Source organism: Sphaerodactylus townsendi, linkage group LG01 (genome assembly GCF_021028975.2).
Source record: "Sphaerodactylus townsendi isolate TG3544 linkage group LG01, MPM_Stown_v2.3, whole genome shotgun sequence".
Taxonomy (NCBI): Eukaryota; Metazoa; Chordata; class Lepidosauria; order Squamata; family Sphaerodactylidae; genus Sphaerodactylus; species Sphaerodactylus townsendi.
Genome location: NC_059425.1, coordinates 138,664,182 through 138,808,360, shown reverse-complemented (window position 1 = coordinate 138,808,360; position 144,179 = coordinate 138,664,182). Strand labels below are relative to the sequence as shown.

Genomic DNA, 144,179 nt, shown 5'->3' with positions numbered 1-144,179 from the left:
CCCAGGTGTGCGCCCGGTGCAACTCTCACACACACACCCCGCCGCCACCTGGTAACTCCGCCTCTGCTCACACTGTGCCTGCCATTGCTGGCCTAGGAATGGCGGGAGGCTGGTCTGCCTGGCCATGCCAGCCCACTGGCCCCTTCACAGGCCAGGCTGGTTAAAGACACCTGCCTGACTTTAACTAGCCTTTAACCAGTTCAGCCTCTAAGCAGTTCAGTTGGGCTGGCATGCAAAGGAGTCAGGAGACATGAGGCTACTTAAGACCACATAAAGTGGCTGCTGACCCTCTTTGGCTTCCGCCCCTGCCATCTTTGGCCAGACTTCGTTGTTTGGCTTCTTTCCACCTTGTTTGTGTGTGCCAGCCTACAGTTGGAGTTTGGGCTGCTTTGCACTGTGGCTCCTGCCTGCATTGCTATGTAATTGGTAGCAGTGACCAGAGTGTCAGCGAGGCGAGGAAGCAGCTCCAGCACTTCAGCATGACGCCAGCAGTGCTCACCTTCCCCCAGATGTGGTGGCCGGCTCTGGCAGTGGCTACATTACCAGCACTGTGGGAGAAGCAGTTCCCAGTTTCAGCAGCAGTGGCCTTCCAAGTTTGGGGGCTTGGCATCAGTAGCCCCTATGGTATTCAAGCTTGGGGATCTGCAGGGCAGCACCACATCTGGTATTGGGTGGCATGGCCCCTTAAAAACAACGTTCTGGGCAGGAGAAGGCAGCCTGTCCTGACCTGGTGGCCAGTGATATAGACTCACACAAATTGCTAAGATACTTCTTAAACAATTGTGCCTCTCTATGACTCAACAGAGTGTTCTGCCACATTCACAAGCAATGCATTTCAAACTAAAATATGTTCTTAGTGTCACCTGCAGTTTAAAAGTGGTGAATCTCTGTGGCCCCATTACACATGAAATGCTAGAGAAGGAGAGCTTACCTTGGGACTCTTCTCTGCGCAGTGGGCTGGCAGAGGGCTCTTCACGTGTTTCTCTGTTTACATGTTAGGAGGCACTCCCTCCTTTCCCTGGAGTTTTTTTGCACAGAGCTCTCCAGGCCTGGTTCTCTTAACAGACTATTAAGTGATTTTTAAAGGCACAGATCTCATTACATCTGGTAGTCAAGACTACAGGCTTAGCCCTTTAAGCAGCACTTATGTCTATATTAGTGTTCCAAAAGAAACTCTTCCACCCAATGAAAGAGGCAAAGCAATTCTCTGGATCACAGGCTGCTAAAGAAGGGAAGAGTCCTAGAAGAGATATTCTCTCCCCCTTCCCCTCCACACAGCACTTCCTGCTGCTGGTGCTGTCACTGTCAGAGGACAGAGGCTTGTCATTTCCAAGCTCTCTTTACATCTATATCTAGAAATATCAAGAAAATTAGGTTGATATTGTATGAATGAGCTTCTTGTCTGTTATTGGAAGCAGCTGGCAACATAGAAAGGGGGCAAAGGGGAAGACATGCAGAGTGGCATGAGGTAGAGGGAAGGCTGGCCGTGGACGGAGGGAAGATTTTCCAGCACAAAGCTGTGCTCACTGGCAAATCTGCCTCGCTCTGGTGGTGAAGTAAATTAAAATGGTGCTAAAAGTGGTCTCACTTGCTGTGGAGAGAATGGAAAGTGAAAGCGGGGCTTGAGGAAATAGGTCCGTAAAAGAAATCTTGCTGGACATTTGCCCCCATTATGCAGCAAGCACATTGTGCCTAACTGGCAAGTAACAAAACACCTTGATTAGTTTGTTCCTATATAACCTCACAGTGTTTACTTGCAACATTATGAATTTTCTGTGTATTAATTTTGTTTATTCATTTATTAATGTATTTTGCAGTCATTCACCTCAGTGCAGTATTTGCCTGAATTTGCTTTGCCAGTTGCAATTTTGCTATGAGTTGTTGTGATCATTTGTATATTTCTGCAATAGGGACAGATCTGCAGATATTTAAATCCACGGATTAGGCCCACACTGAGAGAAAGGAGATTTTTTTTCAAACTTGAGATACTTTCTCAGTTTGCAGAAAAATCTGAGAACTACTAAAAAAATACATTGTGAGTTTTAAATTCTCCCCAAAGAATCTGTTAGAGTCTTGGCAGTGACGGCAGCGGGGAACCATGGTGGGTGAGGCCAGGAGCCGCACTGGATTCACTGGTATCAGCTATGAGGGCAGAAGCATTTGGGGAGACACAGCAGGCTCAGCAGTAGACACCTGGATCTGTCATGGGCTTGCTGGCCACAGTGTTGGTGGGAGAGGCTGTGGGGATGGGAGCTGCACCAGGCTTCCTGGCAGAAGCTTTGAGGGTGGAGCGGCTGCTTTGGGTGCTCCTAAATCACAGAAGCAATGTCTGCTTCTTTACGAAAAGTGTGTCACTGAGATTTCATGTGAGATCTCGATGGCCATTTTGGAGGGATGCAAACTACACTGCTGAAGATGCCAAGCATCAGAGTCACTGTTGGGGAGAGAGGAGAAAGGCAGACCCCAAAAAAGTAAAAGTGGAAATGTGAAGCTGGAGGGGATGAAAACAAAAATGAGGGAAAGTGTTAACTGAAGACCTAACAGAAAAAGCTGAGTAGGTGGATGAGGGAAGGGTACGGCCAGAAGTTGCTAGGGTGAAAAACAGTAAAAGATAGATACATGGGTGAATAGAAGAGAAGAGAAAAATGGCTACAGGAATTGCCAGTGGGATGGAGAGGAAAAGAGGGAGGGAGGGAGAGAATGGAGAAATTAGTTCAACCTCCGCCCCCCCCCCGTGAGTCTTTGTAAGTCCTCTGCTTGTAGAATTCAAATCTTGTATGTGTGTTGTTTTTAGTATACAAATGAGATTGTTAATCATTTTTAAAACAATAAGCAACATTGAAATGCTTAAAATAAATATTTAATAAATAACTGAACTTGATCTTCAGACCAGTCTCCACTGTGACAGGATGGGCTGCTATTAATGATCTCATTTTACGTATCGGAAACTGAAAGAAAGCAACTTCCTCAAGGTCAACAAAGATGGGCCATTTACTCGCTCGTTTCCTCTCTGGTTTATTTTAAATAGTTACTTGCATTTGGTTTTTAACCTTCCTCTCCAAAAATCTTAGGTCATTATTTTAAAGTTTATGTTCCTATGGACATACAATCCATTATATATGAGGAGGGTTTACTTCGATATATCAATTTTATTTTTTTTCTAGAGCTGGAACCAAGAGACCTATGAGCATACTTTAGGTATCTGTTTGTAATGGAATCATAAATCACTCAGCTTACATATTAACCTAAATCTCAAAGGATTTCAGTTCAACAGAATAGGTAAGCCTGATGCTGAATAATAAATAATAACAGTGCAAAATGTAAACTTGGTGGCCATACCAAAACTAAATGGTTGAAGAAAAATGTGACATTATAGAAAAAGCATAAGTCAACCTAAGAAATGTTCATTTCTGAGGCATAAACTCCATAATGTATTTCCCACAGCCTCAATACACCAAAAACACTCCTATGTGCAAGCCCTATCAAAATAAGTGTTTTTCACAAAAGACCTTCTCTATCTAGGGGGAATGATCTCTGTAGCCTGCATATCAGTTATAATTCTGGGAGAACTCTAGGCCCCACATGGAGATTGACAACTCTAGTGCAAAATCAGCAACTAACCACATTATGGACCTTACTTTGCACAGCTGGTTGAATAGATGAGTAGGCAACTCTAATTCCTTCATGCATTTCCTCTTACGTTCCCAGGGATCTTGCACAAAGCAGAAGTTCATCCACTCTTCTAATTTTCCTGCACATACCAAAGTACATTAGGGAGTATTGTTGGTTTCTTATTTAAACTGAGAACATTTCTATATTTCTTATTTCTATATTTCTTATTTAAACTGAGAACATTTCTATCCTCATGTTACCTGTTTCTTTCTTAGCTTCCATTCCTGTATTCTTCTAATTAACTTTAAAGTTCACCCCTGACTTTCTTTCTCAGTGCCTATGCTTAACCCTGTAAAATGAGTGAGAGGTAATTTTTAGGGAAACATGTACAGATCAAACTCTTGTACATTCAAGCTTCCAGCAAAAAAATTTTCTTTCCAGAAAAGAATCACTGTGGATTGGGCCTGCAACACAGACCTCTCTACTTGTTCTTCAAACAGGAATTCTGGTCTTAGTGGGATTTGTAGGTACATGGACACAAACCTACAGCTATGGATATTATTTACACCTGCACTTCATATGGAGACCAAGCATATTCAATTGTGATTTTCACATTTTGAGAAGAACCTCTCCTTAAAAACTGGCACTTATCCAGAGACTGAAAGAAATCATTAGGAGGCCACTTACTGCAATCTCTCTCTGACACATTTCATACAGAGAGCATCTTGTGTGGTGGCTGATTTAGCCTTGTTAAAAAGCTGCATGAGAAAAACTCTTTGAAATCAATTAGACTGCTATTTTCCATGAAATAAAGTATACTTTTCCTGTTTGATTTCTAGGTCTGCCCTATCCAATCAGATCAGCCTGAAGTGCTTTCCAGCATCTTAAATACACAAAAAGGCCATTATAAAAGTCTTGTAAATAAATAAGTCATTTGGCACCTTGCTGGTTTTGTATTGAGGTAGGAGAGTACCTATCTAACCCAAGCAAGTTATGCTGTTTCCATAATGCTGAATTATATTTGTAAACAGTTAATTATATCCAAACAGAAAGCTTTTATGAATAAACTTTTACTGATTAACTAACCCTTTCATGCAATTATCATTCCTACACACATTAATAATATGATTGAGATTCTTCAAGCATTCCTAAAAGAGTTACTGTCCAATGGCATGTGATCACTGGGGAGAAGGGGTACAGCCATCTATAAGGCCTTGGTTCTCTTGCTGTGACTAAGGTATTCATGTGCTTTTTTGACAGTGTGGTCACAGCAGGGCTGTTTTTTCACAGTCAAAATGTCCCACGGTAGATCCCAGAACTTACGTGCCATGGCGTTTTTTCCCATTTCTGGTTCTGCACAGCTCCCCGGTTCTTCCTGGGAGTTGAGGCAGGGCCGGTGCATTATGCCCCAGCTGTTTTCATGTGAGCCTAGGGCTTTCCCATTTTCACTGTGAGCTCTTCCACAATCTCTTCCATGCATGTGCGGACAACCTCCATTTCCTGCGTTCTGATTGGCTGGTTCTCCCCCCGCCCCCATTCCCCCACTCACTTTCACTAGTTGAGTTTTAAATTACTCTGAACCCAAAACTTCTTCCCTATTGATAAGAGATGTGGCTTTCATTGCAGTGGGGGGAAAAACACAGAGGGATAAACTGTGGGTCTCAGATGGAAAAGTGGGGTGTGGTGGTGCTGTGAATGGCAGCACGCCGATTCTCTCACACAGTCAAAAGTTTCAGTCAAAAAAGCAGGGTGTGTGGGCATCGCAAACGGCAGGGCACCAATTCTCTCTCACACACAAGTTCAGCCAGAAAAGCAGGGTGTGCCTGTTGATTGGTGGGGTGGGCCAGAGTGACAAGGTGGGAGAAATGGCCCTGGTTCTGATGCCGTGGTGTTTTGTACAGCAGCGGAAGCACATGAAGCAAGGGGAGTCACACTGGGGCATTTCAAATGAACCTCCAATTTGGTGGTTTTTGAAAGCTGCGGAAAAAAGGGAAAATGGCGGTGCAACAGAGGGGCAGACCCAGTGCAGCTTCGAGAATCGTGAAGAATTCCAGGCTGCACTGGAATATTCCCCGTGCTAACAATGGTACAATTTGGCCATGAAAAAATGGCCCGGCTTGGTGTTGGCATTTTTAATAGGAAGAAAAGGGTAAAAGCAGCTTTCTTCCTCTATACTTCTCTTCCCTTCAAAAAAAGCAGCCTCCAGAAACTGCACTTGTAAATGGGGAACATTAAATTGATTGTCGAAGGCTTTCACAGACGAAATTATTAGGGTGTTGTTGTGGGTTTTCCGGGTTGTAAGGCCGTGTTCTAGTAGCATTTTCTCCTGACATTTCGCCTGCATCTGTGGCTGGCATCTTCAGAGGATCTGATGGTAGTAAAGCAAGTGGAATATATGTACCAGTACCTGTGGAATGTCAAGAGTGAAAGAAATAATAAAGTGACTGTAGAAATGAATGCAGAATACTGTTCTGCACTTTTTCATCTTTTTTTTTTTTTTTTGGAACTCAAAGATCCATGACCAGCCTTCACTACTGGGTTAAGGTGTTCTAGTCCTTAATCATTTTGATTGCTATCTTCCGCCTTTTTTCCAGCTCTACCATATTTTTTCACCAAACACCAACATTCTTCTAGGTAGAAACTGGAGTGATTCAACATCCCAAAAGTCCTTTCACCACTAGCTGGATTGAAATTGTGTACCCCATCAAATGTGGCAAACATCAGTAGATATTGTAGGTGGTCAGTAAAAACTGACAGGAAAATCTGACATTCATCAATAAATCCAAAACCAAGTGACACATGCATTAAATGACCAGATTTTAACTTAACTTCCATAAATTTCAGGTGAAGATAAACATATCCCTTTTGCAACTTGTTAAAAATCCAAAACATGAACATTTCATTTTAAGCAGAAGGCTGGCATACCTAGCCATGAACACATCAACTACTTGCCCCTCTCCTTGCTGATTTGTCCTTCAGTGTCTTTCTTACCCCTTAATTGTTTCTGCATTTTATTTTGAAATGTCCCACTTAAAAATCATCACAGGAACAAAAAAATCAAACACAACGTAGAAGGTGACAAGGCACAACAGTGTAAAATAGCTTATGGGCAATTTTGTAATTGAATATTTGAAGTAATGCTATTTAAAAGCCATGGGCTGATATGAGGGCTCAATTATAAACACAAAAAGCAAGGAAATGACAGATTATCTTGCCAGTTTTTCTGCATGAGACAGAAGAAGGGTGATCTTACCTGATTCGCCTCCACTCGGCAGCCCTGACCTGTGCACCTGTTTGTCCTGATAGGCCCCACCATTCCTATCATAACCTTTTCAAACATTTGCTTGTACAAGTAAAAAGCTGGTAAGATCAAATCCAAGTTTTAATTTCATGTATTTGTTCTTTTTGAGGAGAACCCAAAATAAAATTAATTCCAAAACATAAGTTATGTTAGCCCATGACAGCAAGAAAGGTCCAGTGGCCCATGAAAGACTTAATAGCATTTATTCCTGCTTTTGTGACAAAGTAAACTGTGAGTCACAAAGCTTATACTGGAATAAAGTTTGCTAGTCTTCAAACCACCACTTCTGTCCATATTAAAATCAGAATGATATATTTACTATTAGTTATTTATTTAGAATATTTTGATGCCATCTTTCCACCAGGTCCTCTAGCCATGCTAAGAAAACTTAATCTTTCTAGACAAAGGAGAGTTGTTGTCTTCCTGGGGAAGACAAAGAAGAACATTACACTTTAGTACTGGGGTAGTTATTCTAATGATTTGAGCACTTGGCTTGATGGGTTAAGCTCAGACATGCTCAAAGGCAGGAAGGAAGCTGACTTAATCACAGCTATAAGACAATGGCAATGCAAATAAGGTAATCTTGGAGATAAGTTAATCAGAGATTAGAAATAAGATTAATATTGCTGAAGGATGGCTGGCAGGAAACTTATTGATGGGATCACATTAGCATGTTCTTTGTCTCAGGAAGACAGACAGATCAGGGCTGGAGGTGGGAACTGGCTTGTATGCTGAAAGTCATTGTCTCTTCCTAATCTCTTTAGGAAGGGGTAAGGCAAGATTTTTTTGCAAGGCTGACATGAGTGAGGGCAAGTCCAGGCAGGTTTTACTGTCCTTTTGGGAGATAAACTAATGCAGAGAATGGGCACCGCATCTTGGCAGTGCACTGCTAGGTACCCTAAGGGTTGACAGGATGGGAAGGAGCACAAATTTTGAAAATAGAGCCCCACCTAGAGAACCCAGCCAGGTTTTAAGCACAAACTCAAGTCATGGAAATAAGTTCATACCACCTGTCATTCCATAGCAGAACACTTCTGCTATTTCCAGAAGCAATAATTCCACTCTCTAACTACTCATGCTTGTCCCAGTATGCTGGCTTACAAGCTCCTTTCTCTTCCTCTCCCCACAACAGACACTTTCTAGTCCCAGAACACTGATCATTCCAGTCCCAGAATTCTTCTGCTGCTTCCAGGGGTTGTTCCTGCTGTAACCTGTCATTCCATTCCCAGAGTCATATATCTGGACTCAGAGACCTTAACTGAAAATTCATTCTGAATTTTCATGGCAATTTTTTGTTCTATAATATATTTCAGTAGAGCCCATCCAACCTAATTGGCATTCCCAACTCCCATTATCTCCAGTGGGCCTTCAAGCCTCTCCATTGTTTCCAATGGGAAACACCACCCTGCTAAGAAAGGGCCATGGGACAGATCCTGGCCCAGTGGAGTGCTTCTGGGATGAGGCCCCCCACCCAATCTCAGATAGCCAACTTGATGGAAGAGCCTACTTGATGGAAGAACCTTACAGGACCCCAGACAAATGCACACTGACTGTGCAGACAAATGCAGGCTGGCTGTGTAACCCCTACTACCCCTGCCAGTCCAAGTTCTGACTCTGGCCCTTCAGCAAGTGCATGGCAAGGCAGGCACCACAACATCCACCTAAATGGGGTGGGGAGGCAGTCCCCAAAAGGAAATTTTATTTTTTCTTCCCATGTGCTATGGCAGCTCACTCAGGACTTTCTCCCCCTCCCCCCAATGGATTCCATTTTTCTCCCAGATTCCTTTACACCAAAGCCAGTGCAGCCAGGGAAGGCTTCAGCATTACACCTGCTGCACCTGGAGCAGGGGGGAGTTGCCCTCCTTCTGGGAAGGGGTAGCTCTGATGAATGGGGGGCTCCAGGGCTCCTCTTCATCAGGTACCAGTTCAGGCAATTTTTCTCCAAAACCACCCATCAGTGGTTCTCATAGGCCAGTGGTGGCAAACCTATGGCACGGGTGCCAGAGTTGGCACTCAGAGCCCTCCCTGTGGGCACGCGCAAACAGAGTAACACTCCCCACACACACACATCTAGGCTGGCCTGGGCCGCTGGGCTCGATTATTAGCATTAAACCTAAGACCTAGTTTTGGGGAAGCAGTATAGGTAACCCTGTTAAATGCTGTTAAACCCCACTGATTTTCATGCGAAGAACTAAAGTGCGATCCTTTACCTGGGAGTAAGCTCGGTGGCTGGCAATGGGGCTTGCTTCTGAGTAAACCCTCCTAGGGTCGTGATTCACCCGTTGAATGCAGGCATGTGCTTTTGAGTGTTCAGAGTACTTTGCATACTTTTAATCCCTACAAATAATCCTAGACTATAGTGTTACTACTTCCATAATACCGATCTCAGAAAAGCGCGACCACGCCTAAGACGTGGCCACCGTTGCGGGAGGGATGAGGGGCCTGGCGAAGGCTTCATGGCCCACTCTGCACATGTGCGGCCGCTCCACGCATGCGCAGAGGGCCCGGTAGATTTGGCCCGATCTGCGCATACACAGGGGGCTGAATCCTAGTGGAGGCGTGCTCTCGCGAGAGCGGGAGCACATCATCAGAGTGGGCCAGGGGCAGAGCATTTAAAAGGCCCTGCCTCGTGGTCCTGGGCCCACTCTGCGTCTGGACGGCGAGGGACTTTCCCACCCACCCGATCCCTGTTTTGGAATGTTTAAATGTTATTCTTATTGTCATAGCCGTTTGCAGGTTGCGCATGGGGATGATCTGCTGGCAGGGGGAGCTGGGGAGCTCCCCAGTTATTACACCTCCTTAAGAGGCGTGGAGCAAGCCCACGGTTGGAACGCCCCGCGGGGGGCTAAGGAGCTTGCGCCCCTAGCGGGGGATGGAGATGTTGGCCTAGTGCACAGCAAAAGGACTAGGTGCCAACTCACCCTTGCTAGAAAGTTCAGGAGGTAACTGCTTGCAGTATAAGAAAATAAAAACACTCAGACAGTAGATTTTGTTCCAACAGGAATACTTTATCTTTTCTTTCTCAAAGGAACAAAATAACAATGTTTTACTCATCTAATAACTATCCACTCTCTACTCTAACAACAATCTGAGCCCGAACCTGAAGATTGAAAGAGACTGAATTGGGTATGCAGTCTTCTTATATAGTTTTGTCCAGCAAATCATTAGCTAAGGATTGATCTCATCCTCCTGGCTCTGTGACCTTTTCTACTTCTGCACTGACTGTTACATGTCAATCATTCCCAGACCCAGACACAGAGGCTCCGACCAGCTTTACAATTCTAAGCTGACTGGTACATTTCCAGGCATTCCAGACCAGCTTATATGACCACCGTTACAATTTTCAATATCCTGACACCCCTTCTCATATCTGGATTGGAGCGTTGCCTCATTGTATAATATGTTACAAACAAAATAATTACCACAAACAAAAAATCATTCACATTATTTTACACTCATTACATGCGTTAGTACATAGTCAGTTACACCAGAGTTGCTTATTTCACTCACTTTGTACCAGAGTCCTTCGCCAAATTGTACATCTGCTAAACCCAAACCAAACGCCTCAAGTCATTATGTTTTTTGTATTGGTAATGGCTTTGTTAAGATGTGGAAGCTATGTTTGCAGATGATCTCACAGTACTACAACTTAATCATATTTGGACTGTATCAGTTGTTTCACATTTTGGAATTTCACAGCTACATGTTGAATGCTTTACCTTTTAGGTTTTCATTCTCTGCCATGGCTATACATGCATCTGTGAGTCTTCAAAAAAAAACTGTTTATAGGTTGTTCCACATTTCTCACCCAGGTCTTTTAGCAACTGCATGACCCATTGTAGCTCATTGCATGCCTCATTAAAGAGCTGCATACTCTGCCTATCAGCAGTTGAAGTGGCAACCGTTGTTTGTTTTCGAGATCTCCAAACAAATCAGGATGGCTGCCATATTGCATATAATAACCGCTCACTGACTTTACAATACGAGTCTTCTGCAAATGAGAGCTTCGTCTGCGCATGCAATTCACTCAAGTCACTTGTTGTTTTGGTTAGAAAATGTAAAGCCATAGCTTAGCAGTTCCCTTCAAGTAGCGAATGACTCTTTTTAGCCCCTGCCAGTCTTTTCTCAGTAGGTTTACGCAACTGTTCTGCTTAATAAACCTACAGTAAAAGCTATGTCTGGTCTTGTTGTCCAGTTAGTAATGTGCAGCCAGGCTACCAATTAAGGAGCGATATAGAGTCTTGACTTTCAAATGCTTTATGTTATCCTGCTTACAAAATCAGCTGCCATTAGGGTTTGCCACTTTGGCATCTTTGCAGACCAGCTTTTTGTATGACCACCACTCTATCTTTTTTGTTTTTGTGTCAGAAACACATCCCCTTCTTCAGATTTACTGACAGCGAATGCCCAGGTATTGCTTTAGATACCCCAAGTCTTTCGAAGTTTAAAGTGTTTACTCCAACTCAGTGTAAAGTTGTTTCTTGATTTGGTTGTCTTCGTTTTGCAACCACACAGAGAGATCATCAACATAAATCATCAAAATGATACATTCATCACCAGGTACCTCTTGGTATATATATACAGGCATCGGCCACACTTTTGGTCAAATTTCATTTCACATAATGCTTTGTGTATGCACCTGTTCCAACATCTGGCTGACTGTTTCCAGCCCGCATACAAAACTTTGTTTAGCTTATAAACTTTTATCAACTTGTTCATGCTCATAACCTGAATTGCTTTGCTTCATGTATATGGTCTCCTTGCAAATCTGCATTTCTTAAATAAGCTGTTTCAAAATCAAAAGTGCCTCATTTTAAAAGTCTCTTTTGCTCAGCCAGAGCAATCACTAATCTCATGGATTCTGCCTTTTGCAGTGGGTTGCATAAAGATCTGATCATAACTATCAAACTTTGTTTCGGCGAAAAAGCCTTTAATGCGATGAATTAATCTTGCTTTATATATTTGCAAAGTCCCATCGGCACTTTCATGGGTTTCGCCTGTATACCCATCTTGCACCTATGGATCGGCCTATCAATTGGGTTTTATCAACAATGTTAAACACTTCTTTAAAGATTCACCAAGGATTCAAACTCATTGTCCATAACCTGATTCCATTTTTTCCTGTTCCTCAGGTGGACATTTCAACATATCATGGAAACCTTGTGGTTCTGTCCCCTAGTATGTGACACTACTCTCACTTCTTGTACCATAGAAGCCTTTTTTTTTTGGTGGTATGCCTTATGTGCTCTCTCTGATGATCTGGCGTGGTATTAGCTATTTTCTCCAGGTTTGCTCCAGCCCCCCTCCTCTCCCTGGCTTCCTTCCTGATCAATGCCATCACTGTTCGTATATTGTTTTTTTGCTTTGAGGCCTCGGAGCAGATGTGTGACCTTTGAACAGGGGAAGGTAGGGAGTTGTGTGCTATCACTAGGTACTGTGTCATGAGCTTACTGGTGGTAAGAACACTTCATGAGTTTTGATGCACATGTTCCCCAACCTGTGTATGTTTTTTCAGAAGTTTGCACTTTCGTTGAGATAGCAAATTCTTCCATGCACCCAATGAAAATCCTATAGCCTTTGGTATTCTCGGCGATATCCTACAAACGCACTTGGTCTCTGCCATTTCTCACTTTGTCCTTTTTTTAGATTTGCTGTCTGGGAATGAGGGACTATTGGCCAAAAGCCTCCCAAATATTCTAAAGGTGTTTCAAAGGAAGCCCTTTTGCCAAAACAATTCTGAAAAATGGTGTTTCATTGATACTTGAACTCCACAACCTGTTTATTACGTAATGGCTGTGGCAGCTAAGACAACCTCTCCCCAGGAAAATGGAATGGAACCTTGGCATCATTTATCATGCAATCCATTTCGCATTGTTTGAAGAATGCTCTAATGAAAAGTCTCCTCTAATACGCGCCTCTATTTTCAGCCGGGCTGGAATGGATTTGTTCTCCTGTGGCTAATACCTTTCTGTGTCAGCCATGTTTGGGAATTTGTTCCCCCCATGAACTCACACGCCTTCTGTCAGATTGCAGGGCAGAAGCCACCTTGGGAGGGAACCTCCGTGCAATCAGTGAGACCCATGCCTTAAACCTTGTAAACGCTGCATCCTTAGATTTCAACAGCGAGCAGTAAGAATATCATCTGCTATAATCATCAACCAGCAGAAATATATATAGTGCAACTCCCTTGGCAGTTGATTGGAAAAAGGGACCAGCTAAGTCTGCATGGACCCCAAGCTCAAGTAGTCTTTCCATTTGTCTGCCTTAGTAGCTCTTTTTTGGGGATTGGATGGGATTTCACCTTAACCCCACTACAGACTGAGACAGTCTAGGAATGTGTTTGCAAGGCTTTACACTCAAATCACATACTTTTGCACAACTACTTGAGTGGTGGCAAAACTTGCATGTCGTGAGGAGCTCTGTGGAGATAGTGCACACAATCATCATGCATAGGCTTATTGGCTAGAGCTTGAAACATTCATTACATTTTTTCATTTTGCCCTTTATCAGTCATAACATACATTTTGAGTAAGCAGAGTGTACATTTTGCACACTCTATGTCATTTTGCCATACTGTACAAACAACCTGTCTATCAAATATAGTTTTGTACCCTTTGTTCAGCTAAACTTGGGACGCTCAGCAAACAAAAAATCCAGTCCAGGAACACACAACACATTTTGCAACTTTTACCTAGGCGTAGTATGTAGGCAGTTCCTTTGCAAGCGTAACAGCAGCTGGTGATCCATCGGCCAAGCTGACATGCTTCACACTTGCCTTGGACTCCTCAGTCAATAGGTGATGAGCATTTCACGGCGTGCTCCTGAGCAGGCAGAGTCCAAGAGCCAGATGGGTTGGTTTCTCTGGACATTGGTTCTCAGCAATGCCATCAAGTAGTGCTCCTTCTTTCCTCTTCCCCGTTGTCCTTTAGCTGGCCCTTCTTCTCCCCTTCTGTGGGCATTCTCGGAGAAGATGATTGAGTAGAGCCACAACGGGAAACAATGCTGAACTGCATATGACCTTGGACAGTTCAGGGGAAAGCTGGGTTTCACTTTTGCCTCTGGAAACAGCAGGCTTTTCTCTGGCTGTGGCTTCAAGGCAAAACTCTCTTTGTTTCTGGAGCTCAAGAGCCGTGCAGTCACATAGTCTAGGGTCAAATCATCTTCCTTTATGCTCTGCATACTATAGACAAAATTGTCCCAGCTGTCATCTAGGGAAGATAGTACAATATAGGCCCTATGCTGTTCAGTGATGAAAGTCATGCCCTCTGTCTTCCAGCTCGGCGAATAGTGTATGCGCAGCTGTTGGACATGGTTGGCACATTTTCACCTCCCCTTTCAGCTTCAAATTATATAAACATCTGGTCAAGATTACCTTGGAACCAACGGTCGTCTGGTACAGGTCAGCCAACACCTTCCAGCAGTCAGAAGCCTTCTCAGCAGCCCGTAGATAGATTAGCTGGGAGTTTTCCTGACCAACATTATGGGCGCCTTTGGCTTTGGTGCATCTGCCCTCTGCTCTGCTGCTGTGCCTGGGTTCGATTGGGGTCTCGACTACAGCCCATAAATCCTCCGCATTATGAAAATGCTGCAATTTCACACTCCATGCTGAGTAGTTCCCTGCAGTCAGCCCGTTCAAAGGCAAACTGCACATGGTGGATAATCATCGTCACACTGCCTCAACACTCTCTAGCTTCAGTGGTTAGGATACTGGGCCCATAACCAAATTGTTGGCCTAGTGCACAGCGAAAGGACTAGGTGCCAACTCACCCTTGCTAGAAAGTTCAGGAGGTAACTGCTTGCAGTATAAGAAAATAAAAACACTCAGACAGTAGATTTTGTTCCAACAGGAATACTTTATCTTTTCTTTCTCAAAGGAACAAAATAACAATGTTTTACTCATCTAATAACTATCCACTCTCTACTCTAACAACAATCTGAGCCCGAACCTGAAGGTGAAGAGACTGAATTGGGTATGCAGTCTTCTTATATAGTTTTGTCCAGCAAATCATTAGCTAGATGATCTCATCCTCCTGGCCTGTGACCTTTTCATTTCTGCTGACTGTTACATGTCAATCATTCCAGACCCAGACAGAGAGGCTCCGACCTTTACAATTCTGCTGACTGGTACATTCCAGGCATTCCAGACCAGCATATGACCACCTTGCAATTTTCAATATCCTGACAGGAGAAGGGGATCCAGTCATGGGCACTTTGCCGGTCTGGAATGTCGCACTCCAACCTCCCGCTCGGTTACATTCCTCCAGCAGGCGGGCTGGAGGAATTGGTTATCTTCTGGGGAACAGCACTCGGGCTGCCCAGATGCTTGGATCACCTCCCATGCTGCACCAAGTTGCTTTCCTGTGCCTTATGTTAATAAATTCTTTGGCTATGGCCAGTTTTTTAATTACTTACACTATATATCTTGTCTGGCATTTTTATTCTGTTAATTGGTTACCGAGCAAGAAGGGCCACACCTCTGCCCGCAAATGGTATTGAGTTCACAGCAAATATGACATTTGAACCAAAGACTTATTTGGTTCATGACTGAGACTCCTGATAATGACACCTCATTATTTGTAAATATTAAATATTCCATTTTAGATTAGTATGTTTACAACACATGACCACAATTTAGCTTTTGATTGCATAATCCTGATTCTTACACACAGGAACAAAAATAATGCTTTTGATCCTTCTTTGTGCAGAACCTTTTATTCCTCTGAAAAACAAAATACAAACAAAGTACAGATGCAGCTGAACAATTCCTCTTTGTCAGAAATTATGTAATCTTGATTTCACCCACTGGATGATTCACCGCAATGTGTCGGTCTAACAGACTAGATATATTGCAATATCTTACTGCCACCTTATGTGATTTTTCTGCCACTGCACATCAGCCTACATGCTTTCTGAACAGTTTTCAGCAGTGCTTAAGATTACTAGATACAACAAGAAAAGCATGCAGTTCTGTATTTTTAATAAACAGTTAAAACCCAGCATTTCAGTAGCTTCACCTTTTCTCAACTCTGTAGCACTAAAACATAATAGGCTGAACCTATCAAAATGTTATATTCTTCACAGCTACTAAGACCCTGCTCTATTGAAGGCAATCACCTATTAGCTTTCTCAACACAAAACTTTTTTTCTTTCAGATAATCACAAGTCTTAAAATAATACAATGAAAAATGTTCATCACCTCATTGTTACCTGTTCTGAGCTCTTGTAGGCTGAAAAGCCAAATACCTCAAAAAAACCCCAAAAGATCATTCTCAACTCTGATACAATGCCTGTAATTAGAACCACAGGTTCTCAAGGGTACATCTCCCCTGTATTAACATTTTAATTTCTAGCAAGGGTGTTTAGAACTTAAATTTCATTAAGAATTTATTTTGATAAATGTGGTTACAATCAAACTTTCCAGTCTTATAATAAACTATGATGGGTTACTCAAGTAAAAGTAAAGAAACAACAAAATTATATCCTCAATATAATAAAATCAACAAGCCTTCTCATTCAGTGCATACTCCACAATTTTTATTTTGTTATTTCCAAGCAATCAATGGCTAGCTCAATTTTTCTCTAATATGCTGCCTTTAAGCATTTGCAGACATCTTTAAACCAAAGCTCAATGCAGACAAGATGACTGTTGCTATTGATTGTCTGAAATGTACTACAGTAACTTATCCTTATATACACTTCAGAGATCACTCTAAATGACAACCCTATCAAACAAGCATTACATACTGAATAATCATTTTGACTGCAAAATGCAAGTAATTGTTGGTTATGTTACTGGCTAGAAGAACTTGAGAGTTTAAATTTGCCCTCAGAAAAATCTTTTAGTGGCCACTTGGAGATTTAAATACATACCTAAACCAAAAAATAAAAGGAATGTCAGAGAAAGGAAAAGATACTTTTCTACTTGTATGTGAATTCCACTGCACTTACTGAATAGTTTAAATTGAGGACTAAAGGGATTAATATCAGAAGGTACTGTAAGGCTTCTTGACATTATATTCACTGAGCCTTTTAAAGGCTGTAAACTGCAGGCACTGGGGGGAGAGGAAGTTACTTGAGGCTTTACTTTTAAAAAATGGAACTGCAAATTTATTTGTGCAGAAATAAAAAGTGAACTATAAATATTCTGATAAATAAGTAAATGAATATTGTTCTTTGTTTTCTGCTAAACTTACCCAACTTGCTCACACAGGAACACTGTAATAAAGACACAAGACAGGTAAGGCTGTGTATATGATAATACACAGTGAGCAAACTTGTTTTGGGAATGTCCTGCTAAGAAAGGAGTTTGTGTGTTCTCATTTCTCATCATGTTGGAATTTATTGTCATAGCCGTTTGCTTGACAACTAGTTAAAAATGGGTTCACACACACCCCTACCCAAGGCCTGAAGTCATTCCTAAAATTTCTCAACTGCTGGAGCTGAAGCCAAGAAAAAAAAACAAAAAAAAGCTAATTCAAAGTATTATGTTTTAATAACTGCACAAACGTCTAGAAAAATATTTTTTTCTGGATACTAGCTGCATAGGGAAATGGTACAGTTGCCAACTATTGAAAGCCAAATATCTGGCCAGTTAATGGCCTCAACTAGTGGAGGAGTCCAGTCATGAGTCCACCAATCCAGGAGTAGAGCCAGTAGTAAGTACTAAAGTGCACAACATTTGTCTGTCAAATGATGGTCCCAAGATAAAAAGGGAAATAGTAGAGGCACCCCAAGAGAGCTAAACTGTTTAGAGAACTACCTTGGAGTCCCAGAAAAGTTTTGCACAGAGGCGTTACTCCAAGGGGACAGGGGGTGCGCGACGCACTGGGAACGCACCCCTGTGGTGTTCCGGGGGTGTGGCAGGGGCATGGCGTGGCGGGGGCATTCCAGGATGGGGCGGAGGATGCACCAGTGTACCGGGCGCTTTTCCCCCTTGCTATGCTTCTGACTTTGTATAATAGTGAAAGTTAAAAGTTAAAAAACAGCAAGCTTTGTTCTACAAAAGACTTAAGTGTGCCACACAAATTATTTTGCCTTAAGAGATGCTAAACAAAAACTGGTCTCTCTCCTATTTTCTCCATTACCTGAATAACGTCAGCCAGCAACCAGAAGAAAAGACTAGTCATGTCAGTGAAAAACTGGTGAACCAGAACCTTATGAAAGGCTAGTTCAGACCTTCTGTGAATGACTGGTGGCAAACTGGTAGGGAGAATCAGCATGTCCTATAAGGGATGAAGAATGGTGTTGCACTTATCTGTAACTGTTTATTGAGTTCCTTCTGTGCAAGCACACAATGGAACTGTTAATGTGCAGACCAGCCACCAGGGAAGAACTTTCTAGCTTCATGTTGCTGAAGAGGCACCTCTCCCTTGCGGAGCACAAGATGATGTTTTTCCACTGAAACTATTGAACTCCAAGCAGGGTTAGAAGCAGGGTCTGCACAGAGGACACTCGATGAATAACAGATACAACAGGTAAATGCAACACTGTTTTTTATCACTGATCTTTTATGCAGTCCCACACTGGGAGTTTAGTGAGCTACTCACCAGGGGAAGGGGTGAGTCTTAATCAAAAAGAGAATACAGACAGCTTTCCCAAATGTTGAATCCCTTCTTGCATCAATTTCTATCATATAATGTTGAATAAATATCTCTGAAGACCAGGTAGTGGCCCTACAGGCGTCCATCGATGGTACACCATGAAGAAAGTCAGCAGAAGCTTGTGCTCTCATTAAGTGAGCTCAGACAGATAAAAGACAAGAGGCTCCAGCAACATTATAGCAGAGTTGCCTTACCAGAGTTTGGGGATGCTGTAAGCAGGAGCATCAGCACCAAATATGGCTGAGGAAGGCACTGCTGCTGGAAGTATAATGAATATTAACACCACCGTTCAGGAAGTGCTGAAGACTACACCAATCAATGATGATTTAGCCCATGGAATCTGGGAAGCTAACAAAAGCTAAGACAAATCCCAAGCCCACCTTTGTGTTCTTGCATCCAACTGTGATAAGCCCATGCATGTCAAGCTTGTTGAAATACTTTGTTCTGAACACCAAATCAATCTTACAAAGGTTGATGACAACAGGAAACTAGATGAATAGGTAGGTCTCTGCAAGATAAACAGATAAGGAAAACCCCACCAAGTTGTGGGTTGCAGTTGTGTGATTATAAAAGACTATGGCAAAGAATCTCGGCCAAGATGTCATGCAATGAACAAACAAAATATTTTCAGCCTAAAAAAAAACATTAGCAGAGTCTAATTAGCAGATAGTTAATGCTGTTAACTATCCAATGGATAGTATCTGTGAAGAGGCCATACGACTCTTACAAGGACGACCATGGCAAATGAACAAAGTCTTATCTGTACAAAAATAATAAGACCTTTTCAAATAAAACATCTAATTAATAATTTTTTGCTTGTAGCTGGATGGGAGAAAAATACTGGGGAGGTTAATGGTCTGAGCTAGGTGAACTGGAGAGGACACCCGTGAGGTAAAATCTGATAGATCATAAAATACTTTTTTTGGGGGGGCGGGGGGATAGGGAAGGGTGGATCTGCCATGAGCGCTGCTCGCGTTCCCTCCTAACAGAGATAACAGCCACCAAAATACATACCTTCATGTACAATAAGAATGTGGAACAGGTGGCTGAAGTTTCGAACAGTAGTCACATATTCTGTGCCAAGACTAAGGAAAAGCTCCATTGTGGAATTACATGAAGAGGAGCTCAGTATAAGTTATTAACACCCTCCAGAAATTGTCTAGAGATCTGAAGAGAAAATGCCAAGTGGCCTTTAATTAACTCATGAAAAGCTGAAACTGATGCCTGATGCACCTTAACTGAAGAAAGTGCTAAACCAGCTTTGGTTAAGGAAATCAAGTAATCAAAAATGATTGGTAAGGGAGCTATTAAAAGGGCAAAGCTCCTAGTTGATACCCATCAGATAAATCTAACTCTTTTATAATCATAGGAATCATAGACAATTTACTTGCATTCAACAGAACTAGCAAAGTGTCTGCAGAGAATCCTAAGTGACAGGGTTGAGTAGTCATGCTCTCAATTTCAACCTGCAGATATCATGATAAAGGACCTCCCTCCTATGTAATAGATCTCGTTCCAGAGGGGAAAATATGTAGTTGTTTCATGACATATACATTACAAGTTGCAACTTGGTATGGCCAAAGAAATGTGACTAGAATACAATGGGTTCTGAACTGCAAGATCCAGGCCAGATCCTTAGGTAGCACTGGAGTGGGCAGGAATCCACAAAAGAACCTCTGTGTCAGTGGAATCTTAAATGCATCGCCCAGAGAGAGTGGACCTGGATTTAATTTAAACAGGGGATCAACTCTCCAATTTTTCACCCAGAGGTTACAGCTCACTAAGACATCTGCCACCTAGGCTTGTGCACTAAACTACATTGCACCCTACAACGCGTCTGCCACCAACTACGCAGCCTGTTGAATCTTGAGCAGAGAGTGCCTCGGAATGGCCAGATCTAGTTCTGGACCCTGAGGTATGTCACCAGTCCAAATAATTATGGCCCTTGAAAAGCTGAAGCTTTGATGAACAGGCTTTGTAGGACTTTTTGAGGACAGATTCACTCTTTCTATCCACTGCATCCTTTAATATAGTTTCCTTTGTCAATATGGTACCCAAATGAAGGGATCTCACTGGGGCATCCCCGAGGAACACCTGTATTAAGTCCTCCATGGTAGCATTAGGCAAGTTGTAAAAAAACTTTTTCCTATAGCACCCAGGATGTGCTAGCCACTGGGGTAGCCCATTCAGCTTTGAGAGCTATCTCAAAGATCTCTGAGAAGGGGCCGTTTGATATGGCTTTTGCTGGCTGTTAGTCCAACTTAACTACTGGAGGTGGAGTTCTGACTCCTCAGATTGCATATTTCATGTGGAGATAACTTTTTTAGCAGCCTGCTAAAATGCTCAGGCTGGAAAAGGGAGGTAGAATCCTCTTGATGATCTTAGTCATCCTGGACGATTCACCTTCTTGTCTGATCCTATAACAACCGATAAGTTTAAGGACATGAAGTCCTCTGCATCTGGTTTCAGACTCCCTCGGAGGTGCCTCGCTCTTTCATGTGCCAATGCAGGTCACTTGGGGGACTCTGAAGCCAAAGAAAGTGATTCTTCCTCCTCGCTGTGTTTTCCCAGGCTCACAAGAGAGTATTGCCACCTCTTTAAAGCTCTGTGCCCAATGTGCCATATTTCAGAGCCACTTCCATGCTTTGTTGGGGGGAGGGGGGAAATGGAGGTTGTAGTGTCACAATGCAACTCAGATCTATTCTGCTCCTCTGCACTTGATCTGGCCCATTCCTGCCCAATGGTTGCTTGAGCTGGCCAGCAGGGGGTTGCAGTGTTGTAAATTCCCCTGGTAAAGGGAGCTGATTGCCATGGCCTCCACCATTGAGCTGTGTCCAAGTCCCAACCTGGAGCCTGAAAAACCAGCAGGAAAACATGGCAAGTTTGCCATGCTAAAAAAAAAAAAGCCTGCACCCTGCTGTGGAAGGGCCTGCCTAAAAGGGAGACTGGCTAGATCCAGAGAGACCTTGTGTGCTGATTCCGGATCATCTTCAAGTTGTTGACCTTTAAGGCCATTCGCGGCCTGGGACCATCGTGTCTTTGAGACCGCATTACCCCATATGTCCCCGCGCGGCCTCTCCGATCGGCGGAGGCCAATCTACTGGTGGTCCCTGGCCCCCTCGAGGTGGAAATGCGACTGCGCCTCCACACGGAGCCCAGGACCTTCCACGGCCTTGGCCCCGGCCTGGTGGAATCCTCTTCCTCCAGCTGTCCCGAGGGCCCTCGCCAGCGGGACCTTGAGGGAGTTCCGCAGAGGGCCTGTAAGATCGGAGCTTTGTTCCGGCCGGGACCTTTGGAGAGGAACTCCAGTCGCTAATGGGTTGCCCCTATCGCCTTGGCCCCTAACATCTGGGCCGCTAATCACCTAATGAGACTCGCCATGCCTCCCTTTTCTGTGGGGAGGGAGGGACTTTATATTATTGGAATGCTGGACGCCACCTTAAATTTAAATTTGAGCTTTTATACTTGGAAAAGAACTGAAAATTTTTATTGCTGCTTTTAAATGTTTATCTATTTTACATTGTATTTTATATGCTGTGCACGGCCCAGAGCCCTTCGAGGATGGGGCGGTATAAAAGTCTAATAAAATAATAATAATAACCTTGTAATCCCTCCCAGAGCCTAGGCTGAAGGCTTTCTGTGCTAGCAGCATGATGTGGTTCTGATGAAGTCGCCTCCAGACAGGTGGCCCTTTTGTGTGTCAACAGTGCAGCTACTTGTAGTATCAAGGAGGCTGGGATATGCTTCCTGCAGTTCCTGAGTTTCCATCAAAGTAACTGGGAGATTCAAAAAATCTGGATGCCTGATCTTCACCAGCTACTGCTGGTCTTGTGATGTTTAGGATCAGAGTCCTCTGGGTGAGAGACTCTCTTTTTTGTTGTTCTTTTGTCCTTCTCAAGACCTTTTCTGGAAAAGCCTTTTGGAGATTTCTCCTCTTACGTGGTAAGCAGAATGGAAGAACTGTTCCTGAAGGCCCAAAACTGGATGTAGCTCCTGGTTGAATAAGAAAGGCTATCCTAACTGGAGAAGGCAGTCCCCTGTCATATAATACAGTCTACACAAAAATTTGCTTAGCCCTGCCTGAACAACTGGGGCATAATCTAACCAGCTTGGATAACTGAAGTCCCACTGTAGGAGAACAGAAGCCTCATCAGTCTATGTGTCATCTTTGTGCCATATTGGGCAAACTTTTTAAATAAAGCCATCAAAAACAAAGTAAAAGAACAAAGAGTTGAAGAAACTCATTGAAAAAACAAGAAAAAAACCTAAAATAAAACTTCACCGGAATTCTGAGGCAAAAGTTGCTCGAAAGCCAGAACACATCCTCTCTGAACAGCAGCCAGAAGGCAAGTGAAATGGTGCCCTCCCCTCTCAGGGTGCGATAGTTTTGATGGAGAAACATTGCCTCACACTGCAAAAGGGAGGGGTATCTTTCAACACTATGAAGCTAGAAAATTCTTCCCTGGCAGCTAGAATGATGGACCAATGTATCTTGCACCAGTTGTCCCCTCCTACCAGACCTGTGTCAGTCATCTAGCCTCCCTCCGCCCACCCACCCCCACACACATGCAACAGAGATACTACAGCCTGCCTTAGAACCAATGAGAGTGACACAGGAGGAAGCATACATCCCCCTCATGTGACTGTCACACTCCATCAGAGGAGATACATGGCATACTTTGGTTCTATTACCACCAAGCTTCACAACCAGCAATAAACTACTTCTAGACCTTTCTTGTAGCTTATAAGGGCTGCCTTGCCAAAATCTGAAAGTGGCCTGGCTCATTAATCACACACTTTTTTTTACTAGACTATTTGCACCATGTGAAATGTTCATACCAGCAAAAAACTGGCTGCAATACAATCTTCCTATTTACACACATACTTTATGAATTTGTGTTACTTGGATAAGAATTTTGGGAACAAACCTAAGCAGATCTACTGAAAAGTAGGCTCCATTTCATACAGTTTGTGCGGATTATTTTCAGGAAACTGTCAGAATCCAAGCCTTCCAAGCTCAATTGACAGAAATATGTTCAATGACTTTCGACGCTGGTTTCTGTACCGTTTTTACTGCATTTGACGTTTATTTTTTAGTAGTCTCATAAATTTGCCAATTAGCTATGAAATAAAAATATGCCGGATAAACTATATGAACTTAACTATATTAACGTGACAAGCAGCTCCAGAACTTTTTACCGATATCCCCTGCGCGCGCCTTCTTGGGAGCAACCTCTGCAAAAATGCACATACATGCACTTCCGAGCAAACAAGCAGAGACTCTGATTGTAAGTCCTACAAAAAGTCCTAAAAACCACCGCACATTCACAGGAGACCACAAACTAATGTAAAAGTCCACGGGGGGCGGAGACAGAGAAGCGCTTCGATAGCTTTCATCGACGCCAACGCCGACAGCGCGCGAGAAGGCTCGTGCTCCAGTCATCTCACGCGATTTCCCCCGCGTGATTTCCCTCCGATCATTGGGGGGGGGGCAAGAGGGAGGATGGCGCCGCGTTCGTTGCCATGACGCCCTTAACGGCGTGTCTTCCGTCCCTATGACCAAGATGCCGGTTTCACTCGCTCGAGTGTTCGCAGAGTTGGTCCCGCCAACCGTCGAGACGAAGGGCGCGGAAAATTATTCGCCCGGCGCTGCCAACGAGACTCCGGGATTTTTACAGTCTCCTGGCAGGGAGGTGCACGTGAGTGGGACCGCGGAACTAAGCGCAGGCCCGGATCGGGCAAAGGTCACGGTCCACCTCGGGAGCAAGAAAGCGGAGGCCCCGGCGGCGCGGACCAGCGTCGCTCGGCGCCTGGACTACATCGTCCAGACCGCCCGACAGCGCGGCGGCATGTCGGTGAGCGCGCGAGAAAGAATCCGGCCTTCGCGCCGCCTCAATGGCTTTCCCATTTGAAAAGTGCACGGGCTGGAAGAGCCGCCGTGCTTGTTGGGGTTTTGCAAGTGTCTGTCACAACTGGGTTATACAAGGGTTAACTGTATGTAAACAAGTTGTTGAAGTCGCTGTTTATGACCTGATGAGGATCATCTATTGATAAGCTATGGGTCAGTCAGATACCCCTTGTTTGCATGTTAGTGGGCAAGTACAGCTGAAGTTATAAAGTTAACTCTGTTCCTTTGTTTGAGAAGGCAAGACATCACCATTGGTCCACGACCATGAGCTCCACACAGCAGATAGGTACCAAGATGTACCAAACGTACAGTAATGTAGATGTGTAACAAGAAAGGATTTCTTATTTTATCTCCATGGTACCTTGCCTTTATATTTATTTATTTATTTATTTGATTTATACCCCATCCTATACAGTAGTTAGTAAACTCAAAAAAGCAACTGAGAATCTGTCTCTTCTGTTCTACTCTGCTAATATATATTTTCCCCGTGTGATTTCCCTTCTATCATGCTGCACAGGCAAAGGAACAAGTTCAGTTATACAGTCTTGTCTTAAGTTTAAGCCTTTTATATGTATTTTCAGTTGATTGATGAACTTCTGCAGGCAGGGTGTGCTGTCTGGAACAACTTAACTGTTCTTTTCCCTCTCCTGATATGTATTTCATACAGTTTTATTTCACTCCTCTTCCAAAGATTTCAGAGCTTCAGAACAGGTCTAGCAAAACCTTATTCTGGCATAGAGTTTTCCTGAACTTGTAGAGCCCACTTAATCAGAAATATGCATCATAGATTAAATTTTTCCCTTTATACTGTCATAGGTATGCCTGCCCAGTAAGAACTGTCCACATGTAGTGGACAAAACTTTATGCTACAATTAGTGTAAATCCTTAGTGCGCTATAATTGGTGTAAGATTATCAGATTCTGGGCAGATGTTATCAATAAAAATATGGTAAGCTATATTGTATATGCTTACCAACTGACCTCATGCATTTTACAAAGTGGGATCTAGTTCATTAAATCTTATACTGGAATAAGTTCAGTCGGCTTACAGTGCTGTAAGACTCCTGTTCATTTTTACAGCAACAGAAAAATAGGGTTGCTTTTCTGGAACCATTAATACTGACCATGTCCTTGGGAGGATTGCCTTGGGAGGTTTTTAATGTATAATTAACTGATTGGTACTTACTTGCAACATGTGATGATATTAAGATTGAGGCGCCATCAGAATGACTTCATGTGTTGGGTTCTCTGTCTGGCAGCATGGGTTCCCAAAAGACTGGAAGAAAATGCCCTGCCTTTTAATAGAGGCTTAATGTGTGTAAACAGGCAGCTGAAGCTTTTCATGACATAGGGGTAAATAACATCTGTTAAATAGCTGTTCATTAAGCCTCTTTTAAAAAGGACTGGAAGCTTTTTATTCCCTCCGGGCATCTGGCACTCCTAAGAGGAATTTATAGTCTCAGTTAAAAAAAACAACTAGAGAGGTAAGAGAAATTGAAGTGGGCAAATGCTAATAAGTAATATTTTCTGCAGTCAAGTCACAGCTGGCTTTCGTTTTCAAGGCAAGAGGTGTTCAGAGGTAGTTTGCAACTGTCTGCCTCCATGTCAGGACCCTGCTATTCCTTGGAGTCTCCCATCCAAATACTAGCTAGGGCTGACCCTGCTTAGCTTCCTACATCTGAGGAAAATCAGGCTAGACTGGGGATATCCAGGTCAGGGCTAGATTATTAAATACAAACATACAAGACCAGTTCCAAGGGTGAGCTTAAGAACTTGAGAGGACTGAGTCCTAATTCAAATTAAACCTTAAATGTGTTGTGTAATGATCAAATATTAGCTTTTCCAAAACGTTTGTCTTTGCATAACTTTTTCATTAACCATTTGCCATATTCTGCTGCTGTTTCTACAACAGTTTTTGTTCTTAAGACCTTCATGCACTCCTGTTTTCCAAGACCAGCCCCTATTTTGGGAATCTGCTCACTTAATTGGTCCTTATTTTTTCCTTTTGGGAATGCCAATGTGGTGTAGTGGTTAAGAGCAGGTGGATTCTAATCTGAAGAACTAGGTTTGATTCCCCATTCTTCCACCTGAGTGGCAGAGGCTTATCTGGTGAACCAGATGTGTTTCCGCACTCCTACACTCCTGCTGGGTGACCTTGGGCTAGTCTCAGTTCTTTGGAACTCTCTCAGCCCCACCTACCTCACAATGTGTCTGTTGTGGGGAGAGGAAGAGAAAGGAGCTTGTAAGCCATCTTGAGTCTCCTTACAGGAGAGAAAGGTGGGGTATAAATCCGAACTCTTCTTCTAGATTGTGTGTGTGCAGTGGTATAGCGCCGTGGGGATGGGGGCGATAAACTGGGTGCGTGGCGGGGGTGCAGGGTGCACACATGTTCCTGGCGCAGTTCCCCCTCACTCCAGGCTCCCCCTCGGAAGACCCTTTGGCTGCTTCATGTCTTCGGCCACTTTCAGACTGCAACAACACTGTTTTCCTTAGAGCCAAAATGGTCCCCAGCATAACATTTTGGGAACTCACTTTTTTCTCCATGCTTGTTTCTGTTAGCAACATGCAGCCTTCACTGGGACTTGCTTTCCTGGTGAGTGAGAGAGTGAGAAATTCTGACTCAGAAAGCCCAGCCCAGAATTCAGAAAGGCAGCCATTTGAGGTGGTTTTTCCATGTTCTTTTCTCAAAATTTCTCAAGCCATTGAATCAAAGTGTTTCTCTAATGCACACCTGTACTGCATTTTTACTTTTCTGGAAGATCTGGCCCATTTCTAATGACTCTACCTGACCCTGCTGACTGATAAGCTCAAGGAAGCTGAGCAGGTATTGAAACACACCTGCTTAAGGCCATCTGCCCACTCATCCCATTGGCCATGCCTGCCAGAGAAATGCAGGAAGTCCATCCTCAAATGGCTGCCTTTTTGAACTCTGGGCTGGGTTTCAGTCAGAGTTTCTCACGCTCACCAGGAAAGCAAGTCCCAGTGAAGGCTGCTTCTCTCCACCACAAAAGTCTGTCCATACCAAGGTAGAAAAGTGTGTACAGGAAAGTAATGTCAAAAACCACAAGAGGGCAGCATTTTGTCCATTATAAAAAACCAATTTGGAGTTAAAAATTCAACCTTTCTGCTTGATAATACTCTAACAATTCATGATACTGATTCTATTACATTTCCCAACTATTCTAATAAAATAACTTTTCAGTGTGACCCAAATTATGTTTATACAAATCTTTATTGCTTATTAAGATGTTTCAGATTGCTACAGATAGTCTAGTATTTCAAGTCATTCTATGATAGTTAATCAAGATGTTTTAAAATAATGTATAATAGAAGGATGAATATAGCCAGTGAAACAATCTGATTAATAATCCCATGCCAAAAAGCAACAATTATTAACACAAACAGGAATAGCATTTTATCCTGAAAGAAAAACAATTAACTCCCTTTTGCTACAAGTAGTTAATTTAACCTTGAAACTTTGATCAGCTCAATATAGTGTACATGTTCATATTGTCACCACAGAGTTTTTTCATTAGTATATTTTAAATTGTTATCTTTTATTCTAGGAGGAAAATGTGACTGTAACAAAGAACTTCAATAGAATAGATAATGCTTATAAGATGGAAGCAGAGGTAAATATTGAAGCACAAACTATGACAGTATATCTCTTAATATTGAGCTGGGCTACTGAAATACTGAAACTACTGAAACTGTAATGGAGAAGTGGAGGAGGGAGGACAACAATTGGAACTGTCGCCATTGCACACCCCACCCCCAGCTGTGTGCGCTGAAGCCGTTGCATGCCTCATCAGTGCAGAGTGATTGGCTAGAAGTTTTTTGATGCCACTTAGCCAATTAAATATAGATATATGATGGTGAGCATTTCAGTTACCTGCTGAATATTTTGGGGCACTTTTCTGTATGCCTTTGTTTGCACCTTAGTAAAACAGCACAGGAGACCTATGGTACAACTGCAAGATAGCTTAGTTGGTACTTATGTATGCTTGATATCAAAACTATAGAATCTACTGACACCCTCAGATTGTAATGTGATATACTGATATCACTGTCCACCCTTGTTCAGAGGCAGAGCTATCAGGGGTGGGGTGTGGAAAATCGCTCCCCCCCTGTAGCACCCCCACACACACACACCTTGGATAAACAATGCTGGCCGGAGAAGCAGCCTGTTCCCTTCAGGCTGAAAACAGCCTGGTGGGAACTACATTTCCCATGAGACCTTGGGGCTCGAAGGTAAGAGTGTGGGGGGATGCCGTGGAGGGGGGCGTGTGGAAGACATAGATTGTGCACCAGGCGCACTCTGGCCCAGCTACGCCTCTGCCCTTGTTAGCTGTGTTTAGAAGAAGTTAATCCGTGCATGGTAATAGAATCACATCTCCATCACGATACTATTCAACACCGCACAGACAGGATGTTATCTGGAACATAAATATAGCACAGGAAGGTTTCTTTTCTGTCTACAAACAATTCTTCATCAGCTGATGCTCTTAGAAATGGCAAGCAGATTATTAAAGGATAGTATCAAAATCCTGAGGATTTTAGATTTAATTGTGTGTAAAACTTAATTTTAATTTCCTAACACTTCCAGTTCCTAATCATGATTACTAGAAAATTATGTTCAATAAACCATCAAATGCACATGATTAGGATTGGTGTCTAAACTGTCCTAAAATAAGAAAGTTCCAGGAGATAGTTCAGTGGCACAGTGTAGTCAGCTGCAGTACTATAGTCCAAGCTCAGCGCATGACTTGAGTTGTATCCCATGGAAAGTTGGTTTCAGTTAGGCAGCTCAAGGTTCATTTCGCCTTCCATCCTTCCAAGTAAAATGAGTACCATGCGTGCTGGGGGGTAAAGTGTAGACAACTGGGGAGGAAAATGGAAACCATCCTGTAAACATAGGCCCCTTCCGCACATGCAAAATAATGAACTTTCAATGCACTTTCATTGCACTTTTCAGTTGTGTGGAATATCCTAATCCACTTGCAAACAGTTGTGAAAGTGGGTTGACAGTGCATTATTCTGTATGTGCAGAAGGGGTCATAGTCTGCCTAGTAAACGTCATGATGTGACATCACCCTATGAGACAGTAATGACCTGGTGCTTGCATAGGGGAATATCTTTACTTTTAGAAGAAATTAATTGGTGAGACTGAACCAGGAGCATGTCAGTGTTTCAGGCAATGAACAGTGCAAGTCTTTCCAAATGTCATTTTGTGAACTATTTACTTAACAAGTCTCACTGAGTATTTTTGTAACGTTTTAGTACTTTTCATTGTTAGTAAGGTTTGTCACTTGTTTTACTGCTCTGTGACATTAATATTTTCATTAGTTCAGCACTTTCCACAAGATTAATTTATTATTCAATACATTCAATTTTGGTCAAGTTATATCTAAGGAGCTGCTTTCAAATGTTTATGTTCACATACAGATCTGCATTACGTTCAGTGATTTTGGGAAAATGCAAGATGTTTGTAACTTCCTTGTTGAGAAGCTAGATAGTTCTGTCATCATCAGCCCACCTCACTTTTACCACACAGTGGAGACCATAGATAAACTTCGGTAAGTTACATTCTAGCCTCACCGAGTGTAGTGCTTATCTGCCGCTCTTGGTGAATACCAAAACAGTAATTCTGATGTTCACCAAGGGAACTTGAGGGACAGCAGACAGAACACCATGGAAGAAAATTTGCAACAAAGTCTGATCAGGTGCAAGTCTAGAACTTATTTGCAGGTCTAATGCGTGACAGTGGTGACAGCGAAAAAGGGTTGTTTGTCATCTATTGTTGCAGCAGCATAGTATCATCCAGCAGATGTTTTGCAAGTAGTAAGAGACTGTCTGCATTTTGGGCACCCAAGATAACCAAATACAAACTTCAGCATCCTACTGTGATGGAAAGACTGGTATCTGTTATCATGTAGACTCCACTGTGAATGCAGACTGTCCCTAGAGCTCTGTCTGGTTTTATTTACATGAATACCGTATATACTCGTGTATAAGTCGACCCGCATATAAGTCGAGGCACCTAATTTTACCACAAAAAGCTGGGAAAACTTATTGACTCGCATATAAGTCGAGGGTGGGAAATGCAGCAGCTGCTGGTAAATTTCAAAAATAAAAATAGATACCAATAAAATTACATCAATTGAGGCATCAGTAAGTTAAATGTTTTTGAATATTTATTTCAAAGAAAAACAGTAAACTGGCTCTCTAAGTGGGAAAGAGGGTCAACAAGAACAATATGGTATCAACAATAACTTTAAAAGCACAAAAACCTTAGCTCAATCAGCAACCAAGCTAAAACACAAGAGTTAAAATGCTTCAAAACTGGATTCCTCATCATCATCTGTATGTCCAAATGTAACCCAACTTATATTTTAAGAGGGATATTATCAGAAATGGAAAATCTACTATTAGCTTCCATTGTAAACAATGGGGGATGGGGCACCCCCTTTGGGGATCAATAACTTTGGATCCCCTGACCCAACCTTCACCAAACCTGGCTGGTATCATACAGAGAGTCTCCTGATGAGACAAGCCAGGTTTGGTGAAGTTTGGTTCAGAGGGTCCAAAGTTATGGACCCTCAAAAAGGTAGTCCCATCTACTAATAGCTCCCATTGAAAACAATGGGGAATGGGGGCACCTCCTTTGGGGGTCCATAAATTTGGACTCCCTGGACCAAACTTTACCAAACTTGGCTGGTATAATTAGGAGTGTCTTCTGAGGGTACCCTGAAATTTTGGTGGTCCTAGCATAAAAACTGCGCCCCCTGCTGGCCGGCAAAGTAAAAACACACAAAAAATTTTAATGACCCGCGTATAAGTCAAGGGGAGCTTTTTCAGCATTAAAAATGTGCTGAAAAATTCGACATATACATGAGTATATACGGTAAATATTAATTGTAGTGTGAAGGCAGGGACTGGGTGCTTAGAGACTTTTGCTATTGCCTGTCTCAGCAAATAATTAAATTTGAAAAGGCAGTTATGTTACACACTATTTTACCTCATTCTTCTTAAAGTTCTACATTGAAATGTGCTCCTTTAGGTTACAGTACATATAGTGTAATTAAGCAAAGTTATTGCTAGGAGATGAGATTGCTTCAACAGTCCTCCTTTATTAAAGAGGAAGAGACAAGAAGGCCTTGCTAAAGGATTTAATTTGTTTCCTTTAACCAGTCATAGTAGTGGTCATAGTAGACATGCCTGCTTTTAACTTCATAACATTGAACAGTGTTTTACAGGTCTTCAGCTGTTGCAAAGACTTTGATTGATAGAAACACCTTCGGGTAATTTAATTAACGGAATCTTCCTACTTGTTTCCTTCCAGGCGTGAGGTATGCCTTGCTGCAGTTGGAAGTGCACAGCAAAAAGCCCAGCAGGTCTGCCGATTGTTTGGCCAGTCACTGGGGAAACCTTTGCTAATAAGGGAAGAAGAAATGAAGGAATGGGAAGGCCACCTAGAAAAACATGTCACCGATCTCTCAGACTCAATGAGTTTGCAGCAGAGACTCCAAAGTGCTACCATTTATGTTTCCTCAAAGATGTTTGCTGTCTTTGAGATAAAGGGAGAAAAAAAGAGAAAACAAGCAGCTCTTTTAAACACGAACTGATTTTATTACTAAAGATCTGACTTAATATTCTTTCCTTTGGGGAATAAAAGTTTTTGGTAGGTAACTCTGCTTGTTTTTCATTGTCAGAAATTTAAAGGGACAACTGTAGTAAGAAATCAAGTTGTTTACTGTACTGCAATTGCATATTGTGGGGTCAAAGTCCTAGCTGAGCATTGATTCCATGTCTTCCTTTTTGAGGAGGCTGATGTATTGTGATGAATAAGATCAGCCTTCCCTGTGTTATTCTAGAGGCATGGTGCTGTTTCTTTCAGAAGTTTCATGCCCCATTTTAGCGCAATTAGGGCTATTTTTGCACATGCCGATAGTTCTCGGAAGTGGAAATGAAGAAGGCAGGTGTCTTTCACACATCCATCTGTCCTCCAGAAAATTGTACCATATCCATTGTAATTGCATGTGAAACATTTCAAAAAGCTGTTAAACATACTTGATTAAAATTTCAAAGGACAATTTTAATCTGGTCTTGCGCCCCAGTTCTGGAAACTATACACTTTATCCTGGCTCATGTGTCCACATTAGCATATGGGTTTTCCTGGCAGCCAAGGATAGAACTCACATTTCTAAAACATCTTAGTGGACAACAGTGTTGCACTTAACTGAGGCTGTTGTTCATGAGTGATAATCTTGAAGCTCAGCTCCCCTACATATGCTCCATCTCCCTCCCCAACATTGTTTCCTGCCTTTTACTGCATGAAGGAAACGGAGTGCCTTTTCCTCAGTTTCTCTCTGCTGCTTCTGGAGTGAGGTAAGTTTATTAGGTTATGGAAAAAGTTTACAGCAGGGCAGTGTGACTGCAGACGTGACCCCTCAAACAGATTACAAGTAAGTGCAACCCTGTTTTCATCATTGTGGTACTTTTGCACTGACTTCAAGCAGCTGTGAGTTCTCAATTGAACAGAGATTTTAGAACTGCTCTTCCCAAGAGCTGTGATACAAACCCCTCCCAAATAATTTTTGCAGTTTTGCAGTTTTTGGCTCCTCTTAGGGCCTACTGGAGCAATTAATAAGTTGTCCTCTTTTCGAAAGGATTCTGTTCTATCTAAATAGGAGAGGAATACTTTTGGAACATCTAACGGATAGAGAGTTCGTTTACTAGTCTGTAGTTGAGCGTGAAATAGGTTTAGGTGGAACCTTGGGTGAGAACTAGCAAAGTGCAGAGGACTACCTTAGTGTCAAATATTTTCACAAAGGAAGGGTTATGTCTCAATGTCTGCAGCTTGCGAATGTAAACTACCTAGAAGATATTCCTGAAACATATAGATCAGTGATGGCAAACCTTTTCGAGACTGAGTGCCCAAATTGCAACCCAAAACCTACTTATTTATTGCAAAGTGCCAACATGGCAATTTAACCTGAATACTGAGGTTTTAGTTTAGAAAAAGGGTTGGCTCCAAGACGTGTGTTACTCGGGAGTAAGCTTGGTGGTAGTCAGTGGCTTTGCTTTGAAGCAACTGTGCAACTCTTCCAACGGGTGAATCATGACCCTAGGAGGGTTTACTCAGAAGCAAGCCCTGTTGCCAGCAACCGAGCTTACTCCCAGGTAAAGGATCACGCTTTAGTTCTTTGCATGGAAATCAGTAGGGTTTAACAGTTCTTAACAGGGTTACCTTCACTGCTTCCCCAAAACTAGGTCTTAGGTTCAATGCTAATAATCGAGCCCAGCGGCCCAGGCCAGCCTAGATGTGCATGGTGGGTGGGGGCGACTGTTTGCGTGTGCCCACAGAGAGGGCTCTGAGTGCCACCTCTGGCACCCGTGCCATAGGTTCGCCACCACTGATATAGATACATACGCACACACTACACAAGAGCTTGGCACAGAGATTTCGTGTTTTTTATTTCTTCAGCGCAGCACTTAAGATTACTCAGTGATAGTTCAGCTTAGATGTTGGTTTCTAGTTGTTACCCAGTTTGCACAGTACCTTTACCTTAGATGGTACTGGCTTATGGTTTCTACACACAGGATAGGTGTGTAGATAAACCCTCATAAACTGCTAGATAAACCCTCAAAAATATAAACTCCACTGAGGTAAACTTAAAGCAAATCCCTATATTCCAGACTCACTGGTATACTGGAAGTTTTATCTGCATAGAAGAGTTCCTATCCTGGTTTATATGACCTTCACGTGGTCCTCCGATAAACCTAGCACATCAGTATACTTGATCAGTGTATAATTGCTTTCTTCCAGTATTCAGGCTGTTGACAATAGTTCCTGTCACAGACTGACAGAACTTTCCCTTCAGAGGTCTTCAGTTTTCACTCAATTAAGGCAATCAGCTCTTAACAGAAGGAATGATTCAGATTTCAGGTTGTACTTACAAGGGATATAATCTCCTCCCTCTGCTGCATCACACTGTAATTTGCCCAATCAGAGTGCAGGAAGCCACAGCTAATCAGATGGCTCCTTCTGTTCTTAGGTTTCCTGTGTCACACTCTGAAGGTAAACAATTCTTTTCCTGGAACTGCAGTTTAAAATTACACTTTTCCTTGCAGTCCATCACTGCTGACATATGTGGCTGATGTTGCTGCCTGTAGAAAAATGGCTTTCATGGTAAGCAGGGTCCACTGAGGGCTAAAAGGCTGAACTGGGGAAAAATGATTAATGAGGCCCTTGAAAAATTTGGATCCCTCTATGCAAACATAATTTCCATCAACCTGAATGTGAAAGCATGCTATATTGGCTAGATTGATTCAAAAGGGAAGAGTGATGATACCCATCCTATACTTGAGAGGCCTAAACAAAGTGTTGTCAGTTAAAAAGTTCCAGATGTCCTCTTCCTGTTATACCCCAGTGTATGGATTATAACACTGATTTGCTAAACATTGAGAAAAGACCAGGTAATCACAAATTACTCCACTTCCAGTGCAGTTTCCACCACTTCCAATACATGGTTTTTCCATTCAGTCTTGCCATGGTGCCAAAGGGGCAGTGATGATCAGGGTAATTGTAGCAAAATCCAAGCCAAAAACTCAGGCTGCGCTTATACTTTTACCCTACAGGTAATCCAAGAATTGAACCTGCAGGTGAATCCAAAGAAATCCTGACTAACACCAATGCAAAGAGTATACTTCATAGTACACTTCCTAGATTCCATCTAGCCAGAGCCTTCCCCTTGCTCTTCTTGACTGATGGTTCCAATTAGCTCCTACAGCGACTGCAATGGCTTTCTATCTGTCTTGGGACAGACTTGGCTGAGGTCAGAAGATGGTGACTTTGTCAGAGGCAGTTATTTCAGGGTCAGAGCATCTTCCAGTTGCAGCACGTTCTCCCACAGAGCAGACTTTAACTTTGATGCCATCTCAGAGTGTGCCTTGGGGGTGAACTTTCGGCAAACCTTGCAGGCCACTATAGTACGCTCTTTTTTATCTCAAACACAGCAGGCAACTCGGGTTTGTCTGTGCATTTTTAAAATAAACTTTTCTGCTTCTTTCATTTACTCAGCAGAGAAAGCAGAAACTGAGCCCAAACTATTCACAAAAATGCACAACTTTCCACAAAAATAACAACGAACAGCTAGAGAACACCTACTCAATCAGCAGTGAACAAAAAACTGAGGAGGGGGGAATTAGATGGCCGGACATGTGACCATTAGAGTGGGAAACAGCTGCAACAGAGGTCTAACACTCCTAGCATATAAAAGCTAGAACATCATCTGAGGCAGGCTGGCTAATCCACAGTTGGACTGCACAGAATGCTAAAGGATGAATAATATGCTATAATGTGTTTTAATAAAATGTATCTCCTTATGCAATATAGGATTAAATAGAATTGGGGGTGGTGATAAGAATCAAGATGATCAGTACCCCTATTTTTAATAAACCTATTCAAAGCCTTTTTTAAATATTCAGAACAGTTCAGCTCCTCAGAAACTTGTCTGAACTGGGAGGTTTGTGAAAGAATTTAAGGTTGATCGATATGATTTATGATGCGTATCTTTGAGCACTAATTCCAACCCCCTCTGAAATACTCTACACTTCAGTTTGCTCAAGCATCACAAAATAGTGCCATTTTTATATACTGTGTCATACATTTAATATTGTTATTAAACTAACAATACTGCACAGACTAACAAAGGTGAGGTAATGTAATGTAAACACTGGCAGAGCAAACCTAGTACCGCAGAATCAGCTTGTTAGTAGCAGCATGACTCAGGATATTTTTGCCTTCATTCTCTATCATCAACATGAAAGCCATTTCATATGAAGTTAGAAATTCATGAAGAAACTTTCCTATGTTCAAGTTGTATAGTTGATTGTTATGTCTCTGTTCTGGCTTTCTCCCTCAGTTCCCCTTGAGGAATGGTGGTGGATGAAGGTCATCCAGTAATTTTCAGGTGGAGCAAGGATTTGAAACAAGGTATCCTCACATTTCACCACTGGACTCATAATACCAAATTGGCTCAAATATGTGGATGATCCTCAGTTCTATGTCAAGCTTCCAACAGATCCCAGGGGGGCTGTGGAAACTGTTTCAAGTTTTAGGGGGAAACTTTTGGCTATTCGTGGGTGGAAGATCTGACCTAGGAATTGGCATATCTTCTGTACAGTATGAGTTGAATCCAGTTGGATGAGTTATCCAGGTGGCAGCACTTTCTTTCACCAGATTTGACTAGTGAGCCAGCTGTGACCTTCTCTTCCTGGACAGAAAATATATATTATCCCTGCTAACATATAGATTTCTGCAGTTCATGCTACATAGGGCTGTCTGTTAAGACTTCCCAGAAGCTACAGTTGGTACAGCACGCTGTGCCCAGAGTGGTATAGTAGGTCATAGGGAACATGTCACTCACATCTTGGTTCCATCTACACTGACTCCTAGTTTGCTTCCAGGCTTAATTCAAGGTGCTTGTAGTGCTATATGGCTTTGGACCAACATATCTGAAGGATCAACTTGTCTCATACAAACCTATCCATCCATTCCAATAAACTCCAGTGACCCTGCTTTTTTGGCCCTGCCATTTAGAGCTAGATGGGTTGCAGCCCAAGAAATGGCCTTCTCAGTTGTAGAGCTGAAATTTTGGAACTCCCTCTCCAGTATAGCCATCTGTCTTCCTCTACCATCTTCCTGAAACAGATGAGATTTTTAGTATCCCCAGTAACTTTTACTAGCCCTCCTCCCTGGCTGTGTAATGTGCCATTTTAAATGTTTTAATGTTTGCAACTACAAGGGGAAAGCGCGTAGAAATGTTTTAAATAACTAGGTAGGTTCTACTGCAGTTCTTGAACTTTTGCTTGAACTAGCAAATCAGCAGAAAATATCTGTGAGCCAATCAATAGTGTTAAACTTTCAGCTGTTCTGGTGATTCTAAGGCGCAGAATTAGCAGCACAGAACTTTATTTAGAACATTTTAATGCTGAAATTCTGCCCAAATTGTGCCATAAAAGCATTAAAAAACAATTTTAAAAACACATATATATTGTGGACATCTTCCAAGGCCCAGCTTCAAGTGCTCCACCTTCTGAAACTAAATGATTGTGGCACCAAAATTTTGGAACTCTCTCTCCATTGAGACTCACCAGTTACCCCTTAAGTTGCCATCTTCTGCCAGTGAATGAAGATTTTTCTGTTTCATTTGACAATCTCTCAGCGATGCTTCATTTCTGCTCAGTATTCTGATCCTTTTGATATTTCTGTATGTTTGTCTTCGCTTGGGTTCGAATTATTTTCATGATGTTTTCTGTCGAATTTAATGGTTTTTAAGATGGAGTTTTATTATGTTTCTAATTTGTTGGCCACAGGGGCCTTTCTGAGGGCAAAGACACTGTCTCGACTTTGTAAAATAAATATATATAAGTATATATAAAACAACTCTTTTGGGGGAAGAAATTCTACAGTTTTGTTACCACTCAAAGGCAGTAGATGAAGGTTCCCAAAGGGGACTGTAATGGTAAAGTAGATTCTTATGGAAACAGGTGGTCCTTTCGAGAAACACATCTTACCCTGACATGCCTCTAACATTGCCAGCCATAGATGTGGGTAAAATCATAGAAGCTAAAACTACCAGACCATGGCCACATAGCCCAGAAAACCAGCAGCAGCCTGTATAAACAAATCCTTTCTAGAAACAGACAACTGCAACATCAGATCTTATCTATTAAAGTTTAATGAATCATTTTTTTGTATTTTATTAAGCATTCATCAGGCAAGAAAAGAGAGAATGTAGAGCAGCGTAGAAAAACGAGTTTTCTATTTATTAAAAAATAAGTTTGTAGTTACTACATTGCAGTGACAGTAATTCTTACACGTACATTCTAGTTTGTATAAAAGGATTCCAAGTATTATTCATCAAAACCAACATAGGTGTTTCACATGACAATAAAGTTTCAACCAATATGTACAAAAGGGAAGGGCACTCTTCATCCATGTGTGAGAACTACACTTCGTAACATGATAAAAACATTTTTCTAAGAGAAACAAACCTTGATAAATCTAAAGTGTTACACAGACAGATTTGGGAATTTACATCGTACTGTACAAAATAAGGAGTTTAAAAATGTGTCAGTTTCAAAATGCAATCTTCCAGACAGTCCTTAAATTGAGCTGTATTATACATCAACATTTTAAGTAACAAGATTAAACAGTTCACTCAAGAACTTTTCAAGTTTTTGCAGTGTTATGGTCCAAAAATGTAACTTTGAAGGTTCTCACAGCCTATCCTTTAAAATAAATGTATTTCAGATGCTTACATTACATTGAATACCCTTATATTGAGCACCCATTACATTGAATGCCTGTGCACAAATTTGATGTCAGTATTTTGTTCAAGAGGTAATAATTTTTAGCCAACTAGATAATTTGACATAAAATGAATGTTTAGGCCATATCTAAGTTTCCTGATATAATTACCTGCATTAATCTTTTAGAAATCCCAGCTATTAAGTATTTTGCATGTTTTGTAACCAAAATGGATTAAATTACATTTAAGTCGGCATGGATAGTGACTGAATTATTTACTTTTCTAAAAACAGATTTAGGGTTCTGTCTTTGCAAACCAAAGTGATATTAAGGTCTTTAAAATGTTTGCTTCCCTCTGTGGAACTTTAAAATAAATTTGTAACAAATGTAACCTTTTTAAAATCAAAGATACTCTCTATTCCACAACTTTATGAACAATACTGCAAAACAAACCATGAGTTATAGAAATATGTTTTTTGCTTCACAATTTTTCCAATTGCCATTAAAAGCAACCTTGATTAAAATACAAATCATATAACATTAACATAAAAATGACCCATTTGTTATATTAGAAATAATTTTCAGACTTGGACACTATATATGAAATGTACACCATTTCTTTGAAGTATAAACATCTATGTACATTATTTACAAAAAATTCAACAGCCCTTTAATTAGATGAATACTTAGATCCAATTACAAGAAGTGCAAGATTAAGAGATACATCATAAAATATACAGACAGATCCAGTTAGTCTTTTGTGTGCACAGTGAAGTGCATGCAGCTGTCCCTTGAATACAGCTCTCCATTAAGAGAAGGGACAAACTTCTGCAAATTCTACTTGCACAGAGAATGTTAGTGCCAACTGGATCGTGCCCTAAACCATCATTAGGTAGAACACAGAGAGAAAATGATTTTTTTTGTCTCAAAGCTGAGGTTTATAATATTCTTTCAATGAAGATTGTCATGATTATTACAAAGCAATATTTACAAACATCGACCACAGGCTGCATGCACACACTCGCCAATTCTTCAAATTTGGGTTGTCTTGAGAGTAAACATACTGAAAAGAAACCATGAATCAGGAAAAATATATATATACTATTGCTTATATGCCTTCTATCATCATTTGATGTAACTGATCAGCAATGGCAATTCTGCACCAGTAATTGACATGTATATTTTCACGTATTTCCCATCAAAATGAGTGGCAGTTACCTAAACCTAGCAGATTTCAGCTATTGTGTTGGAACCTATACAATTTTAGCACAATATACCTTTTTTGACTCCACCTTCCCTTTAACAGGCCATTGTGCTCCTCACAATATGGTTCTTGAGGGCTGGTGAATACTTGGGCACAGGAAAGTGGAGTCTGCAAAGAAATGTACAATGGAAAGGAAAAATCACTCACCAGTGGGTATGAGTGAAAAGAGGTCTAGGATCCAGTCCCTGATAAATATAGCACAATTTAATCCATTCATGTTGAACAATGAACTTATGATCAGTACAGACTTATACAAAGAATAACTGTGTGACTAATGCTCAGGGTTCCCTTCAAACACACAATGTCACAAAACCTGATCCACAATCATGAAAATTTTTGAGGCTCAATTTGCCTCAACCAAAGTTTTTGAGGCTCAATTTGCTCTATTTCCCCCAAAGCATTTATAGCTGATATTTTACTAAAATACAAGCCGTGGGACTCAATCCTTAACCAGTTAGTTTAATTTAATTTTTCCAGCTTTATACAGTTGCAGATCATACTGCTAGCTAATTATTTCAAGAAACTAGAAAGAAGAGAAATTGTATTATACCCCTCTCATTCAGTTCAATGCAGGATCAGAATATAATGATAGTTCTATTCCATTCAAAGAAATAGGTACACCTCAGTATGCAAGAACTTGTGAGAACCCATGGTTATGAATTGGGGTCTTATTGTATTAAAAAAGTCAGATGTATTACTTCTGAAACAAAAGTCCAATTAGTACCTTGAAACATTTGTATAGAGATACAGCACATGATCTAAGTACTTTAAATACACATATGCCCACTGATTTTAAGAAGCTAGTCTATTCTACATGCTGAATAAACTGTTCAACCTGTATTTTACAAAATATTAATCCAAAGTTATATTAAATGCTAACAAAAGAATGATCATACGCATACAAACCAACAGTATGGTACAAATCATTGTAGGCAAGAATACATCAAAGCAGTCTAGTTTCTATTGGAAGATGGTTCTTATGAAGTTGCATTGTCACACAAAACGATTTAAATATCAAAAATATTTGATAGATGTAATTCATGCTAAACTGATGGGACACAATTAACATTATCCAGTGGTTAACCACACAGGAATTGAAGGGGAGGGGCTTCAATTAGTGAAGTAAAAAAAGAAAAATATAAGAGAAACAATGCTCCAAAACAGGAAGAATGTTTTAGTTTCAGACATTATCATGATAGCCAGGGGATAGTATCAAAGGAATTTCATAAACAGCATTAAGGAACTAATGGACCACCCCATATGAGAAACCATGTCAGCCGACTGCGTTTTTATGTGTCTGTTCATTACTGCCCAGTCCGTAAAATATTAACTTGGGTGAGCAGCAGTAATTACCAGTGGAAAAGGCAATCTACATAGTATTTTACATGTAAAATGTGCCATAAAAATAAATATTGCATTTATCTTTAAACAGTATTATCTGTGACACATAACAGTTAAATTACTGAACCAGTATTTATTGCTTAGATTAAAATGTGCTAAATCAAACATTCTCCCTCTCATACACAGTACAATGAGCATCTTGTAAATCAGTTAAATCTAATCAAGGATAGTAATTTAAGTAAAAGAAATGCAATCTAAAGCACTTATTTAGAAAATGTAGCACATTTGTATTTTATAAATTGTTATTTCTAGACAAATGAACAACCACCATAATGTTAGAAAAATAAGATGAACATGAATTCTTAATTGTACAGATTATTTGTGAAAGGTGAATACATTAGTGTACCACAAATCTTCAGACACTGATTATTCCATTCTCCAACGTAAGATACAAATATTTGCTGCATGTAAGTATATACATAAACATGCCAAATGGGACATAATTGTAAATGGGGTAAATATAACCATTGGAGTTTCCGGTTTGCTTTGCATTTTCTTTTATACTACAATGCAGAGTACATCAGAACATTTTATTTGAAATTGATTGCCTTCATCAACTGTTGATTAAAATGATCAATTTAAATGTATAACACTACCATTGTGAAACAAGCTTATTCTGATGCCTGTATTAATGCACACTGTGTTTAATGCCCACAACATTACAAGTAGGAATGCATGGTTCCTGTTTTTAAACATAGGCCATTTCATTCACTTTTCTTGAAAATGCTAATTAAAAAATTGGCTCTACTGGGCCAGGGAAGGGTGATGTCAGTAGAATCTAGATGACTGCCCTTTACACCATTTGGGATAGTCTGATAGATGAAAGTATATGAAATAGTTTAACTTTTTTAAAAATGCCAAACCATAATGATTTTTTAAATCTAAAATTAATGAGAACAGTTCAACTGCTAGCAAAAAAAAATCTTCCATACCCCCAGAATACCCTCAAAGGGCCTAAAGAGTTGAACCCTAAGGCAACAGAAATAGGGACAGAAATAGATGGTCTCTGTACTTGTGAGTATTCTGTACTAAAATCAACTATGCATTTTAGGAACTAATTAATATGAATGAATGTTGTTTTTTAAGCTAGCTGAGGTTGAATATTAAAGCACTGCTGCACATGCACTGTGCTAAACTGAGGCACATATACACAAAGGGACAGACTGGCTTTGGAGGTGGATTTACCTGCAGATTTTTAAACTGAAAAATAAATTCTACAAACGGCCCCAAAAAGATTGTGAGAGCTGCCATGTTCAGTTGAGTCTATTTTATTACAGGAGTTGAAAACTGAATTCAGCACACCCTGCCCCCACCATTCCCACCAACATGGAGCTATAGGACACTATATTAAATTTCTCATCAACAAAAAGCATCCTCTCAGCCTGAAAACACCAATAGTTTTAGGGGACAGGAAACCTGGCAGAAAGAAAACCAACTGCTACCACACGCATCTCCATATCCAGTTCAGAGTGCTTGTAAAAGAATGACCACTGTTCTTTCACACACCACCTTGTTTTCCCAAAACAGTGTATTAATTAAAATGAGTGGTTACATTTTTGTACCATGCTACTGTTTTGTAATGCATTTTTCCTTTTAAAGTGGACTATACTTTTAAACAATAAAACTGTATTATTAAAGTTTGTTTTTAACGTATAAAACAAGTGAATGTACCATAAACAAATAAATAACTGTTTCTTTACCATAGCAGTACATACAGCAATACATTCCCCCAAGTCATATAGTCATTTACAATAGACAACTTAAGTTTACTGAAGATGTATGAAATAACAGAATACAAGGCACAATCATTAAGTGGGATTTTCCTTTACGGGTATATATTGACTTGTTAGCTTGATAAGCATACTGTAAAAAGTGCAGAAAAAAACTGTGCAATGAGAACACTGTATAAAACATGATTGCATAAACAGTGATTTGGCCTTTTTATCTTTAGTAATTGAAAATAACCAATTTTCTCCCTTAAAATTAAAGTATGATTTTTTTTACAAATTTAAAATTTAGTACTACCTAAAAAGTCCTGAAAAAATTATACCTGGGAAATATTGTATATGCTTATGTGCGTGAGTACATATTCCATATATACATACACATACACTTCTTCCAAAAGTAATTTTAGCCAGTTTAACACAATATGTAAAAACAATCAATTATGAATTGTAACATAAACATCAGAATCCCACACTTTTCCTGCAGCTTCTTTGAATCCTTTAACCCAATTATACGTCTCATCTAAACAACTGTTAAAGGATCCTACCAGTGCATTAATTATTTTCTACTACAAAGTACTAGTAGAGAGAGCTTCTCAGAACAATGGATATTTAGAACATGGAGTCTTAAAACATAATTGAAAGCTGACACTCAAAACTTTCCACTGCACCTGTTCTTCAGTCTTTGGCACAATAAACAGAGATTTGATTGATAGAAGAGTGAAGGTCTGAAAAATTAGACATATTAGTCACAGTTTTTCCAATGTGGATATATATCTCTCTCTATATATATAGTGATTTCTCTCTCTGTTTGGCAGAACCTAGATATACTAATAAACTGCACTAGGTTTGTTTGTACAAAGCTGTGTGCCCAATCTCTGCTGAAATTAGTCCTCATCATAACAGCGAAGTCTGGCAATTTTGCATTTTTCCTCCGTGGCGTTTACTGCCACTCTTTGCTAATATCCTGTAAAACACAAATACTACACTCTATACAAATGTATTGTACCTTGCTCATTCAAAAATAGGAGTTCTGTTCTCAGTATGTAACATTAAAAATTCTATTACCTTTTTTAATCAAATAGACATAATGTACTGTTGAAAATTACAGTAACATTTCTGTAAATCAAGAATTTTATTTATACAATTGTCAATATCAACTGAACAAAGTGAATTGAAATGCATAACCTACTTGGAGGGCAATAAATAGCAAAAGTTTAAAATACATACTTCTTTCAAAGAACTGTTCAGTTTGTTTTTGCTATACTTCTTTCAACTCAAGACATATTCTTGTCTGTAAAGAGCAGCAGAGAGCAAGCAGATATCCTTAGTTCCACTAATCCCTCAATTGTACCTGTTTATCAGCATTCTTAAATGCTGAAGTTACCAACCAATAAGATTAGCCTTTGCTTTTTCAGTCAATTTTCGGACTCTGCCCCTGCTAGATGTCCCAAAAGTCAAAGAAGTGTCTTCAAATAGCAGCTGTCTCTGTTCCTCCTCTGAGTCATCTTCATTGTAAAAGGCTGTCCTCCTGCCCTGGTTTCTAGTTCTCATATGGGGTTCAGAATCTTTAAGCTCTTCAGACTCTTCTTCAATAGGCTCATCTGGTTTTTTCCTCCTACTTCTTGTCTGAATTTTAGGATCTGCAGGTAATGCAAGTTCTAATTCTGCTGGTAGTGCCTCTAGCTTCCGTTTAGGTTTTCTGCCTCCACGGCCTTTTCTTTGTATTAAGTCCTCTTTCACATTATTTTCAGAGACAGAATTGCAGGCAGTAGAAACAGATGCTTCCTCTACTGGCAAGTCTTTAGTAGCTGGGACTGTATTCTGGTCCACTAATTTTTGTTGCACAAGTAAAAGATTTTTTGGTTTCCGTCCTCTTTTCTTATGTACCACTTCACAGGTACTGTTGTTTGTTTCAATCTTGGGTTTCCGACCAGGACCTCTCTTAAATACAGGTTTTGAAGACTGTCCCCCATGTCCATTTACTTGGATGCTTCCTGATGCCAACACCACAGCATTATTCTTACAATCTAATATGAAGAGACAGCAACATATAAGTGAGTTATATCCACCTTTTTCTTTGTACGAACAGTATGATACAAATAGAAGATTATATTTAAAAATTTTAAGTACATGGAGTGAGCAACTGCTTTCTACAGTTACCTTTTGAGCACAAGCATCATATGCAGAAAGCTTAAGTATGACAGAGGCTCCCCATTCGTGTGTTTAGCCACCATCATCACTAGAAGCTCCATCGAATGCAATATTTAAGAATATTCCATCTGTTTAAGTGGGAAGGTCTCACTTATTGGAACCAGCTTCCAGGTAATCAACTAATGCTCTGACAGAGACATCTCTCTGTGAACCCAGGTGTACAGATTTAGTGACTGTACCCATTACCATTAAAAATTAATAAACAGGCCCTTACCCTGTGGGCTGAGAGCAGATAACTTTGGTTTCCGTTTGACTGGTTTGTCTCTCTCCACATTTTCCTTTGTAGTATTATTCCTGGTGTTGTGAGTGTAATTGGTTTGATCAGGGACTAATGAAGGATTCTGGTTCTTAGAATGTTTGCTGGAATTCTCCAGTACTGAGAAGACAAAATTGTAAGATCAAAAAATGGTTTTCATCACAATATTGTAGCAGAACATTTAGCAAAATACCTTTTCAGTTAAGGACTAAAATAATTTTTGAATTAAAAAACAACCTGATGAAGTCCCATTTTAGATTATTTGAACCATCCATTTTTATTTCTCCAGGTTTTCCTAAAGCTGCACAATTTGCATCATTAGGTTTTTCTACTCAAATGCTAGTGATATAGGCTACGTACAACCAGAAGTCCAGGTCATGATCAGGCCAGTCCCCTTTCACGTGGCTTTTGTCCATGCAGATCCCATGATTGGGAGAGGGGGAGAGGAGAAGGGAAACCCTTCCTCCCCTTTTTCATCAGTAGAAAATGTAATCCATTATGAGTGCAATAGGAATCATGATATTATAGATACAGAAACTAATGATAATCACAGTGTTGACCAACCTGATTTCCCTGATGCAACAGCAGCAGTAGTTTTCACAGGTAAAGATTTCCCTCCTGATGATGTAGATGGCTGTTCATTCACAGCCATTTCTGTTACTGCCCTAGTGCTCCTAGTTCGGACCAAAGTGGCAGATTCAGTTGCTTTTCCATTCATCTGAGCCGTAACATTTCTCAAGGATGTTAAACGCATAGGTGTAGAGGTTGTAGGCACCGCTGGGGATTCAGCTTTCAGCTGCGGTTTTAGTAGCCGTCGCTTTCTATCAGGACTAAAAGCAGAGTGATATGACTGGTGAATGGTGTTAGTTTACAGGATAAAAAAAAATAAAGCAACACAACCTGCATGAGCACATGAATTGCCTCTCTTTCCCCTCCATCCTGGAGTTATTTCAGAAAGTGTGAAAAGGAAGAACGAATGCCAAAAAGTGAGTTGTCAGGATTTAGACAAGGGGACACCAAGTTGTTGACCAACTGGAATTTTTATATTGGTGAGGCACCACATTTAGAGGGTCTGAAAAAATACAGATGAAAAGTTAATTGATACTAAATTAGGAGTTACGGGGAAAATGTTCTGCCTATAGCAACTGGGTGTGTGACATACTTGGGAGCAAGTTCCCCAATGAAGTTAGAAGAAGTTCCTTCCTTATGGGAAAATGCCAGACATTTGTTTAGTTCAAACAGTCATGAAAGTTCAGGAGGTCTGAGTGTTTGCTCAGCATCAGGCTTCTCTGTACCGACTAAGGTAGAGAGGGATGAAATACATCGTTGTTTCTTTTCTCTTTCCTTGCCTCTGCTTCTCCATATCCTTAGCTTTATGTCTTACTTAGTCAATCATAGGATTCAGTCCCTACAATTTATGTACAGATGAACATATTTTGAGTAGCAAATCCACAGCCTCTTCTTAACAGATGTATAAGCTTATAAACTTACAAACTGTTCTTGGTTCAGAAGGAAACAATTCTTTCAATTTTCAGCACCGGCCAGCTGGGCAGATGGTTTACTAAATGACCCTCGTGAAAGCCACAAAGATACCACTTTCCCAAGTAAAATCTGTCTTCAATTTTTAAAGAGATAATCCGAAATAAATACTTAAATAGATAACCACACAATTCCTGAAAAAACAAAAACTGCATGAACTGTGGAAGGAAGGGATTAAAAATCCACAGTAGGGGCAAAGTGTCAATAAAAGAGCAAGGCACGGAAAAAACAGAGATTGTCTTACAACAGAAAACCCTATACTATTGAGAAAACTCAGCAATCAAGGAATAAGAGGGGAAGTCCTCCTATGGATTAAAAACTGGTTGAGAAACAGGAAGCAAAGAGTGGGTGTAAATGGGAAATTCTCACAATGGAGAGATGTAAGGAGTGGTGTCCCCCAAGGATCCGTTTTGGGACCAGTGCTCTTTAACTTATTCATAAATGACCTGGAAGTAGGGGTGGGTAGCGTGGTGGCCAAGTTTGCAGATGATACCAAATTATGTAGTGTGGTGAGAACCGCAAAGGATTGCGAAGAGCTCCAAGCGGACCTTGATAAATTAGGTGAGTGGGCTAAGAAATGGCAAATGCAGTTCAATGTAGCAAAATGTAAAGTGATGCACATAGGGGCAAAAAATCCAAACTTCACATACACGCTACAGGGGTCAGTGCTATCAGTCACAGACCAGGAAAGGGATTTAGGCGTCTTAGTTGATAGTTCCATGGGAATGTCAACTCCATGCATGGCAGCTGTGAAAAAGGCAAACTCTATGCTGGGGATAATTAGGAAAGGAGTTGAGAATAAAACTGCAAAGATTGGTCATGCCCTTATATAAAGGCAGGTGGTTAGCAGCCACAAGCACTTTGGAGTACTGTGTTCAGTCTCGGTCACCACATCTCAAAAAAGCATATTGAGGGAGGATTAGAAAAAGTGGCAGAGAAGGGCAGACGAGAGGATGATTGAGGGACTGGAGCACCTTCCTTATGAGGAGAGGTTGCAGCATTTGGGACTCTTTAGTTTGGAGAGGAGACGTCTGAGGGGGGGATATGATCGAAGTCTATAAAATTATGCATGGGGTAGAAAATGTTGACAGAGAGAAATTTTTCTCTCTTTCTCACAATACTAGAACCAGGGGGCATTCATTGAAAATGCTGGGGGGAAGAATTAGGACTAATAAAAGGAAACACTTCTTCACGCAACATGTGATTGATGTTTGGAATATGCTGCCACAGGAGGTGGTGATGGCCATTAACCTGGATAGCTTTAAAAGGGGCTTGGACAGATTTATGGAGGAGAAGTCGATTTATGGCTACCAATCTTGATCCTCTTTGATCTGAGAAAGCAAATGCCTTAACAGTCCAGGTACTCAGGAGCAACAGCCGCAGAAGGCCATTGCTTTCACATCCTGCATGTGAGTTCCCAAAGGCACCTGGTGGGCCACTGTGAATAGCAGAGAGCTGGACTAGATGGACTCTGGTCTGATCCAGCTGGCTTGTTCTTATGTTCTTACTTGCTTCTATTAAAAAGTATTGATGCAACCCCAAATACAGTCTCCATAGAAGGTGATTTGGGCTCAGCAATGAATAAGGAACTCCTCAAAGCAGAGGAGAACTATAAACAGCAACCTTTTTATGGTTGTGACACCTGGGATAACTGGAAAGAAGGAATAAGGACTAACCCTGGATACGATCAGAGACTCAGATGATAAAACCTTTCTATGCATTATAGGAATCAGTTTAAAAAGGTATTGAGAAACCTTCACCAATGTAAACAATTCTACTACATTCAAATACACTATATAAATCATCATACCTTGATGCAGTGCTACTAGAAAGAGAACTGCTTCTACTTCTTTTCTTCCTCCTCTTTTTGATTGTGTTTCTTTTATGAAAACGCAAAGCAGTCTTGTAATCTGATAAAATGGAACTTATATGTTCCTCAAAGAAGGCAGACAGACGCAGGCTCATGCTGTAAATCTATTAAAAATATTAGAACTCTGTTATTATATGCAAGTAAATCCTGAACAAAGTTTGCTTCAAAATGTAATTTTCTGCTGACATAATTTATTGTATTAAGTGGTATAAATCACTGCATATAGCCAGAGCCTCTGGAATCACAGGAACACTGCCTGCGTACTGAAGATATGAGCAGGGCTTAATCGGGCGAGTTTTCAGGCAATACAACCAGATGTTGGCAAAATGGGAGTTCTCTCTGCATCAGCCTTGCCTATATCCTGCTCCACTTCACTCCATGCTTTATAACAGTGGTGGCGAACCTATGGGCACTCCAGATGGCCATGCTGGCAGGGGCTGATGGGAATTGTAGTCCATGAACATCTGGAGTGTCATAGGTTCGCCACCACTGCTTTATAAGCTGGGATGGATCTAATGCTTATCCAAATTTAATAAGTTGTCCATTTTTTCCTGGCTGAGAAGGTGGCAGTGATCCCTTCAGCAAGCTTGCTGTATTTGTGGAAAGTCCGGATCCAGCCCTTGAAAGCCAAAGCTGCAGTTTCCATAGTCTTTCTTTGTGCCAGATAAGGTATCCTTCCCAGTAAAAGTACTTACTAGGTCTTGAAAAGGGGTCTAGAAATTAAACATTACAGCTGCCTTTAGTATTCATATTACAATCTATACTTCCATAACTTTTCCAAGAATGAGCAAAGCACAGATAGCATATCATTTACATTTTTAGGAATAAATTGTAAAGCCATACTCTTGATCTTTTGCATGGTGTATAAACTTTGGAGTTGCTGAAGATCAGTCTCACATCTTTACACAACTCCATTGGTGACTCATAATTCCCCACTTCCAGTGTTTCGCGAACAGTAGCAAAATCCATTGGAGTATCAATGATGTCTCTGTAATCCTTAAAAAAAAGTGTAAATAATTCTGTTTAATAATCTGAGAGTATATTACTGATATCTGAAAATAATGACATAAATTATAGACAGGATAGATAAGGCTATGTTGGAGTTAATATAGTGTCTTTATACAGGTTCTGAATACCGATTAAATTCCTAGCTTTTAAATATACACTGATGAGTCTGAATTTGTACTGACTATGAAACGTGCCTTGAGATCATGGTGAATACCTCAATGAGGATGTCAACTCAGTGTGTGCAGCAGTGGTGGGGAAAAGCAAATTCAATTTCTAGTGATTATTAGGAAAAGTACATAAAACAAATGGCCAGTGTCATAAGACATCTACATACGTAAATTATTTGGCCACATTTGGAATACTGTGTACCATTCTCGTTGGCAGAGTGGGCATCCAAAATGGTTATATCCCACAAGCAAAGGCTAGTTGTTGCCACCTGTAATTTATCAAAAAGATGATTGGGCTGGGCCGGGGGTGATGGAAAAGTTACTACAGTGACAACTTACCAAAAAAGCAACAAGAACTATTTTTGTAACAGCAGTAAGAACTACCATTGCCACCACGTGGAAAATGGAAAATGTCCCCTCTCGAGGATTGGGAGGATAAAATAAAAGAGGGGACATTTTCCATTTTCCACGTGGTGGCAATGGTAGTTCTTACTGTCTTACTGATTTCTGTCAGCAACAAGTGACTTTCTCACCGCACCTCTTGCTGCAGCCCAAAATGTCCACCCAAAATGCTATTTCTTCAGTAGAATTTCAGAGCACATTCCAAATGCAGTGGAAGACAACAGCAGATTAAATATATGAACTACTCATAAATCCTTCAATCTGTGGAAATGTTCTGTGGCCTTGGCTACTATTCACAATGAATAGACAGAATCTCCATTATCAAAGGCAGCAACTCTGGGTGGAAACTTCGAAGAAAGTTACAATCCTCAAAGCCTGCTTTTGGGTCCTTGCCCTTACCACACCTCACACCATTCCCTGGAGTCTGTCAAGCATCGGGAGGAGATGCAAGAAGATACAGTGGATGCCAAGAAAGATTTAGTCATGCAAAAACACAGCAGTTCGTTAAAAGTTAAGAATATGTAAATGCAACGTCATATTCACTCTACCCTTCAATTCACTATGATTGGCAGCAATTATAATTTTTCAAACGCTTACTGGATACTCCAAAAGATCTACTGGTTGGCGAAAAGGTTCAGAATCTTCACACTGAAAAATAAGATTCAACAACTCCTGGCACTGTCTTTTCCATGCTTGGATATCATACGACTGAGCCCTGTTACGCAACCTCCGCTTTGGCTGATGATCCTGAAATGTCAAGATTGAACTTCATTTATTTAATAAATAGATATTTCAGCAAATTAAAAAATGAAGAAATTGATCATTCCTTTAATTTGGGAAGTATTTCTTCAGCTAATGAACTAGTAACATGGATTAATAACCATTTTACAAAGGGGACCAAATTGAGAAAAGTAATCATCAGATCTACTTGTCAGAATCAGCTTTTCAAACAAGAAACAAAACACACCCTTTGTGCTTCTGCACTGGATTTTATTCAATAACCACAACTAATATACTGCAGTGCTCGACCCACCATTTGGGTCACAATAACCTGTATAAAATCTGTATTTAAATATACGTCATCAAACAAATCAACCTTGACAAATTATTGCATCATTATACATTTCCAGAGCAGATCACTAATATAAAACAAATTACCTTCCTCTTCCTAGTAGAAGTTCCGGGCATGTTAGTATCTTTCTCTTCTTCCTTTAAGCAATAAAATATTCATCACAATGGAAAAATACTGCAATTTGAAAAATATTTAATTGCAACAGAATTTAGTTGAAATGTTCAAATATTTTTGCACACATACTGTTGAATACTGAATCCATCTCCACCCTAAGATATAATTGCCTAAGCTTTGAAATGCGTGGCAACGAAACACTCCTACCCAATCACAGTATAAGACTCACTTCCAATCAAGCTGTCATGTGTGATGCTTGTCTGGAAGTGAGTCCTGTGGGGTGACTGGCCACTGTCCTGCGGCAGTCCCCTGCCAAACCACCCACCCACAGAGTCAGCCAGCCTGGTGAACCAGCACCCCAAAATAACCTTGCCACAGCCTCAGGAGGAGCTGGGCCAAGAAGTAGCAGGAAAGGTGGGTTGCCGACATGTAGGAAGAACAGTGGTACAGGAGCAGCTTGTGGCAAACCTGCCTCAATGACAGGAAGTGAAGCTCTGCGAGGCAACTGGCCCGCTGCCCATCATCGCAGCAAGGTGGGTTTTGGGGTGCAGGTTCTCTGGGTGAGACTGGCTGTGGGCGGCAGGGGTCAGGGGGTCTTGGTTGGAAGTGAATCCTGCGCAGTGATACATGGTTTGGCTGAAAGTGAATCCTGTGCAGTGATCGGGTAGGAGTGCATAGGAGCCGGGGGGAGGGGCATTGCAGCTGGCACTGGGGGGCTGGGAAGGAAGAAAGGCAGGAGGGATTGCCCCCCTCAGTGAGTGCAAACCCATCAAGTTTTCAAGCTCCTATTGTATTTATAATTTAATAGGCTTTACTGATAGTTACTTCATAATAGAACAATGGAGTAGGGACTGGATATCATCCCTTGTCTTTAAAAACATGGAGAACTCAATGTGCCAAGTCTATGCAATTCCCTCACCTTACAGCTAGTAATAATCTGTGTTAACGCACCAAACTGAGAAAAGGTTAATTCCACTATATTTGGATGTAATTCTAGCCTAAAGTCAATTCTCCCCTGGCAGGTTACACTGCATTGTAACTTCTATTTGTACTGGACTTCAAATAATATTAGCTGGACTAGGAGCCAAGTGGATTATTATATAGGGTTTGATTCACCCAATTCCCCTTGCCCCTGTACTGCCAACCCATATGGCTTTTACTCATGTGGCACAGCCTTTGCTTGCGGTCAAAGGAGATCTCTCCATCCTTTGTAACTTACTGTGACTGTATTATTATACAAACAATAATACATAGATAAAACCATATTGTTCCAAAGTTTTATATGACATATTGAATGTGCTTACCTCCTCTGAGTCAGATAAGACTTTTTTCTTCATGGTATTATACAGCGGAATTATATCATAGCAAGTCTGATCTCTGTTCAATACAAAAACCCTGCTTGTTAATGAATTTATTTGGATCCACATTTGCATGAAGTATTTACATACATAATAATTAAAAGTTAATATTTCCTAATTTAATAAACAGCTTTGTTAGAATAAAGGTTTCCAAGTAAATTGTAGCTCCTAAATTTGAGTTTAATTTAAGGGAAGCTATCTGACTCAATTGCATCGTCCTGCATATAGGCTATAGACCTACACCAGGGGGAGGGAACCTGCGGCTCGAGAGCCGCATGCGGCTCTTCTGCCCTTGCACTGTGGCTCCACGAGCCGAGCCACTGGCCCCATCCTTGCCCACCCTGCACGCAGCAGGGCAGGCACATCCATGCGCTTCTCAGAATGGGCGGAGTAAAAGGTTTTAAAAAACCCTATATATATAGTGTTATCTTTATTTTAAATGTCAACAATTATTTGCGGCTCCAAGTTGTAGTCGACCCACGCGGTCAGCGTAAGAACGAGACGAGACGCGGAGATAACATCTGGTGGAGATCGCCAGCAGCGGGAGACCGGAGGTCCGTGTTCCTAGCGAATCTCCCGTCTGCCGGTTCCTGGCACCTTTTATTGTTACTCTATCGGGGGCGTGAAGGAGGGAGGACTGGGGGGAGTTCCGGGAGAGCGGGAGGTCGGGAGATCATCAGGTGATGCATGATCTCATCTGGCTACGTGCGGAGAAGAGCGTACGCGTCTGAGCCTAATCCTCACCTGGGGGCAAGATCATTGTCCCTGCGCCCGGTGATTGAGCCAGACAGTTCACGACCTGTGACTCATGGGGGGATGAGGAGTGGGGGTGCGATGCAACCGGCAAGGCCGCAGGTCCGTTGGCGTGCCAACGTTCTACTACGGCACTGCCGGGTCGGCAGTGCACTACTACACCAAGTGTTTTCTTTTCCCGTGGAAAATGGGTCCAAATGGCTCTTTGAAAGTTAAAGGTTCCCTACCCCTGATTTACACATTACTCATAAACAAAACCATGTAAAATAATTCTGTTAGCTTACTTTATGAAGTGCAATAGGAGATCTGTAACAAACTTGGCAGATTTGACAATTGGACTTCCAGGTTCATTGAATGTGCGTGTATTATATTCTATATATCGAACTTCCCACATAAGTGATGAAAGTCGCCTTTGAAATGGAAAAGAGAATAAAAATAGTGAAATATTAAAATTTAGTCCAAATATCTGATCCATACTGCAACAACTGGCACAAATTGGTAATAACAACTTAACATTTAGTAAACTTGACTCAAGCATATTTAGAAGCCCTTGTCTTCCTTTGTTCAACTCAACAGGGCATACTATCAGTATCATCCTTCTCAGTGGCTACTTCATAACAAGGCAAGTATATAATTTTAAAAAAATAAATAACATTTAAAACAGTATGTAAAATGTACTCTGCCATGCTTTAAGGATCTTGCCTTGTCATGCCTCAGTACAGAAATCAAGTACTGGGGCTATGCTCTGGTTAATTCTGGCTCAAATTACGGCACTCGAAATCAATACAATAGGATTCACTTGCATAACCAGAAATGTGAGACAAGGTCACAAGATAATGGAAGATAGGAAACCTACACAATACCTACATCTAGATATTTATGTACTGAAGAATGTATGTTGTTGGTAATATTTCTTGGGACAGACAGCTACAGGGCTCAGAGGGATAAGGGCCCATGCAAACAGAGTTTGAGCAAAAAAAGAAACCAGGTAACTAAGCAGTCCGCAAGGCAACAAGAAGACTTTTTAGAAGATTATTCAAAAGCTATGGCCTCCTAAGTCAAGTTATACATAGCAAGATTAACACTAACCAGAGGAAGTTCTGACCTGGATAGCCAAGGCTAGGCCAATTTTATCAGATTTCATAAGCTAAGAAGGGGCAGCCTTGGTTAGTATTTGGATGGGAAACCAACAAAATAGGGCTACTGCAGAGAGGCAGGCAATGGCAAAACCCCTCTGAACATCTCTTGCCTTAAAAACCTACTGGGTCACCATAAATTGGCTGCCACCTGATGGCAAAAAAACAAACTAAGACTATCCCACCATAGCATGCTCATTTAGCAGAGATGTACATAGCTCAGCCAAAAACATTACTACTTCAGTACTGCTTAAAATAGTCTTGGAAATTGCCTTTATGTGAAAAATGTCTGAAGAATCATTATACAATGTCAAAAAGATAACTCAGAACAAACCTGTAAAACCTATTTTCCAGCCTCTGCTTAATAGTACTGAGATCAGTAGGGTATGCAACAACAGTGCAGTACATTGGATAAGCCTGAAAATCCACAGGTGCCACAAAAGGAGATGCAATATCTAAAAATTAAAAAAAACACCCTTGTAATTACAATACTGGAGACACGACATACATTATTACTTTTAGAAGCGGTGCATGCTAAAAAAAAAAAAAATAAAAAAAAAAAAAAAAATTAAAAAATAAAAAAAAAAAAAAAAAAAAAAAAAAAAAAAAAAAAAAAAAAAAAAAAACTAAAAAAAAAAACTTGAAAGATAATTAGATATGTGCTAATTTTGCAAGCTTTTCAATAAGCAGGGTCAAGCAAAAGTGGCAGATCAGACCAACTACTGATTAGATCTTTGGCCACTGTATTCAATTACTAACACAAATTTTGCTTTCATTTGCATGGAAATGTCTTTTTGTGTAGAAGTTCCATGTGGGAATCAGTCCCCCAAACCCAAAAACCTTAATTTCAAGAATCACTTTAAGAAAATAATTAAACTTATATAGCAAAATTTAAGAGCCCACAAGAACTTGAAATGTTACACAGACACTCATGGAGAATTAACATATTTTCTCACAAGAAATATTACCCAGAGTCATCAACTGGTTTATCCCTGATATTATTCTTTCACATTCATCATCTCGGGTCCTGGAGCCCCATTCTCCATCCAGAGGTTTATAGATCAATGCTCTACTTTCTGCATTTGTTAAAGGAACACTAGTTCCTAGCTCTTCCGGAAACACAGCTGAAATAAAACAAATGATCAATATTAATAGTTGATAAAATTATTGTTACAAATGTAGAGATTACATACCTATGAAGAAAACAGAATAATAATGTACAGGGTAACTAATCCTTTGTAAATCAGTGCTAAATATATTCAGAAGAAAAATGAAATATATTTTGCACTAAAACTGCATTTCCTATCATCTTCCATGAAATTGCAAGTTGACCATTTCCATCCAGAAAGTTTTGGGGTTATAACTTTGGAGTACATAAGCGAGTTACCATTCAAAAAGTTCAATCTCTGATATTTCCACATCAAAGGTTTTCATGTTTTAATGCTGGGGAAGCAACTGCTAGTATCCTTGAAAAGTACTACTAGAGTAAGTAGTACTGAAGTAGATGGATCATATTCTGGTTTAGACAAGTTTCATATTTCTTTAGATAGTCTCATATTTCTTTCCCTTACATTTATTCAAGTTACAATTAACTATACGTTTTTGTTGTTTAATTAAATCTGACATCATACTACATAAACACAATATTGTCACTAACCAGTTATAGCCTGGGATGTGTTAGATTTTGAGCATTTCTAAAGCTTAGATGCTGTTAGCCAGTCTAAATGAGCCTTTAAAAAACCAATATTTGAAGCCTAATATTCAGAGCAAGATAAAATTTTAGGACTGGGAAAGAAAATTTTAGTAGTATCTGGGCAGATTCAACTTCTGTAAGCTACTCTTAGGAAGCTTAATCTACTTTTTAATTTTTTATTTTTAATATCCCACGCCTCCCTTTTCGAGCTAGGGGGTGGAGTACAACATTCATATAAGCAATAATGATAAAACATTTAAGCATCCAATAAAACAACATATCCCAAGTGCAGATTAAGTTCAATCAACACAGCAATAATACTGCTGCATTGAGCAGATCTTGACTACTTGTAAAACATTTAGTCAAGGATGACAATAAAGATGTTAAATAATTGGTTGGATAGTAGGTTAGTGTGAGGAGGCCCAGATCATAAATGGTAGCTGCTTTAGACATATGCTTGGTGGAACAGCTCTGTCTTACAGGCCCTGCAGAATTGCCTTAAGTCACGCAGGACCTGTGACTGTTCCACCAGGCAGGGGGCAGGGCCAAAAACAGCTGGCCCTGGCTGAGGCAAGCTGGACATCCTTGGGGCCGGGAACAGCTCTTTCATCCATTCTAGACCAGCTCCCAAACAATTGGCCACAATTGGCATCTTGAAAATGGCATCTGGATGTCCACTCATCAGATACAACTTGGTGTCAACAGAATATTGGTGACACCCTACTCCAAACCTCTGGATTAACCTGGTGAGAGGTTGCATATAGATATGAAACACTACTGGTGACAGAATGGCTCCTTGTGGGATGCCTCATTCCAACACATGGAGTGCAGAGGATCTCTCGCCAATGGCAACCCTCTGTCCCCAGTCCTGGAAAGCAGAATGCAGCCGCTGCACTCCTATGCCAGCAAGGTGGTTGGTCAAGATGTCATAACTGACCAAGTCAAATGATGCTGATAGATCTAAAAGTATCAGCAGCCCTGACCCACCTCAGTCCAGGTCATTAAGAGCGACCAAAGTAATCCCTGCCCCATGGCCAGCACAGAAGCTGGACTGGAACTGATCTAGGGTTGGTTTCATTTAGAAAGGACTGGAGCTGCTCCACAACTACTCTCTCAATTATCTTACCCAGAAACAGCAAGTTCAAAACTAGCCGGTAATTGGATAGATCTTGAGGATCTAAGGATTGTTTCTTTAAAAGTGGTTTTATCAAGGCCTCTTTTAGTCCGTCAGTTCAAGAGACAGACTGACGATATTGTGTAAGGGAGTCTGCACTGCACCCCCACTGGCCTTGACTAGCCAGGATGGGCACGGATTCAAGAGGCACATGGTAGGCTCAACAGTTCCAAGTATTCTGTCCACATCGTCCTGGGAGAGGCAGCTGAAGTAGTCTAACGCAGGGCCAGAAGATGGATGAGGGGCCTCCAGTTCACTGCTGCTTTGTAACTGATCATCTCCACACATCTATTTAAATATTTATACACGAAGCAGCTCACAACACTGTTTGACCTTCCACCATTTTTTCCTTAAAACAACTGTACTATGGTTAGGCTGAAAGAGTGTCTTGCTCAAAGACACCCAGCAAACTTTAGTTGCAGGATGGGGGTTCAAGCACAGATGTACTAGACCTTAGTTTGCCATTCTAACCACTACATTTTTTTATTTTACTGTATTTATATCCCACCCTTTTCCATTTAAAGACAGACTCAGAGTGGCTTACAATGCAAAATATAATAAAAGAATGCATTCTTCATAAAATCCAAGAGGCAGAATGTCAGAAAACTAGCCCAATTAAGGACAGGGAAGGGGGAGCTGAGGAGCAAATGTCCACTGCATTAGTAGAGCTCTGTTGGACTGAAACTAGCCATCTCATTTTCTATTACATTTAGAACAGTAAAGAGAAACCGTGCTTCATTTTCCCCCTTCTTTTAGAACATAAACACCTTTACACTTTATCACATACGTACACAGTAAGGTCTGTCTCCTTTCTGTACATCTAGGGGAAAGTAGACACATACCATTGTCTGGTATAGGCTCCATATCCCAAGGACTCATTTTCTCAGTGTCTCCATTGTCCCAACTTCAAGAAAAAAATACAGTCAAATTTCCTATTATTAGCATTTCTTACATGAATGTCTGCCCCCTCAAATATTTAAAGTGAATGCCAAAAATAAAACCTAATATGTAACCATTAAACATATGGGAGAGAGCAAATATTTCAATGTTGTCCCAGGTATTAATGGCTACCTGCTCTCACTTGAGGACGGGCATCTGTGTAGTCAAACGTACGTTCCGTAAGGAAGCTCTTGGATTGGTACATCATGGGATTGAGCTAACAGAAGTCACAAACAATCTCAAAGAACATTCCAGATGTTAGACCATTACTCCAACCCATCATCACAACTAGGAAATGACAGTTCTAGCTTTTCAGTGTTTTGTCAGACCCTCAACAATGTTCCAGTATTTATTGCAGCTTCTTTAATTGTGTGAGAAAAATATAGGATCTTGACTTTCAGAAACAACCTTTAATTCAAAATGTGTAAAATGAATCAATTGGAAAGGAAGGGGGATGGTGGAGAGGACAAATGGCTAAAGCAACTAAAATGCAAGAAAGGGGAATAAACTGAAGCTAGACGAGTAAGCATCCAATAATCCTCTACTCCTCAATCACCCACACTTAGCATGGCATGCTGGTATGATATAAGGGATAGATTTTGATTGTAAACTGCTTTTGGAAACTAATGTGGATGAAAAGTGGGGTATAAATTGCATTAAATAAAGAAGCGTGACAGGAGTAAAATAAATATTCTATTTACAAAATTACTAACCAGACATTGTAGCACTGAAACAAGCTGTCAGGATAATCAAGTTGAAGTGGTTCTTGGCTTTCAATTGTTCCAAACCACCAAGCATCATCAATTACTGACCTAAATCGATCACCTAGATAAAAATGTAAAGAACCACGTTTACTCAAAAAAGGCAAATCTAGCAAATGTTACCAATATTCTAAATGTCATGTTGACAACTAATTGTTCAGTCAGAAGATACAAAACATTAGTGAGACCTGCCCCGTGCCCCCCACCCCCCCGCCCATGATAACTGCAACTGTAGTAGCTTACCCCAACAGAGGCCTTGTGAGGCAACTTCTCATCTCATGCTAGGAAAGGGGACTATCCTGCCAGTCAGTCAGTTTTGTACCCAAACAAAATGGGGCAGGAGCCAAATCAACTCCTCAAATATAATTTGTAAATTGCCACATCAGAATATATTTCAGCATCTAGCCTTGAACAAACATTATTTACATTTAGATAAATCAATATACCTATTTTAAAAAATAAAGAGGGTTGCTGAAAGGTTTCCTCATTCTTTTAAATATATAACCTGAACTCTCAGCCTAACATTTACAGAATGGTTCCATATTCCTTATAGCAAAAAAAATAATAATCCAGCCTTATTCAGTTTTATCCAAAAATGCTATGTATTCATGGATTTTCAAAGGCTTTCATGGCCGGATTAAACTGGTTCTGGTGGGTTTTCCGGGCTGTGTGGCCGTGGTCTGCTGAATCTTGTTCCTAACGTTTCACCTGCATCTGTGGCTGGCATCTTCAGAGGTGTATCACAGAGGGAAGTCTGTTCCACAGTGTGTAACAGACTTCCCTCTGAAGATGCCAGCCAGATGCAGGCGAAACGTTCGGAACAAGATCCACCAGACCACAGCCACACAGCCCGGAATACCCACTAGAACCAGTATCCATGGATTGTTACTGACACTTGCCAAGTTCTGTAAAACCAAGATTTCTACATGGATCAAGCAAATCAGCACCTTTCTAAATCTATAAAGTCAATGAGATAATGATCACGCTTAAAGTTATATCAACAAACTGAATGCTTGCTTGTGCATACTAATTGAGAGAGATAGTCATAGGCTCACAAATTAGGAGATTCATTTTAAAAAAATTTCCCACCCCCTACAGACCCCATACTGCACCCAGGATTAGTTTGTGTGGGACTTGTGAACCCTAGAGGTAATGTTCAGAGGATACAACAGAGATCTGCTTGCAGTATTTCAGATATAACCCAATTTATTCATAGTTACAAGTTATTTTTACACAAAAGAATGTCAGTCTACGTGAATTCTATTTATAATCTGATACCACTAAAGCAAAGGGAATTTTTTTCTGTGATTACTGGCATATTGACTGAACGAAGCATCACAAAAGCCTTGCTAGACCAGTCTACCAACTTTTGGCCATCTAGCCCAACAGCCTATTTCCAACAGTGGTCAACTGTATTTGCTGACCATCATCCATCTAGAATATTTTTATCCCACTCTTTCTTTAAGGTCAGGGCACAGAAAATTCTCATTTCTTCATTTTATACTCATAAAAACCCTGCTTTACAAAACTACTTTCTCAGCAACTGGTGTAAAGAGGCACAAAGAGGCCCTGTGAAATAGGAGATTGCACTCAGCTCGTCAACCTAATAGCCACAATCTCACTTCTACGAAATGTATTAAATCACATTTTAATGTCATCTAAACCGGTGATTATCAACATGTCAGCAAATATATCAATTATGATTCGTAAAAAGTGCTTTGTCAGCTTTGATTGCACCTACCTATGTTCCATCGTCTGTGCCTTGCATCATCAAACTGCTGCCTTAAGACTAGAAAATCTATTACATCTGGCATGTCATGATATCTGGACATAACAAAAATGATGATGAGAACAAGTGAGCTATTTCGTGGCAAAAAAACCCTCTTTTCATTACACTCCAAATTCATATAAGAATTTAAAGCATTGTAGAACAATGTAAAAAAAATGGGCTAAGTCAGCCTGGGAATCCATGTCAACAATGGGGAAAACTGCAATTTTGAAAGAGGCATTTAATTCTTTTCCCATCCACTGTTCCTCTGCTCTATTACCAAAATTACATTTGCTGCACCCTTGGTGAGGAGGAGGAACATAAGGAAGGAGTGGTGAGATGGAGTCACCCACAGGTTATTTGACTTTGGATGACTGTGAACCTATAGGTTACTGGCAGAGGTAGGCACTGTATATCAGCAGCAAATAGTTAATGTAACCAACACTATTGTTGTTATGATGCTAGCAATCTAATGCTTAGTATCCATCTAGAGTTGCGTCTATCATCTTTAAAAGATATTTTGCTACGCTTTCACAAAAGCAAGGATCAAGATTATCTAAGATTAAAGGAATCCTAAGAGCATCAGTTAAATGACTGTATAGGAGTGAAGTAATGATGGGTTGGGTCATTCTGATCTCACAATGAAACAAAGTGTGCTCCAGTGATCATTACTTGGGTTTTCAGATCTGAGACAGAGAGAGAAAAGTTCCCTTCTGCAAGCACAGATACATGAGCAAAGTCTATCAAGTTTGCTATCCCACTGAAAACATCTTTGTATTGCATTCCGTTAAAACTCCGTTGGTTTTAAGTTCAGCTGACATAATAGGGCTTCCCACCCCCCGCACACAGAATTTCAGAACTGAACCTGCAAAAATCTAGTTACTAAAATAGTCCTTTTAAAGTCAGTTTCCTTCTATCAGCACCTTTTAATTTAAATCTGTATGTTTATTTACTTTATTGGATTTACACCCCGCCCTATCCCCAGTGGGGCTCAGTGAACAGTGATTTTCCTTACTTCATTGTAAAAGATCCTCCGGTCAATTTACCAGTATCTGGGTCAAGAAAGGCAAGTTTAAGACAGCACAGTGTGGGAAGCCCAACTTCATACTTGATTCCAACTATTTTCATCAGCTCTTGCTCCTGGTGGAAACAAAATATCTTTAAATTTACTGTCTGTGAAAAAAAGCTAAATAGCAAAATAGACAAAATGGCTGTTAAGGCTTTCCGATTCCTTTATGAAACTGTATGGTGATTTGGTGTTTGGTGCTGTATGGTGTTTTGAATGTTTACATATATGCAAGAACATCATTCAATAAATGTAGAGGAAAGGAAAAGAAACAAGGCACTTTACTTCACTTCATCCACTTACATTTAGTGTATCTTTTCTTATACAAGAGAGAAAACTGCGTTCCCAGTGATATTCTCGTCATAATGCATCTGACAATTCTGTTTCATCCCTTTCAAAATATTAGGGAGCTATCATAAATCACAGTTCTAATCAAACTGCACCCAGTTTAGAAACACTGTCTGTATTCCAAAGTGCTAGTTTAAACGCAACATAATTTATTAAAATATCATTCTGGTAGATGTATGGATACTGCTACTTAGAGCCAATTAACCATGGTTAAAAACTGGGACCTTGCTTCCTCTATTTGTCTTATCCAACTATGCTTACAAAATATATCAAATGTTAAAAGTTGCCAACTTGGTTCTTCACCAAGGTTTGCTGATTGGTTTTAAATGCTAGTTCAAATTCCTTTTTGAAGTGGCAACCATAAAGAACATTGGTGGTATTTGCACATGAAATAGGGCATATGGGGAGGCCACTGAGGGTATCACTACAAGACTTAATTTGTTTTAAATATATAAAGATAATTGGGGGGGGGGGGTGTGGAGAGGAGAAAACATACCCGTAACTCCATTTTATGCCATGGCTGTTTTTTGGGATTAATGCTGTATATTTTGTTCTTCTTTGCCATTAAAACATATGCTTCATGGCCTTGTCGGAAATAGTATACCTTAAAAATACAACAGAGAACTTGTGTATAATGTTTGTTAAAATGAAAACAATATACAATTAAACAGTTCAGCTCCTTCAAACTACAAGACATTTCTTTACAATGGTACTACCAGACCAATCCTGGGGTGGAGGGGTGGAGACATGACCTGGAAGTAGCGGCAGCTTGCGCCAACACATTTGCCCAAGTGGCACCTATGCTGGTGGGAAGAGTAAATAGGGTGGTTGGTGGGGCCCATAGAAGTCCACAGAACTCGACCCAGAAGAGGCTGTCTTCCGCACCAGCATTATGGAGGATGACGGAGCAACTGGAAGTGAAGCCGACTTTAGTGGACTTCCAATGGGCTTTTGGCCCAGGAACATCAGGCCCTTCCCTGGCCACAAACTACGCCATGGGAAATTGTGGCATAAGCCTGATTGCTCTATGAAGTAATTTGAGCGACAAGGAGGGTTTTTGAATTTTCCTTCTTCCTGTACTTTCTGAAACCCTTTAGGAGCACATCCTTGGCTGCTGTGGAGCTGCCCCCACCCCTCCATCCTGATTGGGCTGTAAATTATACATTCACACTGAATTAATCTCATAAAACACAAGACATATTCAAACATGTCTATGACAAATCAAAGTTTATTCATTCACGCTACAGCAAAAAGTACAACTGTGTATTATTATTTACATGCAGATCTAGAAAGTTGAGTCTGAATTAAAAGCCAGAAAGCGGTAGACAACAAAAGAAAGTAGTAGACAACAAAACAAACAGCATTGTGATGTTTGATATGTCACCATTTGTGGATAACTGATTAGCATATATGCTAATTAGTTATCCACAAACGGTGACATATCAAACATCACTCGTGTCTCTCTCTCTCTCTCTCTCTCTCTCTCTCTCTCTCTCTCTCTCTCAGTCATATGTTTCCTATATAGGTTTTCTTTAATTCATGGATCACAGTTTTCTTTTATATATTTTCATCCATAGGTGTTTCACAATTCCAAATTACTTTCCATTAAACACCTTCTGTACAAAAAGAATCATATTCTAAATAGCAGAAAGCAATTCTGATAATTTTGTTTAAGGTGGTTTAGTGGGAGCCTTGTTGCTTTTATATTGCACAGATCCCCTGAGAAAGCTTTATAGAAAAACATGTAGGAGTTATTTTGGAATAAATTTTTCTTGCCACACCAGTGTTTTCTTAATCTCTTTGCTTCAGTGGCCCTTTGCTTTCTTCTCATTTAAAAAAATGTTTAAAACGTTTTTTAAACTATTCTGATTATTTTAAAACAGAACCTAGATGAGAGACAGCATAAACAAAAAATACCTCATCACCCATTTGAGGTACAAATGGACATCGGCGAGGAACAAGGTCTGTAATCCACACTGAAGGCAGCCATTCTTCTAGTGTCAAACCATTTTCTGTTAACGCTCCTACAGCCAACCTCTAAAGAAATCCAAAATAAGGTTGAATTAATCTCTGACTCAGCATATCCAAATAGACTTGTACAAAAATTCATATAGAAAACTATTCTTGCTGGACATCATAAAAAATACAGAAAGAAAAGTTCTTGTAATGGCGGCAAACTTGGTATCCTGCTTGTATAGCCTTCCCACCACTGAAAAAGCCTTTATGGTGCTGAATAGATTTATGCGACCCAAAAGGGTCACCCAAGTCCAAATTTCCTGCTGCTGGTGCAACCCAGCTCGTTCCCCAGCCACACCCCCAGACTGCCCCCACTGCACCGGGGCAGGGGTCTTGTGAACCTGGTGCAGCATGCTGCATCATGTCCCAGCACTGGGGGAGGCTGGTGGCAGCTGCACGCCAGCAGTTTTGCCTCTCCACTGGCCCGTGCCCCAAGAAGGGCAAGCGTGCCACCGCAAGCCCTTTTGCCCCCCCCCCCCCCTTTGAATGGCACTCTTAAAACTTTTTCTAGCATTATTGTCTTTTGCAGACTCTGGTCTTCGCAAGTCTCTGTTTGGTTGTTTTAGTTTCTAGGAAGAGATCAGACTTGATTTGATCAAAAGCCCATTTGCAATGATAGACAACAAGAGTTGCCCTTCAGAAAGCATACGGAGGACAGACATTGGTACTGCAGTTTAATGGCTGTGTAGTGCAATCCTATTCAGAGTTACTCCCATCCATGCCCAGCTAAATCAATGGGTTAAAAGTGAGGTACCTCTGCATAGGACTGCACTGCAAGCCCCCAAGTGAAGCTGATGGAATAGAAATGTATAAAGCAAAACACTAATCGGCCCATTATGTATGGAACAGTTACCTAGGACCTCTTAGCTGGGCAGTGGGGCTGTAGTGGCATCGCCTCACATTTGTCCGTTTACACATGAAGAGGCAGCCCACAGCCTGCAGCACAGCTTTTCTACTTAACTCTGATAGGTCTCTGGTTCTCCCAGTTCTCAATTCCACCCATCAACAGCCTTTGAGGCACAGATATTATCAAACTTGGGAGTCTCAACACTAGAGCTGATATTCTCTCCCCCTCCCTTCCCACCCATATTCTCACTCTCACTGCCTCAGAGGAGAGGAGCGGAGAGGAGAGGAGCGGAGCGGAGAGGAGAGGAGAGGAGAGGAGAGGAGCGGAGCGGAGAGGAGCGGAGAGGAGAGGAGCGGAGAGGAGAGGAGAGGAGAGGAGAGGAGAGGCTTGTTTTATTTCAGAGTCTTGTCTGAAATAAAGTTCAGAGTCTTGTCTGAAATAAAGTTTTAAAAGCTTTCTTAATCATCGGGGAGGTTGGAAGCAAAGCAGGGAAGTGGACGGGGAACCAAAAAGACACCGTGTTTATACTGTTCCTTGCAAAAACCCTCTCTGATGTTATAATACTGAAATATCAATCTCTAGATATGTGCACTTAGAGAAGAAAGAAAGACCTGTCAGCATGGTGGGGGAAAGCGTGCAAAGTGGCTTGAGAGAGTGGGAAGGCTGGCTGTGGGTGAAGAGAAGATGACAGGCAAAAAGTGCACTGGCAAATCTGCCCACTCTTCCAGCGAAGTAAATTAGAAGTTATGCTAAAAGTGGTGTTGATTTCCGCGGAGAGAGTAAGTGAAAGTGGGGATCCAGGAACAGGTCCATACAAGAAATCTTGCTGCGACAAGACATTCACCCCCTTGTGCAGCAAGCACATTGGGCATAATCAGCCACTACGTATTTAGCATATGCTCTGAACAAAATGTCAAGATAATGTAAACAACCACTCACCCCCCATCCAGTGGTGGGATTCAGCAGGTTCGCACCACTTTGGCAGAACCGGTTGTTAAAATGGTGCTCGTAAACAACCGGTTGTTAAATTATTTGAATCCCACCACTGCCCCGATCAACATACAAATATTTATGATAAATAAACTCAACAAATGCTTTGAAACAAATGGAAATAAATTAAAACAACCTAATCTCTTTAAAAATGGCTGGTGTTTTATAACCAATATACAACCTTTTGTTTTCTTTCTTTGGGTTTCCTTTTCTTTGGTGATGTTGGACCATCTTTATCTTCAATACCTTTTTTCCTTTCCTTTCTGATTTGCTTTTGCCTCTGTTTTTCAGGCCCCTCTTCATCTTCTGAACTGCTCTCTACTTTCTTGGTCTTAATTTTAGGAATTTTCTTTGGTGGTTGTAGATTAATTCCAGCATCTGCTGTCCAGTCAGAATAATCGCTAGAGTAGTCACTAGGAGAATGAAGAATAAAACAGTAAATTTAACATCAGTTTAACAACCATCATAGTAAATAACTTTCCACTCTGAAATGAAAAATCCTAAGAAAATGTAAGTGACCTCCCTCTGGTTGGCCCTTCCAGTAGCTCTTCTGATTTATGAAGAGTTTTAAAGGCAAGCACAACATCCAGAATTGGACCCAGAAACTAAGTAGCAGCTACCAAAGGAATCTCAGAATAAGCTGCACTACCAGTCAGCATTACCTGTATCTTATTTGGGGTGTTTCTGCAAACCTGGGGGGACTCCTCTGGGTGTGCTGAAAAATCTACCACCCCCATTCTTTCCTAATTGTACTGTATGGAAATTAGATATATGATTATTAAGAAGCTCTCAGCACTTGAGGTTCCCTCAGCACTTCCTTCCACGGGGTTCCCTTAATTCTTACATATTCACACTTTATTTATAGGTACAGGTTTTTCTCTATCAGAAAGATCAGCACATCTTTATATTTCTTCCCTTACCTAGAACTTCCATCACTGTGCCATACTTTCCCCTCATCTTCAGAAGTTCCACCACTGGCAACAGCTACTTCTCCTTCCTAAGAGTAAGTTATTTGTTTGTAGTTAATTTTTTTTATTCTTACTGTTTATGATTGACATCTTCTTACGTTATAAATAACATACTAGGACTTCATGTTAACTCATGTTCTTATATATGTTTCTGCCACACTAACAATTCATTTACCTATCTCAAAATGAAGATACTTTAAAAAAAACTGGCATGAATATTTACTGCAAAAACATGTTTCTAACGCCACTAGAGTTTTGTTTCATAGTGCTCTTACCCACTTTAAAAAACAGTGATCCAAAGAAATTTAATACTGATAACTTTTCAGTGCCCATTTAGCTAAAAATAAACTCTGGGATGTGGGTATTTTAATAACCATACAACCTTTAGCCTGTTAATCCTAATCCACAATAAAAGCAAAATACAAACCCCTGCTGAAGAAAGCAAGATAGTCAAGTATTCCGTCATACACAATTAAACAGACTTCAAGCAAAACACTCTATAAAAAGACACCACCACCACCACCCGCCCCGGCAAATCATTATTTTCATTATATACTTTCAAGGCATTTGCAAACGGCAGATCTACTAGTGCCTTTGTGCAGTGAGTGGCCCTCTAGATACAGATAAATTGCTCTGAACCAAGAAATAGCCAACTAGCTGTACAGGTGAACACAAAGTTCTATATTCTCAAAACGTCAAAACAAGCTTTGTGATAATTACTTGGCAAGCAATTTCACAATTTACACAGGACAACAATTCCTCTTGCTGCTACCCCTCAAGTTCTAAAACTCAGATTCTTGATGCCACCCAATGAAAACTTTTAAAAAATGTAAATCATTCATGGATATTAGCATATCCTTCTGTATATTCAGTAACTTTACTATTCTCTTTACACGAAAGCTTGAACTAGCATTGAATAAAAAAATGTCAGTTTTAGTATGTACAGCCTAACCACCTTTTGTATAACTGACATCACAAATCTGATGAACATCACCCACAATATAAAGCTCCACATCTTACTTCTGAGGAAATACTTCCATTTTCCAGATCTTCATTTGGCCTAGAAGTTTCTTCCAATGCGTATCTAGTATGGTAGTTATGCTGATTGGCTTGCTGCTTTTTCGAATCGGCAATATCTAATACATGATCACTGGAATGGTTCTACAAAGACAAGAGACAGCTGTTAAGAAAATATAAGAAACCACAAATTGCAAATTCAGTTTGAATTAACAGGCAGGTTGCATGTTTTATAATACAGAAAAATAGGTTCAAGCAACTGCAATGTTTTCTACTCTGCTAAGTATACATGCCTTGCAGCAAAATACCAATAAAGCAGAATCCTGTTATCTGAACGCTCATTTAGAATTCACCAGATGCTGCTCACACAAACAAGATTCACTATAAAAACTTACATAAATACTGAATTATGCAAGGATGATAATTTGAGGTCTGTAGCCTGGAGTATAATGACATACAAATGATTGTGCTTTCACTAGAAAAGCAGGTTATCTAAATAAATAGTTGACCTGAATACTAGACAGACAGACAGACAGACAGACAGACAGACAGACAGACAGACAGACAGACAGACAGACAGACAGACAGACAGACAGAGAGAGAGAGAGTGAGAGTGCATGTGCGCACATGCTCGCTCGCTCTCTCTCTTCCTGGGCATCCTATTGATGTCCACTGAGTACTAGGAAGGAAGCAATATGGGACAACATGACAGTATGGCAGTAATGCAAACAACTTGCATTAGGTAGTAACAGCCTGCAAAACCTTCACTTTGCAATTGAGCCATTTTGTATACAATGCAAACCGTTTCAGAAATTATAGAAGATGGAAAAATCTATGATTAATTTTCAACAACAGCATTCTTAACTATACATTCAAAACAAGTTGGAAGATCACTCAGTAGCTGTAATAATACACTAAAATAATGTAAGCACTGGTCTCCCTTTCCTATCCACCCACATAGCACAAATCTTAACAGTACAAAAAGTCATCAAATTAGCAAGGAACTATTTTCTTCTATTAAAGCAGCTCAAAACAAAACATACATACATACACACACACACACACATATATATAAAATAATTATTATTAAAGAGGTACCAAATCAAAGACAATACACTTGCACACACATATGACACCATGCACAAAGGGTAATACCTCAGTATTTACCTTAGGTAAAGAAGGTATTTTGTTCTCTCTAGGAACATGACTTGTAACATGTTTTCTTTTCTCTTCCGACTTGTAAGTCTTTATTTCTTCTTCCCCTTTTGCCGTTCGCCATTCCTCTTGCTTACTATTGGAAAAGAATGGATGGACATTAAAGGTATTTTACAGTATATTTCTAGGCAAATTTTAAAAGTCCATAATGATTCATGCAGGAAGGGACCATACTTTAACATAACCTTGACTAAGTGCAAGGTGTCCAGAACTTTGGATAAAGACGTATACATTTTTGAATAAAATGTTTAATGATGAGATTTCAAAGAAGTTATTTCAACACAAAAGCGGGGTACCAGACAACCCTCTAAGTGTTACGATAGCACACTAAATTTTTTAATTTACCTAGAAAAGTAAAAGCACAAAATGAAAAATGTATGTAAGTATTTACTCTTACTCCAAATGCAAATAACCACATAACGTGCATTTGAAAACTTTAACCTGGTTAAGTTGCCAAAACTGCACACTCCAGTATGTGAGCTCACATCCTGAATGTGAGCTCCCAAAGGCACCTGGTGGGCCACTGCGAGTAGCAGAGAGCTGGACTAGATGGACTCTGGTCTGATCCAGCTGGCTTGTTCTTATGTGGTTTCACAAGATGTAGTCTGTGCAATGCAACTCAGCAATTTGACTTTATAATTTTATACCAAGAAGCTTGAATTTACCTGGCTACTCCTGGTGACAATTCTGGCACAACAACCCTTCGGCTCCATGCTACTAAGTCTCGTTCAGTAGCCATTTCACTTCTTGGAGCATTGCTATGCATCTGTCGAACACCCTCAATCTGTCCACTCCGCCTCAATCCCACATTTGGTGGTGAATGTACCTCTGAGGTAGCATTTACGGAGCCTAAGAAAACAAAAATCAGCCAACAGCCTTAAATAAAAAATGTCACAAACTGTACAGAGAAAATAAGATGACACCTGCAGAAACTAGAAATGAGAATGCTGAACTATTTTATGCAAGCTTTATAATACTCAGAGAATACATTTTTAAACTAAGACTGCAACTTCCGATCTTCTGGCTGGGATAAAAAGACTCAGAACTCCACTCCTATTTGCGTCTCACGAAGGGAGCTTTGATTCTGAAAGCTGATACCCTGAAAATCTTGTTGGTCTCTAAGGTGCTACTGGACTTGAATCAAAGCAGAGACCCAGTATCACATCTTTTCAGCCAGGACAATCTTGTAACATCTCTTCTCCCTTCCCACAGTCCATTTCATCTCAAATCTCTAGTAAACTCTGTTTTACTTATACCATAAAAGAGTTCTGCTTTGCAACTTGGGGAATATATCCTACACTGGTAAGAGGTACCCATTTCTTTTCACTATCACAGAAATAAACGATTTCAATAATTTCATTAATAAAAAAGATCTCAGACAGCATTTAACAGGATAAATCCAGTAAATGTGACAGATCAATGCTCTAAATTCAATATACAGGTCTGCTTATTCAGCTACATAAAATACATTTTACCCCTGCCAACTCTGTTAGTGTTGCTACTTCCAGCCTCTCCAGAACGTCTCTGATCTTGCTCTTGTTGGAGTCTTTGTATCATGCTGTCCAAAGGACTAACTTGTTGACTCAAAACTTGATTCAGTCCTATGAAATGCAGAACTTGAATTTAGTTCTTATGAAAAGCCAACTGGTTCACAAAGTCTAATTCCACATTCATATTTAACAAACAAATATTTTAAGCCTCAACATTTTCAGTGAATTGTTCTTACATTAATATTAGCAAGGAAAACCAGAAAAAAGAACAGGTCATGTAACAAAGATCAATCTTCATTATTTGCAAGTAAACACACTGCAAAAATCTTTGGAAGTTAACATCCTTCATTAACCAAATACAATGTAGAGATTATGAAAAGCTGATTCTAATCTGGAGAACCAGGTCTGATGCCCCACTCCTCCACATGAAGCCTGCTGGTTGACCTTGGTCACAATCACAAGTCTCTCAGAACTCTCTCAACCAGAGAGGGGATCTAACCAGTTTTCACCACTTCTCTAGAAGTGGTTACTAATTTTTTCTGAGTGCCGAGAAGGCAAGCCTCCCTGCCCAATAGGGACCGGAGGTGTGTGTGTGTGCGGCGGTGCCACTGTTTGAATCCCACCACCATCAGAACCTGTTATTAAAATTTTTGGATCCCACCACTGCTCTCAACCCCACCTTCACAAGGTGCCTGTTGTGGGGATAGGAAGGGATTGTGATTGTAAGTTACTTCAAGACTCCTTAGGCTCATTCCGCACATGCAGAATAAGGCACTTTCAAACTGCTTTCAGTGCTCTTTGAAGCTGTGTGGAATGGCAAAATCCACTTGCAAACAGTTGTGAAAGTGGTTTGAAAACGCATTATTTTGCGTGTGCGGAAGGGACCTTAGAGAAAAGTGGAGTGTAAAAATCAACTCTTCTTCTAGTTCAAGCATTACATACTTAACTGAATTTTACAAATCATAAGTTCTTTCAGAAAAATGACTTGACTCCTTTAAATATAAAACTGCATTTAGTGATAATAGGAGGAAACAAATTGGAAAATAGCTATTTATAGTAAAATATGATAACATATAATAGTAATGTGGCACCAGAATGAGTGCTTCATTTAAAACAAAACAGGAGAGAAAAGTAAAGCAAGGAAGAGGAAACTAAGCATGACGGTATGTCTACACTGTCACACATTATCTGACTGTATTTCCTTGGTGAGAATAGTAAGAATTTTTCCAGCTCCCCAAACCTATAAAGACCTACAGAGCAAAAGACATCATGGCATATGTTATGACTAATGGCAGAAATAAATAAACCTTAACATATACCTTGAAGTTGCATATAGTTGACTTTGTGCATACCTGAGGACGTTACTCCCATCTGAGGAATAAGCTGTTCTTCTCTACAGTTCTCACGGCCTGGGACTAATCTTTGATATCTGGATGGATGAGGATTGCCATCAACATCAACCAAAAATGGAGGCGGCATGAGATGTGGTGCCTGCTGGGTCTGTTCATCCAACACAAAGTTGTTGGCATCACGGATAAGTGGCCGATAATCGGTGTGAAAGAACATCTGATCTGCTATCTATAAACAAAGACATTTTTAAAAAAAATTAAACACAAGGCTAATCAATACATATTTCATCAAAAATCAATATCAGCCCTCAAAAAATTTCACAAAAATGGAATCTGATACCACAAAAAATATGATGCTCTTGACTATAACCAAAATCCAAGATATGTGTTAAATAGGCCTACATTAAATTATTTAAGAATAATTATCATTTCACAGTTTCTTTCAATAACAAGCTGAATGAGAACATGAATCGGATCCAGCAGTGTAATTTATATAAAGCAGACAAGTCACTTTAGTCAACTGTTTGAATGACAAACTGTCTTTCTGACATTTCCATAAATTACATATTACCAAGTATTAGCTAGCCTTCATCTGCAGAAGACACACGGCTCATCGCATGAGCCTTTCTTTCAAATATTATAATTTTACTGTGGGGATACACTGCAAACACACCCTTTTCATATCTTGCCAGGCAATCCTAACTGTAGTTCATGTAGTAACTGATCAGAAACTATTAAAAAAATCATAACACTTTAAGATAGTTCAATTACTAGCAACTACCTGCTTGTTTTCATCATCTATTTGGTAGAGAGTAATCAAATTCCCTTAATACATCTGCCTTGGGGGGGGGGGGGGGCTTATAAACTCCTGGATTTGATAAGCTTCAAATGATGAATCTTTGGAATTCTTTCCACTAACCAGAGTGCAATCTGTTGTAAGATAAGCATTTCTATAGACTCATTTCTATAAGCATTTCTACACATCATTGTTAGGGAGTATCTAACGTACTTATTACATACATAGTATTTAATTTTTTATTTTGACTACAGAGACCAGCATACACAAATAAGCACACTCATACATAGTATGATTCTCAATATCATTTATTGGAATCTTATAATTATGACATGTTATGTGATTTCCAGCAGAATCAATTCCAAGTTACCTTACTTTAAACTCAAACAGAATGTTTACTTAATATTAACAGAATTAAATTTCCTTTTTTAAACATATAACTGATGTATCAGTGTGGGGATTCTAATCCGTATTGGGGAGAATACAGAAACAAGATCCTAGTTACTCAAATAAGTGTTAGAAATGCGTTAAAGTAATCAATTAGAACAGATTTGTTTACACAGAGTTTGCAACTGTAATTATAAATATAATTTGGTAGTCAGGGATAAATACGATATTCTTCATATGAAGGCACTTCCACAGATGTCTCAGGTCCAGCACCAAGTAGATCAAAGCCAAAAACTGGGCTACACAACGCAGGGCTCCCAATAACTGAATGGGAGGTCAGCAGCAACCAAAATGGGCGTAGGAGGAAGATGACACACTGGAAAAGGATTTGGGGCAAAACTCCATAGAAGAGCAGAACCCAAATTCCAAATGCGAGCTATTAATGACCAGTATCTGGGAGTGAAGTCATAATCAAAATATGCCCTCAAATACAGTCTAGTTGTTTATCTTGTTGGGGAAGTAAGACAAAGACGAAAAGTAAGGCTGGTTCCAGCAGCTTATTACTATTTAACCTTAATGTTTCTCAGTCAAGCAAGAACAGTGTAGATCTCTCTTATTTTTCCTATTAAAAGAAGGAATCTTGGGCTAAGCCTAGCAGCAGACCATATGGAAAATCTATAAATGCAAACTGAAGGGAAAAATACTGGCTCTAGGGAAGAAGTGAAGGTGCCTTTAAAATCATTATTCAAACTGTACCAAGTCCCAGGTAAAATATGATCAATAAGTTAACAGTACAATAGCATTACTGTATGATTTTTAGCATGGTTTAAGGGTATATTTTAGAGAAGAGTTTAGCAGCACTCTCTTAAATAGTGCAAAGTATGATAGAATAGTGTAAAGTATGGCTTTAAGCTATTTCAAAAAGGATCCATGTGCTAAAAATGAGCTGTGCTGTTCATAAGCACATAGGAAAAACTAAGCTTAAACACTGAATATAAATGAAGAATGTGGATGTGGATCTGAGTTTGAAGTTGGAAGACCAGATGATTAAAGGTGACTACCAGATTCTTTTTGTACTGCAGTTAATGCAAACTAAACACATTTAAACTATTTTATGTACAATACCTTGTCATATTTACTACTGGAGCCAAAGCCAAAGATGAGAAGATGACCATGAGAGTCTGTGCATGCAAAATGCTGGCCATCAGGTGAACATTTGCAGTCAAAGACTGCTCCATGACCTTGCCCTTCAATCTGAAACACAGTAGCACATAAAATTAATATAGATTGTGAGAAAATAGGCAGATAAAGCTGTATATTTTCAAATACACAGCCATGACAAACATATTAAAAGAGTATACTGTTAGAGGAGAATCATATTCAAGATGTCATTTATTTTTATTTATGCTTACTGGCTAGCAAAGTCTGATGTGCTATTATGTAAACACATTTCCTACCTCTTGGCATTTTAAAGGGAAAAAATAATCAACATCCATTTAGAAGACATTTATTTGGTTGAAGTGAAGGGGAAAGGAACTTCATTTTTAATACACATATTTTAAAGCGCAACACTAAGCCAGAAACCAAGCAGGTGTCAAACACAATAACATTTGCTTCAACAGTAATATTAACAAGCTAAGTAAACAGTTTCTTAATTAACTAAAATAAAAAGCTGCTAAAAGCATCCTTCTTAAATAGTCCTATCAGAAAGGCCATCTAAATATTTTATTTCATTACCCTACAATCTGTTTTATATATCAAATAACTGAACAGATTTCAGCTACTAAAAAGTTGTTGCCCCTTCTTGTAAACTGTAGTGGAAATTGTACCTTTTACTCAACTTTTGAGTCTATAATGATAAGAGCTATATGGTTCCAAACTAACTGTTCATTTAATTGAACTCAGACACTGTTTTCGATTGCTTGCAACTCAGCTAAAGAACTGCAAATATTTTAAAAAGAATTTTACCTGATACTCATTTTCTGTTTTCCACTTCCATTAATCCAGAACAAATAGGTTTTTGTTATTCCCTGTAACCTGTCAATCAAGCACAGGTGACCAATCACCACTCTGAACTTCATGTCCTCTGTACTCTACTAATATTTCCAGTTGCAAAATAATTTCAGAATGGCTTCAGGGAAAATCCTTTGCTCCTAATTATAATGCTATAGCGTAGAATTACTAATGGGGGAGAGGAAGAATTATTCCACAATCTATCAACTAAGAAAGTCCCTGAAAACGGGGAAAAGAGCCCTATTGTAGATTGAGAAATAATGAATAAAAGTTTGCTTGTCAAGTTCTAGATTGTCCCAATAACTATGGTTTCCAAAATGAGGTGTGTTTAACAGTAGCCCAATTCAAAGGATATTACTTGATAGAACATTCCACTGATTTCAATGGAGCCTATTTCCAAGTGACACATTATTGAATCAGGATAAGAATGGCTATTTATCACTGCATTCTGAAAAAGCTTAAATCTATAACAATCGTAATGGAAAAGGATGGCCAAAGATTACTAAGATTCTTACCAAATAAAGTTAGCTTTGGAAAAGGCACCAACCTTCCACTGAACTAGAAAGCAATGATCCTAGTAAAAACTAGCTAATTCTGATTGCTCTATGAAATACACTACATACCAACATGTGCTCCACTGCCCTCCCATCCCCAAACAGCCAGCATCCAATTTCTATACAGGGAACAAGAGATGGCCACACCTAGAACTTCTGTGTGCGCCCTAGGGCTGTTTTAAGTCTCCTTTTCCACCACAGTCTATGCCTCATCACAATGTTTCTGGAAGATGGGTGTGAGGGGGAGGGAGCTTCTCAAGAAACATCTGATATGAGAGGTTATGGCTTGCAATAAATACCATCAGTACCCTGAAAGCCTCTTAGAATACACATTGCTTCCTTTGGATTTGGGTACAGTTCCAATGGAGCTGTAACAATAATCTTTAATCTAACTTTTGAATCATATTTTTTAAGATTAGTTGTACCTCCTGCAAAGAAAAAACAGGAACTGATACAAATTACTGCCACTTTGGTACAACACAACACTGATTTTCATTGTTTAGGCCAGTTTGCCTTTCCTGAGAATGGGGTATTAAACCAGTAACAAAATATTTCAGCAGGAATTGCAAGTGAACAGGCCCTGGCCCAGGTAGAAGCCAGCCACATCAATGAGGGGCTGGGGATCACCAACCAGTTTGCCTCTGCAGATCAGAGAGGCCGAGTAGGGATGTATGGGCAGAGACAGTCCCTATATGCCACCTCTCCAGAGACATGCACTTATAATAACTGAACAGTAGTTTGGACCATTCTAGTCCAAAAGCAAGAATATATGAAAGCTCAGATTATTCTATTGTCAGTACATTTAAAAGCCATGTATGGAACTGACTACTTTTCTTTAGCCCTACTGACAGAATTCTTCATTGTCGTATAAGAAAATACTCCATGTCTAGTTCTCCAGTCAAAAGCATTTACGGTAGATAAGTCTCTTCTACAAGAAGTGGAACCCTTTCTATCACAACACGAATCTCATTACAGGCATTCTGCTTGGCTATACAGATTTCAAAGTCACACTGTTCTAAATAGAATAAAAACCCATTATGAATTTTATTTCTTCTTCCTACCCCTAATATAGTGCTTTCTCAATGAACACTGATGTAAGGTTCAAGTGTCTGTAAAATTTCCAAAACCAACACCCTAACATTTGTACTTTAAAAGATTCTTTTCCTCAGACATGTCTCCTGAACACTAACGCTTCTTAAAGAGAACATCTTCAACTATCCTATGCACATTCAATGGGACTAACTTGTAAATGGGAACAGGACTGCAGACGTAAACTTACAGATGTGTGAAAGATGCTGAAAAGTTAAATGAGAAATACAAAAGTATAAAGTGAAAGCTATGGAGTGTGTGTCTTTTAAGATTCACGTACATTTGTACACCTGACTACTACATTTACAACATAAAAAAGAGAATACCACAAAAAGTATGGGGGGGGGGTCTCCACTAATTTACCTTCATCTATTCCTTTTGTAGTCAGGGACAATGACTGAAGAATGCAAGAGATTCACTGAAGGAGCAGGGGACAGGAATAACTTTACACACTTTAACATCTGCTTGATTCACACTTTACAAAAACCCATTTGCTCTGAATTAGTAGACAGTGAGATGTTATCCAAGTAGGAGTCTAGGCAAGAGAACTGAATGCTCTTATAAAGTTGGATTTCTTCAGATTTAAAAAAATGAACAATATCAGCAGAACCTCCTTTAGAATCAACTATTCCCAACTTATTTTGCAGTCTCTTCTTTTGAATGGCAATTTACACACATCTGCCATAAAGGAGACAGAGAGTGATGCAACTGCCCAGTTCTGCATGTTACAAGCCAAGTAGCCCTGATTCCTGCATAAATCAAGATTGTAAAATAGATACTCGACCTCCAATGTCTAACTGCTTTCAATCAATAATGAAGTGAATATATTTTCTCTTTCAAAAACTGTTAATATGTCAGACCTTGTTTATGCTGGAATATGGAGGCAGGTGAGCTAGTCAATGCTTTTTAGTAGGCTAGTAACATTTGTTGACCTGTTTATAAGACTGGAATAGAGTGAATACATTCATTTCAATATATTTTCAATGCTGATTTCCAACTCTAGCGATTCAGTAACTTTTATGATCATTTACAAATTCCTTCACTTACTTTAAACCAATTACAGTGTTACACCCAACTGTTACCAGTGCACATGAAAATGAAACAAGATATGCCCCTAAACTCACTCAGAGAACAATAAGTAATTTACAAACATATCCAGGCAGACTTTAACTAATTTTAAAGTACAAAAGTAATTGCATCTCTGAAGTATAGCTAAAGATGCAATTAAATCTCTGAGTTCTACCAGAACAGAAATCAAATATTCTATAACTGATAAACTATACATAACTGGGGGTTCTTCCCTACAAGATGGGATATATTTTAGCATTGCCGTGTTTGAGGTTTAAGGATTGTTACACATTTTTTCTACAAGGAGACTTTAATTCAAAGAAAGAACAGCTTAAAATTCCTGAATATGGCTAGTTTGAAACTGAATTTCAAGATCACCTGTTCAAGACAAATGTTAGCAAAGGTAGAATAATATAAAAACACTAGTGATGGCATGCCTATATTACGTACACAGGTACACATTTTACATAATTTTGTCCAACTGTATTTAATTACCAAAAGCAAGAAAGCTTCTATAATATGTTTAATACATATAATCTTTACCATATTGAAATAAGACCGGATTTTGACTCCCCTTGCCAAATCCCATACTATGACATTTCCGTCATGGCCGGCTGAAAACAGAACTCTGGCATCAAAAGGGTGACTCTCAAGTACAAATACCTCATCCTCGTGTCCCTACATTAAAAAAAAAGGGGGGGGGGAATATAAAAACAGAAAACAGTTAAATAATCTAGCAATATGTAAGGATTATTTTAAAACCTGAAGAATTCAGCAAAAATACTTCATGCATCTTGAAAAAAAAATAGTATTACTGTATATACTCGGGTTTAAGCCAACCCGTGTATAAGCCGAGGCACCTAATTTTACTGCCCAAACCTGGGAAAACGTATTGACTCGGGTATAAGCCGAGGGTGGGAAGCCGGGAGGCAGAGAGAGCTCCTTATTTGGGCAGTGACATCAGGGGGAGTCACTGCTCAAATAAGGAGCTCCCTCTGCCTGCCGGCTGGATTTGACAAAGCCCACTGGCAGGCAGGGGGAGCTCCTTATTTGAGCAGCGACTCCCCTGATGTCACTGCCCAAATAAGGAGCTCCCTCTGCCTGCCGACTGGTCAAACCCAGCCAGCCAGCAGGCAGAGGAGCTCCTTATTTGGGCAGTGACATCAGGGGGAATCACTGCCCAAATAAGGAGCTTCCTCTGCCTGCCGCTGGCTGGGCTTTGTCAAACCCAGCGGGCAGGCAGAGGGAGCTCCTTATTTGGGCAGTGACTCCTCCTGATGTCACTGCCCAAATAAGGAACTCCCTCTGCCTCCGGGGTTTGAGGAAGCCCAGCCAGCCAGGGTGCCTCGATGTTCCCCCTTCACCCTAGAGGAGAGCAGCAACAAGCGGCTTCCGGGGGCAGGGAGGTTGTCCCGCCCCCGCCCCCAGCCTCTTTGTAATTAATAGAAAATGGTGACTCGCATATAAGCCGAGGGGCTTTTCTCAGCCTTTAAACAGGGCTGAAAAACTCGGCTTATACGTGAGTATATACGGTAATTACTAAGCTCTGCCTTCCCTGATGAAAATAACTGGCTCTCTCAGACATTTTCCTTTGTGAAGAATCTAAGTTTCAATACTTCAAACTATCTCAACTTATGCTATATTATTTTTTCACACATACACAAATTCTCAATTAGCCTACCTGAAGACCATGAGAACTGCGAAAAAAGATAATCACCACATTTCTCTTACCATAAGGACATGAATAAGTTGACCAGTGAAGGAATTCCAAACTTTCAAAGTCATGTTATTTACTGCTGTAATAACAGAGTTGTCATGACGGTCCCATGCCACCATTGTAACTTTCAGTTTTGTGATTTTGTCTTCTACACCTTGTAGGGCTTGGCTATGATGAAGAAACCAAAAAAAATTAAAACATTTAAAAGCTCCTTTAATGAAGAAGATAATTGGTAAAAATGGTCAGAATTTCAAATGAGTATCTGACAAAATGGATGACCAACATGTCCTGAAGCAATAACATTCGCTACCACTCCCCACTTCTTGAACAGATGGATCCATTCAGATCAGTTTTACAGAAAACAACACAGTCGAGGAGAGAGCATCAGCCTGAATGAATGGGCTATTCCAGTCATCTGCTTTCAGAAGCCACTCTGGAATCTCCCAAAGGAAGGAACAATTCATTCCATTTTAGAGGCCACAATTGAAAAAATAAGTAACCGGTAAACTTATAACACTGAATTTTATAATGGCTTAAAGCACAAGAAAGGGAAATTTAAGGAAAACTGGTCATCCCATGTTCTAATTATTATTATAATTATGGCTAACTTGCTCAACTTCATCTTGTACTGGCCTTCAACAGGATTAGCCATAACGTGAACCTTACTGTGGGCAGCTCAAGTTTATCATTTATTTCTTAGCCATACAATGCTGTACAGAAATGGGATGTGAAACAGAGTTACCAAGACCTCTTGTCCAAACAATTAAGTGGTGCTTGGTGAAGGGCGAGAGTTCTACATTCATCTGGTAAAGCAGAATTTGTTATGTGCAACTGAGGTGGCTGATCTTGAGTTTAAAATTCAATTTGGGGGTGTGAAGACCAATTATTGATATGATAAAATCCTGAATTTGTCAACTCAAAATTCAGCTAGGAGACATTTTCACCCAAAATAATTTTTAAAATTGTAAATTTTGAATCCCAGCTACTCTTCTGCTACTCATAAATAAATATGTGTAGCATTGCATGAATATCTAACATGATATTCCTTTTATTTTGGGTGAGAAAGACTGGAACAAAATAAAAGTTAATGAGATCTATGAAACAGAAAATTCTAGGATTAAGACAAGACAGTTCCTTCTTCAGAGTGTCCAGTTGTAGTGACTGTACCATGTGCATTGAGCATCAAATAGTAAAGCAAATTGACTCCAAGGCGATTTTATTATTACAAAATAAATCCATGGAAGAAAAATACTGCAAAGGATGGCTAACAAGACTGGTCTTTACCAGAACAGGGTAACATGGGAATGTCTCTGGAAAACTTAGAAGAGACAGAATAAATCAGTGTAGGCTGTCTCTTTAGAAGCCTTTGGGACTGACCTGCTGGAATAACTTCAGCAAGTTAGAGATATGAACCTGAGTTGAGCCAAATTTCTTCCCTTTCTGCTATTTTGTAAAAATTTTCCAAGATGATTTATGCCTTCAAATGTTTGAGATTTCACAAGAAGCCAGAATAATCTCAGTAGCTGTATAGCCAAGTCCCTTCAAATGTCACAATTCAGCATCCAAGTAATAGTTGAGGATACAGACAGTATACTGAACCTTGCATGTCATGGATCCCCCACAGATATAGTCTTTAGTTCCTAACCAAAAGGAACAATGAACTTCATAGCTGCCTTTTTAAGCTGCTCTGAGTTGAAAGGCACAAGAGTCGGGGGACTTGCTGGCTGACTGCAGGGCTGCAATTTCTTCCCTGGTGAAGGGTGGCAGGAACAATGATGAAAAGGGGGCTTTACTGCTGTAGAGTGTGAATCCTGCCTATGCTTTTCTACTGACATGTTTGCAGCTTAGAATACTCATCCATATAGACTTTTGCTCCCTCTCCTGGTCTTTGAGCAGGGTCTAATGTCTTCATTTTTTTAAGGCCATCTGAACAGCTGTCTGGTCACTTTTTTAAAGGAGAGAACCATTTTAAAAGTAAGGTCATCTGTTTTGATGTATTTTATGTATTGAATGTAGTTTAACATTCATTCCTTTCGAGAAATATGAGAGTGGTTTATTTTAGCAATGTATATATACTGCCCTTCAACCATCAGGTTAACGTTGCAGCAACCAATACAAAATTAATAGTTTGAAACAGTAATCAAGCATGTTAAAAAATAAGAATGCTACAAGTGGGAAGAATCTGTAGAACAGAGGGACTGACATTTACGATGATTATTTGCTGGTTAACTGAAAGCCAGAAGAGCCACTCTGCTCCCTAGGAAATCAGTAGTAAGTGGTGCACCTTGATTCATCAGGACCTACCCTGTTTCCCTGAAAATAAGCCTTACCCCGAAAATAAGCCTTAGCATGATTTTTCGGGGTTTTTGGAGGATGCCTGAAATATAAGCCCTACTCCAAAAATAAGCCCTAGTTACAGATTCCCCAGCGCAGCTGATCTGGTCATGTGAGGGGCGCAAAATCATGGGAAAAAATAAGACATACCCTGAAAATAAGCCCTACCGCATCTTTTGGAGCAAAAAGTAATATAAGACCCTGTCTTATTTTCAGGGAAACACAGTAGCAGTATATTCTTTCAGTCATTAGGCTGGCATTTGTTAGCCAAATATCTGGCAGAGTGTAGCATATTCTACTTTAAAGAAACTTTAAAAGTGTCACATCTGAAAAACCTAACTACTATCCAAGTGAAAATTAATCCTCATACACTGCTGGAATGGGACTTCCCTCTGAAAAAGCGATACAACCCCCTGAAATTCTCTGGCATGGGCTCTAGAGCATAGAACTAAGACCTATACTGAAATGATCATGCCATGCAACTGAGCAAAGAACACCATATCTTCCCATGGGTTCTGCACATCTTTCTAATTAAAATTATCTTCTGTCTGTATCACAAGGAGCACTGGGCCTTGTGACATGTCTATTAGTATCCCCAGATGGGTAACCTTCTGTGATAGAACTGTACGTTCCAAGAAATTTATGCTCCTAGAAGCAGGGCAGAGATATTTGTAGGATTGCAGAAGAGCACTGACACTGCTTAACATACAAGCAATGTATCCAATGGTCATTGGCATCTGATTTTCTTTTGCCCATGACCTGAAAGATTCTAAATGGAAAGACTTCAGTTACAAGGTATAACTCAACTCAATTGCTTCCAATATCCACTCATTAGAAACAGGATTTTTCCCCCATGTGTGAGAACAGTCCTACTTTTTCTATTCGCTTATGGAGATGGGGGAACACATAAGAAAGTCCATTTGAAGGCTGCCTATTCTGCAGCTGGGCCTAATTTGATGTCCCTGTGTGCTGAGATTTGTGGGGAGATGCCTACTCCAGAAGTTCCAGGGAGGCTAGAAATCCCTTGATCTGAATAAAGAGAGAACTTTATCTTCTTTGCTAACATTTTTGTACTGTAGGAATTAATGGTATAGCCATTTGTTGTTTCAGTTAGTATTTCTTTTAGGAAATCTCAAAATAACTCTGTGCATAGTCATGGCACAGTGGCAACACTGGCTCTGAAGTGGCATCCAAGTTGCAGTGGCCAAACCTTAAGTTGCATCTCGCCATATAAACGGTCACTGCCTTTGCTGTGAATGGCATGAGATAGCTTGCTGACATATTTCTACTAAAAGACTTCTAGGCCAAAGCTACTGGAATTAGTTGCATCTGCTCTATGCAGTTTATATAGCCTGGTCTCATTTTTCTTTTACCCAAGATTAGTCAGATGTTTCTCACTATCCTAAGATTTGCTTATAGTACTGAGTTTCACTCAGTAGAAGTTCCGAAGGCCCTAAAAATGCTCTATCCTAGAAATAAATGGGAAAGATCACATTTCTCTCTAAAGGACTCTCTCCTTGCGACAGGGAACATACAATTCCACAAGCTAGCTTGCTTGTTTGTTTGTTTATTTATTTATTGGGTTTATAGACCGCCCTCCCCCAATGTTAAGAGTTGTTATGTTTGCACCAGCCCACAATCTGCTCAGTTAAAGAAGTGGTTTCTAAATAAAGTAATGCAAGTCTCTCACATGGTCTCTAAAGACCACTGAATGGTACTTTTAGAAGCAGCTTTTTTGTCCTTCCAAGACATAATCAGCAGAGATTTACAGATAAAATTTCAACTTTCAACAGGAAGTAGGCAAATTACAAAAATATATATATACTTACCCTGCAGGACGAGTAGCCATATCTAATAAAATGCTCTTCCATTCCTTTCTTTTGAACATCCAAATGCGTGCTGTGCCATCACGACTTCCGCTAACAAAGCTAACAGAGAAAGACAAAAAATATTCACTTCCACGTCTTCCACAAGATATTTTGGTTTTTATGTGTACGTGTTTCATGTACACAGATAACGGGCTTCAGTCTTTTTGTGGTGTTCAATTCTTACACAATTTACACAAAACCAGAACTATCAGTTTTAGATGAAAGCTACACAAGATGCACCAAGAGCCATGAAAATAAAGTACAGTTACCTACTTTCCTACATACAATATAATCCTTACTTAGCTACTCTTATAAAATATCTCCATTCATTAACTAGAAAGAAAACTCTATCCACAAAACTATAAGGAAAACTGGTGACCTAATTGTCTTGGTAGCTCATGGAACCCTGAGAAACAACAGCTACCAGGACTGCAATATACCCTTTGTTCAAAACTGTAAGTGAAAGGAACTAGAGAAAAAACATTTAGGGGGAAGGAGGCACCAAGGTGGTGCGAAAAAGCTAGGTAAAATTGCTGGACCAGTGAAGAAATAGGGAATACGTTATTGTCAAGAAGCAGAAAGCCAGGCTCTTCCCAATGGGGAAGCAGGTAGGCAGAAGAACAGAAGAAAGAATATTTTGGTTAGAGTAATTTATAAAATTGATACAATCCTTTAAGAAAGAGTTAGACCATTGAATTAGTGGCCTGTAACAACATTTACAAAGTGTTCACAGATTACTTTTTGTACACAGCATTATGTACTATATATAAAATGTGTATTCATATAAAACTATTAACATACAAAGGTTTGATCTACTAACTAGACCAGTGGTTCTCAACCTTCCTAATGCTGCAACCCTTTAATAAGTTCCTCATGTTGTGGTGACCCCCAACCCTAACATTTATCCATTTTACAGATGGAGAACACTGATGCAGAGAGTCTTAGGCGACCCCTGTGAAAGGGTCATTCGACCCCAAAGGGGTCGCAACCCCCAGGTTGAGAACCACTGAACTAGACATTCCTGTTGGTAGAAGGGGTTTCCATCAGTTGAAGTGTTGCTCTCTTGCTTCCCCCTTGTGTTTTAGCTCAAAATGAATCTTTTGGGGGAACAGGAAATTCCAGGAAGAGAGTATGGGTTGAGTATAACGTCTTCAGTAAGAGGAAGGAATCTATGCTTGCTTTCAGTATTAAATATTATTGAAACCCATCAAATCAAACTCAATTTCAAAACACACTGCCATTCCACTTAAATTCAGGTTTCATTTGAGTCACAAGTCTACCATAAGAATTCTTAATATTCAATGTACACTGGGCATCATCATCTTTTACAATCTTTACATCTTTTACATCTTTACAGCAGGGAAGGGGGAAACACCCCAGAGATTATACATAAAACAGTTTACTTACTTACCGATTACTAGTGTTGGAAAATTGAATGCTATCCACTTTGTCCTGCATAAACAAGAAAAAAATTAACATGACTACCCAATTTCAGTGCATTTCAAAGAAAGAGCTAAGCAATTGTGAGAGGTATTTACAGTATGAAACTCCAACTCTGATATCTTCTCTGGCTGACCTGATCCAAAGAAATAAACCCTAATGATGTGATCTGTACTTCCAGTGGCCAGAAACATTCCACCTACAAAAAGCAAGAACAAAGCAAGTGTTATTACAGTACTACTGAGTTTCATAATCTGACAATCTTACAGTTCAGTTCCCAACATCTGCTCCAATGTACTGCTTGTGGCACCCCATGACTAAACAATGCTTACATTAAGCTGCCTTTTACTCACTTGACAACTCTCTAAACCTATATTTCTTTACAAGGCGCAAGGTAATTCCTAATCAGCACATGAGTTTGCATATTTTAGCCATTAATTCAAAAGCAACATAGCAACAGCAGAAGCAACAGCAACTATCAAGAAAACTGCTAATTAGTGTGAAACATGAGTTCTACTGTCTATGTTCTCTGTAAAGTATTCCATTCACCAAATTCTTTAGTTGTGATATACAATAAAATTGTATGGAACATGGACATCAAACCCAAAGACACAAGCTATCAGCAGCTTGCCAGAGAAAGATGCAGGCTAAATCGAATGGCCTGAAAGATCTCTGTGTGAAAGGAATTAGAAGTACTGCTCTCTTAGCTCTTCCTGCTTTCTCAAGATGACCATGAAAGAGAATGAGAATGGAGAGTGTTCCTCATGTGAGAAAAGAGTTCAACTGGTTATGGTACAGGGCATGGGGTTCCGCTGCTTGAATATCTGAAATGGGGCAAGGGGGGGGGGGGTCAGTAAACTACAATGTAGACAGTACAGTTAGCCTCTGAGTATACTTACCCCTTAGCAAAAAAGTGAAAAGGAGAACTGGTTACTAGCACCTGCCAAAGGATGCCTATAAGATCAGACCTTAAGAAAATGGCTGGAGAATTCTGCCCTCTATCAAGCCTGATGAACAGCCCTTGAAAGGTTGCAGTGTTTTGTGCCAATTTGCCTGATTCTAATCAAAAGTATTACACAGATTTTTTTTATAATCTTGGGAGCCAGTGTTTTCCATTTTTACAATAGTTATAATTGTTTTTACATACCTAGTCTAGATTTTTTTAAAAACATACTTCATAGGGTTTTTTCCTCTGCACTGCTTAGGTAATAGCTTCACTGGTGCTCTTCCTAGTCCATGTTCTGTTTCTAGGACAGTGGGCAAATTTGTACAGGGAATATATATAATGTGTGTGGGCAGTTGACCATGGTAGATTAGAATACTTTTCCAGTAAGTAGCAGAGATTTATTTTTATTCAGAAGTAGCTCTTCTTGTAGAAAAAGTTAGCAACCCCTGATCTAGAACGCCCAGAGTAACGTATTATGAAAATACTTGCAGAGGTTTTTGATTGTTTTGCATTCTATTATATCTGACAGTTTTTGTTTTAAAATATTCTAAGTGTACAAATAAAATTAAAACGTACAATATATAAAACTTTCAAAAACTGCATCAGTCCTCAATTCAATACTCAAAATAATTTCATACTTCCGTTGAAGGAATGTAATGAAAAAGTAATGACAACAGTTACTAATATTCAAAGAGCCTATGGGAGGAGACTTTACCAGCACTGAAAGAAGAGCAAATCATCTGGACTCCAGGCCTTGGACGCTCAGTAAACTTTGTTGGCCTTGGACTGCAGGGTTAAAGAGGGGAAAATCATAAGCATCAAAACAACCAAACTAATCAGCAGCTCAGCAATAAAATTATTAGGCATAAAGAAACTGTTTACCACATTGCTTTGGGGGAAAACAAACAGAACTACTTTTACAAAATACATATAGTCACTACTCTCTAATAAAGCTGCCTGAACCCAAAGTTCTCTGGTATAAATAGAATGTTTTTTCTCTCTCACAATATTACAACCAGGGGGCATGCATTGAAAATGCTGGGGGGAAGAATCAGGACTAATAAAAGGAAAAATTTCTTCACGCAACATGTGATTGGTGTTTGGAATATGCTGCCACAGGAGGTGGTGATGGCCCCTAACCTGGATAGCTTTAAAAGGGGCTTGGACATATTTATGGAGGAGAAGTCGATCTATGGCTACCAATCTTGATCCTCCTTGATCTCAGATTGCAAATGCCTTAGCAGATCAGGTGCTTGGGAGCAGAAGCAGCAGCAGGCCATTGCTTTCACATCCTGCATGTGAGCTCCCAAAGGCACCTGGTGGGCCACTGTGAGTAGCAGAGTGCTGGACTAGGTGAACTCTGGTCTGATCCAGCAAAGTTCTTTCTTTTGTTCTAATGTACTTTTACATGCCAAGGGAGGGGAGCAAAATGTCACCAATTTCAATCAACTCTATTTGTTGAAGTATACAAACACAAACTTTTAAAAAGAACGCTGAAATTTTAGAAATGAAATAAACATCACTGATTTTATCCACCCTGAGTATAATACCCCGCTTATCTATCGTAGTGTGAGATTCATTGATCTCAGATTATTTCACCCAAGATAAATCCCAGCATTATGATTCAGTCTTTCCAAGAGTTGGAAGAGCCTGATCTGTTGCCACTTTTTTCTATTACTTACAATGTAAATTAGAAGCCAACTGTGGCAACAAGAGAAAAAAACATGCAAGAAAGAAACTAACTTTATTTTAAGGGTGCCAGCATCCCATAACCAAAAACATATTGTGCCGTCCGCCCCAGTTGAAGACAGGTAACGCTTTGATCCACTGCACAGTGGGGAAAACTGAAAAACAAATAAGGATATTTACATTTCTTTGAATTTTAGCAAGCAAGAGAATCATGACCCAAATTATTCAATAAAAAATGGAAATTTCTAATCTAATTACTGCTTTATTAAAAGTTACTTAATCATACACAAAATATAAAACATGCCAAAAAGTTCTTCAATGGAAGCATAAGTTTGTGTTCCCTCTTTTTTCTTTTCCTTCCTTTATACATATACACGTACAAAATTTCCTATCATCATGCAAATACAATGATCCATCCTTTTCCCTACTTAAGATTAAAGCCTATATTACCTCAAAGACAAGACACAAAATAATGTTCATACAATAACTCATCTATCTAGAGGTACACTGCATTAGTCAAATACTACAGACCACTTCAGAAAGTGGTCTTTTAGAATATGGATCTGTTTTGCTACTTTTCAGAATATCTATATTCATTTGTTTTCCACAATCTCCTGCTATATCCTCACTAGGCTACCCTCTAGAATGAAGCAGACTTACTTGTAGTGAGGTTATGGATGCACTGTGGCCTTGCAGAACAGCCAAAGGGGCACATGTTCGGAGGCACCATACTCTGATCATTTTGTCACAGCTCCCTGCAGCAATCATGGTATTCTCATAATTAACAGCCATGTCAGATATTTCAGCCGCATGTCCTCTTAAAGTAGCAAGCAATCTTCCATCATCAGTAGCCCAAATTTTCACAAGACAATCGTCGGACCCCTAAAAGTATATTAGCCACCACAAACATTTTCTAATTAAAATCCCACAGCGTATTGGTTATGCTAGTTGGTAATACCCTCACAAAGGTACATTAGTTTGAATTTAAAAAGGAAAACACTTCTGTTTGCATGATTTCTACTGATTCACTGCCACCCCCACATCTGCAGTTCCTCACCATTACACTACACCAGGGGTAGGGAACCTGCGGCTCTCCAGATGTTCAGGAACTACAATTCCCATCAGCCTCTGTCAGCATGGCCAATTGGCAAAGCGGTCCATTGGTCAAGACATGCTTCCATAGCTCTCCCTTTGTGGGAGGCAGAAGGAATGCAATTGACAAAGCGGTCCATTGGTCAAGAGAAGGCAGGAAAGTCTCGTTTTGCACAAGTAATTCTCTTGCAGCGATGTCACAGTGGCTTTGCCTTAGCTTGGCTTGTTTAATAAGTCCAAGAGTATTGGACTAGCAAGAAAGAGGCAGAAGGAGCTGATGATTATTTCTTCAAGGGTTTGGTGTTTTCTTCTGCCAGCCCGCCCCCACCTCCCACAAAGGGAGAGCTATGGAAGCTTGTCTGTCCAAGGAATGGGGAAGGGTGGACTTGGGAGAGAGGTTCAGCACCTCTCAGGATAGTGGAAATCTTTGCAAAATAAATTGCTTATACCCTATCTACAAAGCAAGAAAATGAATTCTGTACAAGGATACCACCCTTTACTGGTGGAAAAAATGCTGTTATCTGGATTTTTAAAAAATGCTGTCATCTGGATAAAAAAAACCAGGAAACATCTTCAACTGCCAGACAAACATAAGTACCTCCAAAGTCCAGGAGTCCAACAAACCATTAGCCAAACCTAAAAGCAATTTAATGAGCACAGATTTTTTGGGGAGGGCGGGGGGGAGTCCAAAGTATGTGTATGTTCTTCTAGTTATTTAGATGCAAGAAATTTATAATCTAGAAGCAAGTTTGTTTTCTGCTGCTCCAAAGACCAGGAGTAATGGGTTCAAGGTGAAGGAAAAGAGATTCCACCTAACATCAGGAAAAACTTGCTGACAGTAAGAGCTGTTCGACAGTGGAATGTACTACCTCGGAGTGTGGTGGAGTCTCCATCTTTGGAGGTTTTTGAACAGAAGCTGGATGGCCAATTCTCAGGGGTGTTTTGACTGTGTGTTCCTGCATTGCAGGAGGTTGGACTTGATGGCCCTTGGGGTCTCTTTCAAATCTATAATTCTATGTTTCTGTGATTCTATTCTAAAATTACTGATACAAATTTAGCAATTACCACTTTTAGCCTTTCCAATTTATGCCTCATTCCATTAAACAAAGTAATTACCTTCTTTGTGTATTGACAAGGTTAAAAAAAAACAGTATCAAACTTGTAATGAATTTCATTAATACTAAACTTGATACCCGAGTGCCTCCGCATTTTTGATAAATACATAGCCATCCTCCTAGTTTAATATGCCTGATGTAAACTTCAGTACAGTCTCCACTCTAATGGCCTGGCCCCATCCAAAGAATCTCAGTTTTATTATGTTGTCATCCTTACTGACATCAGTACTGTTTTAAGGGTAAAATAAAATTATTCCTAAGTATTGCTCAAAAATAAACACACAAATAAGAACACAGCAAAAGTAGGTTCCGAAGTTAGAAAGAGTACTCAATACCATATTTAATGTTCTAGGTGGATTTTCTGTAAGAGATGTGTGTGGTGGGGGAGGGGGGGAAATTACAGACACAACCATGAGATCAGTCTTCACATTCTAGGCACAGAATGCAGTACTGCACATTCAATTCTACTTCCCAAGATTATAAATACGGAAACAGAATTATTAAAAACAAATAATGCATTCATACAGCTGCTTAATTTGCACATTACATGGTTTGGATTCCAATTTTCTTGATGCAAAGGTTGAATTACATTTGTCACTGATAGGTTATTTTGTCTTTTTAACATTACACATAGCCTATACTGCTTGCCACAGTACTCATGTTACCTAATCAACTTAGATCTGTTATGAAAAGTCTAAGTCAGGGGCAGAAATACTCAACACTAGGAAAGCCTGGCATAGGAAGAAAATTTAAAAGAATATATAAATTTTGAGGCTGTTACTGCCAATGCCTCTGAAAGCAACATGGCAATCCAAGCCCACATCTCAGTCCATTATTACCATATTACCAAGTATCCTTCCTATCATGCAATCAGGCTGAGGTTCCTTTTGTGCAGGCATCCATTACCCCCTGTTATGGTGGAACTGTTTCCCTGAGTCTCTTGTTCTGTAGTTTTGGTGCCTGTGTACCTGAACTATCTGTGATCTCTGCCTCTTTGGGATATTTATGGAGGAAAGGAAATAAAATGCTTATTTTTGTAGTCTTTTTCTTTAGATGTGGGCCCTGAGAAGGACATGGCTTTCATTTTGTCCTTTGTTTGAACAAGCACTTTTTCCAAGCAGGCGTCTCTAAAGAGCAGTTCCCCAGCATATTTTTTCGTAGAGAGGTTTGCCATTGTCATCAAGTCCACTCTCCAGTTTTTGGGCCAGAAGTTTCTGCACACCAAGAGATTTCTGCTTGTGACCTGGCGTTGAATTGGATCGCATCCCGGGATGTGTCTGATGCACACTGAGCAGCTCTTTGGTCTTTAATAAAGATCATTTGTATGACACTGGGTCCCATCTCTGGTTCACTGAGCATGTTGTCAGTCCAAACAATTATAGCCCTGGTAAAGTTCAAAAGAACCGCCAAGGCCCTGATAATTAGCGATGTTGCTTCATGAGCCCTTTTTTAGTGCTGTTTCACTTTTCTTATCCAACTGGTCCTTCAGGGTGTTGTCCCCATCTTTGGATATAGTTGTAAAACTTCTTTGTCAGAATTCCTAGAGATATATTTCTCCCAGGGTTTCCCCACTCCAATTTTAGTGGAGTTTCTTCCCTGGACTTGGGGGGGATCTTGAACCCTCTAGAGTCCATTTTGCAGTTTCTATTTGTAGCTTGATCTGATGTATCAGATGTTGAATACTGGAGGGGTTTGGTCTGGGTAAAATCCACTGTTGTGCTGCACAGTCTGCAGAAGGGTTGAAAAAGGTGGGAAAGAAGGCCCCTATTGCAGAGGGAAAGAATTGGTGCTGAATCCCCCAGGAAGCTACCTGTATCGCTTCCTGCACAAGCATAGGCAGTGGTAGCTGAGATTGTCCCGGTGGTTGGTCCTGGCAGCGCCTCAATCTTTTCCCATGGCTCCACTTGGGGGCAGGGGGTGATAGGAACATCTGGAGCTCCAAAGGCCCCCACCTTGGCCAATTCTATTTGGCCTTTCATAGGTCTCGCACTCGAAGGGCTCAGTTAGGGGGACTTGACCCTCTCCTTTCCCTGACTCATGATGTTGTGAGCTGATTTGGATAAGGTTTTGTTTTCCATCTCCGTAATCATGGTCTGCACTGGAGCTAGCTGTCTGCAGCAGCAGGGCTATCCAAACTGGAATGATAGGCACCAAACTCCCAGGGAAGCCTGTGAGAAAAATTTGCATAGCCCTGCCTGTAGCAAAAGGGACATGACCTCACCTGTTTGGATGACTGAGCCCCATTGCAAGAGAATGAAGATTTGCCAAGATAAATTAAACTACAATTATCGTTGCTGGAGAGAATTTATGTAATTAATATGAATATATTACCAAGAATTCTATGTTTGTTTCAAACAATATTGGTGCTAGCAACAGACATTCTTTTCAAACAATGCCAGAAGGATACATCAAAGGGAAGAAACCCCAGATTAAATATAAAATCTTGCAAAATGCAAGGAAAGAAGAGGTCTAGGCTTACCTGATTTGAAATTATATTTTGCTGTATTATCTTTAGCATGGTTGAAAGAATGGATTATGCTAAGAAACAGAGAAGGTTGCTGGAAGCAGACGGATATGATATGAAATTTGGATGGCATGTCTATTTAAGATATGTTTAACCTAAGGTAAGTAAGATTTTTAATAATCAGTGTATTTGGCAAGCCATTCTGAGACTACGTAATAAACTTAAACCTAGATTATGCCAAAAAACACCTTTAGATGGTAAATGATATTTGAAAACAGGTGGCTTGACTTCCAGAGAACATGGTGTTTCAACTGGTTTGAGTTTCTACTAGTTCCCAGCTTCACTTTACTGAAAGAGGCAATAAGCCAGCATTATTGCAGATAGGTCTAGCGCTTGTCTCCCCAGAAGCTCTGGAGACCTTCAATTTGACAGGTGGACTAGTTTGGATTCATTTTTAATCCACTAGTCTTGGTAACATCGAGGATCAGAAAGCTTGCTTTCAGCAAAAGAAGCAGCCTCTCCACTTCTCTTACTCTCCCCCGGCTTCTTCAGTCTATTCCTTTTGTGTGTTTTTTGCATATCTTCTTTCTTTTTTTCCCTTTCTTTTTCTATATTATGTTCTTTTTTGTGGAAAAATAATAAAATTTCATTTTAAAAAAGACAACAGGTGGATAACATATCTGATATTTTAGATTTTTCACAGGCAGACTGGAAACTGAGATTGAAAGAAGTTACTAACAGAAGGGGAAAATTGATTGTTTTATGCACAACTACTAGAATGATTTAAAGCAGACAAAAGACTTGATGATTTTGACTATGATAAATCTGACTTTGAACAGGATTTATTACAAATGATTGACCTGATACAGCCAAGATGTATAAACTTCTGTCGTGATTTTAAACGAGAAGAATGAGTAAAACATGATATGATGAAATGACTGTTAATTTTTAGTTTAAAATACAAATGGAACAATGGGAGAACAAGTGGTTAAAAGCTTAAATTCTAGTCTTAAAGAGAATTTTTATAAAATTATGTATCGATGGAATTACCTGGGAAATTGGCAACAATGTATCAAAAATATTTCAAATCAGTGTTGGAAGTCAGATTTTACTACCTATGGTGGACTTGTAAAGAAGCTAAAAAAATGGATTCAGATTCATGCAATAATTTAGACGATTCGAAAGATTAATATACAAAAGAAACCAGAAGCATATCTTCTGGGTTTTATAAGGACAGATAGTTCCAAAAAAAATTGGAATCGTGTTTTTATATATTGTAGAGCATTATATTCAAACTACTAAAAAAAGTTATCTATTTGGAACGGATACAGTTTGACAAAGGACAACTTTACCCTTAAAGAAGATGCACATTTCCTCTTCCACGGAAAAGAAACAAGTTTAGAGACATATTGTCACTAGATATATAATTTTCCCAGGACAACTCTGACAAAGGAATATCTGATGATTCAAATGATAGCCCCATATAGGCATTTCTAAAAGGTGTTAGGATAATGAAGTATCCCTTCGAACGAGAAGATTAAAATGCTTCCTTAATCATCACAACGCGTGATCATTGAATTAAGCCTTGATGGCAGACTTTAGACCTTACTGAATATTATATTGAAGGACATCTAGTACTTAACATCTAGGAGTGTTATTCCTCCTCCCTTGGTACCCCAAACTGCAAAGTGCTCTATTTTAAATTTGACTACTCTGTTAGAAAAGGAGGCAAAATATAGAAAGAGAAATTTTCTGATGGGTGAAGGTAAATTAACTTGAAACACAGTAGTGCTTGAAGGAGTCCTATTCAGATGCATGGCATGGCCCAGATGAAGTTGTGAGAATCTACAAAAAGCACCCATAGTTCTCTGTTCTCAACTCCAAAATGTTTTGTCAGATAGTACTGGGGGGAACAACCCAAAACTGAGTTCATTGCAAACATACGCTCACTTTTCAAGGTACTTCTTTAAAAAAATTGGTATTTGGGTAATTCTCTAAGGAAGCAATAATATATTTACTCTCTCACTCTCTGATAACTGCATATTCATGTGATCTGATGAAACATAAGAAAAATTATAAATTAATCCATTTTATTACTTAATATTTAATCAAGGACGATTACTAGACTAGGTTCAGTTTCTCTCAGCTTACAGTTGAACCCAACAAAGAGTAACAGCACCTTTATTAACAGTGTCACATTGGCTTCCCTCTTGCTTGGTAATACTGGCTTTTAATGCCTTAGAACGCTTTCTGACTAGATCTTACTTTTGTGAGATTATACATTTCTAGGGCAAGAGGATAACACAAAGGGAAGGTGGCAGCTTGGTTATCCTTTCCCACTCTTATTCAAAAAGAATGGAAGTTATCTTTCAATTCCATCAAAACTGACTCCAGGAAGCCAATATATATATATCCCCAAGAAACAGCTTTGCAGTTAGAATGATCCTGGATACTTTCACCGACCAGACCCTTGAACCTGTGGCATGGAATCAAAAACTCTAACAAAGAATCTAAGGGAATCCAAAACAACTTTGGCCACAAGGATGAAGCCAAGCATAGCTTCACAAGGAAAGTAATTAGGTGGCAAGGTAATTAATCCATGAAAGGTTGCTTTACAAAGACAGGTTCTGCTGTTAAGATCTTGATGGTTGTGGTGGAAGCATACAAATTATCCCATGTCATCCATGTCCCCACCCCTTTTCTAGTTAACTGCAATCTACTTGGAATGTTACATACAAGAGAGACCAGTCATAGGAGTATCCATTTTAAGCGCAGACAATATATAGGGAAAAGATTTTGGGGAAGAAAAAAAAAGAATTCATTTGAAAGCTTCCAGGTGGTTTTGACTCCCATGGAGTGATTTCCAACTAATGAGTTTGTTCAAAAGAAGCTGGTGGGAAGAAGAGATGTAAAAATAAGAAAAAACTTTAGTCCCCATATAAGATGAAATAGGCCTGTCTCAGCGTGGCCTTAAGATTCAAACTTACTAAATAAATTTTCAAAAATATTCTAAGGGAACGAGTTTATTTTGTTAAAACCCGAGCTACCAAAATCTTTTCACTTCACTTCTTAGTCAACTTACACAACTAAGGCTCAGAAACCATTGAACATGTGGTAAAAATCCTGTTGTGCCTGATACTAAAATAAAACCATATTTTTCAGAGAGGAATGATTGTGCTCATCCCAGATTCAAAAATAACGATGCCTGACCATCCTAAAATGTTTTCCTTAATAGACTTCAGAGAGACCTGCAATTGGAAATCACTGAAGGAAAATGAGCAAGATGAAGAAAGGTCTCCATATCTCATCTTTTTTATGGCTGAACAGACTTTGGTAACCATGGTACTTTCTAGATAACCTGTCAGGTGGCAGAGTCTAAAAGTAAACTACCCTCTCTGCCAGGATTGATGCTGATAATTTCCAAAGTTACCAGAGGAGGATGATATTAAGCCAGGTTAGCAGAAATGCAAGTCAATGCAATGAGTGGTACTTCAATATAGGAGGGAATTTAAAGGATAATTCTAAATAACTATTTTTATTCCTGTTCTGACTCTGAGGTAAAGATCATTAATGAGAACAACATCCTGGCAATCTAAATACTGACCCTTCATGTTTCCCAGAATTTATCTGTCACAGACTAAATATCAGTTTGTTGTTCCCCAGTTCAAATCCAGAGAAAATATTTCTCATAGGTATTTCCAGAGAAGTAAAGTCTATCATACAACATGCTCCCTAAAGACTATCGAGACTGGCACTGCAAAGATAACCCATGGGCAGCACTAACAAGAACACTAACAGGAAGAGACTTGGGAAACTTTTGACTATGAAACGTTTTAGGCTTTTAATAAGGTCACTAATAGACACCACATAGCCCTTGCCATGATCGATCTGCTTTTGGCCATAATAATCAGCACAGTACAAAAACACAAAAGTATACACATGAATTTCACTTACAGTAAATATCCGTCTGCCAGTTCGATCAAATGTTACACAATATACTGAAGACAAATGTCCCAAGATTCGCTTGTGCATTTTCATGTGTTGATAAACAGCAGTCGGAATCAGGCGTTCAAGTCTGTATTTTCCATTCAGTTTTCTTGAAAAGAGAGTTTCAGCTATTAAAAAAAGACAAAACTGGTCACACTTTGTACATCACACTCACGGGTTTTTTTTCAATGCAAAGGGTTTTTTTAAATTTTATATAGCTATAAAACTACCAGATGGTGAATCAGCCACTCCACCAAGACTATAAACAAAAAAATAAGAAAAATAAGAAAAGATAGATTGTCACCCTTAGTCCCCCATACATTTAATACCACAGCAAACTATGACCATAGATTTAAAAAACAGAATTACCTCATCTTCATCATATACCACGCATTCTATATCAATAATCAAAATCTCTCATACCAGCTTTGTATTTACTAAAATAAGAAAAAAATTCTTTATAACTTTCATTTTATGACCTGATAACCAATATTTATATACAATCTATTTTAAACTATTACCTCTTTATCAGAGTTCTGCCAATAATAATCCACTTATATGTATATTCACTTTCTTACTCTCCTTAGTCTTTTAGACAGCCTCAGCTTTTAACAGTATATTTTGTAAATAATTTTAGTACCTCCCCCTTCCATCATTTATTCTATACCTCTAACTTTTTGAGCTTGATATACTATATTTTAAAGGACTTTAGAAATCTTTTTTGCTTTTGCTAATAAATTTTCTTGCTTTTTGTATATCAAAGATCTTCTGCTGAGTTCCATTAAAGGTAAAAACCAGTCCTTCTGGTAGCCACCATCTAAAGGGAATGTTTTTCTTGTTCAGCGTCTCTATAAGGAACCTGTTTTCTTTCCTCTTCGCCAAAATCTCCCCTGGCAGCTCTGTCATGATTATACAGTCCTGCTCCAAATACTGTGATCTATTTTTAAAATACATATGAAGTATATCTTCTTTTACTGAATGTCAGACACATCACATTCACATATATGTCCAGAAAGGAACAGTAATTTGTAAGCTGCTGTAATAAGGATCACAGAAGTGGTCCTTCCATATCAGGGGTCGGCAACCTTTACCACCCAAAGAGACATTTGGACCCATTTTCCACGGCCCCAAAGATCTACCGAGCCGGTCTCTGACTGTAGTTTAAGTAAATGAATGAATGAATGAATGAATGAATGAATGAATGAATGAATGAATGAATGAATGAATGAATGAATGAATGAATGAATGAATGAATGAATGAATGAATGAATGAATGAATGAATGAATGAATGAATGAATGAATGAATGAATATACCGAGCCACCTCCAGTTCGGCCTCTCCACTCACCTTTCCTTCCAGCGCTGCTCTGGAGGGCTGGAGGGACATGCCCACGCTACCCTCCAACCTCCAGGCTATGCGGAGATGCAGTATAAGGCTGAAAGAGCCGCATGCGGCTCCGGAGCCACAGGTTGCAGACCATTCTATATGAACATAGTTACAAGTCACACCTCAAGCAAAGTCATAAGAAAGTATCCCTTCACTAGCTGTCTCCAAGTCAAACAGTTCCAAGAAGTTCCCAACGCCAAAGGAAAAGAGCACTGCAAGTACATCTGTGGGTAACACAAAGGCAAAAAATCTAGCCCACTAAGAAACAGCTTTCAACAGAGAGGTAATGCTGGCAAAAAGACAGTAACAATGCGAACTGTGCAATCCGGAGGAGGGGGGAAGGTGGTCTGAAAGGAGCTCTGGAAGAGGTGCAGGGTTTCACCAATGCAAGTGTCCACTCCACCAGCCTGAACCCAGATGCAGCTGCACAAGCCAGCACCCCTCCAATGCAGGAGCCCATGCTGGTGGGGATGTTCCAGGGGGCGGTTTGCCCCAGGAGAACCTCCCTTCAGTAGCACACCAAAAATGGTGGTGTAAGTCGTATGCTGCTATGGGTTTTTCCAGGCACCCATGTATCCCCTTGGTTCAATTTGTATCAGGTGAGGCTGCCTGAGTGCTAAACCACTGCCTGGCAGCTGTCATGGACAGGACGTGGGTCAGTAAATTAAAACTGAATCCCAGTAAGACAGAGGTGCTCTGTGTGCCAAGCTCCAGAGTCCAGGGAATAAAGGGGCACCCATGTGGAAAGGGGTGGTTCCACCCCAGAAGGATTGGGTGGGGGATCTTGGGGTCCTCCTAGATGGGGCGCTGTCTCTGGAAGCCCAGATGGTAGCAATGACTAGGAGGGCCTATTAACACCTCCGGCGGGTACGCTAGCTCTGCTTTTTACTGGACTGGGATGACCTGGCCACCACCAGATACTCTGGAAACCACCAGACTGGATTATTGTAATGCACTATACTTGGGGCTACCTTTAAAGACAGTCCAGAAGCTTGAGCTAGTGCAGAATAATGCAGCACGTCTGCTGACTAGTATCTCATAATGGAAGTAGATCATCCCAATTCTGTGGAGTCTGCAACAGCCTCCAATACCCTATCAAGGTCAATGTTGGTACCAACCTATAAAGTCCTAAACTTTATACAGCCAGTGTGGTGTAGTGGTTAAGAACAGGTAGATTCTAATCTGGAGAACCAGGTTTGATTCTCCACTCCTCCACCTGAGTGGCAGAGGCTTATCTAGTGAACCAGAAGTGTTTCCGCACTCCTGCATTTCTGCTGGGTGGCCTTGGGTTAGCCACAGTTCTTCAGAACTCTCTCAGCCCCACCTACCTCACTAGGTGTCTGTTGTGAGGAGAGGAAGAGAAAGGAGCTTGTAAGCCACCTTGAGTCTCCTTGCAGGAGAGAAAGGTAGGGTATAAATCCAAACTCTCCTTCTTCTTCTAAACAATTTCAGTCCTGAGTACTTAAGAGAGCACATCTGCCCATATATTCCTGCCTGGGCACTGAAGTCAGGGGGTCCGGCCCCCCTGGCTGTCGCACCCCCTTTGAAGGTGAAGGGTGGAAGCCTGGAGGGCCTTCTCTACAGTGCCCCCTGCACTATGCAATGCCCTCACTCCAGAGGTCCACCAGGTACCTGCTCTCCTGGTGTACCAGGCACGCGCACGCATGCACACAGGGAAGAATGTTTTATGGTTTTAGGATTGGTTTTTATTGTATGGGATTTTATTATAGCTTTTATTGTAGCCTGCCCTGAGACTGTAATAAAGGGTGGGGAATAAATCTAAATAATAATAGTAAGAACAAACGTTACAAAATAAATCAAAAAGGCAAAAATTAAAATATACAAATCAAAGAGCAATTAAAACATAAAGAATAAAGGGGAGGTCATTAAGGGATCACCAAATGAAACAAAAAATATTCACCTGCTTGTTGAAGTGACAGAAAAGGGCAGCCTTCCCACAGAGAAGGTTCCATAATGTTGGTTCCTTGACTGAGAAAGCCCTTTCTTGGGTTGCTACTCATCTAACCTTCAAAAGCATGCGTACCCAAGCTTAACTTAGCAGCAAGTACTTCAACTGAAGGATACTGTTAGCAGAAAACTGTACTGGTTGGGTAGGTTAGTATGTGAACAGAAGATCCTTAAGATATATTGGTCCCATACCATACAGGGTTCTAAAAGTCAATATTAGAAACTTGGCCCGGAATTAAATTGGGAGCCAGTATAGATGGACCAAGATTAGAATGACAGGGTTTCTATGCCCACTCCAGCGAAAAGCTGGCTTGTTAATGGTTAGCAATCATACCAAAAGTCTTGATTAGATTATTACAGTAGGGTTTATAACGAACTATACTTTAACACAGTTTAGAAATAGCAGGTAGACTAAAATGCAATAATCTAGTCATTTACTGGAGAAGGGAACCCACTGCCCTAATGTTAACCTACCACCACTGGTCACTGGAAATTTTCCAGGTTCACTTTAAAGAGTCCCACATAGCTTGGCTTGAAGGTACAGTATAAAGAACAGGCTGTCCTGTAGGAACCTACCTTCTTTAATTACCAAGTTTACTTCCTCCTTCTGCACCTAGGCCATCAGAAGTCAGATTGGAACCACTTCTAGTGTCAACCAGTTGGTTGGGTTTAGCAGTTGACTTTTTTGTCATCAAGTCACAGCTGACTCATGGTAACCCCTAGGGTTTTCAGGCAAGGTTGTTTGGAGGTTGTTTGCCAATTGGAGGTTGTTTGCCATTGTCTACCTATATACCTATGACCCTGATATTCCTTGGAGGTCTCCCATCCAAATACTAGCCAAGGTTAGGGCTGAAATTGGGCCTACATCACCCCAGCAAGCTTCCATGGCATGACTGAAGATTTGAACATGAGTTTACCAGGTCCTAGCCAATCCCTTAAACCAGGGGTCTTCAAACTATGGCCCTCCAGATGTTCAGGAACTACAATTCCCATCAGCCCTGCTACTTGGCCATGGTGGCAGAGGCTGATGGGAATTGTAGTTCCTGAACATCTGGAGGGCCATGGGGGGGGGGTGGCGGGGGGGGGGGGTGGGGGGGGGGGGGGGTGGGGGGGGGGGGGGGTGGGGGGGGGGGGGGGTGGGGGGGGGGGGGGGTGGGGGGGGGGGGGGGTGGGGGGGGGGGGGGGTGGGGGGGGGGGGGGGTGGGGGGGGGGGGGGGTGGGGGGGGGGGGGGGTGGGGGGGGGGGGGGGTGGGGGGGGGGGGGGGTGGGGGGGGGGGGGGGTGGGGGGGGGGGGGGGTGGGGGGGGGGGGGGGTGGGGGGGGGGGGGGGTGGGGGGGGGGGGGGGTGGGGGGGGGGGGGGGTGGGGGGGGGGGGGGGTGGGGGGGGGGGGGGGTGGGGGGGGGGGGGGGTGGGGGGGGGGGGGGGTGGGGGGGGGGGGGGGTGGGGGGGGGGGGGGGTGGGGGGGGGGGGGGGTGGGGGGGGGGGGGGGTGGGGGGGGGGGGGGGTGGGGGGGGGGGGGGGTGGGGGGGGGGGGGGGTGGGGGGGGGGGGGGGTGGGGGGGGGGGGGGGTGGGGGGGGGGGGGGGTGGGGGGGGGGGGGGGTGGGGGGGGGGGGGGGTGGGGGGGGGGGGGGGTGGGGGGGGGGGGGGGTGGGGGGGGGGGGGGGTGGGGGGGGGGGGGGGTGGGGGGGGGGGGGGGTGGGGGGGGGGGGGGGTGGGGGGGGGGGGGGGTGGGGGGGGGGGGGGGTGGGGGGGGGGGGGGGTGGGGGGGGGGGGGGGTGGGGGGGGGGGGGGGTGGGGGGGGGGGGGGGTGGGGGGGGGGGGGGGTGGGGGGGGGGGGGGGTGGGGGGGGGGGGGGGTGGGGGGGGGGGGGGGTGGGGGGGGGGGGGGGTGGGGGGGGGGGGGGGTGGGGGGGGGGGGGGGTGGGGGGGGGGGGGGGTGGGGGGGGGGGGGGGTGGGGGGGGGGGGGGGTGGGGGGGGGGGGGGGTGGGGGGGGGGGGGGGTGGGGGGGGGGGGGGGTGGGGGGGGGGGGGGGTGGGGGGGGGGGGGGGTGGGGGGGGGGGGGGGTGGGGGGGGGGGGGGGTGGGGGGGGGGGGGGGTGGGGGGGGGGGGGGGTGGGGGGGGGGGGGGGTGGGGGGGGGGGGGGGTGGGGGGGGGGGGGGGTGGGGGGGGGGGGGGGTGGGGGGGGGGGGGGGTGGGGGGGGGGGGGGGTGGGGGGGGGGGGGGGTGGGGGGGGGGGGGGGTGGGGGGGGGGGGGGGTGGGGGGGGGGGGGGGTGGGGGGGGGGGGGGGTGGGGGGGGGGGGGGGTGGGGGGGGGGGGGGGTGGGGGGGGGGGGGGGTGGGGGGGGGGGGGGGTGGGGGGGGGGGGGGGTGGGGGGGGGGGGGGGTGGGGGGGGGGGGGGGTGGGGGGGGGGGGGGGTGGGGGGGGGGGGGGGTGGGGGGGGGGGGGGGTGGGGGGGGGGGGGGGTGGGGGGGGGGGGGGGTGGGGGGGGGGGGGGGTGGGGGGGGGGGGGGGTGGGGGGGGGGGGGGGTGGGGGGGGGGGGGGGTGGGGGGGGGGGGGGGTGGGGGGGGGGGGGGGTGGGGGGGGGGGGGGGTGGGGGGGGGGGGGGGTGGGGGGGGGGGGGGGTGGGGGGGGGGGGGGGTGGGGGGGGGGGGGGGTGGGGGGGGGGGGGGGTGGGGGGGGGGGGGGGTGGGGGGGGGGGGGGGTGGGGGGGGGGGGGGGTGGGGGGGGGGGGGGGTGGGGGGGGGGGGGGGTGGGGGGGGGGGGGGGTGGGGGGGGGGGGGGGTGGGGGGGGGGGGGGGTGGGGGGGGGGGGGGGTGGGGGGGGGGGGGGGTGGGGGGGGGGGGGGGTGGGGGGGGGGGGGGGTGGGGGGGGGGGGGGGTGGGGGGGGGGGGGGGTGGGGGGGGGGGGGGGTGGGGGGGGGGGGGGGTGGGGGGGGGGGGGGGTGGGGGGGGGGGGGGGTGGGGGGGGGGGGGGGTGGGGGGGGGGGGGGGTGGGGGGGGGGGGGGGTGGGGGGGGGGGGGGGTGGGGGGGGGGGGGGGTGGGGGGGGGGGGGGGTGGGGGGGGGGGGGGGTGGGGGGGGGGGGGGGTGGGGGGGGGGGGGGGTGGGGGGGGGGGGGGGTGGGGGGGGGGGGGGGTGGGGGGGGGGGGGGGTGGGGGGGGGGGGGGGTGGGGGGGGGGGGGGGTGGGGGGGGGGGGGGGTGGGGGGGGGGGGGGGTGGGGGGGGGGGGGGGTGGGGGGGGGGGGGGGTGGGGGGGGGGGGGGGTGGGGGGGGGGGGGGGTGGGGGGGGGGGGGGGTGGGGGGGGGGGGGGGTGGGGGGGGGGGGGGGTGGGGGGGGGGGGGGGTGGGGGGGGGGGGGGGTGGGGGGGGGGGGGGGTGGGGGGGGGGGGGGGTGGGGGGGGGGGGGGGTGGGGGGGGGGGGGGGTGGGGGGGGGGGGGGGTGGGGGGGGGGGGGGGTGGGGGGGGGGGGGGGTGGGGGGGGGGGGGGGTGGGGGGGGGGGGGGGTGGGGGGGGGGGGGGGTGGGGGGGGGGGGGGGTGGGGGGGGGGGGGGGTGGGGGGGGGGGGGGGTGGGGGGGGGGGGGGGTGGGGGGGGGGGGGGGTGGGGGGGGGGGGGGGTGGGGGGGGGGGGGGGTGGGGGGGGGGGGGGGTGGGGGGGGGGGGGGGTGGGGGGGGGGGGGGGTGGGGGGGGGGGGGGGTGGGGGGGGGGGGGGGTGGGGGGGGGGGGGGGTGGGGGGGGGGGGGGGTGGGGGGGGGGGGGGGTGGGGGGGGGGGGGGGTGGGGGGGGGGGGGGGTGGGGGGGGGGGGGGGTGGGGGGGGGGGGGGGTGGGGGGGGGGGGGGGTGGGGGGGGGGGGGGGTGGGGGGGGGGGGGGGTGGGGGGGGGGGGGGGTGGGGGGGGGGGGGGGTGGGGGGGGGGGGGGGTGGGGGGGGGGGGGGGTGGGGGGGGGGGGGGGTGGGGGGGGGGGGGGGTGGGGGGGGGGGGGGGTGGGGGGGGGGGGGGGTGGGGGGGGGGGGGGGTGGGGGGGGGGGGGGGTGGGGGGGGGGGGGGGTGGGGGGGGGGGGGGGTGGGGGGGGGGGGGGGTGGGGGGGGGGGGGGGTGGGGGGGGGGGGGGGTGGGGGGGGGGGGGGGTGGGGGGGGGGGGGGGTGGGGGGGGGGGGGGGTGGGGGGGGGGGGGGGTGGGGGGGGGGGGGGGTGGGGGGGGGGGGGGGTGGGGGGGGGGGGGGGTGGGGGGGGGGGGGGGTGGGGGGGGGGGGGGGTGGGGGGGGGGGGGGGTGGGGGGGGGGGGGGGTGGGGGGGGGGGGGGGTGGGGGGGGGGGGGGGTGGGGGGGGGGGGGGGTGGGGGGGGGGGGGGGTGGGGGGGGGGGGGGGTGGGGGGGGGGGGGGGTGGGGGGGGGGGGGGGTGGGGGGGGGGGGGGGTGGGGGGGGGGGGGGGTGGGGGGGGGGGGGGGTGGGGGGGGGGGGGGGTGGGGGGGGGGGGGGGTGGGGGGGGGGGGGGGTGGGGGGGGGGGGGGGTGGGGGGGGGGGGGGGTGGGGGGGGGGGGGGGTGGGGGGGGGGGGGGGTGGGGGGGGGGGGGGGTGGGGGGGGGGGGGGGTGGGGGGGGGGGGGGGTGGGGGGGGGGGGGGGTGGGGGGGGGGGGGGGTGGGGGGGGGGGGGGGTGGGGGGGGGGGGGGGTGGGGGGGGGGGGGGGTGGGGGGGGGGGGGGGTGGGGGGGGGGGGGGGTGGGGGGGGGGGGGGGTGGGGGGGGGGGGGGGTGGGGGGGGGGGGGGGTGGGGGGGGGGGGGGGTGGGGGGGGGGGGGGGTGGGGGGGGGGGGGGGTGGGGGGGGGGGGGGGTGGGGGGGGGGGGGGGTGGGGGGGGGGGGGGGTGGGGGGGGGGGGGGGTGGGGGGGGGGGGGGGTGGGGGGGGGGGGGGGTGGGGGGGGGGGGGGGTGGGGGGGGGGGGGGGTGGGGGGGGGGGGGGGTGGGGGGGGGGGGGGGTGGGGGGGGGGGGGGGTGGGGGGGGGGGGGGGTGGGGGGGGGGGGGGGTGGGGGGGGGGGGGGGTGGGGGGGGGGGGGGGTGGGGGGGGGGGGGGGTGGGGGGGGGGGGGGGTGGGGGGGGGGGGGGGTGGGGGGGGGGGGGGGTGGGGGGGGGGGGGGGTGGGGGGGGGGGGGGGTGGGGGGGGGGGGGGGTGGGGGGGGGGGGGGGTGGGGGGGGGGGGGGGTGGGGGGGGGGGGGGGTGGGGGGGGGGGGGGGTGGGGGGGGGGGGGGGTGGGGGGGGGGGGGGGTGGGGGGGGGGGGGGGTGGGGGGGGGGGGGGGTGGGGGGGGGGGGGGGTGGGGGGGGGGGGGGGTGGGGGGGGGGGGGGGTGGGGGGGGGGGGGGGTGGGGGGGGGGGGGGGTGGGGGGGGGGGGGGGTGGGGGGGGGGGGGGGTGGGGGGGGGGGGGGGTGGGGGGGGGGGGGGGTGGGGGGGGGGGGGGGTGGGGGGGGGGGGGGGTGGGGGGGGGGGGGGGTGGGGGGGGGGGGGGGTGGGGGGGGGGGGGGGTGGGGGGGGGGGGGGGTGGGGGGGGGGGGGGGTGGGGGGGGGGGGGGGTGGGGGGGGGGGGGGGTGGGGGGGGGGGGGGGTGGGGGGGGGGGGGGGTGGGGGGGGGGGGGGGTGGGGGGGGGGGGGGGTGGGGGGGGGGGGGGGTGGGGGGGGGGGGGGGTGGGGGGGGGGGGGGGTGGGGGGGGGGGGGGGTGGGGGGGGGGGGGGGTGGGGGGGGGGGGGGGTGGGGGGGGGGGGGGGTGGGGGGGGGGGGGGGGGGGGGGGGGGGGGGGTGGGGGGGGGGGGGGGGGGGGGGGGGGGGGGGGGTGGGGGGGGGGGGGGGGTTGGGGGGGGGGGGGTTGTGGGTGGGGGGCGGGGGGGGGGGCGGGGGGTTTTGGGGGGGAGGGGGGGTGGGGGGGGGGGGGGGTGGGGGGGCGGGGCGGTGGGGGGGGGGGGGGGGGGGGTGGGGGGGGGGGGGGGGGGGGGCGGGGTGGTTGTGGGGGGGGGGTGTGGGGGGGGGGGAGGTAGTTGGGGGGGGGGGTGTGGGGTCCGGGGGGAGGGGTGGGGGGGGGGGGGGCGTGGGGGCGCCTCCTGGCCGTGCAGAAACGGCCTAGTATTATATAGTCTTGTTTAAAATTCAGGGCAGTTTCTGTTGGTTCTCTAATATCCAAGGTTCAAAACACATGTTTTCTTTCTGTAAAATGAAAACGCATAGCTTTATATAGGAGCAGAACTAGTGAAATGCTTAAAAATCAAAAGGTGAGAGGCATATATATTCAAAGGAAACATTTAACATTCTAAACTATGTTTTGAGACAGACTCCCATGGGGCACTGGCAGATTTGCTCTCCCTGGAGCACTTGCCCTGGAAGATGGCTGAATCTGCTGGCATGTGGCCACTGCCAATCTCCCCAGCAGTTGGATGCCACACACTAGCATCCCTGCGCCCTCACTGCAGCAGGGGCATTTCGGGGAAGGAGCTTACACCACTGAAAAGTGGGCTTCATGGCGGCAGTGGCAAATCTCTTCTGAATCTTAAGCCTCCCCATGCCACCAGGAACCTCTGGGGGGGGGGGGAGAGCATGGCTGTGGTGGGTACCCTGCCCCTTGGATGGGGCTGCCCAACTTAATTCATTTTATCCTACCCACTAGAAGCCTACTGTATTGGAAAACTGGAAGTCCTGACAACATGACAAGCTCCATCAATTCTATTAATTCATTATTGTTCAAATCCATAAAGCATCACTTGTGATTATAATTTTCAGAGTAATTCCAAGGCAATTAGTTTGTTAAGCATCAAGAACATATGCATTGATCTTTGAGGTAACACTCATTAGTCATACTAATATCCACCCCCCAAAACCAGCTGTTATCAAGAATCCAGCCTTTACGTTGCGTATCTTAAAACATATACCTCTGATACATACTGTCAGATCCCTTCACAACCCAAACCATGGCTCATTCTTAATTCTACATTAATACAATGTTATGTAGAAACTGGGGTTGGGGTGGAAGAATAGATACTGGCACCTGTACTTGCATCCCAGTTTTCTGAAAACTGAACATACATCTGAACTTGGGTTTTAATCTTAGACTTTCTAAAAAGTTTAACTGATCAAGTCCATTTCAAACAAAGTAATAAGAGTCGGACAGATTCAGTTCTTCATAACATTTACCTCTATAGCATTCACTCCTGTCACGGCAACAAACTATGCTAGGCTGACACAAAATGCCGCCTCAAGCAAATTTCGATTTGGTTATAACTGTAACATGCCAAAAAAAAAGTGAAACGCATATCAACTTGCTTAACATATGAGCATGTCCTAGATATACAGCCACTTCAATCACCTTAAGCAAAGCCCTGCAAAGGAATTTGACTACCCATTCTCAAGCAGCTTCCATTATGGGCTTCCTCTTAGTGAAATGGCATGCATGACAAGGTCAGGAAGACTCCCATACATCCCCCAGAATGTGTAAAATAGAACTGTTAAGGAGGGCATTCTTATGATAGGAACAGTTATAGTATGTTTAGTCTAAATAAGAATGGGTGACATAATAGCCATGTTTAAATATTTGAAGGGATGTCATGTTGAAGATGGTGCAAGCTTTGTTTTTTGCATGTATTATACTGTCATTTTATGTTATTCTCTAATTGGGTCATCCAGTTTTAATACACTGTATTATACTATTTTACAGCATGGTTTTTTAAAATGTATACTTTGCCTTGTGTCTCAATCAGAAAAGAGAACTATAGATAAAATAAACATAACTTATTTTCTCCACAGAACAACCTATAATCATGTTAATTTATTAATATACTCTTGTTAGTTGTAAGTTTGGCTAAGAATTAATTCGGTCTCTTTCCATGTTGACATTAAATATTTGTGCCAATATCTCTACCTAGAAAACCGAGGAAACATCTCTGCATTTCCAAAATATCAATAAGATTTTTAACTATATTTGTTTTCAGTCTCCAACAAAGCATTGGAGAACTTTGCACAATGAAGAAACACAATTCACACAACAGACATCTTATGGGTGTACCTCATTATTAGCACACATGGCAACAATTACAAAACAAGAGATTTTTAGCCTTTTGTTATGAATATCCTAGAACCTGCCAATTTCCTCATGTTGTTGCAATATGATACGCAAAAACTGAATCATTAAATAGTGACAGAAATAGTTGCAATTGAAAAAAATAAACCATTGCTAACTGGCACTTATAAACAGATTTTTACTGTGTTCAGGAATTCCCTCAGATTTGAACAACAGTGACTAGAAAATTATCTATGTTGCTGAAGAGGAATGACTACTGGAAAGTAAGTGAACTGTAGAAAATCTATCTCACCAGATTTGGAAGCAGAAACCTTATGACTGAATTTAGCCAGTACTCAAAACTGCAAGTGTTGTATGGTGGAAGAACACTACTGCTTCCACACACAATAAAACATGCAGCCTTCGCTTTTATACCAATCCACCTTGGAAAAAACACACATAAAATTATGAGGAGATTACCTCACCTCAACATCTTCCTGCTCTCTGCCCTAAGCTTCCCACTGACTAGATTTAAAAGACATGTTCCATTTGACTGCCTATCACCCACACCTTCTCATTCAAACCTTGGTTGACAGTTTGCAAACTGAAGTATAAAATTTCAATAATTTTTGAAGCCATAGGGGAAAAAACAAGGGATTTCTTGTGTAGGGAATCAGAAATTTTCTGGAAATTGAAATACATGCAATACTTTCAAATGTAAGCTTATTTTGTCGCCCTAACAACATAAAATGCATAATTTATAATATGGTAGCACATAAAATTCTACCACTCGGCATACTTATAGAATTAAAGATCATAAATGCCTCACTGCTGAACCTAGTACATGTACATGCACATGCCAGCAGATTTGCCCTCCCCAGGGTTCTAACCCAGTAAAGAGGCAGAAACTCTGGTGGACAGCCACTGCCATGCCCCAAGGTGCCTAGCACTGCATCATTGTTCCCATGCTTCAACACAGGATCTACATGTGGCAACAGGGGATCTACATGGAGGGTTGTGCTCTGCTGTTTCACCATTTCTGTTTTTATTCCCCTTACACATGGTCCAAATGGATGCCGTTTTTCCTTTGTTTTTTAATGTATATGAGCAATCAGCCCTAGAGAGTGCCACACCTTTTTCTATACCACATTCCTCATTCACTGCACCCCCATGATGCAGGACTCACTTGGTCTGGTGGCAGCCACAGGGTAGCTTTGCAGTGGCAGTAAACATATAACTTGCCCTTTCCACACGGAACCTGGCAAAGACAGTAATTATGTAGCTTGACCTATATTGAATTTCTTCCTGTGGCTACAGGCCTGTATATTACTCAGAAGTAAGTCCTGCTGAACTCAATGGCTCATCCTTCAGTAAACTTGCATACATTCACAAAGCAATTTCTATCTGCTTGAATCCTGGCACACACTCCTCTTTAGCCTGCTATAATTGGATAGGTATCTTAGATCTTTCTGCTCCCCCCACCCCTTTAGGTTTTTGCCTTCGTGACTAAGCTGTTTCGTGCCATTGTGTATGTGGCGGTGATGGTGGGAAGGCATCTTGTATTACTTCGGGCTATAATCTTTCATATTCCTCCCAAGCAGTCCCACTTACAGAAGTGTTAGAGCTGCCTTTACTGAAGAAGATGAGAGAGCTCGCATTCACATACTGAGGTTACATCAAACACAGAATGGTGGGAAAGCCTTTCTCTCTCTAATGAGAAAAGCCATGCTAGGACTGGGCAGACGGCATAGCTCCACTTATTTCCCCAGATGTGCTTTTTCCCTCTTTTCCCAGCTCCACCTCCACAGCTCTAGCAAACAGTTTGCTTTTCCACCAGCCCCATCCCTTATCTGTGAACCCTCAGGCTTCAGCACTACAAGAGCCATATACTGATCAATTCCCTTCACACAAAACAAAAAATCTGAGCAACCTAGCGTATCCATTTAAACGGCCATGACTGGTACACTACTACAGTGATCTATCACTGCTGCTGAAACTGTTTTTTTTAAAGGTGCACTGGTCACACAAAATTGTGATAAGCAGACCAGATATTAAAAAGGGGGAAAATACCCCTCAGATGTTTATCAGAGGGACCCATCAGCATGGAGGTGGTTTAAGAAACACTGGGGAAATGGCAGACGAAATCCAGAACAGTGAGGGATACAAAAGGAAACAATGGGGAAGCCTTCAAATAATCTGGTCAAGATAGCAAGATACTACCTACAAACTGAAGGTCAGTTTCCAATCTGTCTTTTTGGGAATCATTGATGACCGAGCAACTCCAGGGTTACCTGGACAGACACATCTACACGTGAATCTTTTTAGGACTAACTGGAACAAAGACTACTTTACCAACATTGGTAAATGACCTATAGATGGACAATTCATCCCTATTAGTATTAGACCTTTCAGCAGCTTTTAATTGTATCATACTGCTGAGACACATGGAGGGAAGAGTCCAAGCAGAACAGTATTGAAATTATTTGGTGAGGATGGAAAGTGCCATCAAGTTGCACCTGACTTTTGGATACCCTGTAGGGCAGTGGTGTAGGGCAATTGGCCATGCTGGCAGGGGGCTGATGGGAATTGTAGTCCATAACATCTGGACTGCCAAAGGTTGTAGGGTTTTCAAGATGAGACAGAGTTGGTTTGCCATTGTCTGTCTCTACATCATGAGACATCATGACCTGGGTTTCCTTGGTGGTCTTCCATCCAAATACTAAGCAGAACTGACCCTGATTAGAGCAGACTAGTTTGGAGCCATTCAGGACAGGGACATTGAAATGGTTTAGGCCCTTTTTATTAGATTGTTCCCAGAGAGTGGAAGAAAGGCATGCTGTCAGTGGGCTTGCAAAAGGATCTCCTTACATTTCTCTGTTTACATGCAAGGAGACACTCCCTCCTTTCCCTAGTTTTTTTGCAGAGAGCTTTCCAGGCCTGGTTCTCTTAACTCCGCCTATCAAGTGATTATTTTTGTTAATAATATTTTTATTAATTTTCTCAAATTCAAGAACAGAAAAAGTACAGAAAAAAAGAAATTATAGCCACTATCTTATCTATCTTTATATAAATTGTTACACATTGGACCTTAATTTTACAACACTAATATCATTCAAAGAGAACATTACAGAGTTTTAAAATTCATTACCATCTAACTTTTAATTGATAAACAGCGATGAGTATCTAGTGAGCAGTTACTTATATCTTAGTTCATAACAAATTAATATTCTTACTATTGTTATTATTCTAACATAATTGATTCAGATTCAAATAAGAAATACAATTCCCATCTCTCATCAAACTCCTGACCAACTGTTTACAAGATTTGTTAATTTGGCCATTGTAGAATATTCTCTCTTATCTTCTGAGAATTCTGTATTAAGATCTTTCAGTTTTCCAACAGGATGTGACTATTACCCTTGAAGCTGTTAATAAGTTCCAACATAATAAAGCTTCTTTGAAAGATTTTCAGTCAAAATGCATAATAGCATAGTTTTAGCAGTAAAAGGAAATTTTCGCATTTTCTATCCAATACTTCTTGGTATTTTTACTTCTACCACATGTGAAAGAAAGATCCAACTTCTTCTTGACATCTCCAACAAAGACCATCACTATGTTTACTCATCTTCTTCATAACTTCAGGAGTTATACCCGTGTTTCCCAGAAAATAAGACAGGGTCTCATATTAATTTTTGCTCCAAAAGATGCGTTAAGGCTTATTTTCAGGGGATGCCTTATTTTTTTCCATGATTTTCCAGCTCAGCTGCGCCAGGGAATCTGTAACTAGGGCTTATTTTTGGAGTAGGGCTTATATTTCAAGCATCCTCCAAAACATCCCAAAAAATCATCCTAGGGCTTATTTTTTGGGCAGGTCTTATTTTCGAGAAAATAGGGTCTATAAAACAATTTATACCAATTCTCGTTTAACATTTGATATGCAGTAAGTTTAATATTTTTGGAGCATAATGTTTCCCATTGTTACAAAGTTATTTCTTCTTTGAAATTTTGCATCCATTTCACCATGCAGTTCTTAACCTGTTCCATTTTTGTTTCATGTTTAAGCAGGATCTTATATATTCTTCCCATCAAATGTTACTTCTGCAAAGTAATCTCTCTTTCAAAGTTCGACATTTCATGTAATATTCCTCCCTGTAGTTTTAAATCTGTCCTGAACCAGGTCACCAACTGAAAATGTATCAGACATTGTATTCTCTTACCTTCCTCCTTTATCTCTTGCCAGGATTTAATTTTCCCTTGCTTATTGATCATTTTTATAAGTATATTATCATTCTTCTTCGGTATTTCTTTATCACAGAAAGCTTCCATGGAAGATTTTAAACGTGAGATTGGGGGACTAAAACATAAGTAATTTTTTTCCAAGTTTCAAAAAGTTATTTTCTTATTACAGAAGAGCTTTGCCTAATCAAATGTCATTTGACCAGCTTTTCCCCTCCATAAGTAACTACGTACACCATTGTTAAGTCTGCTGTTTCTAATTTTATAAGTCTCTGAAATGGGTTTTATATCTAATTGGAGATTAATACAAGTCCTGCTACTTGATAGTATAATTTGATATTGGGTACAGATAGACTTTTTTTCATATTATAAAACTTTAAACTGTATTCTTGGTCTTCTGTTACTCCAAAAAAACTGTTAATATGCACTTGCCATGCAATCAAAGTTTTTTCTTGTATATGTGCAGGAAACATTTGAAACAAAAATTCAACTTGAGCAAGACATTCATTTTAATATTGGCAATTTTTCCTAACCAGGATAATTTGAGTTTAGACCTTAGTAGAACTTTCTTTATTTTTCCCAGGTTGTTCCGTAATTATCATTTTAAAAAATGATCATTTTGTCCATTCATATTGATCCCAAAATATTTAATTGTATGGGCAAGAACATCGCAACCGGTTATCTTTCCAACATCTATTATTTCTTTAGTTAGAAATCTTGTAAAATATTGGTTTTCTGACTTTGAATCCTGCAAAATTTCCAAATAATTCTATTTGATCCACCAGGTATTTTACTGAAAACTTGTTGTCAATACAATCTCATTTGAGAACTTTTCATTTTGAATTCTTTTTCTATTTTTAAACCTGTTGTTCTTTGGTCTTGTCTGATCTTTGTCACCAGAAGTTCTAAAACCAAGACAAATAATAACGGTGATAATGGACATTCTTGCCCCATTCGCTTTTCAATTTGAATTTCTTCTATTAAGATGACATTGATTAATATTCTTGCTCTTTGCCTGGCATATATTCTCTGTATCCAATCTAGAAATCTAGATCAACATTTCAAGTATTCTAATGTTTTCAACATAAATGTCCATGAAATATTTTCGAAAGCTTTCTTTGCATCCAAGAAGATAAACACTATTTTTTATTTCTTAGTGTTAACAAATTCCAAAGCAACAATTACAAATCATACATTATCTTTCATGTATCTTTTGGGTACAAAACCTGTCTGGTTTTCATGTATCATCTTATCAAGATACTTCATATCAAGAGATTCTTAAAGGCACAGATCAACCATTGGATACTTATCATGAACAGTCCTCTCTGTGTTAGGAGGGCATCTCGTAGGTGTTTCTCACCATCCAATCAGGGAAGCAGGAGATAACTTTTTTATCCTTCCTGTTGGGAGTGAGACTGCCCCTCTCTCTCTCTCTCTCAGTTCGGGAACTCTGTAGAACCATCTGTCTTATGACTTAAACACTAGTCTGGACAGTAGCAACGTAACAGGGACTATAAGGTAGGAGAATAGGAAACAATATACAACAGATAAATGGATCAGCAGGAAAAAAACAGATAAATTCTTAGTGGAATTTGTACAGTACATGACTTTTGATGACTTTTGGGAAGGGCAAGATGTGCCCTAGCTCAAAGGAGAGGGACCATTCACAGTAAGTATCCAACAGTCATTTTCCTAAGCGAAAGACATCTCGTGGGACCTCCCAAAGAAGTATCCCAAACATGGGGGGGTCATCGTAAGCTAGACTGGTGTATGTGTTGTAAGATGGTTCAGCCAAAGGCCACATCTAAAGAATGGTATGAATCAATTTTTAATGTCTGGTAAAGGTGGACACTGAGGACCAGACAGCCGCTTTGCAGATCTCATCACTAGACGCATTTTGATAGAAAGTGGCATTGGTGCAGAGTCCTGCACAGAGTGAGCTGTGATGCCTATCGGGATGGCAGCTTTTGTGCTTTGTATGCCTCAGCGATGCATGATGATAGACACTTATTGATGGTAACACTGGAGATGTCTCTCCCCAGGTTGGGTGGAGCTATAGAGATGAACATAGACTCCAGCTTCCTGATGAATGGGGTCCAGAAAATATATACCTTCAAGTCTCTGCACACGTCCAAAGTATGTCAGTCTTTTGGTAATAAGTTTGGGACACAGACAGAACGACAGTGGGCATATCTCCTGATTTCTGTGAAACCTAGAATTCACTTTTGGTTGAAAGGATGGAATTGTGAGGAGTATAACCTTATCTCAATGAAACATGTAGAAGCTTGATGGAGCATGTTCCTGCTCAGGGAGAGACACACCGGTCATCATGTGGACATTTGGAACCTGGTAGAAAACTACAAATGTTGTGGCCAATAAGTACCATGTAATATTCGCATGTAAGTCGACTTTTTCAGCACATTTTTTGTGCTGAAAAAGCCCCCCTCGACTTATACGTGAGTGAGGAGTATTTTAAAAAATATTTTAGGGTTTTTACTTTGTCGGCTGCCAGAGGGCGCAGTTTTTAGGCTAGCAGCACCAAACTTTCAGGGATTTTCAAAGAGATTCTCCTGATGATACCACCCAAGTTTGGTAAAGTTTGGTTCAGGGGGTCCGAAGTTATGGACCCCCAAAGGCATCCATCCCCCATTATTTCCAATGGGAGCTAATAGTAGATGGGGCTACCCTTTTGAGGGTCCATAACTTTGGACCCTCTGAACCAAACTTCACAAAACCTGGGGGGTGTCATCAAGAGGGTCTCCTAAAGATACTCTGAAATGTTGGTACTGCTAACATAAACATTCTTCCCCTGACAGGTATCCTCAAATTTACCCCAGATTCTCCCTTTCAACCCCCACCCTCCCTTTCTGAGTGGATTTAAAGGGAGAATCAGGGCTTACAGAGCTAGTTTACTGTTTTTCTTTGAAATAAATATTCAAAAACATTTAACCTACTGATGCCTCAATTAATGTAATTTTATTGGCATTTATTTTTATTTTTGAAATTTACCAGTAGCTGCTGCATTTCCCACCCTCGACTTATACGCAAAGTGCAATAGAAGTTGAAGCTTCCTGAAAGTATTAGGTGCCTCGTGACTTTATATGCAGGTGGAGCTTTATACACCTATATACAGTAGCTATCACCTTCACTTTCTCTCTTTAAATTTTGTGGAGAAACCTGGGAAGCATCGATAAGAGAGGAAAAACAAATAGAAGCCCCTGTAGCCACTGTGATGTCAGGGCATATGTTGCCATCACCATAAGATGGCAGAAGCATGTGAAGAAGCACTTGGCCTGTGCGTTGTCCAGGGAAGCAAAGAGATTCATGCTGGGTTGCCTCATTGCTAAGAGATCCAGAGAAATAGGTCTATCTTCAATGACCACTCCCCCCATGAATGCCCTAATGGCTGAGCAAGTCTGACTCCATGTTCTTGAGGCCTTGGATGTGTTCTATATGAATGGAAAGTAAGTTTTTCTCCACCTAGGACTTTCAGAGTTTCTCTGCACATTGCAAATGCAACCTCCCTTGATGATTTAGGAGAGCCTTTGTGGCTACATTATCTGTATAAATTAAAATATATGAGCACTGAACCTTTGTACCGAACATCAAAAGAACGTCAGTTGACTGGAACAGATGCTTCTTGAGTAGACCATCATCCCTAGACCAAAGCTCCCTTCAGTGTAGCTCCCCAGCCAGATAGGCTGGCATCCGTGGAGATTTCTTTGGGTGCTGAAGTCCAGTATGATCTTCCCTGGAGGTCATTGGAGGTTTCTGTCCACCAGGATAGGCTGGTCTTGACTTTCAGGGGTACAGTCAGTGACATGCTGTGACACCTGTTAATCCGGTTCTGGTATTGTCAAAGCAATTGTCGCAGAGGCCAGCAGTAATGTCATCACCTTTGTATGGCATCCATGTTGGACAGAAGACCCAACAGAGAAGAGAACATCATAGAGAGGATTCTGATTTTAACACCTACAGGAGCTGACCCTTGATCTTAATCACTTCAACAAAAATTGTGAATCATAGTGTCGATGAGCACACCAAGATGTTCTAGTCTCTGTTTTGACAGAGGTGAACTCTTCTTGATGTTTACCAGAAAGCCATGATTGCTTAGGCAAAGTAGAACTTTCTGTGTATCCAATTGAGCTCAGTGGAACAATCAAAATTAAACTAGTAGATTGTTCAAGTAGGGGTGCAGGTGCATGATCACTTCTCTAAGTTTTACCACCATGTTCACTAACAGTTTGATGAACACTGAGGGAGCCGACAACAGTCCAAATGGAAGGGCTCTGAATGAGTAGTGGGATTGATCCACACAGAACCTTAGAAAGTTCTGGTGCCCAAGAAAGATGGGGACATGGAGGTAAGCCTTTGTTAGGTCTAAAGAGGTCAGGAATTCATTTGGTTGAAGGGGCTCTGATATTGTTCTCAGAGTCTCCATGCAGAAGTGGCGCAATTTTATAAAACAATTCAGGCATTTTAGTTCAAGTATGGCTTTCTGGTCCTTATATTTCTTGGGCACAGTAAGGAATATAGAATAGTTGCTGGAGCTTCATTCTTGTTCTGGCACCGATTCTATCACTCTGACAGCCAGTAGGTGGTGAACTGCCACTAAGGTTCTTTCTCTTTTTTTCTGGTTGTCGTGAGAGTGAAGGTATGATCAGGTGATCTGGGCGCAGATGTACAAATAACCTGTGGAGACCACTTTGATGGCCCACTGGTCTGCTTGAGACTGTATCTATGTTTGCTTGAAGCTGGTTAATCAGCCTCCCACTGGTAATGTCATCAGCTCCAATTCAGTGGGAAGACAGTCATGCCTGCTTGGACTCATTTTCCTGATCCTGTCTCATTACGTGCAGAGAACTTTTTGTTCAACTGGGATCTCTGGAACTAACCCATGCAGTTGTTATGCCAATCCCCTTGACGTTGGTCTTATCTGAAGAGAGGTAGGGTGCGTGAGGAATGAGAGGATAAGGGTGCTTGTCCTGGTGTCTCAAATTGCATGGAAAGCCTTTGACTTCGTCCTTGCCCTCCACCAGGATTTTGTCTAAAGAGTTTCCAAATAACTTGTCCCCCCGGAAAGGGTAGGTCGAGACAATAGTTTTAAAATGATAGTCAGTAGGCCACACCCTGCTGCAGCTGAGGCCATGGATCAAGAAGTGAAGGTAAGGGCATCCAGGGTGCAGAAAAGGCAGCTGCCTTGTGCAACTGATTGGCTCCTTCATAGAGGCCGTGGTTTTCTTCAGGTAACAGATGAATCATCTTGCAAATCCACACAACAGCTGCTCTGGAAATTAGAGACGCTGTGACCGTTGTCCAGATGGACACTGCAATGGCTTCATGTGCTCTGCACAGAACTAAGTTTGTGTGCTTGTCCAGGCTACCTCTGATGTGTCCCTTGCCATCCTCAGCCAGGAGTCCCGATATTTGAAGGGCTACCACTAGAGCTTCTACCAGTGGTACCTTTAAAATGCCGTTGGCATAAGCAGGTAAGTCATAGAGGGTTTTTTTGACAAAACGTTGGAACTGTTGTGAGATTGGTTTCTCTCATTCAGCTTTTAGTTGCCTTTCAAAGCTCTGAAGTAAAGGGAAAACTTTCCTATTTGTCCCTGCAATGAGTAAGAATTCTGTGTCACCCATGTGGGTAGAGTTCAGGGTAGATTTTGGCATTTCACCTTCCCCTGCAGAGTTTTTCTTTATTTTCAGGGCTGCCAGTGTTTTGCTAAAAAGATATTCATAGTCCTCACTTTAAAAAAAAAACCCTGACAACTTGTTCAGGGTTCTGTACCTCTTCTGACCCATCCTCCTCCTCAGAGAGGAATTATTCCTCCTCTCTGGAGTCTGAGTCACTGTCTGTCTCCCCAGGTTCTCAACAACTGGGGCCAGAATAGGGTCTTTTGCAAGCTGCTTTAGTCAGTCAAGTGGTATTTCTAGTGTAATACCGGGAGAAGATTCCCTGCTTTTTGCTCTGGAGTCCACTCCAGTATACTCCTCTGCTCTAGGGACAAGATGTACTCTTGTAGGTTGTGCTTGATGAACGAATAAAATTCTAGAGGCAAGAAGAAGGTCCCGGTCACAGGTAATTTCAAGGAGACCAGAGGAGCGAGTGCCAATGCTCCTGACCTCTTGGGATGCGTGGGGGGAGAGAGAAGGCCTCTGGCGGGCCCCCAAGGCAAAGAGGAAGACCCAACACAAGACAGATTGACTTCATCAACGAAGCCTTGCACGCACACACACACTATTTGCAAGACATAAGTGGAGCTGTTAATGACAGGATGTTTTGGAGGTGGTTAATTCATAGGGTTGACATAAACTGGAAGATACTTGGCTGCACATAATGCACACAAGGATCAAATCAAACCTGAATGCTTTCTAGCAGCTAAGAACAACCAAGCTGAAGCTATTGACTTTGGCCATATCATGAAAAGACAAGACTCAGTGGAAAAGATGAGAAAGACAATAATACTAGAAAAAGCAGAAGGCATCAGGAAAAGAAGACCCAGCATGAAATGAATTAATTCTAAAAAGGAAACCAGGATCTCCTCCTCTTCTCTTCTCTTCCCTCCTCTCAAAAACAGGGCCAGTGACATGCCTGGTACACTGGGACCTGGCTAGGCAGGGTCCCCAAGCAACAGCCCCCTTAGCCTCGACCTCTTCCTTGTGCTTGGAGCAGCTGCCCCTCCCTTCAGGCTTGTTGCTGCAAAGATATGAATAAAGAAAGTAACTCTATGGAACATGGACAATAATATTTCAGGGATAGGGGAGGTTCTGTCTTTGGAGCACCACCACAGATCTAATTAAGTCAAAGCAAATTGAGGTTATTGGCCCAAAAATCCAAAAAAAAAAAATCCGCTCCTTTATACACCACCGGTGCTTTTTGTAATGGGAATAGAACAAAATCATTGATATTACGTACAATACATATGACAAGCCTGCATGGTCCAAAGGTTGTAGGGGTCTATGTGGCATTTGGGCAAAAAGGAACCTTTCCATCCCACTCCACCCTTTCATCAATTCCTTGCCCCTAGCCCCTTATTTCTATGTATCTCAACAGGATGGAGGCTCTTCCCTCACCCACTGGATGTTCCCTTTCTGTTTCCCACTCTGACTTGTGGGAAACCCAGGTGCTTTTTCACTATGGAATCAGACATAAACAAGTGTGTGTGTGTGGGGGGGGGGGGGAGATCTAACAAATACAGAGGGGCCATGGAAATGAAAGAGGGAGGGAGGGAGGGAGGTAGATAAAGATAGAGACAGGGACGGAGATAAAGAGAGATAGATAGCTAGGTAAGTAAGTAGAGAAAGAGAGAGAGATAAGATAGAGAGAGGGGAAGAGAAGGGGGGAGAAAGATGATATAAAAATCACAAGCCCCCTGTTCGGGGCCAGGTGACACAGACCCAACCTTGCCTGTGAGGGGGATGAGAACCACCCCAACTCACCGGTGAGGAAGAGCCAAGAGTTGAGAGGGTGCCCAGATGACAGGGAAAGCTCAGGAGTTCAGGAGAGGCCGGGATAGCCAGCAAAAATGGCAGTGCTACGAGCCCACAGACAGCGAGGTGGGCGGAGCCAGGATGCTTAGCATTGTTAAAGCGACTCAACCCCAAGCAGGGGGCGGGGCACAGTTTAAAAGTCCCGACATTCACCCCCGGAGCCTGAGGCTGACTGCAAAAAGGCAGGGTCAGAGGCAAGCCATGGGGATTAGTGGGAGGGCTTGAAACAGATGGGAAAGTTTAAAAGTGGGAAGGACGGAAGGCAGGGGATGGGTTGTGTGGAAGACAAGTTTGGAGGTGGAGAGGCGATGAGACGGATGGGGAGGCGAGGACAAAGTGACTAGTCTTAGCCAGCCTGTCCTCGGAAGCCCCCCTGAACCAAACTTGGGGGGGGGGTATCATCAGGACAGTCTCCTGATGATACCCTGAAATTTTGGTGATACTAGTTTTAAAAATACTGGTTTGTAAGTTTCACCACTCCTCCACATGAAGCCTGCTGGGTTCCACCGTTGTAACAATTGTAGGCATGAAGCCTTCGTTCCCAATAGACACAATGTATAACAGACTTCTCTCTGTGATACACCTCTGAAGATGCCAGCTATGATGTGGTGGTGATTTTGGGGTGACCAAGTGAAAAAATCATTAGGATCCACAGGTGCAGGCCAAACTACAGTAGCAGGACCTACCAGACCACAGCTACACAGCCTAGAAAACACACACAACACTTGCAGCAGTTGGTTGCTCCTACTGTTCGGCCTGTACCTGTGGCTGGCATCTCCGGAGGTGCTTGAAGGTTAGGTGACCAAAGCTGGCAACAGTAAGAAGCTTGTGTGACCAAGCAACCTACCCATAGCACCCCTGAAGCAAAGTCCCCCAAACCTGGATGGTGTCATCAAAAGACTCTCCTGAAGATACCCTGAAAGTTTTGTGACTGTGGCTTCAGAAATGTGCACTCCACAGACACCCCCAGAATTTCCCCATTGACAGCAATGCAGCAAATTCAATGCAGAACAAAGAATCTTGGGCAAATTTGGGGATGCCTGTCAGGGGTGCAAGCATTAATCTAGTGACACCAAAATTTCCAGGGTATCATCAGGAGGCTGTCCTGATGATACTTCCCAAGTTTGGTGAAGTTTGGTTCAGGGGGCCCAAAGTTATGGACCCTCAAAGGGGTAGCCCCCATCTCCTTAGCTCCCATTGGAAAGAATGGGGGAAAGGGGCACCCCCTTTGAGGGTCCACACTTTGGCCCCCCTGACCCAAATGGCACCAAACTTGGGGTGTGTCATCAAGACAGTCTCCTGATGATACCCTGGAATTATGGTGCCGATACATCTAAAATCGCGCCCCCTGCAGGCTGAAACATGAAAAAACAACTATAAATTTAAACCGCATCTGAGAAATGTATCCTAGCCTGGCGACCCCTGTGAAACGGTCATTTGACCCCCAAAGGGGTCGCGACCCCCAGGTTGAGAACCACTGGCTTAGTCCTTTAAGCTGCACTTATGTTGAAATTACTGTTCCAAAAGTAATCCTCTCCCCACCCCATCCCCCCATAAGAGAGGCTAAACAATTTCCTGAATCGCACGCTGCTAAAGAAGGGGACCATCCAAAAATAGATATTTTCTCCCCCTCCCCACAACACTTCCTGCTGTTGGTGCTGCTACCACTGGAGGATTGTTATTTCAAAGCTCTGTTTATATTGATATTTTAAAATATCAAGAGAATTAGAAGTTGGTGTTGGATTAGTGAGCTTTCTTGAAGCAGGCGGCAACCTGGAAGGGTGGGCAAGGGGGGAAGACATGCAAAGTATTGTGAGGGAGAAGGAAGACTGGCTGTGGGCAGAGAGAAGCTCTGCAAGGCAAAGGTGTGTTCCACTGGCAAATCTGTTCTGTTCTGGCAATGAAGCAAATCAAAAGTCGTGCTAAAAGTTGTCTCGCTTGTCACGGAGAGAGAGGAAAGTAAAAGAGGGGCTTGAGAAAACAGGTCTGTACAAGAAACCTTGCTGCGACAAGACACCTGCCTTTATCATGCAGCAGGCACATTGTGCGTAATCAGCCATGGTAAACACCAGCAGGCACTAAACTGCCTACAGGCATTAGATTGGGGATCACTGTTTTAGAGGTAACTGATATATTTCTCAGGAAACTACTCTAAAGTCTGCTATCAACTAATCACCTATTTAACTGTAACTGGCCACTTATTTAACTACAATCAAATAGTACATGAATAGGGACCCACAAATTGTGCGCCTGGCAACCAACAGTTATTTCTTCTAGGTATCAGTCATTTACAACCCCATCAGAATATTGCCTGTTAAAGAATTCCTTCACTAGTCAGAAACTGCACTGACTTAGTAAATAAGAAACAACTATTTAAGCATCAAGAATTAAATTAATTCTTTATTGCTCACTTTCCTCAAATTATTTACTTTTAAAGCAGTGATTAAAGTTGTAGCTCTGACTGGTTAGTCCTTTAAACTTTTTACTTTTTCAACAATACTTTATTTTTTATTTAGCAAATGAATGTGTCCAGCAACTTGGACACAAAATAAAACATAATAAAATCATAAAGACTGCACAAAAATAATTAAAATTAACAAGCTACTAAAATGCAACGTGAAACATTTAAAGCAACCTAAAATGACTGTCAAAAACAATCTTCAAGATAGATTGTAAAACTTTTGTAAGAGTTCAAACCCTTCTGTTAACAGCCTGGATTAAAAAAAAAATGTTTTGGCCTGGAACCCAAAAGAGCAGGGCAGGCACCAACTGAGTCTCAAGAAAAAAGTATTCTATAGAACTCATGATACCACTGAAAAAGCCCTGTCCCTGTCTGACACCCATCTCATTTCTGCAACTGGGGTCAGAAGCTGAGACAAGAATTTTTACCACATAAATACATAATTTTCATGGCAAAGGTACAAAATGCTACTGTCCATATATTAAGCTAAATCTCAGAAGGCTGAAAATACTGAACTCTTTAATAATATATTATCATTAAACACATTTTAGCATATTGTTGTCAAAATTAATTACATTTAAATAAAACCAACTTAACATTCTATTTTTTTCAGTGCTCAACAAAGTCCCCAACTTAGTCATGCTAAGTATTTAGAATGAGCAAAATGCTTTGTAAGAAAAGGTTTTTCTTACTTAAAAACTGAAAATGTTTTGTAGGAAATGTTTGTTTTTAAGTACTCCGCCAAATTTCCCAATCTTTCCACTGGAGAAATTGGAAAGGTCAAGACTTTTTCAAGCTATACATTTTAAGGGTGAAACATTTTGCCTTGAGAAGCATTAATACACCTTAACTGCATTAATTACTCACAGTTCAAGTTATCTCTCTTTCTGTGCATGTCAGCATACAAAAACCATCCAAGGTACTGAAATGTATCCTGCCCTTTGTGTAGTCAAGTTGCTCTATAACAGGGGTCTGCAACCTGCGGCTCTCCAGATGTTCATGGACTACAAATCCCATCAGCCCCTGCCAGCATGGCCAATTGGGGCTGATGGGAATTGTAATCCATGAACAACTGGAGAGCCGCAGGTTGCAGACCCCTGCTCTATAAGATGTGGTATTTTCAAATCACTTACAGACTTAGAAATAGCTTTGGAAATTTTGAAGCTCCAAGTATTACAACAGTACACAAAATATACAGCATATAATGGAACTCTTGAAGTCTCTTTCCTTAACTATCAAGGACTGGTTGATTGCCAAGCCATAACAAAGTCTCCCATTCCAATTACTACAACTATGACAGTTTGCAAACCAATGCTGGAATCGCCAACCTTCTTCATCCATTCACATGAACTGTACAAGCATAATCACTTTCCAACACCATTGCCCAGTATTTTGTTCAAAAGAACTCTCTTCTAATCCTTGTATTTTAATATCTCTCCCACCTCTCAAAGTGGGTCTTAACATTAAAAAAGTACAACAATGAATTACTAAAGCCATAAAACAAAAGAAAAGTAAAAAATGAAAGGAGGCCTACAGAAAGATGGAAAAAGTTTGCCTTTCACACAACAGGCGGAATTAGTGATCATCAGCCTCACTTCTGAGAGGAAGAAATTCCTTGCAATACATCCTCTACACCTAATCTAAAAGTCTATGTTCTTCTCACTTCACACTCATGCTACTTTTTTAGTTGGTATTCTCCTCGAACCTCTTTAATCTTTTTTTAATAAGGAATCTGGAAATTCAGCTTAATTTAACAGTTCTTTAGTGGGTATGCTACAATTTCTTAAAGCATCATCAGGCGTTAATTTCCTCAATGAAATTCATTTCACAAATATTTGATCCAAACCAGTACAAAAAATAACCTGGACATCACTAGCAAAATTGTGTAAACCATTTCCAAGACTACTATTAACTTCTCACCTATCACCACAGTGCAGATTCTCTCTATTATGCAACAAGATTATTTTGAGAACACTTCATCTAAAAATTTACTTTGAATTATTTTTATTTCACTGAATCAATGAAAGTACCTATACAACTAATTTATCAGTTGGATGTACCTTTCCTGTTTACAGAACTAAACACGCATTATTTTTGAACATTTTTGTCAGCAACAGGAATTCCAATATGCAATATGATGCTTTAACAATGCAAACCATTAAAAGCAAACAGAACTTTCAAACTTTATTTATATATTCATTTATAGCCTGCCTTTTCCACTGAGACTCAAAATGAAGTACTATGGATGCTCTGTAATCACTAACTGGAATTTGCCAAGGTGTCGTCAAAGGTGTTCACACCACAAAATGGACTGTTTTCTTTTGTCCATTTTCCACTGGTTTGTCCCAGAAAATTTTAAAGGAAAAGACGACAAACAACATATCATCATTATGGGAACAATGAATGTGTATGAAATATGCATAAATACATATTTAAATGCAAACAGCATACACATTCACATAAACCAAACTTTGGAGAACTCTGCATTGGATTGACATGATATGCAATGCTTGGCATGGTGAACCTTCACAACAGATAATGTCCACTGACTCACTTCAAAGAAGAGACAGCTCAAACAAGATGTGCATAAGGAGCTGTCCTCTGTTTCCCCCCACAACTGAAGGACGCCAAGATCATCACATATGTAGGACCCATTTGTGGACATCACAGCACACTTGAGTCAGGCACAGTGTTACAAGCAAGTTACAATCATTCATCATTACATACATCTTTTTAATGTCTTATCAGTTCTGAATTTCAAACCCAGCAGAATCACTCATATTTCATAATTCTTGTGCTATGAAAACATATGCTATTTTATTTTTATCAAAACACTACATCCAACACAAGGTGACACTACCATGAATATGAGACACACATACACTAAATACATATATGAGAGCAGAAAAGTGGGTTCTCATTCTACTGTGAAAATGAAACTATCACCACAAAAACCAAGGCAAACGCCATTAGGTGAAAAATAAATTCGTGATAAAAATAATTAACTGACAGTGCTATATTCCCCCACTTTGTGCCTGTTAAGGTACTAAACTCTGTAATATCAGAAGAATAACCAGAATAACTGACTTAAAATGGGCTCCAAGACAAAAAGCATGAGAAGAAAGCTCCAATGAAAATATTAAGTAGGCCCACCACACCCTCTCCCATCAACTGCACCTCTGCAGGTAACTGCTGAAATGGCTAGAACAGGAAGCACATCAGAAAACACCTACAATGCAAAACATTCCAAAGGCTCACTGCAGAGAACATCACCAAATAGAAGGCCCAAGAAGGTACAACAGGAACATTTCCACTGCTTTCGTTAGGCAACATGGCTCATTATCATGCATCCAATTAATGCCATACACTGTAACACACTATATTCAGCAGGTAGGAATCTACAACAGCTGTCCACTGTGCCATAATAAAGGCAAATACTAGAGAGCCTAACATTTACATACTATTAAGTAAAAGGCACAAGAAATTATGGAATGTTGATTAAAGCAATCAAGCAGGCAAGGGCTTAGTCATATTAACAGCTAAACTGTATCCGATGTCTAGTTCATCTCACTCTGTGACAGCTACTAAGAGCCATCATAGTGACTAGTGCAAGGGACTAAGGTCTGGGGGATCCACTTAGCCACAAAAGCTCATTGGGTGACCTCCAATCCATAATATTCTCAGTGTAACTTACCTCATATGGTTATGAAGATAAAGTGGAGGAGAAAAGAACAATGTATGCTACTTAGGATCCCCCAATGGAAAGGTGGGAGTGTAACTGAATACTAATACTAATAATAATAATAAAAATACCACGATTTGAAAATAGAGCTTCAGCGACTAAGGCACAAACCAGCTGAGGTCGTCCCAGTGGTAATCGACACTCTGGCCGCCATTCCACTAGGGAAGCACTTGAAACATCTTCAAATCGTCAAAATTAACATCTGTCAGATTCAGAAGGCAGCCCTGCTGGGACCAATACATTACAACTTCCTAGGCCTCTGGGTGAGGCTCAAACTATAACGAAAGGCCAACAACCAGATAAAGAACTGGCATATCAAACATAACAGTAATAATAATAATAATAGTGTTCAATGACATCTAAACCTGTCCCCGTTCTTTAACAAGAAAATAGGAACTTAGGCTTTATGTTTCTCTGATTCCACAGACTAAGGTCCACAGTTCCAGGTCATGAACCCATTCAGTTGCCCCCAAAAGAAGGACATGTTATAGTCCCAGTCTCCTGGAAGTTAAACAGGTACTATGGTAAATATATTGATAACAGACATTGTGGACTAGTTCAATAGGAAAAGAGCTGTGCTGACTGAGAAAGAGAATTCTAATTTTGCTTTTAGCATGTTGACTAATTCAGGACTACAAATAGTCATTGCTAGGCTTCCTGCAATGAACAAGAATCTCCTTCATGAAACTAAGCAGGGAAACTTCTGTGTGTCTAAGAGCTAGTTGTTTTCTGCTTTCAGGTTATTGATGTGACAGAAATAAATTATTATGTAAACAGCCAGGCTGGCAATAATGGGGGGAGGCTAGAAATGGATTTGCAGGATTTATAAGGTTAAATCACCAAGAACAAGTTAAACCCTAAATCACCCAACACCAATGAAATATCAATCACTTACATAGGTTGCCTTCAAAGCAACAACCCACTTTAACCTATTTATTCTTGGAAGAGAAACTGTACAGACACTTGTTCCATTCATATAGCCCCAAACTTATACATTTAGGAAAAGAAATGTGTTAACAGTAAGGTTCAGAAATGTAAGTTGTAATAAAATACTAAAAGATGGTACAGTCAGGAGAAAGAATGAACAGAATCCACCAATTAGCAGGATTTAGACTTTTAGCCAGTTCACATTGCAGCATTCTAGCCTATAGCTTCACAGCTCATCACAAAAGGATTTCTGATCCCTGTTCTCATGACTAAGAATGTATCAGTTCTTAAAAATAACACAGGTATGGCACTAACAGTACAATCCTAAGCCCATAGACTTCAATGGATCTAAATGCATATAACTCTAAAGTTGAGACTAATATCAGTGATTTTCATGCAAGTCATATATTAAAATATGTTGATCATACTTAACATTAATGCATGGATGTTCAACACCTGAACATAGACACATGGATGTTCAGCAGATTCCTACCATGAGCATTATCAGAAGATAATCCAGCAAACTGTGCTGGTGTCATAAGCCAGCCCCCGGGTACTTACCAGGATACAAAGGACTCTGAGGCAGAACTTGACAACATGGGGCAGCCAGAGTTGGCTGCTCCTGAGGAAGACCAGAGCCAACTCCCAGCCCTTCCCTGCCTGATGATGCACAGGTGGAAGAGCCTACAGATCCTCTTAGGGAACCCAGTAATTAACCAGCTGTGCACAGTAGGCAGAGGCAGCTGCTGCGAAAGCAAAGGAAGAGTGCTCCTATTGCAGCAAGATATGGGAAGTCAGAAGTCTTTGGATCTGATGAGGATTAACTCCTTGCAGAATCCCAACCCCTTGGACAAGGCTCTCTATATAAACCTTACTGTGAGCTTGTTTCTACCTGGGTGCAACAAGTGTGTTTCCTGTTGCCTCCATTTGCCTGGTCTACTACTGATTCCCAGCCTGTTTACCAGATCTCCTGTGTCGTGACCTGTTGAACTGACCCGTGACTACGCCTTCGCCTGCCTTGACCCATTGGACTGTCTTCTGACAACACTCTTGTCTGCCGCCTGTTCTGTCCTGCGAGACTGGTTTTGACCACGCCCTGCCTGCAACACAGCTGGTAAGTGTAGATCATTTAATATGTACGTGGCCCACCAAGTACCTAACAGCCACAGCTTTTGCATGCACCGCAGGTATCAAAAACATGAAGTTTATCAACCCCCATAGCTAGTGAGTGCTGTTCAAGCTAGTAGGTCTTCAGTTGTGAGTGTCCAATTCCTATGGAGAGTGAGATTTCTTTTTAACCAGCAGTATTATATATACACCCAAATAATAAACTCCATTAACAAAGACTAATATTCTGTGATATTCATATGCAATTTTATCAACAGGAAGTACATTCCCCAGTGTTCTCTGAAAAGTGTTCCCAATCAGTGAAATCTTGAAAGTATTTAAAGTTGTAGTCAGTAAAGGAATGCACTCTGAACAGACGTCTATATTCCTGTTACTGATGACTTCAGTTTCTCATTGGAAGAATTGAAGTCATCATGTGAACAGGTGATCTCAAGCCATGATCTGTCTCCTGTAACACTAACAATAACATACAAAAAGGTATAACTTGAGTGGGAAATCAATAAATGAAGATTCCAGGTTGAGAAGAGTGGATGTCTTTTTTTATTCCGTTGTAAGCTAAGATGGTATAAAAAATTTAACTCCCATCAATCCTACTGTTTTAAGGCTGTATGACTTAAGTCAAGCAAGAACAGCATTATTAGCACATGGAACTACCCCTTCCAGGATATTATCACACAATGCACTGATAATATACAGCATATGAGGATTTAAGCTAAAATGCTTTAACATAAGGATACATTTCAAGATTGAAATCTTTTTACTATCTATGAAGCATATAAGAAATCCTTCATTAGTCAGTTCCATTTTATCGAGCTGAACAACTGTTGTACACAGGTATTTAGACTAGGAATTCCTGAGCTGCATGCCACAAGAAAACTGCTAATTAACCATGAAAATATATTACGCTTCTATGAGCCTTAAAAGTCCTGCTTACGGAGCAAGCTGGTTGCTGTGTCTATGTATGAATCACTGCTCAGGCCTTCCTGACTTGTTATCAGCCACTACTAAAGACAAGTAGCTCTGGTCCATCTATACATTGTGTCACTAGATCATTCATAACCTGCCTCGTCAAAATATAGCTAACACTATGTTCAGAGATAGCTGTCCAAAATCCTCTACAAGAATCTAGGGACTCTTCCCCTTCCGGCAGAAAGTATAGCTGGATCAGTAATTCACCAGCACAGACTACTTTCAGAGTGAGACATTCTCATTTCTGTACAGCACTCTAAAAGTAACACCTTTAGAGCTGCAGTTGCCAAGTGCATCACAGATTTTAATTAATGAAAATACTGAGCTTCAAATATCAGAAGTGTGAGAAATAACTGCTTTAAAGCAAAAACAGTTTCAAGGTAGAAGTAAAAAATTTCAGAAGACCACTGCATCTAACAAAACTGACAAGCAAAAACAATATTTAAGGCACAGGAAAAATATTCTATTAATATGATATATGAATGCAGAGAATTTGTGCAACAAAACTGTTTTATAAAGTTCCTAGTGCCAGGCAGACATCAATTTAGGTTAGCATTCTCTTCTGAAACTTACACTCAACAGTATAAGTCAAACAGGTGCACAGTAGTTACTACGGCAAACTATTAAATAGCTTTTATTTAAGCCTGTCCCCATTTTTAAAAAAAGAACGCCAGAATCTTGCAGATTTGAGCATTTAGATGGCTCACAGTTGCTCGATAACTGCTGAGTCCTATTGTGTGAGTGTGTTGTGAGAGAGGCGCAGAGAGAGCGCGCGCAGGCGAAGCAGGAGTGAGTGGAATCGAGCGCCCCCATCTCCTGCAGGCCCGGCTGGCTCTTGCAAGCTCTCCCTGCTCGCTCCTCCCCTCCCTGCCTTCTGCTCTCCCTGCACAACATCCATGACGTACCTTTATTTCTAGCACAGTGACTCCAGGGCTCTCGCATTAGTAGGATTATTATTATTTACCCTAACTCCAAGACCCCAGATAAACCACTTCCGAGAAACACACCAGATCGCCTAACTGAACACACCCCACCCGCCCAATAGCAGAATTTGGGAGTTTTAAAACAGGTCCCCCCTTTTTTTTGGTTGTTTAAAAAAATGCGGGAAATTCAATTTTTAAAGGGCTGCTCGCAAACTTTCCCTAGCACATCGCATCGCAACCACGCCGACCGGCCGCTTCTCTTACTAGGCTCTCGTAGCTCCTGGGATGCTCCTTGCCCGTCCAGTCGGTGCGCTTGGGCAGCAGCTGGGAGAGAAAGAGAGAGGGTCCCCGGTCACTAAGGGTAGCCCCCTCCCAGAAGACTCCCCAGGAGAGAGGCGGCCCACCCGCCCTCGCGCCATGGGGGAGGAGGCGAGGCCGCGGCAGCCGCGCGGAGGCAGGCGAGGCGGACCAAGGCGCGGGGCGAGGACGCGCTGCTGCACCACTTACCTCCTTCTCGGCCACTTCTCGGATCAGGACCTGCAGTAACGACAAAATAAAGGAGGGAGGTGAGGGAAAAGGCGATCCGCGCAAGGCGCCGCCGGACCGAAAGAAGCGCCCCCCCGACCCGCAGGCCCCGCTTTACCTGAGCAGCTTGCTGACAGGGTCCGTCCTCGAGAAAGCGGGCGATGAGGAAATAGAGCTCTGCGGGAAGAAAAAAGACACACGCGGCGTGAGGGAAACGACGAGGCGAGGCGCCCTCGAAAGCGGAAAACCGGCTCCCCCTTACCCGCTCGCAGTTCCGCCGTGTGCCTGCCGCCGCCACCGCCGTCCCCGGACATGGTGAGCGGAGGAGCCCGGCTTGGTGGAGGCCGAGCTCCCCCGTCGGCGGCTGGAGAGGGAGCTGTCACTGTTTGTCCAGCGGCACCGAGAGTCGGAGCTCCACCATTCAAGCCCTGGGAGGCAGGAGGAGGAAACAACAACTCGCAGCAAAACCCGCCGCCGCTGCTCACTGCTGCTGCCGCCACCTCCAGCCAGTCAGACACCGCGTTAGCGAGCGCGATCCCTCCGCCGGAACAAAGAGTCCCGGCCCCCTCCCTCCCTCCCTCCTTCTGGGCGCGCACACCCCCTCGCTGCTTTCCCCCTATCCTCTGACCCCCCCCCCCGCACCCCACCAAAGTCGCTCCCCCCCTCGGCCTTTCCCCCTCGAGAGGTCCTCCTAGCCGCACTGGGCTGGGAAGAAACAAGCGAAAAGAAGGCGGCTGGTGATGGATTGAGAAGCCGAGCAGAGAAGATGTCGGCGCAGCAGAGGCGGGGTGGGTTGGTGGGCGGGCGGCTCGGCTGAAAGGCGCTTTCTCTGTGATGGGCTGGCGGGCCTAGGCGGAGGGATACGACGCACGGAGAGGAGGGGGGAGGGGAGAAGGCACCGAGGGAAGGGAGGCCTGTGGCGGTGGTGGCGCTGGAAGTGGCTCAGTTTCAATGTAGCTGAAGTAGGAGCCGAATGAGGCAAAAATGCCCCCGGGGACCGCAGGCCCCGCTGGGTGAGGCGGGCTCGAGTGGCCCCTGCTGGTTCTCCTTATCAGAGCCTGGGGGGAGAGAGGGGGAGGGTTTGAGCAGGGTTCTCCTGTCCCTACTTGTCGCCTTTAAATGCTACAGATTTCCATCTGCTTGTAAGTTACGCTGTCATGTGTTGTTTTGTTTTGTTTAACTAAATGTTACTCATGATGCGTGGAAAAAATTGCGTGGATGAGAAATAAAAGTGCCCTTTTCGTTTTGCGAAGCAGTTTCCAGCACCAGGTCTATTAGCGTTTTCCTTTGTTACTGTCTCTCTCTCCCCGCTGCTGTGGTAAATGACTTGCATGGTATGATTAACCGTGCTTTGTTCTCAATAACTTCAGTTTTAACGTCAGTGTTTGTCCTGGCTACTGTGAGTAGTTTTAAAAATTGAAGAGAAAAGACTATTATGCAAATGAAGACGAGCAAAAGGGAAGAAAAGATTGTGATAGTTGGGTGACTTGAATAATTTACAGTAGGATCGATAAGACTTATACGTTGATCGTTGGGGAAGGACGATTCCTAGTTAGATTAATATTTTGGATTTTTTTTGTTTCTTTGGTTAATGAAATGGGGGTTCATTCTTGCAGAATATCACATACTTGGTTATAGAAAAAATGTCAATGAGGGTTGGAGACCAATAAAAGAGTTAGGGAGCAAATAATGTTTTCTTTAAATGGTAAATGTTGGAACTAAAATATATCCATATTTGGTGACTGGAAATCCTGGGGAAAAGATTGATATTGTGACAAAAATAATGACATGTTTTATTGAAGTGACTGGTGTAAACTCAGTTGAAAATGGATCAGGCAAGCCTGCAGATAACATACTTTAAAGTAGGCTGAATTTTTTTTTCTGCTGATCAAAAGTGTCATGGGCTTTATATAGTTGAAGCTAGCCATAAAGCATTTCAGTGATGTTTAGAGTCTTTCAAGTTGTAGGTCAAGTTATTGAGGCCTGGGCTCCCAAGGAAACAGCAGTGACTGTGTAGATGCTTGTTAAAACACAAAACTCCAGGTACTGTTTCAGCTTCATGTATTGCTCAAAATAGGAAAAAAGATGTACTATAATGTACTGTATCTCCAGAAATCTATTAAAAATTGGCCAATTTACCACTACTGATACTTAAAATTAAAAAGCTGTTATCGAGGCAGTCTCCATTTGGCAATGTTCAGTTTAACAAATTAATATGGGACTAATTTAACCTACATAAATTATGAAATTTGTAATTTTTACTAGCTTTTGTAGCTTACGATCACACCTGTATTTTTTACTGTTTTTCCCCCTCTGAGGTATGCTTTTGAGCTATCTTAAAGTGATATACTGCAGGATTGTAAGAGATCTTTAATTCATTGATCTCCCCCACCCCCCAAAGCATTCCCTTTTTTATTCATGGACTTTTTAAAAAACTGTAGAATATGAATAGTGCTAATAAATCTGGGAAGGTAATCCAATTGTCTTTCAGATTGCTTATGTGAATTGTTGTACTATCACTGTATTGTATATTTGCTGTACTATTATTAATCTGAAAGGACTGAAAGTTTATTTTTAAAAGATTGCTGTGACTATCATAGTTTCCACTTTTCTGTTTATATATTACAAAGTAATGTGGTGGTTGAATCCCCCCATGTATCCTTACCCACCAAACGTGCAAACAGTGGCTATCGTTCTTTCATTTTAAAATTATTCTTCTGCAATCAGGTCATTGGTTCTGTTTTGCATGGAAGTCACATTTTTCTTTTAGAGAAGACATGCTTATCTAATGTGTTACATTTATAGATTGTTTTCTTAAATTTCAGTAAGAACAATATTCCAGTGGACTATTTTAGTTGCATGTAGTATTTAAACTCAATAAGATGTGTTTAGCTCCATTTTTCAGGAAGGATTGATTTCTGAAGGTTCACATTATCTCAAGTAGTATACCTTGTGTCAGCTGGATTTATCTCTAAAGAGAAATATTTTCGTTCCACTTTGCCATTGAGATGTAATGGTTCTTTGTGAACCACTCTTTTTAATAAGACTGCTCCTTTTCAGATTAAAATGGCTGTTTAAAATGTGCACCTGTGGTCTGTAATAAAGCTACATTGGCCTTAATGTTACAAAAATGATATTGTATTCATTGTTATCATGTAGTATTGATTTGGATTTCTATAGAGGATGCTTAAATCCCTGTGAAAGAGTTTAAGAAACTTAGAAAGATGTGTTCCCTCCCCACCACCCATTTATAGAGAAATGAGAAAATCTTCAATAAAAGCATATTGACCTGCAGTTCAGTTTCCTTCTTTTGGAGGAAGAAATCTTTTTTATGGTGAACTAAACAAAATATAGTAATACAAACTGACCTTTCACAAACAAAATAGCAAAGATGTCTTGAAAATAGAACTACACATTGATGTGCCTAAGTATATATTAATGCTGATTCTCTTACATCAGAAGGGGCAAGTCCGTATGAAAACACTGATAACATCACCCCCAAGGAAGTTGTTCTTTTCAAGTTGAGATATGTTTTGTAAACAGACCTACAATTAAATCACTGGGAAAGATTTGTATTTTGGAAAGATTAACACTCCTAAATGTCAAATACCATAGTTAATATGAAGTTAAAGAAGTATTACCAAAATATAAAAATATTTGCATCAAATTTTTTGCTAGCACATAAAATGTTTACAGCAATAGTGCACGAAGAAGTGTTGATAGAAATCCTTAAAATTATTATCCTGGTGAAGTGGAGAAAGAGAAACACTAGGGTAGCTTGTGTGTTGCGTTGTTTTATATTTCCTAACTGTTAATCAGAAAGCATGATATTACAAATGAAAATATTTCCTCAGATTTGCTTAATCAAGAGTGTAAAACAATTGGAAAGGTTTTTTTTAAACAAGGGCAGATTCTGTAACTAGAAATGAAGAAACAGCTGACCATAGTTGAGAGATGTCTTGTAAAAGTTTGTTTCTTTAAAAGGCTATTTTAATCCAAAACTGAAAACATTTCCTGACATAAACTAATACTGAATACTCTCTCGTGTTATCTTCCAAAGTAGTGGTGGTGTTTATGAATGTATATGATGTTACTTTAATATGTAGGCACATCTATATTGTTTCCTTATATGCCTATGCAACTCTGCGTTTAACTTCAGTCCTACCGGTAACATTACCTCAGGTTTCAAATGCTAACAACCTAATATTGGGATGGGGACTTAATGCAGAATGATCCAGTCTTTTGACAGCAAAATACATTCCTTCATACCTGTGAAAAGTGTTGTTCTGCATACTTTGTTATATCCCTTCCATTTCAAATTTACCTCTGAACTTGAGAGGCAACTGGAGATTGAAGTGTATCAGTCACACAGCTTGAGTTTCTCATCTAAGAAGTTGTAATACAAAAGTAAGGTAGGTTAACTGAGCCTTTCATGTAACATACAATAATTCTTGGAGCTTTAATTCAGATTCATTTTAGCTGTTTCTAAAAGGAGATTGAACAGTTTATAGCTCTTTCCTAGGGAATGAAGGTTTAGGTCACAATTACATTACCAAGAGAAATCATGAGTCAAACTAACTTTCTGCAACAATACAGAAATGTCCTCCAAAACAACAGAGACTGTTTATGCAGTTTTTCTTACCTTGGGTTTTTGGTATCTTAGGCAAAACTCAAGATGGCAGTGGAGAAAGAAGGACTGGAAGTGGAGCATTCTCAAGGATTTTGAGATATTGGTTCACAATCTATATCTGCTTTGAAGAACTTAAATACCCAGTCCCTAAGGCAAGAACTTTTCAATAAGGTTAAACTTCTTGTCAACATGTGTTGTTAGTAGAGAAGGAAAAATAGGGCATGAACCCAAATTACAGATTGGTGAAATTTTAGCCTTGATAAAGCTCCCACCTTTGTTGTATGGATAAAATGGAATCTATGTAGTACTCATTTGGGATTGCAGTCAAATAAGTGGCCTTCCTAGTACTACAGTATAGTGTTAGAATTAAATGGTATGCCTTGATATTGCATTCTTGCATTTTTTTCCCAGCTTATCAAGTGATTCTAGCCAGTAGAGGGAAATTTTAAAAAACTGTGCTTCTAGTTTAAGTTTACTAATACAAGAAATTGGAAACATTTTTTAATTGTGTCAACAGGCATGAATTTAATCTACTCATTACTGCGTTCCAGTTACCTCCCAAAATGTTCCATTTACAGACTTTTTATACAGACTTGCAAGTAATCTCTCATTTGGTGCTCCCACACCTGCACTTTCTGAAGATCCATAGTGACAGATCATGTTGACAGTTCCCAAGTTCAACCCTAAAATTTCAAGTTGAAAAGTTTTGAAGTGACCACATTGAGAGAGATCTCTGTTTGAAAATGTAAGAGCCATTGCCAGTTGAACTAGGTGGCACTAGACTAGATGAAGCAGTGGTGTGGTAGGCTAAAGCATCATCATATATATTTAGGTGAGCTCAAAAAAAAATTAAGGGTTTAAAAGTGCCCAGGGAAGTACAGGTGGGCATCATGCTGAGGGATTTGTGAGTTATGTACTCAAACATACCGTTTCTTCCAAACACTTATCATATGTCTGTTTTGAACTGAAAATAGATAAAACCTATTTTTTCATTCTTTTTTTATAGTAAAATATATGGCTAGGAGATCCATTATTCCTGTTTGCTCAGAACATTCTGTTATATCCTTTTACTGTATCCTTTCTTGGGACTTATCACTTGATACTGTTGAATTGTTTTGCTTACATGAAGAGCTGTCCACCAATTAATCATATGTCTCCTAACCAAATTTAAAATAAATTTCCATTTTCAATATATTTATGTTCCTTTTTTTACCCTGTCTTCCCCGTGGTGTCAAGTGGTTAAAATATTGGTAAGTGGTATCTGTAACAATAAAAGCATAATTTACAATCTTAATAACATGTTAACACCCCCCCCCCTCCTCAGGAAACTATTATCCAGTTCTCCCACCAATCACCCACCAATAATTCCCCTGCTGCTTACCCAAAAACATCAGTGAAAACCCTTGTACTTCTTTCAAAAGGTCAGCAATGGGTAAATGTCAGATTTCTGTTATATATTCTTGACAATTCTATATATCAGTGGGCCTCAAAACTGTTTTTGAGAATTTACAGTTTAATAAAAGCTTCCACCTAATTTTTTTAGAAGAAAAGAGTCACTTAACATTTCTGTATTACAGACACAGTAATCGTGTCAGAAATGTTAAGAACTGCAGCCTCAGTTTCCCTACTGTACCATTTAACATTTATCCTTACTGATAAATATGCCATCAGTCTACTAAGTAAAGACTGAATATTAGCAAGGATGTTGCATATAAAATTGTTTAAGATAATTGCCATCAATATATCACATAGGAAATGTGCAATAAGAAGAAACCATAAATGCTCCTGAGGGTTTTCACACACTTATAACGAGACACATTTTATTTATTTATCTAATTTATCCCATCCATTCCCAACCCAAGTCGGGCTTGGGGTGGTTTACAAGGGTTAAAATCAATACAAAAATATATCATTCTAACTACAATCTATATATAATAATCTTGATGACGAAACAGCACTCTTAGTTGGACCAGCAGTATATCTCTCCCTCTGCTATTACGTCCATCACATCCAAAAAGGAAGGGAGAGAAGACAAGAACAGGAGGGGGGGGGGGTGTCAATCAATTCTTAATCAGTGTAGTTGGTAATTGGGAGGCCAGTCAGATGGAATGGGGACCACCAGTGGCCTCAACCAAAAGCCTGGTGGAACATCTCTGACTTGCAGGTCCTGTGGAACTGTTTAAGGTCTCAGCTGACAGAGTATTCCGCCAGGCTGGAGACAGGGCTGAAAAAGCCCTAGCTCTGGTCGAGGCCAACCTAATGTCCTTGTGGCCAGGGACCACCAGTAAATTACCATCAGAGGACTGTAGTGTTCTCCTTGGGCAAAGAGGGGAAATGCAGTTCCGAAGGCCCCATGAGGGCCCCAGACCGAACAAGGTTTTAGAAGTCAAGATGAAACCCTTGAACCTGACCCAGAATTCAGCTGGTAGCCAGTGCAGTCAGCACAGCACCAGTGTAATGTGCTCCCTCACTACTGTTCTGGTGAGGAATCTAGCTACTGCATTCTGGACAATTTTCAATTTCTGGATCAGTCTCAAGGGTATGCCCATCTAGTGCAAATTACAGTAATCCAGCCTGGAAGTGATGTCGCATGGATCACTGTAGCTAGGTCTAAACAGGAGGGTAGAGGGCCAGCCCACCTGGCCAGCCAAAGATAGAAAAAGACCGCCCTCACCATGTTTGAAACCTGAGCCTCCATTGATAAGGACTCCAGAGTCACACTGAGGCTTTTGACAGACGAGGCAGGTTGTATTGCCGCACCATCAAATTAAGGCAGCTGAAACCCTCCTACCAGGTCCTTTTGACCCAGCCATAGGATCTCCATCTTCACTGGATTCAGCTGCAGTCTACTCTGTCTCAATCATCCATACAGCCTCCAGACACTGTGCCAATGCATCTGGGGCAGCAGCCAGCTGGCCCTCCAGCAGAAGAAGCTGGGTATCATCCGCATATTGGTGACAACCCAGCCCAAAACCCCAGACAAGCTGTGCCAGGGGTTGCATTTAGATGTTAAACAATGTTACGTTTGTAACTGTTCTAGGATGGCTGCAACTTCCCTACATCTTCAAATCATGTGCTTAATGTGTAAGTTGGTGTAAAATTATGAATGAACCTGAATCTGCATTGAAAATATTCATGGCAGTCACACTATTTAGCTTTTAAGCAAATTAAAGCGCAGTGTTAGGGGTGATCTTTTTGGACTCTTTAGTTACATCTATTGTTTGTAAAGTTGCACAGTGATACTGTATGTAACCACGCTACATATTTTCAAAAGTGTGAAAATAAAATTTGTAGCCTGAATCATTGTATATCTATTCATAAATGAGTTCAAAGAGACTTATAAATCTCTTTGAATTTGTTTTACTTTTGAATAAATTTAGGATTGGGCAAGTAAAGTTATAATTTCCTGACTGTAAGGAGCTTTTGATGTTCTGCCTTATTCAATCTGCTACCCAAGGTCTGGAGGATTTCTTGATGTCTGAGCATGCTTTGGAATTTTTCCGTGATCTGCTCCTTCCATAAAAGAACTTAGAATTGTAGCTGTGGCTGGTCCCAGTGTGTGCAGATTTTTATTATTTATTTTATTACAGTGGGGCTTGTTATTAGGATATAGTAAGATATGCTTATATATCAAGCATGTAGCATGACTCTCATTCCCAGAGAAAGGGGATATTTGTGCCTACTAGCTGTAATGACTAAAGGAAACCTTCACAATACACCTTTGAATGTCATTGCTAAGAGACAGCACTGGGGGAAGGCCTTGAACTCTGTAGTCTGTTAATGGCCCTTCACAATAGCTTGTTGGTTACTATGTAAGACAAAATGCTGGACTAGATAGACCGCTGGTCTGAGCCTTATGTTCTTATTCTATTCCCTTCCCCGTTGCAATGATGTGGATCTATGGATTGGAGAAGTGGAAATATAATATAAAACTACAGGAGTTGTAGTTCCCCTCATCACTGCCTTTAAGTTACCAGCTCATCCTAAAGAATATATATATATATAATCAGTTGAAGCAAAAGGGGGAAAAAAGAGTATCTGAAGCTATCAGAAGAAGTGGAGGCAGCAGCCAAGTGACCTCATGAACACTGAAGTGTCACATGCTATGCTGTTACCTACCTATGGCTTCAGCAAAATGACTATGTGAGTCTGGCCTTTGAAATGGGATGTCCTCAGGGTACTGATGGCATCCCAGCCTGAAACTCTAGACCAGCTGGGCAAGGGGTCACATATTGATGTAAATAATATTGGGGAGAGGATTTCCCCCTGTGGCACCCCCCCAATCTATGGGGCTTTGTCCTTGATCCCAGAGGAATGAGGTCAGCCACTGCAAGTCTTTTCACCAGACCTCGGAAACAGTGAGATGGTTGGTCAAAAGGTTGTGATCAGTTGTATCAGACACTGCTGTGAGGTCAATTGCCTCTATCCAGCTGGCACCAGAAATTGTCTGAGAACAAGCATGTTCTCCATCCTGTGGCCACGTTTGATGCTTCACTAAAATGGATCCAATATTAAAGTCTCATCCAAGAACATCCGCTGCTAGGTTGCCATCACTCTGTCAACTACCTTTCCCAGAAACAATGCATTCGAGACTATGCAGTGGTTGGCTAGATGAGGTGGATCTAAAGATGGCTTCTTCAAGAGTGGTTTCACCACCACATCCTTCAGCCCCCCCGGGAAAGTCCCCATCTTTAAAGACAGGTTGACAATCTCCAATGGGGGTGACGTACATCATCACTGTTGGCCTTAACCAGCCATGAGGGGACAGATCTAGAGGGCAGGTGGTCAGGTTTGCAGCTGCCACTGTCTTGTCCACCTTGGCTTGGGAGAGTCCTGCAGAGCCCATTTATTATTAATGGACCTGGCATTGCACAGCATCAGTACTGGAGAAGGGTGTATATTCCTAGCCCCATCATCGTTTTATGGGATGGGACAAATATTAGAAGGGGTCCAGGCATAACTATATCTCAGGGCCCTTCTCTTTACATACCTTCTCCCATTGCTATATCTCCCACTCCCCATCACTACTGGATTCCCTGACTCAATCCTGCCCCCCTCCAGAAAAGCACATAACTCCATTCCCTACTAGAAAAATTAACATTTTACATGATGTAATATATATAATTAATTTCCCAAATTAAAATCAATCCTATTCCAATCATTTAACCCTCTCCACCCCCTTGCCTGGCATACCACAGTCTATTAGGATGGAATAAATTGACATGGGAACCTAATCTGCATCCAGTCCTCTTCTTCCTGTATGGCCCACCCATCACCTGAAGCCCATTCTCTGGGGGTGCCCCGCCCCCACTTTATGCAGCCCCCTCCAGGGACATGTGAGTGTGGGCCCTTGTTCTGCCCTTCTTTGTCTAATCCCACCCCTCCCTGTCCTTTGCTGGCTTCAACAGCTTGCTCCTCCCCTGTTCCTCTGCCCCACCCTGCCTGTTGGCCAACTTGTTGGTCATGACCCTTTTCTCTCTACACCAGCACTCCTGCACTGATACTCCTTTTCCTCTATATTGCTTTTTTTTGTGCTGTCCTAGGGCTAGCCACAGCACAGGTAATCCCTTACAAGGTGCCTCAGCTGGATCATTGCTTGCCTGGTTGCTGTATTGCTGTGCCCCCCAACATCCCCCCGGTCCCCAAGATTGCGCTGCATGTCATATACAAAGTTTATTATGTGGCCTTGTTCAAAAGTAGAACAGCACCACAACTTCGCATCTGCTGCAAACAGATAAAGTGTGAATGATAAATATGCTTTCTTAAAGCACCATGATGGGACACCACTGCCAACTGTGTGCACATGATTTTAAAAGAGCATGTTTGTGTTATTCACGCTTGATTTGTTTGCTGGAGAAAATGCCAATGAAATACTTGTGAGGTACAGCAAACACGATTAGCAAACTAAATCCGCTTTTAATTCGTTTCCACTTTCTTCTTCCAGTAGGTTCCTGAAGCAGATGGGCTTTGAATCATGTAAATCAGCATTGGTAACATGATGTGTAGGTGGATGACCAACCGTAACAGCCTGTGTTAATTCTTCAAACGGATCTAAAAATAAAATGAAAGGCTATAATAATAAAGGAGATGGTAACACTATTGTTCAGATGGTCTATTAAAGCTTGTACCTCTTAATGAAATATTGGATTTTGCGGAGTAAACAGGCAATGGAGCATAATCATTGCTGATCACAATATAAAAAGCATCAGTTCCTTCCATAGTGTTTGTAGCGGTTTGCACCAACACCCCCTCCCCCCACTTGCTGATATGAATGTAACCTGAGAAATAGCATTTAGATATATTTAAACAATCCCCTAGTGGAAAAGAAAGGCGAGGCAGTTGCTACCTGGGAGGAGGGAGCTGAAGTATTTTTTTTTGTTTCATGTGCCTGTCTGTGCTTTTGATTAATTAAAGGTAGGCTAGACCATCTATGAGGCAGCAGTAGCACTCAAACGTCCATTCCCCGGTGGTTCCCAGGTTGAAAACGTTAATGTGTCTGGCTAGAGACTTATTTCAGGCAAGAAAGTAGAGATAAACAGCACCTGCTGCCTCATTAGACAAGCAGCTAATGGGGTGCAAGTCAGAGGCATTCTTGTTCCCTTAACTTAGGTAGCTTAGGATCTGTGGAACAAGGTGGCGACAAGTAAGAGCTCCTGATACCTTTGCTGCCTCCGCAACAAACTTGGGAGAGGAGAAGAACATTATTTGGCCATTTCCTGTGTAATTTTTTTTCTTTATTTGTCAAATCAAAAGTCACTATACTGACAAAACTCTGTATTGACTAAAGGACCTTATTAATAAGCAACGCTTAATGGTATATGATGATTGATTTTGAACCTGAAATTATCTGCTATTCAATGAAAAAAATATACAATAATGCATAATTAATTCTTCTAGTAGAGATATATTCTGGCAGTCAACCCCTTCTACAGTAAAGAGATGCATTCTGTTTTGTAAGAAAAGATCAATAGCTAGCTAGCATTTCAGTACAGATATGGTCTGACTGGCTGACTAAGATGAAATCAAAATTGCTGAGGTACTTCTCCATGAATTAGAGTTCCAAGTTTTATTTCATACACATTGGCACTCAAATGATAGAAAAAGCTGAAAATGGAACATTTAAATACCAATATGTCATGAGGGACTTGTGTAACTCCAGTGCTTAAGGTGCATCTGGGTTTTCAATGCTAACATTTGGCACATGCTTTTTTCTGCAAAAGTCAGAGAAGCAACTATAACTCTTCCTAGGAAAAAGGGGGCCAGAAGTCTACTCCCGAATGTTTTTAGATACTTTCAGCTACTCAGATGAAATGTACACATATTTCGCACAAGGCATCCTGAACACTAGCAAGTCTGAAAACGAAATGTTACAATCAAAATTAGGACCAAAAATGTCATCTTCTAATATAACTTTATATTTCTGCATGGAACAAGCCAAGCTATATGTGAGGTGTAACAGTTGGCTATGTGATTTCTCCAGCATACACATTTAGCTAGGTAAGTAGCTCCTTCCTGCAAGGAGCTCAAGATGGCATAAAAAGCTCTCTTCCTCCCTTGCCATTTTCTCCTCACAAAAGCCATGTAAGATAGGCGAGACTGAGATTGACTTCCGCAAACTTTTCACCTTACGCAAAAAAAGATTCTTGGATGAGATAAGGGGAGAAGAACAGAACCTTGACTTTTAGGGAGTCAACCTCCCCAAAAAGGCCCTTGCTGTGTTTTAATAAGAAGAGGAGGAGAAGAAGAGTTTGGATTTATATCCCTTCTTTCTCTCCTGTGAGGAGACTCAAAGGGGCTTACAATCGCCTTTCCCTTCCCCACTTCCACAACAAACACCCTATGAGGTAGGTGGGGCTGAGAGAGCTCTGAAGAACTGTGACTAGCCCAAGGTCACTCCTCTGGCATGTGTTGGAGTGCGCAAGCTAAACTGGTTCACCAGATAAGCCTCCACAGCTCAAGTGGCAGAATCAAACCTGGTTCTCCAGATTAGAGTGCACCTGCTCTTAACTACTACACCATGCGGGCTCTAGGAGAACAGTCAGAATTACATTTCCCAGGTGAGAGTCAACATTCTAATCTTTCCTTCAAATTCCCACAGCAAAGATTTGATTGAATGAAAGGGCGGGGGGGGGGGGGGAGATATGAACACTATTTGTCAGCTGGCCAATAGTTATTATCACGCTTGCTCCCCCAAAATCCACTGTCATGTTCTTGCTGGGGGATGGCGAACGGTTCCACAGGGGACATCTCAAAACGTCAAGAAGTGATGTCCTCCCCATCCCCTCACTCCCACATTCCATGGACATAGCAAGGACAGATATACATCACACCGCTTTTGAGGGCCATTCTGACACAAAATCCATCCACATCACACACAGGAATAATCTCAGTTGTATTCCAAGTGCTTATGTTTGTGAGCTTCTGAGATGCAACACAGAAACGTCCAGGTGGGGGGAGTCAGAATACCATTTCTCAGCCCTCAGACCTGCTGAAAGGCAACAGTCTAACCCCATCCAAAACTGGGCCACAGTGGAGCCAGAT

General features: G+C 42.2%; 2 protein-coding genes and 1 long non-coding RNA gene across 3 annotated transcripts; 2 read left to right on the top strand and 1 right to left on the bottom strand.

The window, feature by feature from the left end:
• Window positions 1-23,973: 23,973 nt before the first annotated feature.
• Window positions 23,974-32,519, top strand: IRAK1BP1 (interleukin 1 receptor associated kinase 1 binding protein 1). The gene is made up of 4 exons (XM_048495559.1): window positions 23,974-24,368; window positions 27,987-28,052; window positions 29,866-29,996; window positions 31,763-32,519. The coding sequence occupies exons 1-4, from the start codon at window positions 24,069-24,071 to the stop codon at window positions 32,043-32,045; spliced, it is 780 nt and encodes a 259-aa protein (XP_048351516.1). The 5' UTR covers window positions 23,974-24,068; the 3' UTR covers window positions 32,046-32,519.
• Window positions 32,520-38,232: 5,713 nt separating this feature from the next.
• Window positions 38,233-131,464, bottom strand: LOC125437805 (pleckstrin homology domain interacting protein). Its single transcript, XM_048505808.1, has 38 exons — window positions 131,271-131,464; window positions 131,127-131,185; window positions 130,991-131,020; window positions 130,723-130,807; window positions 97,183-97,343; window positions 89,218-89,439; window positions 88,612-88,712; window positions 87,584-87,654; window positions 86,021-86,121; window positions 85,894-85,934; window positions 84,444-84,542; window positions 80,295-80,448; window positions 79,107-79,241; window positions 74,965-75,093; window positions 72,660-72,885; window positions 71,293-71,418; window positions 70,483-70,666; window positions 69,770-69,893; window positions 68,606-68,746; window positions 67,538-67,614; window positions 66,799-67,030; window positions 64,682-64,801; window positions 63,261-63,368; window positions 62,366-62,490; window positions 61,324-61,406; window positions 59,535-59,646; window positions 58,725-58,786; window positions 55,984-56,139; window positions 55,350-55,470; window positions 54,164-54,289; window positions 53,073-53,145; window positions 51,741-51,791; window positions 51,180-51,329; window positions 49,849-50,001; window positions 48,946-49,109; window positions 46,161-46,426; window positions 45,555-45,716; window positions 38,233-45,156 (listed from the first exon to the last, which is right to left on the bottom strand). Exons 1-38 carry the CDS (start codon window positions 131,320-131,322, stop codon window positions 44,510-44,512), a joined length of 5,229 nt encoding a protein of 1,742 aa, XP_048361765.1. The 5' UTR covers window positions 131,323-131,464; the 3' UTR covers window positions 38,233-44,509.
• Window positions 131,465-131,871: 407 nt separating this feature from the next.
• On the top strand, window positions 131,872-136,830 carry LOC125432155. Its single transcript, XR_007244410.1, has 2 exons — window positions 131,872-132,150; window positions 135,672-136,830. It is a non-coding gene; the product is annotated as an uncharacterized LOC125432155 (long non-coding RNA).
• The last annotated feature ends 7,349 nt before the right edge of the window (window positions 136,831-144,179 follow it).

Coding starts and splice junctions, on each gene's coding strand:
- IRAK1BP1 (XM_048495559.1), top strand. CDS start 24,069: ATGACCAAGATGCCGGTTTCACTCGCTCGAGTGTTCGCAGAGTTGGTC. Junction 24,369..27,986: donor GACAGCGCGGCGGCATGTCG/GTGAGCGCGCGA, acceptor CTTTTATTCTAG/GAGGAAAATGTGACTGTAAC. Junction 29,997..31,762: donor GAGACCATAGATAAACTTCG/GTAAGTTACATT, acceptor GTTTCCTTCCAG/GCGTGAGGTATGCCTTGCTG.
- LOC125437805 (XM_048505808.1), bottom strand. CDS start 131,322: ATGTCCGGGGACGGCGGTGGCGGCGGCAGGCACACGGCGGAACTGCGA. Junction 86,122..87,583: donor TTGCTCTTCTTTCAGTGCTG/GTAAAGTCTCCT, acceptor TGCTTTTTGTAG/GTGGAATGTTTCTGGCCACT. Junction 55,471..55,983: donor AAACCAGTTGATGACTCTGG/GTAATATTTCTT, acceptor TTTAATTTTTAG/ATATTGCATCTCCTTTTGTG.